This window comes from Antedon bifida, chromosome 9, assembly GCF_963402885.1.
Source record: "Antedon bifida chromosome 9, ecAntBifi1.1, whole genome shotgun sequence".
Taxonomy (NCBI): domain Eukaryota; kingdom Metazoa; phylum Echinodermata; class Crinoidea; order Comatulida; family Antedonidae; genus Antedon; species Antedon bifida.
Window position 1 is genome coordinate 21259207 of NC_136234.1, and position 109208 is coordinate 21368414.

Sequence of the window (109208 nt, forward strand, 5' to 3'; positions counted from 1 at the left end):
ACCTTAGATATATTTGGTATTTCAATTGGTGTATAATGAGACCTGGTTTACTACAACATAATCCAGATGCTACCTGTGCCGATGTTTCAGTATTACCGCTAGAAGAGGCCAATTCTAACACAAGAACCAAATCGTGTTTGCTATAAGCCTAAGTGGACTAAAAACGAAGAACAATAAGACGAAAAGTCAAGAGTCTACATACTATTTTTTTAAAAATATTAATTTGTAGTTATTAGATGATAATGTAATGTTTCCTTTATTTATATTTGCTAAAAAACGATACAAAGCGATATAAATAGCACTGTCTATGCGATTTTTTGACCATGTTATCCCACAATTTCACTGTTTGAATTACCATCCTCCATGTTTTATGATGATTTTATACCTCAACTTCTGTTTACAATTCCATTGTATTGGCTGTCTCAGGTAGTAGGCAACAATTGAATAATTCTTAGTAATCTTTTATTGGATTGCACTAATTCAGTGCTGTAACATACACAAAACCATACCGACATTGTAAATGACATGCTATCCAATCGTAACATAACGTAGGCCTACCAATAGTTAAAATGGTATGATGTCTGCATGTCAAGAAGAAAATTCCGCGATCAAATCACGGTTTTGGTTTTCCTCATTCTCACTGTTTATAATCCACAGGATATTTTGTATACTTAGATTTAGTGTGTATTTACCTATAGAGTACAAAAACACGCTTTATACTTTTTGAATACTTAGTGACAATGTCTGCAGCAGCGCAGTATCTACTCTACATTCACGACAAGTGTCTTACTCAACCTCTCGTCAAACATCATCTCAAACGAACTGTGGCTTTCTTGGTTGGAGCCGATGCACGAAGTATAGGTAATAACATCTATTTTGCTCTCACTTGAATCATTTGATTCATTTAATAACAAGGATGTAAAATTGATGTTGATATGTTTATAAGTGACAGATGCATTTAAAAGGCATAAATAGTGAAACAATAACCCAAAGACTTGTATGATACAACATAGAGGCTGTTTAACAATACTGAGTACAATAGAATATGTTATCATCAAAACAATTAATTTTAATAGCCGGCAATACAGCGTGGCATATCGCACAGAGTACTACCGTGTATACTCAACAAATTACTTTTGCTGTACGGGTTGGGCCGAAGATGGACAAGGAGGATGTCCAATCGGTAAGTAAATCCTTGCTACAGCTAATTTTGATAAACAGTTTATAAATAGATTAACAATAGATATTAAATACATTTATAATGATTTGTTTACAATGCTTATACAGCCATATGTACAACAAGCTGTGGTAGCGGAGGGGAATGCGTTTCTCCAGACGTTTGTTATTGCTTCTCTGGATTTGAAGGATCACGCTGTAGTAGTAAGTTACTTTTAAAATATATGTTACTATTTACTAAAAAAAATACACATTACTATTTTGTTATAGTTTTCTTGAAACTTTGTAAGACTCCATAATTAATTAGTAGGCCCCAAAGGAGATTATTACCGCACAGTAATGTTAGGACTATTGTTCACAATAGTAACATATTACAGAGATTCGTACAGTAAAATCAAATAACGCTTTATAATAATTGATTTCTAATTTCCGTGATTGAACTAATGTGTGAAGATAATACAATACACACAGCCCTAACAAAAACTAGGCCTAAATTAAGTAGATTGAACCTCATTTTGCACCCCTTGTAAGCGGCTTCCCATAACGGAAAATTTTCTAAAAACATCTTTTAAACTAATACGGCCAGTTTTATTTTGCAGTAAGCCTACAATTATGATTTTATGTGTGTTAATTTATCTCCAGTAAGAGGTAAACAAGTATTTAGTGTTCGCTTGGGAGAAGTTTAAACTGTATTTCTTTATAATTACAGACATTAATGAATGTTTAGAAAACAATGGAGGGTGTCAGCAAAGTTGTATTGATACCCTAGGAAGCTTTTATTGTCAATGTTACACTGGCTACGTAGAGGCAAACAACGAATGCATAGGTAGCCTAACATATATATTCAAACTATAAGATAACATGTTCTTCTATGTTTCGTCATTCTGACATCATTTTGTTGGGTTCCCAAAAAAAGAGACGTTATTTTCCACTTTGTGAACTTTTTACAGTAAACTTTTAATCATAAGTTTCTAGCATACTATTCATTCATTTATAAACAACAAATGTATCCAGGAATTCATAATCAGGTAATAGAAAAACCTGTTTGTTAGTTTTGTGTAAAGAAAAAAGATTGATATCTAGCTTTAAATGAAGTAATTGTTGGAGAATAATTAATATAAGTTGGTAAATTTATTCCATATTTTAGTGCCATGTTTTAACATTAGTTTCACTTGTCTGTATTAGCTACGTGCAATCCACCATGTATTCACGGAAGGTGTACATCACCGGATTATTGTGATTGTGAAACTAATTATGTGGGGTCAACTTGTGACGATTGTAAGTATTTTTGCTGTTTTTATGTTACACAAAACAACCTATTCCGCTCATGTATAAAAATACATTTATTTGTTACACTATTGCAATATCGAAATTGTATTTAGTTGATGAATGTACAGCAACAGTGAATGGTGGATGTGCCCAGATATGCAATAACCTCTTCGGCGGATATCAGTGCGAATGCTTACCGGGACATGTCCTTTCAAATCTAACAGAATGTATAGGTAAGTAGATGTTTATGTTTATGTACAATTAAGTATTGTGGAAGGAAAGGTCTTTTATATTTAAATTCTGTATTGCCTAAACAACTTCAGTTAAGTATTCTTTTTGTAAATCTTTGTTTGGTTTTTTGTTTTCTGGTCCCAAACTTGATAGATAATTTGTAATTGTATATTTTTTATTTTTTTAATGCACTTATGTATATATATATTTTTTTATATTGGATGTTTGTGTAAATTTTGCTCGTTTTGGTATACTATTTCATGTTAATGTTACTGGACGCAATTCAGTTTTGTACTGCCATGTCTTTGTTTTAATAAACCAGAATAAATTTAAAAAAAACAAAAAAAACTTTGGAATGAACTAACTTCCAATATTAAAAACCCACCTTCTTTTGTAACTCTTCATATACATTTAACAACATTAACATTATTATGCCTATATCTCATTATACATAGACACGTGTTTAAATATGAACAAGTTTTCTTTATAGCGTTGTGCGAACCTACGTGTGAGAACGGCGGACAATGTGTGGGAGTTAACGACTGTGATTGTCCCAATACCTACACAGGTGACAGATGCCAATATGGTAAGTGTAGCCATAGTAAAAGTAAAACATAAACCAAACACCTGCCATGCGCTCTTTCTAAAAGGAACACTTTGCAGGAGGGTTTGTAAAGGAAAATAATTGTACGTAGTAGTGTCGCAAACTAAATAACTATCGAATCTTTCTGGGATAACTAATTATTACACTCAACGCTTTCTTAATTTTTAATTAAATAAATAGTACATAAACATAACGTATCAAACCTGTTAGTGGCGGTAATTATCGCTGTTGGTTTCGATTGAATAACATTTTAAAAAATAAAGTAAGAAATATATCTTTTCTTACGTGTTTGACATGTCTATTAGCAAAATAGATTGATGATACAACCAGTGTTGCAATGGAATACAAAAATAATTATAATTGAATATAAAGCATATCTCACAATTATTTTTGACAGACGTCAATGAATGTGTAGTGAATAATGGCGGATGTGACCATTCTTGTGAGAACTTACCTGGATCATTTAGATGCCACTGTTTGGATGGATTCTCCGGAACTAGTACTTGTACAGGTGAAAATATATTGTGAATCCTTTTATAACAAAATACTGACATAATCATAGTGTATTTTTCATTCAGCCTCTGTAAATGATCACCTTCCATCATCTACTGTAGTAGCCTACGAAAGAAAAAAAAATGTGAGAATAAAAACAAAAACATTAGCTTACTATATCTTTATCATATCATTGTCATTTATTTCACCTGACAAACAAAAACAAAATGTAAAATAATGAGGCAGGATTACGAAAATGTTAACAAGAAAAAAGAAAATAATGATAACAGTCTCTCCACATTGGGATATACGTAGAAATATTAAATTTAAATAAATGTAGGCCTAAATATGCATTAAGCAGGTTATTTAGTTAGGCGATGCAAGCGCTTCATCGGTAATTTCCAATCAGCTTTGTTATTTATCATAGACGAATTCAATGAATTCAAAAATATTATTTTTTAAAAATAGATATTGATGAATGTACCTTTGCAAATTGTCACAATTGTACCAATTACCAGGGAAGTTTCGAGTGTCTATGCAAAATTGGATATGAAGCCTACGATTTATACAACTGTGAAGGTAAATTAAAAAATATAAAAGTGTATTAACTACAGACAGTAATATTTTTTAGAAATAACATTTAACTTAACTTAAATGTAATCACAACATTAAATCGAAAACAGAATTACTTTTTTCAAATATACCTGATCCTCATTGACAAAAAACCAATTTGAGAGTAAAGTAATTGATCTTAACAATCTACCACAAAAATAATAAAATAACACCTGTTACCTCTAAACTAATATACTCGCAAAGATAGAAAGCGTTGGTTTATGCGCATGCGTATTCAGTTTACATACTATTTGTGATGAAAAGAAAAAACACATTAATGTTTGATTCGCTTAGTGTTAGAAAAAAGTCTTAATATCTGAAAAAAATGTAATGTTTTTTTAGATGTTAATGAGTGTGAAGGTGGCGTCGATGGATGTGGCCAACTGTGTTTAAACTCAATCGGTAGCTTCAGGTGTGATTGCAATGCCGGATGGACACTTCAACCTGATGGAAAACGATGTACAGGTATGTTTTGATTTCGTTCATCATTCAACATATTACGATTATGATTTAAATAATAATTTAATAATTTTTTGTTCAACTAATTATTGTATATAAAATCGCATTGTTATATAAAAAATCGTTATCGTTTAAAGCCAATCCATGTGTTGAAATCGGTGTACCGTTCATGGGAAATCGAATCTGTACTGGATTTACAACAGGGGAATTGTGTACATTCGAATGTGAAACGAGTCATCGCCTGGTAGGTACTCAAGTAAGACAGTGTCTATCAAACGGTGTTTGGAGTGGTCAAACTACTAAATGTGAAGGTTTGTTTTCTACATTTTATGTAATATAAATTATTTGTCTGGGTGCCACAGTGCCCATTAAAAATTATGGCAATCGGAATTTGGCCGCTAATGTTTCCCAAGTCTCTCATGTATCCCAAATATTGCTCTGTTCCATATCAAAACGTATCCTATATTACACGGATGTTCACCAACCCCACACCAACTGTAAGGAGACATCCAAATAATGCACGGCAAGTGATACGTACTAAACCCATAAAATTGCATAATATATAAACAATAATGTAATATAATAGGTCAGTATGTAATACGTACTATTATTTTTTGAATTATTTATAGAGATTATATGTCCTGAAGTGCCATCGCCAGTTAATGGATACATTCATTTTCCATGCGAAAATAAAATTGGGGATCGCTGTAGATTTGGGTGTGATTCAGGATTCTACTTAGAAGGTGATACTGTAACACAGTGTTTATTCGCTGGAGTTTGGAACATCACATTTCCAGTATGTAAAGGTGAGGAATTATCTACTGTATTTTAAATAATTATATTATTTTGTAAGCAGATATTTTGTCACGTCCAAAAATTTAGCCGGACCTAAAAATAAGCAGTTTGTGGCTATATCACGGCTGGTGATATCAAATAAAAAGTTAAATTAAAATGTTTTTATAATGCATTTTTTAAATAGAAATACAAGCATGTACGCCATCCCCATGTTTAAATAATGGTGTTTGCCAAGTATCACACCATGGTATCAGGAGTTATACATGCGACTGCTCTGAAAGTGGGTATGTAGGGAACAACTGTGAGAAAAGATTTGTAACAACACCTGATTGGCCTAAGATTTGGGTAGGAGAAATTTATAATTTAACATTTATTGTGAAGACGGAGAAAACCCTTCTATTATCAATTGAAATGGATTCCAAAAACGTGCAAATTGAACCATCGAACCTTCTCTTTACTGAGAAAATAAACACACATTATGTTTCTATTCGTGGAATTAGTCAAGGATTCTCAAGGATATCATACATTCTGAGACATGATGAATCACATAGTTTTACTACACCAGATGACGACGAAATATTTGTGTTTCAGAACCATTCTCAGATAAATTCAGAAATATTTACACCGGGGTACCAACTACCTTCGGGTTGTTTTCTACTATTTGATCAGTCTGTATGTACATATTTTATTTCTACTGAGGAGTGGAAGACAGTTACTGGTCAAAGTAATGGAATTACGTCTTTGGCAACAGAAACATTTGAGCTTCCACTAAATCTCATTGGACACGCAATCGGAAGAAGCAGCCAGACCACAACAAAATTACTCAGCAATTGTCACAATGAAGAAATAACACTAGATGATATCCAGGACTTTGTTCATTTTAACTCATTGTATCGCAATTACACACGTCAACTAGAACACGTTTTGCCGGAATGGATGACGTTTATATCTATTAACATTGATCCTCGTAATGCTGATACATCATTTTCTACGTTGAGTCTGAGTGGCTCTGATGTACAATCGATCGGCTGGTGTTCTAATGCACCCGTTACAAAAGATGGCATGTACTCTGTTTATTTACTCTACAAAACACAACTTACATTAGGAGGCAGACGTGTTTCTTTGCCAAAACCACCTTTCAAACGAAAGTACTGCTTTATAGTAGGCATATGTAAAATAACTTCTGGAACTGTGGTATTAGTTTTTCCAGAAGGTTCAAGAGATATTTTAAGTCACATTGACGGTGTGGATCACAAACGTTCACTTGAGGTGAATGTCAATTATCTTGCGTTTTCTAAAACTAATATGCTGAAGTCAAATATCAATGAAAAGAGCAACATTAGCATTTTGGCCAATCTTCAATATTCTTACTATATCAACAACACAGTTTCTGCAAAGATCGAAGGTAGCGGTGATCTTCAAGTTTCTCTCGAAAATGTAAATCAGGTGAGCATATTGTGTTCATTTAAAAGATGTATATTGTAATATTTAAAATAATTCTATTTCAGAAATATAATATAACCAAGCAAGTATATGTTGTATTATTTTTTTATAGTTATTCAGTCATCTGTTTATACAACGTTGGGTTTTCAAGCAATTTGGAAATTCCAAAATGAACCTCTTCTGGAAAATGTTAGGAGAAAACATTGAGTTGCCTTTCATTTCCAAACAACAAGACCTGCTACCAACTTTGAATGCTACTGTAGGTGGTAAGTATTTTTTCGTTATGATGATTAAAGTCACAAAAATTGATATTGGTATTGGGGTTAAGCTCCCTTTACCTAAAAAATGCTTCCATTCGGCGTGCGTCTCAAATAGCCTCTGAAAACTAAGCCACCAATAGCGTCTTACAAATAAGATGCGATGCTGTATGTTACCCGAGTTCATGGCTAAACAGCATTTTTAAATGTATAATAACTACTAGATGGTGCACTCGCCTACCTTTTTAATAAGTATAAATCGCCGTAAAATCCGAAAGTAACCTCGGCAAATCGAATTCGGAAACAAGTGAGCGAGTTTTAATACGAAATGGAAAGGTTTCGATTGAAACATTTAGTCGTTCTGCATTGTGTTCTCATATCTTATTATTAAGCATGATTGTTTGCCAGATAAGATAATGTGGTCACTGTTTAAAACTAATAAAATTGTGATTAAAGAAATATAATTATGTTTTATTCATTTATATTATTATTTGTAGAAATAATACGTGATTTAATACTTTAAATTAGAAAATGTAATGTATGATATTTTTTAAATTAATAAAACCTAACTAGAAAATTGTTTAAGTGTGTGTGTTCTAAAGATGCATTGGTTTACTCATTAGGTTATCCTGTCAGTGAGCATTCGTTGGATCGAGGAATATTAATGGAATCGACGACGTCATTGGGTGTTTTCGACAACACACCATTTTCCTGGTTGCTTAAGACGAGCAACAGTTCAGTAAAGGTCTTTCTAGATTATGACTTGACACCAATTCTATACACTCAATCTGATCTTAATACCTTAACAGACATTATACAAGCTCTTGAAAACATACGAAGTGACCTAGATGATTTAGTTGAACAGCTCAATGTGATTAAATATAGAAATCTGTACTCAAATACAAAACCTGCTCTCAATTTATTACAAATAAGCCTGAAAAAATACCATGCAGCAAAATCTCAAGAGCTGAGAACAATTGGCGATTCTTTACATGATTTACGTATGCAGAGTAAACTGGCATTGAACAGCCTTTGGTCGGTTATTGACAGGCTCTCCGGTGATGCTAGTTTACAAAGAGAGTTTCATAGTGTCACAACTCGCTTTGAGAAGCTCAGCAATCAGGTTCTTTTTGAAGTGCAAGATATTTTTGCTCACGAAAGTACATTAGAGTCAGGATTTTACATAAACTCCGAGGTCTGTTTATCACCACACCTTTGTTTTCCGTCATTGGAAGTCAAAATCTTAAACTCATATAAGAATTGTCCAGGTCAAATTGAATCAATTATTGATTTAAATACGTCAAACGTCTGCTTGACAGGTGAATACAATTCAAACAAAAAGCTCAATAGATTTATCAGTATTCCTGCAGAATCAACGTTTAGCTTAGTGTTAGAATCCTTTAACAACCACTGGCAAGGTAATACTCCAGTGCTTATAAATATTCTTGGTATCGAACAAGTAACGACTATGCGATTAGAAATGACGAAAATGTACTTCAGTTTTTCTGGAAAACTTTGGGATTTATTCGATATGCAAGCAAATGCTACTTCTGACCTGAGGTCGTTGGAATCGATGGTACTAAATGTAAATGGAGAAATTTCAGTTGAAGGTTCATTGACATTAGGAAGGATCCTCAAGGACAAAATAATTTCTTTATCACAGAAATCAGTTGATGACAGTGAACGAAGAATTAGTCAAGCTGTTAAATCTGTTGAAAAAGCCACACTAACCTTCCGTGATGTTTCAGAAGAAGCAGCTCTAAAAGATGAAAATGTTGCTGAGGCTAAAACTAAATATGTGTCTGCTGAGAACGAAGTTCTAGCAGCAAAAACTGCGGTTGAGATGGTGCGTCAATCTCTAGAAAATGCCCACGAAGAAACGAAAGAGATTGAGAAATACTTGAATAATGTATGTGAAGTTTATGAGTGCAATGGTGTTTGTCTACCAGGAAGTAAAATTATTACTATCAAAGAAGATGTGTTTGGACTTGTATCATACGAATGTTGTGCTGGTAAAACTGAAACAACAGTTATTAATGAGACAACCAACTGTTGTTGGACTTGCTATGTACCAACCCCAGTTAATTCCTTCGGGTTTAACCCATTTAAGCTAATTATTGGAGTGTACAGAGTTGCCACTGGTAACTGGCTTAATGGTGTAACAGACATAATCGAATCTATAGGAAATAGCAAACGACTGTCCTATTCAGAGGGTGAGTGCTGCAAAGAGTGTAAAAAGCCAGTTGAAATAACAGTTATGTTTGACTCGTGTAGTACATGTGTCAAAAATGAGGTCATTGGTCAAATTGAGAAACTTCAAATAGAAGAAGTTGCTTGCAGTGTACAGATACCTAACGCCAATTGCGTAAAGAATAACGAAGAATGTCGAAAACTGCGAAGTCAGTTATTTGATCAGTTTAGAAAAACAACATTTGACTTAGCTGGTCCAATTAAAGAGTTTGATAATGCTGTTGTACGTGCATCAGTTGCAGAAGCAGCACTCAACAAAGCACTTATCGAACTAGACGATGCAATGAACCAAGAAAAAGAGGTATTAGAAAGAGTTGTGATAGCACAGAACCATCTTAACAATACTCAGGATGCATTGGATAAACTTTCTACAGATTTCGGAGCAGCGTTGGCTATAAGAGAACACCAAATAAATGGATCACTAGAAGAAAGTTTACAATTAAACGGACTAACTTTTAACATTGATCTTGTCGGAAAAGATACTTCTGTCATTCCAATAGTCTGTGACATTACATTGTCGTCTTTTCCTGTACTGATTCAAATAATCATTGATTTCAACAATTTAAATTATACAGTTGACAATGCAGCGCTTTTTATTACAGAAGAACTGTTCGGCGATACAACCAGATTGATTAGACAAAATGAGAGACTGCGTAAAAAACGGGATATAATAAATGGAATAATTACACAACCACCCATTGAAACTGTCGTTTATAATATAATCAACAACACAAATCTGAATATAACCAGAAACCTGATTGGTAGGAATTCAAACACACTGATTCTGAATCAAATAAATTCATCCGATGCTGGTAGCTACAATTGTCATGCAAGTAATGTAGTGACTTCAGTTTCGTCTTTAAATTGTGAAGTGACAGTTGAATTCGCACCATACATTCTCAAACACCCACAAGACATTGCCTTAGAACATGGCAATATCGATGGTGTGTATTTCACATGCGAAGCTAAAGCAGTTCCATTAGCACACTATCGGTGGTACTTCCAGTCTAATACTTCATTCGATATGGAACCCATCTTCGGCCAGAATAGCTCAAGTATTAAGATAATAAGTCCAAAGTTCAGTAACGATGGGTGGTATGTTTGTGAAGCTTGGAACAAACATGGACATCGGTTCTCGGAACCCGCTAGACTTAACGTCCTTGGAATCTCGATGCCAGAGTTCTCAAGCGATATCACCATAATGCTTTACCGAGTAGAATATTTAAGTTCGGAACATACAAATAACAAATCACTAGGAGATGTCATCAGTAGCTATGATGACGACCTAGAATTGGAGCTTCTCCATTACCGAGAAGCAAGTCCAATTGGCAAGCCATTTCTTACACAGATCACATTTGACATCAAAAGTACCAATGCAACATCACTTGACATTGTAATTGCTAGTCGAGAAAAATCAGTTTACCAGGTAAAAGACAAGTTTGAAAGTATTCGTGAAAACGTTGATCAACTTCAACGTTTAATGATACCTGGTGAGCTATTTGAACATCGAGGTGAAATATATGAGGTGATACAGTTCAACTCTGGTATAAATGGACCAATATGTACCAACACTCAATATGCTCACAAAGATGGATATGTTTGTGGTGAGTTCACATTCCTACATTAAAACTATATAAAAATAAAGTATTTTAAAGTAGTAGTAGTAGTAGTAGTATTGCAAAACAAGGCCATATAATGGCTGCAGTCGCGTGCTCAAGTTAGTGTTTACCGACCAACTGACATACCGACCGACCGACTAACCGACCGACATAGTGAGCTGTAGAGTCGCGTTGCACGCGACTAATAATGCTTTAGGATAATGATATTTTTTATCTATAAATAATAAAATTTTGTAATTCATCTAGCTGCTTTCTACTTTACCCGATATTTGGTAATATTAACTTTCCACTTAATTACATGGTAATATTTAAACATAACGTAAACCATTATTTAATTTCAGTGAACTGTCGTCCAGGTTCATACCGAGGAAATGACAAGCTACCTGCAGTGTGTGAGCAGTGTCCAGAAGAATTTTACCAGCCCAAAGAAGGACAAACAGAATGCCTGAAATGTGATGGATATGTTGAGGTTGGATCAAGAGTTTGCATCCCTAACCATAGTAAGTTATTTCAGGACTTGTGTAACTACTTGTACTCGTCTCCTAGGTTATCTACACAGAGGATTACGTTACTGACTCAATGCTGAATGTCCTGTTCTAAATCAGTTGTCGATTTATGAAAATATAGTATGTATAGTATGTTTTTAACATAAAAAAAAACATAACCAAATAAGAATAATTCTTTAGCTACAGAGTATTTGTAATACTTTGTCAATGTTTTTTATTTATAAGGTATGACGAATATTCCTACGACCGATGACAATGAGGTAATTTAATGTTTTAACTTTATTTTTATTTTTGTTTTATAAGAAAACATTATACAGCCTATAAATTTGTTTGCCAAATGTTTGTTAAGAGTAGAGGTTAAGGATATCCTGGAATCTCTTTTCTTCTGTATTGACGTATTGTGTTCTGTATTTTTTTTCATTAAATTACGTACTGACATGTTTGTATTGGAATAGGACAAGAATATGTTGATCTTCGCACTTACAGGCGGCGGATGCGCTGTGTTGATGTTAATTGTGTTGTTTTTAATCGGTTGGTATATTTTTTACAGTAATTACATACAAAAATAAATAATTTCGAAATTGAAATATTGGGAAATTCTATGAAAGCATTTCCAAACAAGAGAGGGCGCTATAAAACATAGTATTTCATTATTATAGAGGGCACTTTTACAACAAAATATTAGGTATTTGCTTAATAGTAAACAATGGGTATATGCCAGGCACTTCCAGCTGTTACATTGTGGCAATGCATTTTAGAGTAGTTAACACACTAAGGCAGTGCAGTAGAGCCTGGGTTAAGTTATACTTTGTTGGGTTGTTTTTTTGTTGTTGATATTATAAGTTTAATCATGTGCAACTTTTTCGTTTCAGTTTACTTGAAGAAAAAAAATTGCAATGAAGAAGATGCTAAAAGCATTAGCAAAAATGTAGAAACCAATGAAGTATATTTAAATCCAGACATTGAAATGCGAGAAACTGACAATGATAAAATGCATGAAAATGGAGTATATGCAGAACCAGACGTGATCCATGACAAGGATAAACCAACAAATGATGAAAATGTGTATTCAGAAATTTAAAAACCCTAAATAATGACTTTATATTTGTAGTATCTTTACCACGTCAGACGTCTATTTAAGTTTTTACATAATTTTATGGATACAGATAAATAGGAGGAATTAAGTACATAATGATGTTGACAGAGCTTTTGACGATGATCAAACTAAAGTACTATGATCATCTTGTTCTTCGGATCCATGGTTTTCCCGTGTCAAAGAAAACAATGAATTACAACTGGTAACGTGGTTCTTGGATGAAGCCAAAATTACTCTTCAGATTTTTCGTATGTCAAATACATGTAAATTACCACTGCATCCTTTTGGAAGAATTGGCAAGGGTATGTATAGTTAATTTAGAACGCCCTCAATAAAAGTTTCAGATAAATTAATGATGTCATTTAGTAGGATCCAACTACAGTTGTAATGCAGACGCCGTGGTGATTACAATATTTACATTTTAGTTGTTCACATCTTTACGATATAATTGTTTATTAAGGGGTTTTAAAGAGAAACTGTAGGTCTTATTGCTTTATAATTAACAATAATATTTTAAGTCTAAATTGCATATATATATAGGGCTTAATATTTTTTATATTTTTGTCTTGTTTAAGAGTTTTTAACAGTACACAGAATATTGGATATTGGTATAATTATGAGAATTTGTAATAAATGCATACTATCCGGTTGGTCGCCATAAATGTTTCATTTACTAGGAAAGTATGAATTGACTCAATTGTTATGTTATTTACCACCATTTACATCACAACGATAACATACAGAAATAATCGTCGGTTGTGGATATTAAAATTGGACAGTTAAAAAATCTGTTTGAGGAATTTTTTCCCTCGTTTTACAGCTTTGACTAGCACCAATCGAAAGCCTCAGCGTTTAAGCATGTGTATTTGCATGTTCTTCTTCGAAATACATTTCTGCGACGAATCACACTTCCAATTCAATTTTTAGCCGCGTGCGTGCAACGCGACTCTACAGCTCACTATGTCGGTCGGTTGGTCGGTCGGTAAACACTAACTTGAGCACGCGACTGCAGCCATATGTATATGGCCTTGTTTTTTGTACTTTCGAATGTCTAATGTTTGTCAAAAATAGCACAACCAATCAGAGCTCAGTAAATGAGCTATGACGCGTTTATGCTAATCAAAAAGCTCAGCAGACACGCAGTGGAAATGTAAATCGCAGCGATTAGCGCGATTTTTTTTCTCAACGAAAACATTGGATTCGCGCGCTAACAAAAATTAATCGCCTAGTGGTAAAAACAGGTTTTACGGATAACAATGAAAAGATATACATTATGATAACAAATTGGCCACAGTTTGACATTTAGAAGTTAGGCCTATAGTTCGACAAAAAACATGTTGGTGTTTTTTTCGAAAAAAAATCTTTATTTATCTATATTTTTCAAATTAAATGCAATTAATGTAGTTTTCAAATTTTTCTATCGTTCATTATTACAATATTAATCCGTCGTGCACACGGCTTTCTTTTTATTGTTTTGAATCAAGTGTTTCACGTTTAACCGATAGGTACCTTCTTTTAATTTACTGCTTAATTGTTATTATGGTAAACATCAAATCTGAACATTTATTAAAAAAAAAATCACGTTGTAAATTAAACAACATATGACTATCTAATTTTATTGATGTTAGTTTCCCATTTTAAGTGAATTTACTACTCTAGATTTCGCCTTGTCATTCGTGGTGTATATTTACTATTTAAGCTTATAATACCAGCATCTTCTACGATTCGTTTAAGCTAGTTTTTTCGTTGACGTAATTAGTGTAATGGATCGGAAAGCTTCCGAAGTTTCTTATACCTACATTATTGGTGGCGCAATATATTGCATTGCATTGCTATTGTTCACTACTGGTATTCGCGGGCGTATTTGCATATCAGGTGAATGATTATATCGAATAGGCTGCGTGAGCGTTGGTTCTGCAGAAGTTGTTTTAGTTGTTGTCTGAGTAAGACATGTTATATACTGTATTTCTTTTAAGTGTGGATTCTCGCCAATACTGTGGGTAGATAATTATTTTCTATACAACCATAATGTTTTACAGTATTACTCCATGTGCATAACCGAGTTAAGTTGTTATCGTTCATTATTTGTAACGACAATGAATTCACTGTTTATAATTTCTCTTTGATATACAGCTTTGTCTTATTAGATAGCATACATGTTGAAGTTAGTTGTATCACATACCATGTTGAAGTTAATTGGATAACTTACCAGGTTGATGTGATTAGTAGTATGAAATTGGTGTATTGGATCCAGGTATAAGTTCGTTAAATGTTATATACAGTAATACTAATGTTATATACAGTAATACTAATTGATAATTAGTGAAGTGACCATATTATAGTAAGCTTGCTTGTGATTGTTTTTATTGTTGAATTATATTACACTGCTGGAAAAATAATAATTATGACGTTGTTTTATACAGGGTTTGTTCCTGTTTAGAAAAATAAATGATACAGAGTAAATGCAGCCTCATCTTGCGTATTGTTTTGTTGCATGGGATACATGGCTTCACAAACCAAACCTTAATGGTCTAAACCTAGCAAATCAATATTAAGGATTCCCGAACCACGACAAATTGGCGTCACGGACAGGATGGATGCAACGTTTCAAGCGTTCTTGAAGGAGGATTGCATTGTGTATTTTCAACAATTGTTTTACCAAACCCTGGATCGTGCATAAGACAAGGAGTATTGGACAGATAAGATTTATGAACTTAATTTAATTTTAGAACGGAAAGTGTATGGTTTTATATATATTACAGAATCTTTGTTCCGATGGACATGGCAGCCAGTGTGTTGTTATTTAAGATGATGTTGTGAATTGATGCTTATACTTACCTTATATGAAATATTGTTACTTTTGTATTACATTTACGATACTTATTTTTTGTATTGAAACTCTGTTTATTGTAGTAGTGTTTAAAGTATTTGTAGTTACTATAATATTGTCACAAATTCACCTTCTGCAATGTCGCTAGGCGAATCTAAATCTGAAGCAGCTGCAAGCGGCGATGGCGTTAATGATATGATTGCGGCATTAACTAATGTTTTAAAAGGCGTTTCGGTTCAGAAAGCTCCTCCGATTAAGTTAGTAAAATTTAAGGGTGTTCCAAGTTCTCCTGGGGACCTTACGTTAAAAGAATGGCTTGAAGATTTTCGAATTTATTGTGATCATTATTCGTTGGGCGATGATGATCGATACGATACCCTGATTAGTCATCTTGGTGGCTGTGCGAAGGATGAGGTTAAATGCAGTATGAGCATGTGTGAAAATGGGAAGAATGTGAAAGCGGCTATAAGAATTTTAGAACTCGCTTTTAAATCGGAGGATTCTGTTGCATCATATAGTTCAGCATTCTATTCTAGGCAATTGTTACCGGGTGAAACCTTGGCTGAATATAGCCTTTCTTTAATGAAATTGTACTCCCAACTTGTCGAAGCGTCTCGCCCCTCTGAGCAATCCGCTTTGAGACATCTTCAAGATACTACTTTAAAGCAGCGTTTAGTGGACGGTGTTCGTGATCCTACAGTTAAGCGTGAATTACGTCGCATTGAGCTAGCTTTTAGAGGAAAATCTTTTTTTGATATGCGCGAAGAAGTTCTTGAGTTGTATAAAATTGATATTGTTAGGACAAATCCGCGTGCACATGGCGTAGAATGTAATGAACGGCCCTCAGAACTATCAGAAGTAAAGCGAGAATTGCAAGCATTAAAGAAACAAATTAGCGAAATTCAGCGTTCCCAATTTATATCTAGTCCACCTAAGTTTAATCAAAATTCTACAGGTCCTTTAAAATGTTACAATTGCGGTAAAAATGGTCATACCAAATCTGATTGTGAAATACCTTCTGGGTTGTGTTGGTTTTGTAGAGGAAGAGGTCATTATTCATATGCATGTCCACATAAGAATCGTAGTAGTAATTCTAATACTCCGGGTATCCAACGTAGTGATTCAGATACGCCTACTCAAGATATAATTAATACTGTTTCTAAGTCACAAGCCAATCATCCAATTCCAACTGGTAATGTTGAACGTGAAGTTCATATCCCTGTTGTTGCCACGGACAATAATGGAAATATGTCTAACGCCCAATCCTTGAAATGTTCCGATGCTGTTTTAGTAGATAAATTAGTAGCCAGAAGTCCATGTACTATCGTTAGAATAGGCTCAACTGAGTTAGGTTGTATCTTGGATACAGGGGCTGAAGCTTCAATAATTCCGTCATCGGTCTATAATAAGCAGTTAAAGTCAATTGTTGGAGAGCTGGGATCTGTTAATGGACTTTTCATGAATGTTATCGGTGTTTGTGGGGTGGAGGTTCCAATCGAAGGATATGTAGAAATTCCCATTGTTATAGGTGAACAAAAGTTAACTGGTAGCTTTTTGGTAGTTTCAGATGCTGTCACTGTAACTAATCATAGTAATGAATATCCTGTTTTGATTGGGTGTAACATTTTACGCGAATTACAAGGTTTCCATCTATTACGTGATCTTTCACAGGTAACAGCTACACATGTTGATGCTCCATGGAATAGAAAGGCTGAAATTCTTTTGCAAGTAGATGAGGATGAATCAAGTATCTTAGTTTCTTTGCAACATTCTGACGTGACTGTTCCTTGTGATTCACATTCAGACATTGTTGACGGTAGTGTAAAATCTGATATTGATGATTGTAAATTTAGTGACCACACCCAAAGTCGACTTGTATCCGTTGGTTCTGTGCGTAAGTTATATGACATTAATCACTCTTATTCTAATTCTTTTTGTGGTACCGAGTTAAATTCTGAGAGCCAGCAGTTACCGCCTGGGGTAATTATCAACGGTAACCTTGATTGTGTGGAAACTCAACTAGTGACTAACCTATTGTCCAAATATAATCATGTTTTTTCTCATAGTGCTTTTGATGTTGGAAAGTGTGATGTTATTCCTCATGTTATCAATTTAAAAGATGAAACTCCAATTAGACTACCATATCGTCGTATTCCTCCTCATTCTATATCAAGTGTTAAGTCTATGTTACAAGAAATGTTAGACCAGGGAATAATTAGGCCGTCCAAGAGCGAATTTGCAAGTCCCATTGTGTTGGTCAAAAAGAAAGACGGGTCTTTGCGCATGTGCGTTGATTATAGGAAGTTGAATTTCCAAACGTTGAAAGATTCATTTCCCCTACCACGCATTGATGAGGTTTTAGAAGTACTCACTGGGTCTTGTTATTTTTCTACCTTAGATTTATCTCATGGATTTTTCCAAATTATAATGGCAGACGAATCTATTAATAAAACTGCATTTAGGGTTCCTTGGGGACTGTATGAATTTGTTCGTATGCCGCAGGGTCTGTCTAATAGCCCGGGAACATTTCAACGTGTAATGGAATATGTATTAGGCGACATGAATTTGACTCAGATTGTGTTGTACTTGGATGACATTTTGATATTTTCTTCTTCGTTTAAACAACATTTATCTAGATTAGAAAATGTGTTGTCTAGATTGTATAAGTATGGGTTAAAGGTTAAGGGCAAGAAGTGCGATTTCTTTAAGACGGAGGTAACCTATTTGGGTCATGTTATTTCATCTGCTGGAGTTGCTGTAGACTATGGGAAAATAGAAAAGATACTGACCTGGCCAACGCCAAACAGCATTACTGAACTTAAATCATTTCTGGGACTCTCTTCATACTATCGAAAGTTTATCTGTAATTATGCCAAAATTGCTGCGCCTTTGCATTTGGTAACCCGGTTGTCTGACACACAAGCGGGGAAGGCCTACAGGTTTCGTTGGACTGAAATTGAAGAAGCTGTATTTGTTGAATTAAAAAATGCTTTAACTAAACCCCCAGTTCTTGTATATCCCAAATTTGATGAACCATTTGTTATTGAAGTAGATGCCAGTTTGAAAGGTTTAGGTGCTTGCTTGTTGCAGGACTCTAATGGTTCTCTTCATCCAATTGCTTATGCAAGTAGAAGTCTTCGTGGTGCTGAATGCCGATACCCTGATTTATCGAGTTTTAAGTTGGAGTTGTTGGGGCTAAAATGGGCAGTGGTGGATAAATTCGCTTCTTACATTCAGGGTTCAAAGGTTACCATTTTTACTGATCATAATCCTTTAGCGCATTTAAAAACTGCAAAGCTTGGCGCTACAGAAATGAGATGGGTCTCTCAGTTAGCTATGTTCGATATTGAAATCAAATATAAGCCAGGTTCTAGCAACAAATGTGCCGATACTTTAAGTCGTCGTCCGATTAGCGTGTGTACAGATTTTAAGTCAGATCTAGGAGTTATCGCTTCATGTCTTAATATATATGTTGATTCTCATCCCTCAATTAATAAGTGTAAACCATGTATTGAAATTGATCAATCATCACGTAGTATTAACAAGGCATTGTCTATTTTTCCTTCTTACTCTCATGAGCAGTTGGCAGAATGTCAGAAGAAAGATAGGGAATTGGGAGAAATCTGGAAATTATGGATGGAAAAATGGTGTCCTGGTGACCGCTACAATACAGATAATTCTAGAATGTTGGGCTGGTTGAGACAGTGGACAAGTTATAGAGATATTTGTGGAGTTCTGTATAGAGAGATCAATGAAGATATCCATGGTAAAATTCATCAATTGTTAGTGCCTACTAATTTGCGCAATCTTTTTATAGATTTATGTCATGATAAATGGGCTCATCAAGGAGTTCAACGGACTATACAACTTCTAAAGCGTCGATGTTTCTGGCCAGGTATGAACGGTGATGTACGTACGCATATTTCCAAGTGTTTTAGTTGTGTATCTAGTAAAGTCCCTACACCAACGGTCAAACCCCCTCTTCGTCATATTCTAGCCTTTCGTCCCGAAGAGATTCTTGCTATAGATTTCTTAAAGATGGATCGTGGAAAGGGAGGCTATGAGGACATTCTTGTTATGACTGATGTGTTTAGTAAGTTTTCACTAGCGGTCCCATGTAAAGATCAGACGGCTGATACAGTGGCTCGTGTATTGAGAGATAATTGGTTTTCCCATTATGGTGTGCCAGCACGGTTACATTCGGATCAAGGTAGATCCTTTGAGGGTAAAATTATTCGAGGTATATGTAGTCTTTATGGCATGACAAAATCTCGCACTACGGCGTATTGGCCTGCAGGTAATGGGCAGTGCGAACGTTTCAACAAGACCTTATGCAGTTTATTGCGTTCTTTAAGCCCGAAAGATCGACACAAATGGCCCGAATTGCTGCAGCATATTGTGTTTATGTATAATTCCACCCCTCATACCGTTACAGGTGTAACACCGTATCTTCTTATGTTTGGTCGTGAACCATTAATTCCATTAGATCACTTTATTGGAGGTGCGGAACAAGATTGGTCTGAGGATTATTTGACTAAAGAAGCTGATCTCATGAAGAGGGCATATGAAGTGGTTTCACGTATAATCAAATCAGCAGCAGCTAAAGAAGAGCATCGTTATAAGTCTTGTTCTCCGAAGGAAATATTAGAAATTGGTGATCGGGTTTTACTTCGCCGAAGACATTTTAATACTAGACATAAATTGGCTAATAAGTTCGAGGAGCACTCATATATTGTTGAGACTATTAACAAAGAAGCAGACGTTTTTGGTATCCGCTCTGCAGTTGGGGGTCCTTTGAATTATGTTAACCGTAGACGATTGCGATCAGATCCTAGGAGTGTGGTGGAAGAACCGGTACATTTTGATTGGAATGAGTGGTTGCCGTATGATGGTCTAGAAGCGGATGTAAACTATAAAGATGAAAGTTGTGAGTCTGAATCTGACGATGATGTTGAAAGTTTTAAGATTGTTGTAGATGTGAATTCTGATAAACAAATAGATGTTGAGCGTGATGATTCGGGAGTAATTCCAAGGCGATCATCTCGTTCTACAAAAGGTGTTCACAAAAATCGATATCGTTTACCCATGTCCACTCTTCAAAAATAAATTTGTTTGTTTCGCTCCTTTTGGGTCAAAAGGGCATCCAAGCGGGGAAATTGTAATGGATCGGAAAGCTTCCGAAGTTTCTTATACCTACATTATTGGTGGCGCAATATATTGCATTGCATTGCTATTGTTCACTACTGGTATTCGCGGGCGTATTTGCATATCAGGTGAATGATTATATCGAATAGGCTGCGTGAGCGTTGGTTCTGCAGAAGTTGTTTTAGTTGTTGTCTGAGTAAGACATGTTATATACTGTATTTCTTTTAAGTGTGGATTCTCGCCAATACTGTGGGTAGATAATTATTTTCTATACAACCATAATGTTTTACAGTATTACTCCATGTGCATAACCGAGTTAAGTTGTTATCGTTCATTATTTGTAACGACAATGAATTCACTGTTTATAATTTCTCTTTGATATACAGCTTTGTCTTATTAGATAGCATACATGTTGAAGTTAGTTGTATCACATACCATGTTGAAGTTAATTGGATAACTTACCAGGTTGATGTGATTAGTAGTATGAAATTGGTGTATTGGATCCAGGTATAAGTTCGTTAAATGTTATATACAGTAATACTAATGTTATATACAGTAATACTAATTGATAATTAGTGAAGTGACCATATTATAGTAAGCTTGCTTGTGATTGTTTTTATTGTTGAATTATATTACACTGCTGGAAAAATAATAATTATGACGTTGTTTTATACAGGGTTTGTTCCTGTTTAGAAAAATAAATGATACAGAGTAAATGCAGCCTCATCTTGCGTATTGTTTTGTTGCATGGGATACATGGCTTCACAAACCAAACCTTAATGGTCTAAACCTAGCAAATCAATATTAAGGATTCCCGAACCACGACATTAGTATTACAAGTACATGGTACATGTTCATAAGATAAGAAACGTTCAGTAAAAAAAACCCGTATGAACGCCAAGAAGGTACCGGTACACCTCCTAAGATAAGCCATGATGCAAAAATGCTCTTAAATTCAATGTCTCACTATATTTTATGTTGTATTACTATTGTAAACAGATAAATCAGGCCGTGAAATCTAAATTTTCTATAATTTTCAAAATATAATTATTTTAATTTCCAATAAACGTACAGTATCTTAATTAAATAATATAGCCTCTTAAAAAAATAGTACAATTTCACACAATAATACTGAAAATGTCAAAACTTTCTTCTACATTATTCTTTGTATAGCCCACAGTAGCCTACTATTCATTTAACATGGCTGAATGCTGTGTATATTGGAGTGTGGGGATATCAATTAATATGATGTCTCCTTCTTCCCCGAAAATAGACTACACATTATATGCTTTGATGAGGAGTGATGGAGGCCCAGGTATTTTAAGGCTGCAAAAACAGTGTCACGTGCATGAAATGTGACATATTATACGCATGCGTATCCGCAAAATATTTATAGCTTTTTTTATTTGGGCAAAATGAGTTTACGTATCGATAGAGGGCTACTTTCTTGAAACCATTTTTTACAAAAGCTCAAACTGCCTATATTAGCATAATAGAACGAGAACTAGGCTACTACCAGGGAAGCGTATTCACTTGTCCCTGTTACTACAAAGCCGCCACTCCGTTAGAGTTACGGGATTACGTACGTAACTGTACTGCACTTTCCAGCTTTTTTTTACTAATGACTTGATTTATTTTATTTTTTATATTGCTGGAATATAAATACATTTTAATAATTATTTAAGGTTAATGTCGGTGGCTCTTGTTTGTAAAACATCTAAGTTTCATTTATTAGTCTAACATAATATATACTAAAAGCTATATTACATACAAAATCATAGCAAAATAAATATAAATACATATGTTTATAGTCGTCTGTATTGAAAAGAAACCATGGTCACGCTATCAAATTCGAACATAAATAGATACATTTTTCATTCCAAAACAATACAAATCTTACTAAGTCATAACAATTAAAATCGTGTATATACATAAAGATTTAGTGTAGATATTAATAAGGTAACATACTGCAAGGTTCCTTTACCACTGATTTCAGTCAGTGGCCCACTTCTTGTCGAAACTCCGCCCAGTTCGTTTAATAAATAATACGTCATAATACTCGGAAAAGAATCATCAAAAGCTTTAGGCCTACAATACGCTTGATTCGATTAACTGTGGTTACGAAAGAGAGGACATCATTATTGTAACGAATTATTGATCATCATATCAGGAACTATGGAAGGCAATACGCAATTAATATTTTTCTGTAACGGCAAAAAGGTAAGTGAGACTAACTTGTGTTTGGGAATAGCCGATTCTTGTATGGTATCGTGTTTAACGGCAAGAAACATCCTACTGTATCGTGTCTGTTGACGGCAACCCTTACCCCAACCTCACCATAGGACCTAACTCGTTAATATTCAACTTAATCTTAACTATATAACATTTAACTATTTTAAAATAACAATAACCATAAGTAAGTAAGTAATATGTACAATTTATGAAACAGCATAAAAAATGAATGAAAATAAATACATAGAATAATACAAAATATGAGAAATTAATCATGGAAAGCAGAGGATTACCCTTTAAGCCCAACGGCTTTTTTCCAAAGGGGTCTCCAGTGGGGATTAAACCAAGTTCATACTTAGAAAGCTAAACAATAACCAATATGACGAGCAGATAGAGGCCTATAGGATGAAGTCTGTTGTCATACCACAGGCGCATTTCTGGTCGTGATGTGGATATGGTTTCTCTTTTTATTGATACAAGTATATGATATCAAGTTAAACTTACCTGTAGTAGTAGCAGCCTAGTGCCACGAGTTACATACATCTGAACGTCCAAACAACTCCATAGTTGTGGTATATAGACCTACGTGACAATAAATACATCATAATTATAGAAATTATATCAGTTCGTAATTTTGTTGACACAATTCTAAAACTACATTTTCTTTCTTAGATCGTAGATGATAATGTTGATCCTGAAATGACTTTACTGACGTATCTCCGTATAAGGTGTATCCTTTCAGAAACTAAATTATGATATAACAAAAAAACAGTTTGATGTTGATGCTGCGATTGTACTACAAACATCATATCGTCATATTGATTTTCGCCTTCCAAATCAATATTATGCTTTTTTAATATAAAACTTTTTATAGTAGGCTGATATTCAATATTAGTATCAAACAATAGTATACCTCTGGGACATTGAGCGTTCGGACTATTATACCTACCTACCGGAATACCATTTTTTAGGACAACTACCATCCCGGCAAATAACAAAACACTTCGCCCGGGGCCCGTACGACGTGGGACGGGTGTACGTTACAATAAGGGAAATTATCATTAAGGTATTTGGCCTATGGATGTCATAGTGTCCTAAGGGGTAGTTGGGGGTAGATATGATTAAAATGAGGGTGCGGTACACGATTCTAATTTCTGACTCTGACTATCGTGTGACGAGTACAAAGCAGGACGCAACACAAATCCAAACTATTAACACTTGATATGAATATAAACGAACAGAAAAGAATATCTAATCCATTCATAATAACAATCTTCTTCAACAAACAACAGTATGATTAAGGTTAGTAGCGTAGATATTGCCTTGACCTAAGCAACACTTTGAAATCCATTGACAAATAAATTGCTGATAAAATACTTTAGGTATTAATAGGCAAATATTTATTATTTAACGTTGATCCATCAAGTATCATTGTCCGTAGTGTGGTCAGTTACACAGATCGTAGGCTATAAACAATAATTCGATCGCCTTCAGCCAACCAAGTGAAAAATCCACCTACAAAAGATTATAAAGAACTCAGTCTTTGGGACACCCACCTCTATTCAGGAGTAAGGGTACAATTTCCGTTAAAATGAACGATCGGAAATATAGGTTTTAAAACTTTTAGAGGGGACATAGAGGCACTTTGGTCCCGAAGATATCCCTTACTGGGGGTTCTAATGTAACACATGATAGTATTTACAATAGTCAAATCAACACAATTAAGCGGAACTTACGTCCGTTAATACTCAATAGTTTTCTTTTGGTTTGATTGTACAGAATCAATATTAGAGTGTTATCGTTAGTTTTCATCACACTGAATAACAATTATGTACCTCCATTTTTGTTGCAACAAATATAACTAAACAACAATGGGATAAGTTCACTATCAATAGTCAACATTAACACAAAGCGGAACTCATGCCCGTTAATACTTTAATTAACTGAATAGTTTTCTTTTGGTTTGATTGTACAGAATCAATATTACAATGTTATCGTCATTTTTCATCTGAGTACCTCCATTTTTGTTGCAACAAATATAACTAAACAACAATAGGATAGGTTCACTATTAATATTTAAACTCCGGATTTAAATAAACCTTGAAATATTCCGCAGGATTTCCTCATGCATAGCAATTTTGACAACGATAATTTTTGTTTTGATTGTTCATGCCACTTATTTTGTACAGTATTATGCTAACTTTCCAGGGGTTGTTCTTATAGCTTTATGCTTGAAAGCTTTTATTAACAATCCAGTTAGAAATCTAATGATACGTTGCTCGCTTTACTTTTCATAATCTAGATCCATGGGGAAAATTTCCTCCATTAATGTTTTATAAAGTAGGGTTTCCCTATGTGGCCATGGCGATTATGGTTCAGGTTGATTTCAGTGTAAGTGGTAATGGTGGGGGGGGGGGGGGGGGGCGAGGAGGGGAGTTCAAAGGAGGCGTTTATTCGGGGATGAGTGATATATGTATAATCAAATAAATATACCGTATATAATACGAAAACATACAACACAAGTAATATAAAATGATAGAATACAGTAGAAATTGTGTAAAAATGCGTGGTAAATTGTAGGTCATGGAAGTCAGTAAACTTGACACAAATATACATGTGTGGGGAGTTTATTTTTAAGGAATAAATAGATTTCCCTGGGTATTATTTGAGTGTGGGAGTGGAAGAGTGAGTTTATTCCAAATGATGTTCTGTTGGGGGCGTTTATTCGAGCGGGTGGGGGTATTATTCTAATAAATACGGTATATCTCAGTTGATTTTCATACAGTTGATTTCAGCTGAACACATAATAGGGTATTGTCAAATTGGCAATCATTCAATGATAATAAACCAAAAAAATAAGAACCAACGGGTCATGATTTGCGGTTTACTGTACTGTGACTGTATTGCCATGAACATCAAACGAATGGATTATCCTGTTACAATCTAAATTTCCTGTCCCGACGTACAATAGGCATACTAATAGCGGGACTAATAGATAGATAGACAGGGCATCATCGTCGATTTGTCACTCTTCCAATTTCTATAACAAACATTAAAGCTAAAAAGTGAAGCTACCAGTTCTTTTATCGCAGGCAGATCATTCAATTTATTGTAATTATCGTTATAAATGTTTATGCGATTTCCAAAGCTTTACTTTGACAGTCTGTTTTTTTCATGGAAATCAAGTTTATTCACTTCTTCCGATAATCGAGATTCAATAGGTGAAAAATCCACCATACTTTTAAAAAGGAATAATATGAGTATTGCAAACCCCTTGCTAACCCCTCGAACCTAAACAAACACAGAAAACCCCAATTGAACCAATAGAACAGGAATTGAACCACACTACAATAACATGATTCAATCACTTTTTTGTTCAGTTTGGTTTGGTATGTTTTTTTAGGTTTTCGAGGGGTTGCAGAATATAACGAGAATATAATATGCAAACTGGTAAACGTAGATTTTGTTTTGAGTTCTCTTTTGAGAATTATCTTTTTATGTAGACAAATAATGAGAAGTAGAATCTTATTCAGAATTAAACAGCAAAAGTACACAGTAGCCGAACACTTACTTTTATGACGGTATCATGTAATTATAAGTGTTAACAGTCTGGTGGCCATATTAACACATTTTCTTGTAATCGCCATAATATTAAAATAAATGACAATTCAAAAATAGATATGTACTTTCTTAACATTGACTCAAAAGTAAGATTAACTGGTTCTAAACTTGGATGTGGGGAAGGAGGATGCGGGGCATGTACAGTCATGGTATCAAGTTACAACCCAATAACCAAACAGATAAGGTAAGAAACAAAATCATCTGATTCCTAAATGCGCTTCCAATCTGAAAATCGGCAATTAATATTAAAAAAAGAAGTTTTTAAACGTATCACAATGAAAAGTGTATCTAAATGTTTAGTAGAGAGCAGTAGAGAGAGTCAGTTTGTGATCACAGTAATTGTTTAAACATAGTATTTTGATTTTTCTGTTTACAGACATATGTCAGTGAACGCTTGTCTGGCTCCAATATGTTCTGTTCACATGATGGCTGTGACAACAGTAGAAGGTATTGGAAACACTAAAGATGGTTTACATCCAGTACAGGTAGGAACATAATAAAATGTTTACCCTCTTATGTGTACACATGGTTGGTTCTCGAAAACTGTAATAATAATACCTCAGGCTTGAGTCTATAACAACCTGTATCCATCATTACAAAAAACCACACTCTAAAACCAATAATTAATCAAATATAAACACAGTAACAGCCACGTATGACGTAGGTACAACTATGTTGTGGTATCTCAGAGTATTGTTTGACTAGCCCGTTGAATGTCTGGAAATAAAATGACACTAATATGGTACATTATTAGGGAATTACACTGCTATAATAATTTCCATTAGTAAATAACCAATACAATACCTTATTTTACTTCAATCATTCATTTATTTTTAAAAATCATTGGCAACAGAAATAAACTTAATACATTGCATACGTGATGTGGACGAGAAATGACTTAATGTCATTAATTATTCAAAATATGGATATAATTATTATGACCATATGTTAAATAATCTTTTACTAGTATTAATAATAATAAAGTATGTTCATCATTCGAGAAGAGTATGGGGTTACCCCAGTGATCTGGTTCACAAAATAGCCCCTGTATCAGGGGGATTACCTATCTGATAGGACAGTGCATAATTTACTATTGGTAATCCTTGGCCACATTACCTAAAGAATAAAATAAAAATAAAAAAAAGGTTTGTGATTGACAAACAAAAAACGTTTAAATATAGAGTGTAATAGTCAATTAATTTACTGGCATAAACGTATAATATACAGTACAGTAATTTACTTTTATCATACTATTCATTCTGTTCCTATTATTACCCAGTCAGCTTCGGCTGACTGGGTTTTGTTTTCCAGTCGTTTATTTCTTTCTGAATACTACACTTGTCTCACAGATAACATAGTACTGTTGTGTTATACTGCATCAAATAAGGAACAGTTTGGTAAAGGGATCATAATTGACATACTAACACAATGCCATGTTAATAACTTCCTAAGTTGATTTAAAACCAGATCTCCGGGGCCGAGGTACCTATTTTGTGAAAAGGTTGTGGAGTAAAAGACTACATTATATTTAACGATTTGGCTGATTTCAATCGCACTCAATAATAAAATTCATGAACTGGTTAAAGCTTAGGGTAAAATGTCACAGAATTCATCTGACTAGGTTCATGTTCTATCGAACATAATATTCGTATAAAACAATAATAATATTAGTTTATTATGTTCTCACCTACTTTAATAATTGCCGGAGTGGGTGCGCATATGATTCGTTTTAATTGTAGCTCATGTAGGCCTAGTTTACGAAATGTGCCTACTGTACATTTTTATTTAACATAATCACTGAACATAATTGAAAAGTGTATCCGTAGAATACAGCATACTATTTTTTTTAATTGTAAAGGAACGTATTGCAAAAGCTCATGGATCTCAATGCGGTTTCTGTACTCCGGGTATAGTGATGTCAATGTACACTCTCCTGAGAAACAACCATCAACCAACAATGACAGACATTGAGGATACTTTCCAAGGAAATCTGTGCAGATGCACTGGATATCGACCGATCTTGGAAGGCTATAGGACCTTTACAAAGGTATCGTTATAATACTATTGTTAATATATCATTTAAAAGGTAAGATAGTAAAATATTAAATGACATTTTTAACGACATCCTGGACTACACAGCACAACCAACATTATTGAAAATGCTTAATTTTATTCTTTTAGTCGGATAATTCTCAAAATACATTTATTTATCTTTGTTATTATGTATATATTATATTTCTATAGATATTTATCTGAAATAAATTAATAAATGAATGAATTAAATTTTCCGCTGACACTCCGAGTCCAATATATTTTTTTTTCAAGGATACCCCGACTGCGGGTTGCGGTATGAATGGCACCGCCGGTGGATGCTGTCAGAATGGCTCAAGTCAGCCTCGCAGTATGAATGGCACCACCGGTGGATGTTGTCAGAATGGCTCAAGTCAGCCACGTGGTTGTTGTAAAGATTTGAAAATCGAACAAAACGATGATGATCATAAAATAAAAGGAGTAAGTATTAAATTGTGATATTGTATTTCGTATTATATATTTTGTAATATTGTTTGAGCATTTCATATTTACTTATGGCCGTCTGTATAATTACTTATTTTTACCTCTTCAAAAATACGAATGTAACTACCTAATGGACCAATAAAGATTATGTATTCTCTATGTAATACAGTACTGTAGTAATTATTGGAAATTAATGTTTTGTAACTATTCTAATTGTATGGAAAATCACAAATGGTAAGCTAAGACGTAATTAAAACACGTATGGTAAGAAAGGGCACAATTTATATTTATCATTAAAATGAATAACTCATGAAGTGTTACTTGTTTATTACAGATATCGTCAACACTATTCAAACCTGGAACTTTTAAGCCGTACGACCCAACAATGGAAATAATATTTCCTCCAGAACTTATATTGGTAAATACATGTGTAGTTAATACACTAATCACGTGTACATTTATTCCAAAACGCATTTTATACGATGCTGGAGATATCAACATAAATAAATGAATACAAATAAAGTTACCGTTTATGGTCTCAATTCAATAGCAGTCTTTTCCGACAGAACTGGAACGGTACTAATTTATTTAACGTGGTAGTCGAATACATATATAATAGAATAGGATATCCCATTGTAAAGAATTGGTTATATTCCATTACACTCACGACATATTTTCCCATTCAACTCATAAACATTACTTTAATTAAACAGACTTTGGAAAAGGTTGAACCAACATTTTTAAAATTTACAAATGAGAGGCAGACTTGGTTAAGACCAGTGAGCCTCAAGCAGTTACTAGAAAGCAAATCACAATATCCTGATTCGAAGTTGATTGTTGGAAATACAGAAGTTGGTAAGTGCCTATTTACATACTGTATTCAATTAGAATAAAGAATCATTTAAACATTCTGAGATTGTATTTGGAATACAGAATTTGTCGAGGTTCGAAGACAAAAACTACAAATTAACATAATATTATGCTTCCTTATATCATACGATAAATAAACATTATAAATGAAATACATTGTCGGAAAACATCAAAGAACAGAATCTTGATTTTGGTTTTTAAACACATCAAATGTTCCTGATATTGTTGGCATATCTTCGACTAGCCTGTATATTTCAAATTTTCTAGAAAATATAGTATTTCTAACAATATTTAAACGAATTTAGGGCCTTTTGTGAGAGTTTTTTGTTTCTAAGAGTACAAAATTGGCAGAGCTAACTGAATACTTTTATAGCCTTACAGTTGGCATAATGAAAATCTCCAGGCACTGTTAAAAGGGAATGATAACTTCCAGTAAGATAAGTTGATAAAAGAAACCGTAATAAAACCTTTCCGGAGGTTAGAAGTTCTTTGATTACTGTATTCAAAATTATACACCATTGAAAAATAGATGCTAATAAATCGTAATTTCTATTGTCTGCTAAAAAGTTCACTGTATTCATTATCTTCAATAAAAAAGGCTTATTGAGTTAATATTATTATTATTAAGCATATATCTTATGATTAATTCTAACTACTGCAGTAACTATTGAGATAAATGGATTAGTGTATTAAATTTAACCACAGTTAAAATATCTTAAATCTATAAGCTGTTGTAAATTGGCATCTTGAAAATACGGTTTATAACATTAACAGCACAATTTCTAAACCATGTACGTAAAACACACGTTTGTTATTAATATTGCGCATGTGTAACGGGCTATATCCTTGGTGAACTTCATCAACTTATTTCAGTTAAATACCAGTATATTTTATTTATTTTTACTCATCTAAGTTACTAAAAGCCTCATGAAAGCATCCGAACGAGTGTATAATCTTGTTTTCTGTTTACAGGAATTGAAATGAAGTTTAAACGAATGGAGTATCCTGTTATAATCTCGTGTTCAGATGTCCCTGAACTCAACACATTACTGGCAGACAACAATGGCATCGTTATTGGTTCCTCTGTCACACTTTCAACATTAGCACATTTTCTAAAACAACAACTGAAGAAGTTACCAGGTCTCCTTATCTTTTATTTTGACAAAAAAGTTATACCGTTAAATTTAATGAAGTAATAATTGTATTGACTATAAAAATGATAAAATAATATGTATGCTTTCATAAAAATCGACCCAACAATATAACATATTAAAGATGCTAATTATGATGTTGACGATGAATCAATGACAATGAAAATAACATATGATGATTATTAATGATAATGTTATTCCTGTTTATTGGTATTTTATTATCATGATCCAAACTTTTAATTTTGATTACAATTAACATTACAAATAAAATAATATAAATAGTTAAGTTATACATATTTTTAAATCGGAAGTAATAGGCTAGCACACTAGTTGTCATAGAGCTAAGAGGTAATCTTGGTAATCCAATTCTTGAGAAAAGTTCAAGGTTTAAACTTTTGTAATTCTGGTGCACTTATAAGTTTTAAAAATCCGGTAACTAAAACAATTTAAATAAAACAATACGCTAAACACAGAAAACAACAGGTACTTCCGTTTAGTGAAGGATGTGGTTTGTTTGTCGATACATTCGGTGAAAGAGTAGAGTTAGATCATTCGGAATGGCAAGGGTTACGGTATAGTAAATAGGAACTTTTCCATCCGAAAACAACTGATATTTTTGTTATAGACAAACCGGTATCTATTATACTGGACAAACACAAATATGTGGGATAATATATATATATTAAATGCTACTCCTGTACTATAATACTGAAATTTGAAAAAAGGAAGCAATATTTTTAAAGTGTACATTGCATAAGAAGCCACAATAAACCATAATACACTCAATGTATTATGCATACATACAAATTACCTGCTCTTCCTAAAGTCATGCTTTTTCATTTCAATTATAATCAAACTTAAGTAATTTAATTCCAAAGTTATGAAATCTAAATTTCAGAGTACAAATGCAGAACATTTGCAGCTATTATTGAAATGCTACATTGGTTTGCTGGCAACCAAATACGAAACGTTGCGGTGAGTAAAAAACCTACAAATACTAACCTAACAAACGCGCACGTGACTTATGTAATAAATTTAAAACTTTTAAATAGGTAAATAGATGTTTAAAAATTACCATTTCCAAATGCTGAAGATCCATAATATTATTTTTAAACTCTATTACAGAAAAAAATACATTTGTTTCTGCCACAGCATCACAAAACACAATCAATGCAACTAATCTGATACGTTTTGTTTCTGCTAAAACACATAAGTACAATATAAATCTTTTAAATGATCTAATTTACATCTAATCTCAGAGCTAGTATGCCAATTATGAAGTATCCCACTAAAAGAATTTTGACGAATATTCCTTTATTTTTTAATTTCGTATAATAGCAAGGGGTGTAAGGGCATTTTCAAAAACATCTTAATATATTTTATCTTATCATCTAGTCTGACGGGAAGTTGTGTAGTCATTTACTTTTTCATTATTTAGGTCTACATTCTAGATAAAACTAAGTAGGTATAAGTTAACACGTCATCGAAACAAAAATATAATGTGACCTAATGTCCTTTACTGTACAAAGTTTAGTTGATAACATTGACAAGTTATTATCTTTATTAACATTAATCTTGTTTCCCTTTTAGGCGATAGGTGGCAACATAATAACCGGAAGTCCTATTTCTGATCTGAACCCGATTCTTATGGCTGCAAAATCTACATTAACAGTCATTTCAACGGAAGGTAAACCATATTTTTGCCCGTATATTCTATATTTAACGCGCCACGCATCTAATATAAAGATATCAATTAATTTTGCATGACCTTGAAGAAAATATACACGCTCACATACTATGTGTACCCGTTTATGTGTAGTCAGTGAAAAATATATTTTAATAATTAAGGTTTTAACTAACAAGGACTAAAAGTGATGAAGTTTAAACACAAACATTTGAAATTTAGGCTATACGCCTACAGTAGTTTGTTTTGTGTAGTTTGCTTGTTGTTAATGCTAACGCACAGAAAAATGCAGCTAATAAAAGGGCGCTTTGAAAGAAAAAATGAAATTACCAGCAACCTTATTTCTATAATTTGTTGACAGATTATTAATATTATAATATGTTAGTTCTCCCCGTAAACGAAACAAAATCCTGGATCCGCCCTGACATAATACACGTTTAGAAGCCATCAATGACGGAATAATTTTAAAACTGGTGTTTAATTTTGTTTCTAGGAAATTCTCGACAACTTTGTATGGATAAAAACTTTTTTACTGGTTATCGAAAGAATGCTATACTACCAAACGAGGTTCTAGTGTCCATCCATGTACCATTCACTGAGGAGGTATGTCATGGAGGATTCATCCCTTCTGTTTCCTTTAGTTTTGCATCACAATCTTTGACGAATCATAAGCAATGGATTATTCGAACAGTCGCTTGTCATTGGCCAACTCGTCTCTTGTGGAAACCAAGCTTTAAGGCCTAAAATAATCTTATTTCAACACAATCTACATGAGCCACTTGAGATACACAGGTGGTGGAGTTTTCAAGTGCGCGTTTCATAATAAGACCCATAATATATTTTTCTTTTTACTTTTTCAGACTGAATACTTTATGGCATACAAGCAGGCCCATCGACGTGACGATGACATTGCGATCGTAAATGCTGCATTTAGGGTGAAGATGGCATCCAGTGTGGTTGAAGACTGCTCAATGGCATTCGGAGGAATGGCACCGACAACCAAACTTGCTCTTCAGGCGATGAAATTCATAAGGAAAAGGTATATATATATATAACACTCTTAGTACACACACACACCGCAACCACTTTTTACACTTAATGACCATGTCATCGAAGTGGTTGAGTCTTTAAAATTACTAGGGGTTGTAATACAATGCGATCTTAAATGGGACATTCAAGTTAATGAATGTGTTTCTAAAGCATCTACACGACTTTTTACCCTTTCCATTCTTAGGAAAGCTTTGGCAGCTAATGACTTGTTAACTGTTTTTACTACGTACATACGTCCAGTTTTGGAATATGCGTGTCCCTTGTGGCATAGCTCATTAACCAATATCCAATGTACTAGAATTGAAAGGGTACAGAAGAGAGCTCTAAGATGTATTTACGGTGCTAATTACATCAGTTATGAAAATGCTTTATCCATGTCTGGATTATGTTCCCTTGAAGCCAGAAGAGATAACTTGATGAAGAAGTTTGGGAAGGGGCTATTACTCTCTAAACTGTATCGTGATATGCTTCCCCCTTATCGTAACCGCGGTCGCAATTTGAGAAATATTAATTTGTTGGATGCCCCCTTGTGTAAAACTAATCGTTGGAAACGCTCTACCATCCCTAACATTTTTGATAGAATGAATGAAGCTTCTAAAACTAATGACTGAATCTGGGTCTTTTGGCATTTTAACGACTTTTTAATGATTTGATTTACTGTGTATTTGCATATATAGTATTTTTTTTAAATTCAGGTGAATTTTTACTTTGTACGTTGTTTGCAGAATTATTCAGCCGTTGGCTGCATTCTGTTTGTACTATGTGTTTTTATGAATAAATACCTACATATATGTATATACTCAAACCGTATTAATGGTCCACATTAATGTATAATCATTCATTCATTCATTATATTCGGGTATATTTATTCATTCATATAAACCATACAAACGTGATATCAGTGGTATGTGCAATCGTCTCTAGAAAAATTGAATACTTAAGATCTATAGTCTTGATGATACCATTTCTAAATACAATTTTACAATATTATTTAGTTTAGGGAAGAATAAAGTTACATTCGCAATCACTGTAAATATTACTTAATGGCTTGATATACATATGCTATTTTAGAAACTGGGATAATCTCCTGTTAGAAGACGTCAGTTCTCAGCTTGCAGACGAGATGTACCTTCCACCAGGCGTACCTGGAGGAATGGCGGAATACCGACAATCTCTTGTTTTAAGTTTTTTCTTCAAGTTTCATCAGTATGTTTCTCAACATATAATCCCTACCAACAATGTAAGTACAATTATATATTATGTAACACAACAATGCGTTGCTCTAAAGCTTATCGTAACAGAATAATTAAACCAAATTGAATTTACATGTATTTACTTAAACGTACGTATATTAACCTACTATATTAACTGAGCTGACAATAGTTTAATAACATCTTTAGACATCACCGACAAATTTAGTGTGCTACACATAATAAGAGAAAGTCGTTTGAAGAGAAATAATATGAACTTGAGGCTATGACCATCTGATCATAAGTATAACCCTTCGCCCATGGACATCTGAGTTTTTCTAATCACACTAATGATACATTTCAATTTCAGCATATTATTCCGCCAGTCTTGTCTGAGACTTCTGCCACATCGTCAATTAGCAGACCTGAAGCCAAGAGTACGCAGATGTTTCAGGTACTAAACCCATTTTTGTATTTATGTATGTGTGGCCAAGGGTTACCAATAGTAAATTAATTACTGTCCTATCAGATATGTGGTAAATCACCATGATCAGGGACTATTTTGTGAACTATTTTACCGTGGCAACCCCCTAATGAACTGGGTTGTTGTAAGTGCACACAGACTAATGGTCTACAGTCCTTATCAGAGAAGAATTGTTCCACTATTAGAACTCAAACCCATGCCGATATTGTTGGCGCCACTGTCTTAACCGCTCGACAATTTGACTATAATAGTGACAAAGACCACTAAGAGGTGGAATGTTGGAATATTTTAAGATTTTTAATATAACTGAAAATAACATACATACAATCAATCAGCATAATATATACATGGCATTCATAGACGTGCAAACAGAATCCACGAGAAATGATGCGATACCCGCAAAATAGAATAATTTTTACATAATGTAATTTTTGTTTAGGAGACACATGATGATCAAGCCACCTTTGAAAACGTTGGGCACCCAATTGTTCATAAGTCAGCGTATAAACAAGTCACTGGAGAGGCTATTTACATTGACGATATGCTTCCATTTAAAAGTAAGATCTGTTCTGTTCTTTGTAGACTGTATGATGCAACATTGTATTGTCTGTATTCAACTTTCAGAAATTAGTCAAAAATTCGCCTTTTATTTTATTATTGAGTGTTTATTAACTAAGGTGTTGCTTTAGGAGTTTAGAGAATTTTATAATTTCAAAGGAAATTTATATAAGAGGTTTTCAATACATATCTCTGATAATATGGTATAATAGACATAAAATGGCCGCATACCACGTTAGCTACAGACCATGAAACATTGGATATGAATGCTTTTCTTTTTTAAATGCAAATGGCATTTGCAGTCATCAGACTAGAACGTAATCTTATTGTGCTTTATTTTAAAACTATTTTGATCAGCTGGTAATCCAATAATTAAACACATAATTTGATGGCTAAAGAATATATCATGAGTTGAAATATTGACTGCTCTATTTAACGAGGTTAAAGAGTGTGGTGATCGTAATCGACTCTATTATGTGAGCAATTCCCCACACACTACTCCCCCCACACTATTTCATCCTCAAAACTATTTAACAGAGTGTCCTACGTTTAAATTGAAATGTTCCGCTTTTCAACTAGAGATTGAAATGTCTGGACTATCCCGGGATATATGTATAATATAAGAAGTTCTCTCAAGATTGAAGAAAATGAACATAGTATATTTCAAAACGGTCAAACTATTCATTTAATACATAAATTACATCATTATTTCAGATGAGCTACACATGGCATTAGTCTATAGTACAAAAGCACATGCGAAAATAATGTAAGTATTTTATATTAATAGAAATATTAAATAGGTATCATGAATAATAGTATAATTATGCAAATAACATTATAAATATTTTAGATAAATAATCTGATATTATTACACTAACGAACTTGATGATTTCTTTAGATCTGTCGATCCCAGTGAAGCATTGTTGATGGACGGTGTTTGTACATATATTGACCACAGAGATGTTCCAGGAAGTAACATTACCGGACCAGTATTACAAGATGAAGAAGTTTTTGTAACCGAATTGGTAAGAGAGTATAGCATAAGATGCTGCTGTCCAAAACGTTTGATTTGATTCTTTCCTAGTTAGCAAATTTAAATAATTCAGCTATGTATAGCATTCGTTTATATTATTATTTATTACCATTTACTATAAAATACCTAAATAGATTCCTGTAAATTGATTGGACGATTTTGGAGAGTGACCTGAAGAAAATATTTAATTTTATTTTTTTCATTTCAAGTAACATTTATTTATTTGGCAAAAATAAAGTATTAAAAATAAATAATCAAAATACGTTTGCTTCAAAATAAACATATCACAATTTAAAAAAATGCAAGGCAATGCAAGACATGACATATTAAATTTAGAAAGGAAATACAAAATCAAAATCAGTTCAGGCACCATATGATATATTATAGAGGGCGTTACTTATTTCAAAGAAGATAATTATATTATCACTTATAAAACAGTTGATACCATTATGCTATGAAATTAATTTTAGGTAACATGCGTTGGACAAATTATTGGAGCAATCGTTGCAGATACACAGTATATAGCACAGAGGGCGGCAAAGAAAGTACATATTGAATATAAAGAACTCGTACCTATTATTACTATTGAAGTGAGTAAGATTGGGTAACAACACATTTTGCTTTGTAATTAAATGTATTATATTAAGCTCTGTCTACACTATCAAACTAGTTTGGAAAAAAAGGTGTAGTAGTGTTTACAAATGGTAGTGATATGCTGTCATCATTTTTTGTAACATAAAGTGTGACTTAACTCAATTTAAAATATAATAGTTTATGTTTTGCAAGTAATGATATCCTTTTTTTCGTGAAGGATGCTATCGATAAACAAAGTTTTTTGGCAGAACCAAAGAGTATTACAAATGGAAGCATAACAAAAGGATTTGACCAATCCGATCATGTTTTTGAGGGAGAAATGAGAATGGGAGAACAGGAACATTTTTATTTGGAAACAAATGCGTGTGTAGTCGTTCCGGGAGAAGACCAAGGAATAGAAATATTCTCATCCACTCAAAATCCATCATTGACCCAGGTATGACGTCATTAGAACACGTTCATTTCGATAGTCGAATATTAATAATATAACTTACTGTTAAAACGTGTTGTTGTTTGTTTCTACAGTGGTTGGCAGCAAATGTGTTAGGATTGCAAAACCATGTAGTTTCCTGTCGTGTGAAAAGGATAGGAGGCGGATTTGGGGGGAAAGAAACAAGATCTTTGTTATTATCATCTGCCGTTGCAGTTGCAGCTAACAAGTATGTATAACCTATTTCATACTATTTTTCAGAAAGACAAAAGCCATCAAACACACGATAGCCATCCAATTGTAACGATTCCACCTTCCACCATATTTTCAATTTGTTTAAACAGAATGTAAAGAAAATAAATTCAGTCCTTTCACTACTTTGTTCCTTATTCCAAATAAATTACTTTTCCAAATCTTAAGTAACTAGTTAAAGGTACATCCACATCGGTAATGTAGCTTTAGTTCTTAACATCTTGCTGTAAATGTAGGAAAATAACCTGTGACTTGCAACCTAACTGGGCTGAATTACGCACAAGTGTGAACGGCAAATACAATACATTTCTTCTCCACGTTCGTCTGTGCACAATGCCAGGGGTTGAGTAATTTAAATACAAGTCGACGATTAGATTATGTATTAATACAAATATCACTAATAATAATATTTTATTACACCAAATATTTAGAGTTGGACAACCAGTTAGATGTGTTCTCGATCGGGATGAAGACATGGCGAGTATGGGAACTAGACACGCTTTTCTAGGTCGTTATAAGGTCGGATTTACTAACGACGGTAAAATACAAGCATTGGATATTGACATGTACAGCAATTGCGGAAATTCAATGGATCTTTCATTCTCGGTTTGTTTAGTTGAAATTTTTCCAATCATGTTTAAGGGCATATTTAACGGGACGGTTAGACCAGAAATAGATGCATAATTATGAAAACAATTCAGAACAGAAATAGTGTTTTAGTCGATTATTTCAATAAATTATTGTGCGTGTTTGTTTTTTGGGTTGGTATTTCTATATCTATATTGTGCTCAAATGCAGCTATAGACATTATTGTTAAATGCGAACATATTATTTCTATAGGTTATGGAACGTGCATTATTTCATATGGATAATACTTATAAAATTCCCAACATCAAAGGGACTGGGTACTTATGCAAAACAAATATTCCATCGAATACAGCTTTTAGAGGATTTGGAGGTCCTCAGGGTATGATGATAGCCGAGAATTGGATCAGTGATATTGCAAGACTCTGTAGCATATCTCAAAGAAAGGTAACGTTTAAAATATTGTCTCCTTTACAAAACCCGCAATTTAGAAATAGGCCTACTGACAAGTAATAATGTTACCTGATGTCAAAAGTCTTCAGTCTTCCCTGGTCAAAACCTAATAATTTGGACAATACAGATAAAAATAGTATGTTCTACCACACTTACGGTTGAGTAAACTGTGTGAAACAGATAACAAGCTAATGCTCAAGATCTACGTATACATCTCTTTCAGGTTCGCGAGATAAACATGTATAATGAAGAAGATATAACATTCTTCAACCAGAAGCTTGTTGATTTTAACTTGAAACGATGTTGGAATGAGTGCTTGGAGAACAGTGATTATGAAAACAGACGAAAAGAGATAGAGCATTACAACAAGTAAGAATTGTTTTAACAATTTAGTAACATTATATCATATTCCATAACTCCGAGGCCTTCTTTTCGAGATGGGCATCATTTCCAGATAGACCTCTTTTCGAGATTACTTTTTCAAACCAAAAAAGGGGAGGAGACTTTTTTTCGAGAAATTATTTGACAATAGTATCTCATGGAATTATACGTAACTAAATATAACACAATTTAAAGGAAAGGGCGAACAGAAGTCTGTGATTTTATTGGGTAGAATCATAATAAACTTTAATTTGCGTTCATAAATGACATTTTCTCCATATAAAATTATTTATCGTGTACATAGTCGTACGTGTAAATCTGTATTTAGAAAAGGGTTGAAATGATAATAACCCAGATATTCTTGGAACTAATTTTAACTCTTTAGTGCTCTGCTAAGTACATGGTTGGTTTAAAACAAAACAAGGTAATTTGCATAAGCTATGTGGGTGTTAAATCGGTGATAGAAAAATATTGATCTAATCCTATAATTTAATTTAAAAATAGAAATTCCCTAATATGTTGTATTGTTTAATTTATAGAACTAACCGATGGAAGAAGAGGGGGATATTTGCTATTCCAACCAAATTTGGCATAGCATTCACAGCAACGTTCATGAATCAGGTACAGTATATTTAACACTTAATTGTTGCATTGAATAAACGAATACACAACTTTGTTTAGAATAAATAAATATTTTATATTGTAGGCCTAACTAATTTGATTTAATCAATGTACGTCATTAATGATTCATTTGATGTAAGTAATCAAAATCATTTTTGTCTCATGTGCAGTTATCCTTTTTAAATTATTTGGTATCATCATTAAATCACATTTGATGAAACATAAGTGAACAAATTATATTGTCAATTTATAACATTATTTTACTGGTATGGTCTACACTAAATTGCACAAGCAGTGATATCTATCTGCTATTTATGATATCTATAATATGCTATTTAATAATTGTGTGTTGCAGTCCGGTGCTTTAGTATTGGTTTATAAAGATGGAAGTGTACTACTGACACATGGTGGAGTTGAAATGGGTCAAGGGTTACACACGAAAATGATTCAAGTAGCCAGTCAGACACTTGGAATTCCAACTCAAAAGATATATATCAATGAAACTTCAACAGCAACAGTACCGAACACCTCACCTTCCGCAGCTAGTGCTACTTCCGATTTGAATGGAATGGCCATTAAAGTAAGAATTAGTATACATTTTAAATGTTAAAATCAGATTTGTTTTTTATCCAATTCACACAATATTTCCATTTTTTCAAAATATTTGCTAAAAAATGATACAATTACAGAACAAGGCCACATAGATGGCTGCAGTTGCAGTCAAGTTAGTGTTTACGACACACCGACCGACCAATCGACCAACCGACCAACCAACCGACCGACATAGTGAGCTGTAGAGTCACGTTGCACGCGACTAAAAACTGTATTATAATGTTTTTTAAATATAAGTAAGTACATAATTCACCATACATTATTTAACTATTTTTATGTAATTATTGTGTTTTTCCATTAGAACGCTTGCAAGACAATTCTCGATCGTCTGAAACCATACGTCACCGAAAAGCCAAAGGCATCATGGGAAGACTGGGTAAGCAAACTATTGCAGTTATTTTATAAACTTAGTAATATTGTCGAATGTGGTTTCTTTACTGTTTATTATTGCATATTGTCTTAAAATGTCTAAAAAAAACAAAATACAAAAAGAACATTATAATTGAATTTCCTTCATCCTTATGGAAGAAGAAGGCGGATGGTGGATCAGAAGAGTAATATTGAAATATTCCTTCGTATTATACTGTAAAGTTTCTGATTTTAAAAATCATATAATCACCTATGCCCTTTAAAAATATTGTGTTTTGTTGTTAAACTGATTACATTAAGTTTGCTAATTAATTACTGCCATGTATCTATTCATTTCAAATATTTCACTAAATATTATTAATTTCGTTTCAGATAAAAGCTGCCTACTTTGATAGAGTTAGTCTTTCAGCAACTGGTTTTTACATGTAAGTTTTTTTTTAAATTAATTTTGGAGTTTGATGTACCCTACTTTTTCTAATCAATTTATTACTGTAGTCAAGATTTACAATAATTTTGCTATAAATAAGCTTATCTCTAGAAATCAGTACAGTAGTTTAAAACTGTTCTCATATAATACGTTTCTCTTACACACGTCTCTTTTTAGGACACCTGATATCGGATATGACTGGGATACAAACACCGGGACACCATTTAATTATTTTACATTCGGGGCTGCTGTATCTGAAGTTGAAATTGATTGCTTAACTGGGGATCACGTCGTTCTGAGAACAGATATTGTAATGGATGTAGGCGACAGTATCAATCCAGCAATTGATATCGGCCAGGTAGTAAATCCAAAATTTGTTATGTATCGTCATATCATGTATAATCGACTTAATAGAAATTGAAAAGTGCTGTAATCTGTGGTCTAAAATGCCTAGAATAACGTGGTTTGGGTGATGCAGTCTTCTAAAGACAAAATAAAATGTTTAAAATAAGAACGCGTCTCACTAGATAAGATTGTCGTAGGCCTATCATTTAAGTTCTGAGTTCTGAATCTTCACAGTGTTGGTTTGCACATTAAATGTCAACTGATGGTCGCGATCATTTGTTCATTGGAATTGAATATATGCCATTAGCTTAATAAAAACACATGGACTTTCTGATAATGATTTGTATTTTCCAGATCGAAGGCGGCTTTATACAGGGATATGGACTTTTCACGTTAGAAGAGCACCGATGGAGTCCTTCTGGACAGTTGTTGACCAAGGGTCCAGGATTTTACAAAATACCAGGTTTCACGGATATTCCAGTTGAATTTAACGTCAGCCTTCTAGCAGGTGTGCCAAATAAAAGAGCTGTCTGTTCATCCAAGGTAATTAATACACGAATGAATTTGACATAATTATTGTAATTTTACGAATCATACTTCGAAAAAAATGAATTGGATCTAATTTAATCTCGATTAATTTTGCTTTGGTTATAGGCAATTGGTGAACCACCTCTTTTTCTAGCATCTTCTGTTTTCTACGCTATAAAGGAGGCTGTTTGTTCAGCTAGACAACATGCTGGAATTGAGGGTGTATTCCGCATGGACAGTCCAGCTACTGCCGAGAGAATCAGGATGGCATGCGCCGATAGAATAACTGAAAAGGTATGATACACATTGGGTCTATTAGTCATAACGTTTACGTAGTGAGTTGGGCGGCGTGGAGAGGTGCACATCTTGAGAAGATAAAACTAAATTGTACCAATACGACATAGTGCATTGGTCAGATTAGGAACTACATGACCTGGTCAGTTACCACAGTAATATTGTTATTAGATGTTTTACAGTATACTTTGCCTCCAGATTCTCAGATCTCCTTATTTCTCTGGGATCGTCATCGTCTCTTGTTTCATGTCCACCTTCCATGGAAGTCAAATTATAATTTAGTGTGAATTTGTTGTTTTCTGTTTGTTTTATTGTAACATTTGGAAAGTATTTCGGAACTAAGTTTGATAAAATCACAATGAACACATTTAACAAAGCTTACAATATTTTTTTTAATTTCAGTTTCCATCAGCTGAACCTGGTACTTTCAAACCTTTCTTCGTCAGAGCATAATGCTCAAAGATGCTGTTTAAATAATATAATTAAAAACTAATTCATGAAGTAAATTCTTGTGGAATAGGTGTTTTAAGAATGTTTAAATAAATAAATATCTACGTATTGTCAGTTGAGTTGGTGTGGTATCGTAACCCCACGGCTACAGTATTATGGATGTTGGTAAATTATATCAGTATTAAATATTATAACACTATGTATTTAGCATGTTGGTATTTACATGTTAAAGAGAGTAGAGATAGAAATATATATTGTATATAATTTTATATAACTATAAACAATGAAATGACTGAAAATAATATATCACTAGGGTCACATACGGTACATATTTAAATATTTTGTAAATAAAAACATTCATTTATAGTATGTTAAATGTTAAAGAGACTAATAGACATTAATAATTATTATATAGGCCTATGATTTTATATAAGTAGAACAAAACTAATATTTACATCGATATTTAATGGCATTATAAACAATTTATGCAAACAAATATTGTGCCAACAATACGGATGAACTACTTAAATTCAATAAGTTTAAGTTATTATTATGTTTTTAGATTATAGTCATACGGGTATTATAACAAATATAAGTAAAAATAACTGAATAATAATATTATATATATATTATACTATTGAGAAAAACTATAAACTGAAAAAATAAATTGTGAGAACGATGAGAAAACATGGCTCAATTGTGAGTGAGCGCAATATACAACCGCCATAAATCGCCGAAATTTATAAAGGCGGGGTTTTTGGTTAATTTTCTTAGTTCATAAAGATAAAAATACATTAATTAATGCTAGAGGACGGTCTTGGATAGATATTTAGATTTACGAGCTGGTTCGGTTTATTGCCTGCTACAAATCACCTCTTCAAGATAGTGTTTAACCGGCCTAGTCTAGTTAAAATTGAACGAAATGTTGAAGTTACTATCGATGTGAGGCAGCTGTAAGGATTAAACTACAAAATATGATGATCCAAACACTCTAAAAATCTATGATCGCCTTTTTACAACAGAGAGGGCAGTATTATTGGTTCTAAATGGAATATTTGAAACGTAGAGAGGGTAGTATTATTGGTTCTAAATGGAATATTTGAAACGGAGAGAGGGCAGTATTATTGGTTCTAAATGGAATATTTGAAACGAATACGAGAAGTATGAGGTTCCATATTGATGTTTAATAGCGCCACCATAAAACCTTTACGATCGATTCTTAAAAAACTTCTGATTGCCTACATTTTTTGACCTGCGCAGCTTGTTACACTGTGAACAATCTATGTTAGAACGTGGCGCCCATAATGATGGTGGGCAACGTTTCCTCTATTTTTATGCAAATTATATATTGTTTAAATAGCGATATGTACATCCTCATTTGGCTTTAAAAGGTTTGCCATTTGGAAAATGATATACCTAAATGTATGCATGTAGTAGCGGCCATTTTGCAATTTAAAAAAAAACTTATTAGTACAGTGCACTACTAGCTTTGTACTGGTACTAATTTGTAGTAAATATTTATATCTAGGCTGTGTAGTAAAATTGTATGTATGTTAGGTTTAATTAATAGAATAATTAGCTTCACATCATTCACATACTACTTAGGACGACTGAAATTTATCTTGCTGACGGTCCAAATGATGTTCACCTTCATTAACAAGTTATACTTACTTCAAACGAAACAATGTTATATTTATATATTCATTGAATCATCAGTTTAGAAATAAAGTCTTAAACTTTCGTTAGTATTTTAATAAATCCACATAAAAAGTAAAGTACAGAAACAATGACAATATTGAAGGTAGGCATACCAGTGGCTAGATCTCAATGGAGAAAAATAAGCTAAAAGCTAAATAAAAACGATAAAGTAAAAGCGTACGATGTACTAGCCCTTCTCCAGTGCAATTGGTATATTATTTCAAGAGTCCAGAACATTTCAAGAGTCGCGTGACAAGTTGAGACATTAACCAAATAAGGCAATGTCAGATTTAGTAGCCTACAACATAAGTAGTCCAGCAACATATGAAATATTTTTAATTTACCGTAGGTTTTGTACAAGAATGAACAATAAATATAACTTTGTGTTATAATTTATAAATACCAGTATCTAAAATCTTCACTGAGTATGACCAAATAGTTGTAAAGAATATTGGCACGTGAGTAGCATATGGACATTATCAAAGTGTCTTCCTATAAATGTATACAGTCTGTTATCGTGTAAAATGATTAGGCCCAAGTGTGTAGCAATGTGCTAAAATTAAGACATGTAGAGAGACGTGTAAATGCATATGTAGGCAAAGACACGGTATACAAGAAAACAAATACACAAATCACACGGTAGGCCTATGTACTTTTAGTGGCCGGGTTACTTGTGCCAATTTTGTGTTTTCGATAGAATAAATTATCATAAGCTTGAGAAAGCACCGCCAATGATGCTTCCCGTTTACACTGACATGCAACCCATTTTTCAATTCAACGGGCTGCTAAATAGTGCTATTGATCGTCGTAAGGATGACCAGTCTCTGCTCTTTAAAACAAAATAGATAATTAACATTATTTACTAAATACAATCAAATAAACATTACTGAGACAATGAAGAAATCATTTTTAATCAAGGAAATCACGTATATAGAAATGGTGAGTAGACCATGTATTTTTAGGAACATACAAACTAATGGAAAGAGGGAAATTGCTTTGTATATTTATATAATACATTTGAGTAATTTGAGGGACGAAACTAAAAGATAAGTAAAGTATGTAGGCCTACTAGTGGAGAGGCGCTAAATGTTTATCGTAGTAGTGATTAGATTTAACAAACAATTGAAATAAGTGTACGATAGAAAATAGTTATGATTTACGAGTATTTATGACGAATCATCATGTGCTTTACTCAGTAGTAACTGATGTGCATGGTGGTCAGACCCTTACTTCTTACAGGATTGAAAGATTTGTTGTATAAAAGCCATATAAATCACACAGATGGTCTTAAAATGTTAGTGCATTGCAATAAGAAAGCGGGCATCTTTAGAGATCATTTTTCTACTACAAATTCATCAAGGTTGTTGTCGATTTGGCAACCGAGAGAAAAAAATCAATGTCGCTTAAAGAAAACAATATTTTGATTTTCTTTTGTAATGGGCAAAAGGTAAGCTTTGTTCTTTATTATTGTTTGCAAAGTTTTTGTAGATTATTGAGTCGTCTGTATCAATACCAAACCATACACTATACCGATAGAAAGTTTCTTTAGTCTTTTTAATGAATCCAAAGGCTAATTACTGACAAATGACAATTCTGTGTGTATCCATGGGTGGATGGCAATGGAGATAAAAATAAAATAAGCAAAACGATAAAGTAAAGCAGTCAGATTGCAGATCTTTTGGGCAACACAACATCAGTGAGAGTACTTGAAGAAGATTGAGAACCTAGGGCAGACAAGCGCTGCCCGAGTGGATTGGAATAAAAGAAAGTAGAACAAAGTAGGCATACGCTGAGGAATACATGATGGAGTAGATTGGTCGTAGATATAAAGATGTTAATAATGAAACTTGAATTTAAAATGAATATTTTAGAAGATATAACACTTAGGAACATCCTATTAGAAATGAAAGAACAATGGTGTATTCTAATAGGATTGCATAGGAAATTAAGCGCAAATGAACAGTTTATGCAGCTGTTTTAACAAGTCACACAGACGGTTTGATCTACTATACACTACAGACAATTAGCGAAATATTTTGTTGACACTACGAACATCTTTTCTTTTTTAGATCACAGACGATAACGTGGACCCTAACTTGACCCTACTAAGTTACCTGCGCCTAAAATGTATCCTTTTAAACAACTTGACGGTTAATCATTTTGCATGGAAACAACAATGACCAACTTAACTTTGGAGCATTACAACAAAACATGTTCGTGTATGACTTGACGTACATCGATAAATAATAATAGACCAATTAACTGTCATACTTGATCGGCCTAGCTTGACTTTCTTAATTAAGCAATTAAGGTCAATTAAAATACATAAATACATAAATATTAAAATAAAACTGCGCAAAGGAACAGACTTTGACCACAAGGATAGCCAAGTTTGCTTATAAATACTACTCTATGAATAAATAAACAATATAACCTATATGTACACATTGTTTGATACAATTGTCAGAAATCATGTGTGCGTGTCAGTATGTGTAATAAATTTGAATTTGATCACATTTATGATCTGACGTACGTGTAAATAATGAATGTATCGAACTATCATGGAAATTATACATTATACACTATCTAATATTTATCTAAATTTCCTTTCACCCCTTTCAATAGCATTTGCACCATATGTTCGTTATAATGACATTGCAATTTGCCACCACATTTTACTAGATTCATTTAAAATAAATTTAGATAAACTTTTGGTAGAGAAAAACATGTACTGATTTCAGTATAAATATATTACACATTATTACTATCAAGCTTAACAAGACAATGTGTAGTAAGATTGACAGGCTCCAAACTTGGTTGTGGTGAAGGAGGTTGCGGTGCCTGTACTGTTATGATATCAAGCTATGATAGGCTGACCAAGAAAATAACGTAAGAACATAATATAAACAACCACACCCAAACTTCTAGGCTTAAACGGAATATATTTGTACAGTATCAGTTAAACATATAAGAAAAGGAATATAGTAAATATGGCATACTTTGTAAAGCACAGAGGAACTCTAAATTCAAGATTGAAACATGGCATTGCCTCACAAAAAGCTATTTTCTTAAAATAACATTGGCTGGTTAATCATGAATTAATGCTTAATGGCAAAAATAGGTGGCCAAATATTGTATTCTGAGTATTAATTAAGTATTACAAGCCATGGTTGTTGGATAGGCCTATGCATATACATACTGGCAATATTATTAAAAATAATATGTTTCCATTAAGCTGCTTTAAAATTTAATTATCTGTGTGGTATTTATTTTGACTAGCCACATATCGGCAAATGCTTGCTTGACTCCTATATGTCAAGTACATATGATGGCAGTAACGACAGTTGAAGGTATTGGAAGCATAAAGGATGGACTACACCCAGTTCAGGTAATATTAAAATCGGCTTAGATAACAGTTTCTCAGTATAATAAGATTAAAAATATATTATATTGGTTCATAATCATTATAAGACTACAATCTGTGTCTTTAGATAGATATAAACATAAAATTAAATAGTTTTAAATCTACACAAATTGAAATACATGAGTCATAAAATCATACCAAGTATACTTTACAATTCAATACATAAATTTCATTTCATTTAAGGAACGTATTGCAAAAGCTCATGGATCTCAATGTGGTTTCTGTACTCCGGGTATAGTGATGTCAATGTACACTCTCCTGAGAAACAACTATCAACCAACAATGACAGACATTGAGGATACTTTCCAAGGAAATCTGTGCAGATGTACTGGATATCGACCGATCTTAGAAGGTTATAGGACCTTTACAAAGGTAGAGATAGAGATAGTGATTGACGGTGTTACATTTTAAAGGACTTTCTTAAGTTAAAAATGTTTAAATACTTTTCTGTGTATACCACTATAAAACAGTGTTGCTAATAAGGACCAATAGTTAACTGATTAAACATAAATATTTATTAATATATTTATTCGATTGACATTGCATAATACATCACATTGGTAGACAGAAATTGTTTAAACTTGCACTGTATCATAGTGTTCTTAATTATCATTAAGAAAAAAAACATTTTATCCTTTGTTCTTCTTCGGTTCCCTGTATTTTCGTTAATAGTATTAGTTTCTACAATTGTTTTGTTATTTTCTTTCATTTTATCTGTTGTTCTAAACTAAATATTACATTTCGATGTGTGCCAAATCCAGCAAAAGAATAATAAACACAGAGAAAAATTAAATCTAACCGAATTGTTTTAAGGATTATCAAAATGAAGCTAACTGTTGCCAAATAAGGGATGATGTGAATAATGAAAACCCTGTGAGATGGTCTAAAGATGATGGGTTAAACGGTAGACAATGTTATCAAGTCAACTGTTGTCAAATGCAGGACGATTTAAAGAATCTAAAAGAACATAGTGTGAATTCTCAAAGTAATGATAACAAATGCTGTATGATTTCAAATGGAAAGCGTCAGGTGAGTTGGAATGTTTAATAAACAATGTATTCTTTCATAATAACATGAACTACCTTACGTATGTCAAGTTAAAACATTTCCAAATAATAAGCAACATTAATTTCTTCTTGAAAAGAAAAGTCCACCATAGTGTTTATATTCTCATTCAGCATGGAATAAAGACAACACTAGGAGTAAAAACAACTGACCAGAACCATGCAAAAATATACCAGTAGTATTAGATATTAAAAAAGACATAAACTAAAAGAAAAATCGTCAAACATTACAAACATTAAAAAAAATATTGGACTCAGAATAGTAAGGTTGTGTTAGTAAGGAAAAGGTAGGAAAAAAGCTCAAAAATACTAAAATCTAAAATCAATTAAAGTATCGGAGCAAAATGACGACGAAACATAAGATTCATAAAAAACAAAAACAGAAAGCAATCGCATGGTTAATAGAATGACTGCTATATTTTGTTTTTATTTTACAGATATCTACAAAACTTTTTCAACCTTCAGAATTCATGGAGTATGATCCCACACAAGAAAAGATTTTCCCACCAGAACTTATATTGGTACATTGATCTCACAATAATAATAATAATAATAATTTAAAAACAATATTTGTATAGTACATATTTTATGTTATCTAAATTATATCGACGTATTATAATTATGGACATTCATTGATCCCAAGACTTGGAACTTTTAGTAAATGGATTATCATAATCGCTTAATTGTCATTAATTTACCTAAACTATTTTGTTATTTTAAAGCATCTTATTTTACCAATATATGTGTTATTATTGTGTGTTGTCACATATAGATGCTTGAAAGAGAAGAACCAAAACTTGTAAAGTTTGAAAGAAATGGTTTGACATGGATTAGGCCGGTAAATCTTCTTCAACTCTCTGTCGTCAGAAATAACTTTCCGAATTCAAAACTAGTTTCAGGAAACACCGAAATTGGTATGTAGGCCTACAGTCTAATGTGTACAGTATACAAAATAACAACAAAATATCACAATCTTTTCTAAATCAGATAATCTCCTAATTCTGCTATGACTTTCTTTCTTTAGGTGTTGATGTAAAATTAAAGAAAATGCAATACCCGGTACTAGTATCAGTATCACATGTTACAGAGTTGAACAACATTTATTTATGCGAGACAGGTGTAAGTATTGGAGCGTCAGTAACTTTGTCTCGAATTGAAGATTTTCTAAAAGAGAACATGGACAAGCTTCCTGGTAAGATAACAAGATTAGTAGCAAGAAGATCCTCGGTCGTTTTAATTGAGTTTTTCCCTAGTCAGTTTAGTTACTGTTTTTTTGTTCGGGACCCTCCACTTTCTATTATTAAGATAAGAGGCGCCCTTTGATTTGAAGGGTAGCATAGACTTCCGCTTTCTCTCTTTTTCTAGAACCACAGGGGAAATTTAATTTTTCTTTTTTCTGCTTGAACATATTTCACTTGTTATTCACAGCCTTTCGAGACTTTTTGTTAATGAAACATAGTTCATGACATTTGTAAAAAATGTGATTGAAAATTTAGCTGATTAATTTCTAATTTCTTTCATCAGATTACCAATGTAAAAGTTTCGCCGCAATTGTCGATATGCTTCACTGGTTTGCAGGTCAGCAAATAAGAAACGTTGCGGTAAGATTTCATATTTCTCTTTATTTTATAACAGCATTCTGTATATGATCATCTATTATTATTATTATTATTATTATTATTATTATTAATTATTACGGAACATTATAAGACAAAGCGTTGTCGAAGTCAGAAAGATGAAATGTATTTAATTATATTAAAATGGTTATCAGCTCGGTACTGAACGTAGACCTAACCCCTGTCCGATACACAGCTAAATAATCAACCTAACTCAGGAATAACCGAAAACTAAATTATTGTTGTTATTATTATCAACTGAGACAAATTGACAAGAACCCAATTGAGTGGTTCCGAATCTCCCGTTCCTTTTCAAAATCAATCGTAATCAATTTCAAATTTCTTATTCAGGGTATTGGTGGAAATATAATTACTGGTAGTCCAATATCTGATTTAAATCCAATACTGATGACTGCTGGATGCACTCTTGATTTTGCAGATACAAGAGGTACATGTAAGCCCTAATTAATCAATGTTATGGTCCCAACATTTATGTAAGAGTAAAGTCATGACCGAGTAAGTAATTATGCTGAAGCAGAATTAAACTTTTTCGTAAAATAATAATATATTAACTGTTATTATATTTCAATACAGGTGTGCATCGTTCATTACCAATTGCCGAACATTTCTTTACTGGTTACAGGAAAAATGCAATGAAACCAAATGAAACTCTTATATCAATAAATATTCCATATACAAAAAAGGTAACATAAACGTTGGTATTACGTTGAGGACACAAACAACAATAGAATGGCCAATGAGCTCGAGTAGTTTAAAAACAAAATAAACTTATATGACTTTACTTTTTAAACCTATTTACTGAATGGTAAAACCCTGTTAGAAGACATGTTCGAAAATCCAATTAGTGTTCTTTCAAAGGGTTGACCCCGTGGGCACGTTTCTACTTAGTTGTCCCAAAGGAGAGGTCATTCTTTACATACTATATTTTGATATTTTTGTCGAAATAATGCTTCCTTGATCGTTGAATCAAATTGTAGATGGAGGAAAATAATGGAGAAGAATGGTATTGCCCTAATAGTTGACATGAAATTTAATTAATTTATTTATTTATACACAGACGCCATATTAAAGCGCTATAAAGAAACTTTATTTCTTTTGAAACACTAATTTGTTTACTGACTGATCTTTTAAATGCAGACGGAACACTTCAAAGCATTTAAGCAAGCACATCGTCGTGATGACGACATAGCAATAGTAAATGCTGCATTCAGAGTTGATCTACATGATGGAGTTGTTCATGACTCTTCAATGGCTTTTGGAGGAATGGCGCCCACGACAAAGATGGCAAAGCAAACCATGAACAAGATAATTGGAAGGTATACCGAGTACAAGATGTGAACATTTGCAACTAAGGGTGATTCTTCCGTAAGCAGACACAAACAGATCTGTAAAATGTCTACGCTAACTTTCTTTTATATTCTCTCCTGTTTGTCTTCAGGTATTGGGATAAGTCGTTACTTGATGATGTCATTGTTTCACTTGCCAATGAGATGTCTCTAGCACCTGGTGCTCCAGGTGGTATGACTGAATACAGACAGTCACTTGTTCTAAGTTTCTTCTTTAAGTTTTACCTCAGTATAAATCAAGAAACATGTAATAAGGTAACAGTCGTTTGTATTTATTGAAAAAAAACTATTATTCAATTAAGTGAATTTAATAAAATAACTAAAATAAACCTAAAATAATGAAAACAAGTCTATTCTATCTAAAAACCTCCAACCTTATAAATAATAATATACAGTATCGGATGCATTTTAATAACATGCTCTTGATTCTCTAAATCAAATAATGTTTATGATAATATACAGAACATTCCAAAAGTATCACCATCTGACACGTCAGCAACGTTTCCATTCAAGAGAGATGAAGTAAAAAGCACTCAGATGTTTCAGGTATTTACTTTATTAAGTACTACTGTAGCCGTATAACTTGATTTATGTCACACACGGATGTGAATTGTTAGAATAGTTAGAATCTGCATTTAAATGAAGGTTGGAAATGGGATAAATCTTTGGCGGTCCGCCACATCCATGGATGTACAGTAACTGAAGATTCCACACATAAATCACACTCAATAATTCAAAGTTTCTATAGCATATTTCACAAAATATGAATCGAGTATGACAATTCTATAAACTTTTTTCTTTCAGGAGGTTGCTAACGATCAGTCACCAATTGATCCGGTAGGTAGACCGTTGGTTCACCTATCAGCTTATCAGCAGGCTACAGGCGAGGCTGTCTACGTTGATGATATGGTTGCTTTTCAAAGTAAGACTCGACTCCAATAATTTCAAAATGAACATAGCTACTTAGGCTTTGTTTTCAAGTAGAAGTAGACAACTTTTTTTTATTGAAATCCTACAATATTGGATGATTGTTTATTACAATATTATGTTGGTACATAATATTGTAATAAATAAAACAAAAATATATTTGATTCTTTTTTGATAGATGAACTTTACATGGCTGTTGTGTTAAGTAAGAAGGCACATGCAAAAATAAAGTAAGGGTTTAAAAAAAATTATATAATACATTTTAATTACAGTATTATTGGCTAAACAGAGCCTCTTACGATTCAACATTATGTTTAGTTATGTCACATGACCTTTAATGCCAAAATGTATCGTCCTTTATTATGTACGTTTGTAAATATATTTTTGATTACTCTATATTTACAAAGCAACTACTAAGTATAGCTATAAAATCTTGACAGTTTCTATCTCTGTGTACATTATCGAATTGTATGCGACAAAAAAATGATGAAATATGATGTCATATCACTACCATACTTGGACACATCACACTTTTTGTCAAACTAATCTGATTAGTAGACAGAGCAACGCTACCGGGAAAGTTTCTAGAACAATTCTTTAGTGTTTCATTCGTAAAATGTACTTCTCAATTTAATAGATATGTTGATGCTACATCGGCATTGAGCATGCGTGGTGTGCATGCTTTTATTGATCACAAAGACGTCCCGGGAAGTAACTTGTTAGGTGAAATCGAACAAGATGAAGAACTTTTTGCAACTGATAAGGTAAACTTGCGTTGTTGCTTTACATTTCGTATCATTTCAACTCAATTAATTCGATGTTCTACTTGATGAAGCCAGCCCATATCACTATACAATTCATGTATTTAAAATCAAGTTTACAATGTGAATATTATCAATTCTTATTCCATTATGATAAGGTAACTTGTGTTGGTCAGTACATTGGGGCAATTGTGGCAGATAATCAGGAAATTGCACAAAGAGCCGCTAGGATGGTGCGCGTAGAGTACCAGGATTTGGAGCCTATAATATCTATCGAAGTATGTAACTTATTAATTATGCTTGGCAATTTTCAATCAATAATTTCAACAAATGATTCAAATTATAAATTTTATTCAACGCAAAAGAGACCGCATGGTACATTCAAGGAAAATCTCTTAAACCATATATTTAACTTTTCAGGATGCAATAGCAAAAGAAAGTTATTTTAAACCAATATACAGGCTAGAAAAAGGTAACGTGACAAACGGGTTTGAAAGCTCAGACAAGATAATTGAGGGTGAAATGAGAATAGGTGAACAGGAACATTTCTACTTGGAGACACAATCATGCATCGCAGTACCGAAGCAAGAAGAAGATTTTATGGAAGTATTTTCTGCCGCTCAGGATCTTTACTTATCCCAGGTATACTTATAAATTGAGTATATAACACCGTGTTTGAATTATTATTCACACAATGATTATGATACTTCATATTAACATTATATATCAATGATAATTATGTATATATAATTACAGACTACAATTGCTAATGTCTTGGGTGTGAAATATCATAAAGTTAATATTCGAACAAAAAGACTTGGAGGTGGCTTTGGTGGAAAAGAAACTCGAAGTTGTAACTTATCTGCTGCTCTCGCTATTGCAGCCAGAAGGTAATGTAGTGCTGATTAAATGATGAATTAACTAATGAATATTAAATGAAACAATGTCACTATTACATATTATATTAATTGTTATACTTAGAGTTGGACGACCATTGAGGTGTATGCTTGACCGAGACGAGGACATGGCCAGTACGGGAACCAGGCACGCATTTCTCGGACGTTATAAAGTGGGTTTCTCCAATGATGGCAAAATACAATCACTAAAGATTTGCTTGTACAGTAACTCAGGGAATGCTTTGGATCTATCCGCATCGGTATGCTAATTATAATGTGTTCTTGCTTTAATACTTTTGGTTTAAAGTGGGTCTCAATTTAACTAATAAAATATGGAACGCAAGTTCAACCAAGTTGCACAGAGTTCGCGTGAGATACCAGTTTGACTTGGGACATACTTGACTTGGGATCGAGTTGAATAGAACTAAGATGGAACGAATTTATGTTAAAAACTTTCATTTTCAGAATCAGTAGCTAAACATTGTATTTTTCATTTTGTTTATCTCTTAGGTAATGGAATGTGCTTTGTTTCACTTACAAAATGCTTATCACCTTCCTAATGTGGATGCTTATGGATACTGTTGTAAGACAAACATACCGTCCAACACAGCCTTTAGAGGATTTGGACGTCCACAAGCATTTCTGATTATGGAAAACTTGATGAGTGAAATATCATTTTCGTGTGGGATGACTCAGAATATGGTATGTTTTAATCTGTCAATAGTTTGTTTGATGAATAATCATCAATCACGTACTTGTTTGATCATTTCTATTAGGCTATTTAAGAAAATAATCTTTGTATAGGCCTTAATACATGATTGTGTCTCCTGTTCACCTATTCTCATTACGCTCTCAATTATCTTGTCTGAACTTTCAAACCCATATGTCACATTACCATTTTCCAACCTGTATATTGGTTTAAAATAACCTTATCAAATGTTGTATCTTTTTTCTCCTTAATGTCAACAAATTGTTTTCCATGTATAACTGTTCCACTTCTAAACCAAAGCAGTTGTAGCTTTTCATGAATATGAGAGTTCATATTTTTATGTAAGCAAGATGTTTCTTTCAGATACGAGAATTAAACTTTCTTCAAGTAGGACAATCGACATATTACAATCAAAAGATTGACGAAGTACACTTGTTGAAGAGGTGTTGGGATGAATGCTTAGAGAAAAGTGATTACGAAGTCAGGCAATCAAAAGTAGCTGAATTCAACAGGTTAGATTTTGTATTTCTTCCATACATTTTTACTTTAAATCACAAACAATATCTATTTTCTTGATATAAAGTTTGCGGTACACCACGTCTATTAGTTTTGAAAAGAAATTTGATCGTCCTCATGAGTGAGTATTTTCATAAATATTAAATGTATAAATAAATATTCATGTTTTATTACATTAACAGTTTAAACAGATGGAAAAAGAGAGGTTTATCTATAATTCCACTATTATATGGAGTTGGTTTTACTGAAGTGTTTATGAATAAGGTTTGTCTATCATTTATCACTTTCTATACTCTGTATTAAGTTAAGTAAAATGTTTAACTGACATTTTTTATTTTACAATTAATTAAAATGTAAAGCAGCTACTATCCACAATGATTTAGTAAATTAAAACACAGGGTTGGCCAACACGAGATTATAAGGCAATTTAAGAGCGAAGTACTGTTACTTCAAATCAATATGTATTTTTGAAACATAATGATACAAGTATTATATGTATGCAAGGTAAACCAAATAAAATCGTTTCTTGAAAAGAATTCAGACATAAAATACGTATTATTAAAAAAGAAACGATTTTCTAAAATCTATTTTGTTTAAAATAGGGAGCAGCATTTGTAATTATCTATCACGATGGCAGTGTTCTACTGTCTCACGGTGGAGTTGAGATGGGACAGGGATTGTATACCAAAATGATTCAAGTCGCAAGTCGCACGTTGAAAATTCCATCTGATCAGATTTTCACAGATGAAACTTCAACAAACAAAGTTCCAAATACTTCTCCCACTGCTGGAAGTGTTAGTTCAGACCTAAACGGAATGGCTGTTAAGGTAACATATTGGTTTTGGATACTGGTATTTAAAATCCAGGACCGTGCTCAGGTACAAAAACAAAAAAGAGGTGGGCTATGGTGACACTTTGTACGCGTAACCACCACATGACGTTAATGGTATACTTTGTGATAAACTAGGCCTACGAATATTATATTTTAAGAAAGAAAAAGAACAAATGTCCCCACCCCTAAAGAAGTGATGTTTAACTATCGAACTATTAGTCTTAACTCTGTCATTGTGAGTATTGTATGTAACGTACAATTTACTGTTGCTTTACAATACGAATTTGGAGTAAACTAATACCAGTACAATTTATAGTATAATATTTTTTTAAATTAAAATAGTATATGCCTACTTTTAAAACACCTATTGACTAACATAGAATATAATGAAGTATTTTTTTTTCATTGGTTCAGACATTTTTTATGTTTCATTCCTCATAAGCCATTATGGCAAAAAAAAAATTAATGATTAATGATGAAAATGGTCCGTCCAAATTATTTACGCTACACTAAAAATAATCTCCAGCCTGAATTAATGTGTTAAACTTTTCTTTTAAGATCGCATGCGAAAAACTATATAAACGACTTGAGCCATACAGAAAACAGAAACCGGACAAAACATGGAGTGACTGGGTAGGTATACACAATGTAGCTATACAAAACATGGAGTGACTGGGTAGATATACACAATGTAGCTATACAAAACATGGAGTGACTGGGTAGATATACAAAGTGCATCCGAAACTATGTTTGAAATTAAAGCAACTTACCAAATATAATGTCACTGGTTCACACTTGCTTCCGAGTATAATTCCCAAAAGGTAGACCACAGTCTAATGTAATAATAATAATAATATATTTCCAACATTTAGGCTACGAATCACATGGCTTTTTAAACAATCGCCAAAACAGAAATCCTACTTGGCTCTCCATATTTTGTGTACAATACATGACGTTTGTAGGTACAGTTGTAATGAATTAATTCGTTCCTTCAGTAACTAAAATGTGCAGCTGTAAGATTATTTGCATATTCTATCGCCCTCTATATACCGGGAATACCGGGTATTATTCAAAAAGGAATCAGATCTCAATTCTATCTATACTATCTATAGCTATATGTCCAGTTTCATAGACACATCCATTCAATCCTATAGCACGTTGATATTTATTTTGATATTTATTTATTTAAAACTGTTCACAAAGTAAGATAAAAATGTACCTATATATAATAATAACTGTGGAGAATCACTCACAGTGTACCACCGACAGAAATGTCGAACATCCAATATTGATTAGTTAATAATCATTAAAATATTGTTTGTTTATTCTTTCGGCCAAATTAGCACTCATTGTTATATCATTTTTAATAGGTTGCAGCCGCTAATATGGATCGAGTAAGCTTGTTTGCAACAGGATTTTACAAGTAAGTAAAAGTACACTATACACTGCAACTCAGGTATTGCCTTTTCAATATTATTATTATTTTTAAGTCATTGTTGACATTAGTTTATAACGTGTATATTTCGACCTGTTTTATTTTATTGTAAAAGAACGCCGTTGACTGGATTTGATTGGACCACCAAGACAGGTGAACCGTTTCACTACTTTACAAGCGGTGCGGCCGTTTCCGAAGTTGAGATTGATTGTCTGACTGGAGATCACGTGGTGCTGCGTACTGATATTGTCATGGATGTTGGAGACAGTATAAATCCCGCTATTGATATCGGACAGGTGACAAAAACACTTTCACATTGTTCTTGAATAATAATCAGGCTCATATTATTATCTTCATTAGGTAGACATTATTTTCGGAGTTTTCAATTTGGAAATGTCATAATAAGTATACATTGTTGATCCGCCTTTAAAGTACATAAATAGGTTCTACCAGAACAATTTCCACCATTTTTGTTGTTTAAGTAATAACTTAAAATTGAGAGCATAACATCACTTGAATCACCTCAACATTTCTTTTTCTTCAGATTGAAGGCGGGTTCATACAAGGTTACGGCTTATTCACACTAGAAGAGCACCACTGGAGTCCTCGTGGTGAACTACTGACAAAGGGACCAGGGTTTTACAAGATACCAAGTTTTACAGATATTCCTGTTGAATTCAATGTTAGTTTGCTTGATGGAGTACCTCATACGAAAGTAGTTTGTTCATCAAAGGTAATAAGCAATTTTGTAAACTCAATTTCATCGATCACAAAATTTAATAAAGTTAACATTTCTTCTCCATATAAAACTTAATTAATTTGTATATTCATTTTTAATGATCTTTTCTTCAATATTAATTAACTTAGATAAAATATTAGGAGTATTGATTGTTTCTTTACAGGCGATTGGTGAACCTCCTCTTTTCTTGGCAGGATCCGTTTTCTTCGCAATAAAAGAAGCTATTCTGGCTTCAAGGAAAGATTGTGGTATAGATGGCAGTTTTTGCTTGGATAGTCCAGCAACAGCTGAACGAATAAGGATGGCATGCAGTGACACATTCACCGAAAAGGTATATATAAATACATAAATAGAGTCTAATAAAATGTTTTTTTAAGGAGTTGTGATATAGGCTTACAGTAACCACATTAGTAGGTCTCAAAAGTGTTGTATCAGGTTGTCATTAGGAGTCTTTATAAAACGGTTGTTATAGGCCTGTTGATTTTTTACAAATAAATATAAATAACGATAAACTTATTTATTATTTTTCAGTTTCCACCACCCGTTCCTGGAACATTTACACCATTCTTTATTCGTTCATGAGAAAAGCAATATGACTAAGCATAATTGTACAATATAAAATAATATACAGTATAATTATAATATATTGTTAATAGCTAATAAGCAACATTAAAGTATACTATGGGTATCCTATAAAAAGGTAAAATAAGCAAACGATAAAGTGGTTGTCTGATCAATTGATGGATTGTTATTGTTAAAACATAATAAAATGACTATATTATATCTTATGAAGCACTGGAATCTGTTTGTACCATTTACATTTACATTTATATTTTACTTATTTACTTATTTTACTTATTTTACTTACTTATTTTATTTTTATTTATATTTTATTTACATTTATATTTACATTTATTTGTATCATTTACATTTATATAGAGCTGTTTAAAAAGAGTACTGTATTAGTTATGTAAAACCTTTAATCCAGAAGACCCAGAATATTACCTTTTTCTAAGAAAACATGCATTATCTAACGGTAAAAGAGAGGTTAGTAGTATTTGCAGAGTGAATGTATTGCTTCACGGTCTGTAGCTAACATGTGTAGGTAAATACTCAATTGTGACTATTTTCAAAATATAGATTTATTTTAGCTCCGAAAGTGCATTACGTAGTTGCCAAACAAATAGCTGACATTAACAGCAAATTTTCCGAAATTAAAGAAAACAATTACTTTTTGCTAGTATTTTTGCTCTATTTTATTTATATATATTTTTTCTATATCGAAATTTCACCATACGTATGTCGAAATTTTGACATACTTTTTTGGTTTATTTATGTCGAAATTTCTATATTTATATTGATGTGGCAGGATTAGGCTTTCGTAGAAATGTGTTGTAATACAATACTGTGAATGTGGCGGGGTATTTATTCAAAGAAATAAATTAACGCCCGGGGCTGACGACGGCGTCGTTTATTATTTAACGATGTTATATGGGGAGCGTATATTTAAGGGAGGCGTTTATTCGAATAAATACGGTAGCTAAATAAAGTTATTGCTGTTGTTCACGCTTTGGTGCACATCAATGATTGAACTTGACCAATTGGCCTATCGTGAAAAGGCGTGTACTTAAACAAGCACTGTATCAAGCGATCTTGGCAGTCATCAGACGCACGGAAGTAGAGCACTTCCTTTGGTGGATTCCATGACATTAAGTGCATGAAGTATGTGAACTTTTTCAAATTATGTCTTTTAGTGAAAACACTGTCTTGATTTTCTTTTGTAATGGAAAAAGGGTAAGTAACTCATTTGCTTGTTGTTGTGTATTATGCTACATTGAGCAGTTTTGTTTACCTACCAAGTTCGACTTGCCAATGTAAAGAAACGTAACATATAATCATTGCATTTGATGATATTACAATATGGTGATACAGTATGTTAAGTCTATCACATGTGTAAAGTTAGGTGGCTAGCTAGCTTATACCGAGTTTCAACTTCCTTATTCAAATTGACACTATAGTTTTGGTTTTTAGACTTTGCCATCAGCTTATTTAATCAAATTATGGTATACTGTATCAACTTTGATTGATGGTCAATGTTGTGACCTAGTGACCTGCTTAAAATATCTCTCTTCACGAGTTTATATGTCGCAAGAAACTAATCACTAGTAGGCCTAATTCCAAATAAGATAAAAGTTTAATGCAAGTTTATGCAATTAAGCTATGTCGATGTGAACATTAAAAGCTGAATAATGTCGACTTACTTAAATGCCCTAGTCCGAATAATGAGTGGCCAGCTTTCTTTTAAATCCTACTTAATGCAATTTACATATAAGTTTTTTTTAATTGTAATATATACATTATTCACACAGTTTTCATTTTCACTTTTAGGTTACAGATGATAACGTTGACCCTAGTATGACATTGCTTAGTTACCTTCGCCTAAAACGTATCCTTTGTTCTATGAATAGAAAATACCAGAGAATGTACACTACATACATTTGTAAAGACGGAAGCGAAACTCGTTCGATGATGCGTACAATTTACAAAACATATTGAGGTTAAATGGCAACTACTATTTTTAGTTCCTATTATTCTGTAAGCTGTTTTACCGATTTTCTATACTTCTAATCTCAATTCTATTGCTTTGTTTATCGAGGCTGTAAAACTAAAGCAATTGCACAAAATGTTAAAACTGATAAATTATACTGATTCATAAAACAACACCGATTCTATTGCAAACATGGAACTTCTTCATAATATTTGCACCTATTGGTAACATATGTTGAATTTTTTTTCTTTTATCATCAATTATTGTGCCTAAATATAAGTGATGTTTTTCAATCTCAAACATATCATTCATACTTAACTTGTAAGCTCACTGTGGTTCTTATCACGTTTCCTATAATCAATAATAATCTCTTTGTTTTCTTGATATTCAACTTTAAGTAACTATCAGTACACAAATAAAAGAACCGATTTACATTATTAAGTACAGTATAACTTAGTAGAATTATCGTTTACAAGCCCAACAAGACAGGTATCATCTGCATATTTTACAGTAAAACACTTTGTTAAAAAATAAAACGTAGTCATCTATATCAGATTTACACTCGTTAAAACAGAAAATTGTTGCCTATCCTTTAAAAAATTATTGATCCATAAAATAATAAAGACTGGTTTACACCTAAACTATTCATTTTCTTCCTAAAATGTTCGACATCAGGGATTAAAATTATAACTTGTCACGATAGGCCTAACACTTGCAGAGAGTAACATTTAAAACTCTCATGGAATTTAAACATTTAACATTGTAATGTATAATGTGTAATGGATAAAACTTCGTTAATGGTTAACAATCCTACATCTTCAGAACAATATTCTATTTGTTTATCTATGAATTGAACATAATATATAAAATCCATGTATTGCTTTGACTAAACAATGTGTAGTAAGATTGACAGGCTCCAAACTTGGTTGTGGCGAAGGAGGCTGTGGTGCCTGCACTGTTATGATATCAAGCTATGATAGGCTGACTAAGAAAATAACGTAAGGGCATTTTTTTATACATTATAAAACCTATGATAGTGCAATTATACTCCACCCTAATACAGTCTCCGTTAAAAAACAAGGCCATATACATGGCTGCAGTCGCGTGCTCAAATTTGAGTTAGTGTTAACCGACCGACCGACCAACCGACCGACCAACCAACCGACCGACATAGTGAGCTGTAGAGTCACGTCGACTAAAAACGATATGCTTTTAGATTGAATGATTTTTTTTATTAGTAACATATCGGCAAATGCTTGCCTGACTCCTATATGTCAAGTACACATGATGGCAGTAACGACAGTTGAAGGAATTGGAAGCATAAAAGATGGACTACACCCAGTTCAGGTATAAAGTTCAATATAATTAATTACATTAATTTTAGAGAATAATTAGTGCTGTGCAGACTTAAAATGGAGGTAGTTTGTTCGATTGCCGCTCGAGAATTACTTTCGAGCAACGGTACAAAATTATCTTACAGCAGGGCCAAAATATCTGACCAATTAAATACTAATTCCCATTCGTATAAATGACAACATTCTACAAAGTCACAAATAATTGTCATTTCATTTAGGAACGTATTGCAAAAGCTCATGGGTCGCAATGTGGTTTCTGTACTCCGGGTATTGTGATGTCAATGTACACTCTCCTGAGAAACAACCATCAACCAACAATGACAGACATTGAGGATACTTTCCAGGGAAATCTTTGCAGATGTACTGGATATCGACCGATCTTGGAAGGTTATAGGACCTTTACTAAGGTATTAACATGCCGTGTCTTCCCTTTTTTCGTTTATATCGTGTATTTCTTGTTGGCAACATCAATCGCACAAAGAATGTTTGAAACTGACATTGTTTGTCAATAAGTATTTTAATAATAATCACCAAAAAAAATTGTTTTTAATCTGTTTTTCTGCGCGCACACTACACCCTCGTCCTTGCGCACACATATTCACAATTAAAGAACACAACTTAATTATTTTTTTGAATAAGGATTATGTAAGTGATGGGTCTGCGGACAAAAACTGTTGCCAAATGAAGGACACCGTGAAATGCTGTACCGATGATGGTTTAAATGACGGAAGACAACAATCTTCCAACATTAACTGTTGTCAAAAACAGGATGCTGAAAAGAATCAAGAAGGTGCACAATCTTGTACTTATGAAAACCAATGCTGTATGATTTCAAATGGAAAGCGCCAAGTATGTTTTTGTTTGCTAATCTCTTCACACACAAACTTACACATTATAGCTTTAATGTAGTATTTTATTGGAAAACTTCTATAAAATTATAATTTTGAACTGATTTACATTTATTAATGAATTTTATATTTAAATGGGTTTTTTTCTTTTATAAGCATCTGCTTCAAGAATTTTCCCATTTTCTTTGTTATTTATCTACTTTATTTACAAAGAAAATAAAAGAGGTTGTCATTGTCATTGTCATAGTGTATTAAATAGAATACAAGTAGAATAGGTGTGTATACGGTACTATGTGGAAGGAAACCAAAATAAGTTTTTACAACAAACTTAACAGAATAGACACAGGTTACTGTAAGATAAATTGAAATAAAAGCAAACTAATAAAGGATTGAGTAGGCCTATAATGGTATTGTATACTAGATAGAAATGGGAAACATCATACAAGTAAAAGTAGAGTGGCCACTGAAGGATGAGATGGATATTGACAATACATATATGTGACGTCAACTTCCATACACTTCCGAAAGTGGACGTACAACATTTCGATAATTGACTATAATTATGACTATTATGATCACTTTGCAGCAATAATTAAAAACTATATCTTTCTCAATGTTTTTAGTCGACCATGTGTATTGATCTCCCAACGGAAACGTCACAAATATTGATGGAAATCTCGAGTTCACTCTTAATATGGATCGAAATATTACACAATTATTTCGCTCAGTTTCTGAACTCTTAATTATTATTATTTGACAGATATCTACAATACTTTTTCAACCGTCAGAATTTACGGCATATGATCCCACGAAGGAAATAATTTTTCCTCCAGAACTAATTTTGGTAACGTATTATCAATTTATTATCAACAAGTATATACACTCACGAGTGGCGGATATACACCTATTTGGCGCCAGATAACGACTTTTAAATTCACTACTGGCCCGAATGGGCTTCCGTGGTCATTATTTTGATTTTATAATACACTTTTCTATTTATGTATTTTGAATAATATAATTTGTTCGTACTTGTTTTAAATTGTTAACATGTTGGTGTCTATAAAGATGCTTGACAAAGAAGAGCAAGAACTTGTAAAATTCGAAGGCAATGGTTTGACATGGATTAGGCCGGTAACTTTAGATCAACTCTATGCCGTAAGAAGTCAATTTCCAAATTCAAAACTAGTTTCAGGAAACACCGAAATTGGTACGTAGGACCTACATTCTGACGAAAAATCTTTGCATTAAACTTCACTATTGTAGACAAACAATGAATGTATGAAGTGAATGTCTTTCTTTTTAGGTGTTGATATAAAGCTAAAGAAAATGCAGTATCCAATGCTAGTTACTGTAGCAAACGTTGCTGAGTTAAATACCATTGGTTTATGTGAGACAGGTGTAAATATTGGAGCATCGGTATCACTTTCACGAATTGAGGATTTTCTAAAAGATGCGATGGAACAGATTCCAGGTAAGATAACTATGTCAGTAGTGGTACATTCACCATCGCGACGGTACAAATGAAGGAGAGTATTGTGGTGTTTGGTTGCCTCGACGAAGGCCATACATAAAACATTTTTTAACTCTATGCCTTTACGCATACCAATATTGAGAGACATGCGAGCAACAACATCACTTACTGATCCGTCATGATGCGTTCAATCTTGTAACCACAAAAATAACAGTTTTAAAAATGTGCACCACATGATGGACGGTTTCTGAACAGAATGTCCACGAACTTCACAAAAACTATACAATCAACAAAGTAAAATCTTCTTTACTGGTATATGTTTCTTTTGACCTCACACCATATTGACTTTGCTTTAAAAACTTAAATTCTTCATCAGATTACCAATGTAAAAGTTTTGCCGCAGTTGTAGACATGCTTCACTGGTTTTCTGGTCAACAAATAAGAAACGTAGCGGTAAGATTTTAAATTACTATTTTTCACGTCGTTACTCTGTGTAGGCCCAGTAATTGATAAATTCCTAAAATGAACATTACACTATCGTCATATCAAACAAGACATGTAGACTGGGCTAAAACGTAAATAAACTATAACACTTGCGCACTGTGTTGATGTATGTAAAGAATAAGTATATTAATAATTTGATTCATTTATTTAGGGTATTGGTGGAAATATAATTACTGGAAGTCCAATATCTGACCTAAACCCAATACTGATGGCTGCCGGGTGCACTCTTGAATTTGCTGATACAAAAGGTAATATTCGCTAGTGACACAACAGTTAATTTCAACACTTTTTCGTGTGATTGCATAAAAATACGATAGTAATAACGAATAGTCAATAATCGTATTTATAATTATACAATAATATTACATTATGTAATAATGAAAGAGGAGTGCGTTGACCAAAGACAGTCCCTCTCAATTACTATTATTTGTACATAGGTGTGCATCGTTCATTACCAATTGCCGAACATTTCTTTACTGGTTACAGACAGAATGCAATGAAACCAAATGAAACGCTTGTATCAATACATATTCCATATACAAAAAAGGTAAACAAAAATACACAATTATTGATAGGCCTACTCGACTCTAAATATTAATTCACAATTATATGGTAACTTTTTAAATAACAATACCGTATAGGCCTATTTTAATTTTTTTTTAAACAGACAGAACATTTCAAAGCATTTAAGCAAGCACATCGTCGTGATGACGACATAGCAATAGTGAATGCTGCATTCAGAGTTAATCTACATGATGGAGTTGTTCATGACTCTTCAATGGCTTTTGGAGGAATGGCGCCCACGACGAAGATGGCAAAGCAAACCATGAACATGATTGTTGGAAGGTACTGAACACTATGTACAAGGGTAACTCTCCAATAGCAATAAACAATGCTCTGCCTCTCTTTTTTTAATTACCGTATGTATTCTTTTTTATTTGATCTGGAAATTGTTCCTTATCATTTTAATAAGCTGACCTATAATGATACCACTTGAACTTTCCGATTACGCTGGACGGTTATCGCGTCGTTAGAATGCAAACAAACTTTCGGGTATTTGTAGCTAAGATAAACTTTAATTAGATACGAAGAATAAATAGGCTTTTGAATAATTGTTTGTTGTGAGAAGTGTAGGGCATACAATTGTTTTAAGATTAAGATTACTCAAATGTTAAAAAGAAAATTATAATTCTAAGCTGAGTGGCAATAATAAACAGATATTAATTGACGCTTTCAAGATCCTAATATAAACATGTTACTAAACTGCAAACTATTGCATATCTTTGTTACATATTCTTTTTATTTTCAGACTGTGGGATCAGTCGTTATTTGATGATGTCATTGCTTCACTTGCCAATGAGATGTCTCTAGCACCTGGTGCTCCAGGTGGTATGACCGAATACAGACAGTCACTTGTCCTAAGTTTCTTCTTCAAGTTTTATCTCAGTGTAAATCAAGAAATACCTAATAAAGTACAGTACAATTGTAGTCCTTTCAATTTGTCATTAAAAGCTATAAAAATAACTAAACATTAACGGAGGCAACTCCTATTTTCAAAATAGGAATAAATTACTTTTATTTCAACAGACAACGAGGTTTAAAAAAAAATCACATCACTGTTATTTTTTTCCATTGAAAATATATACAAATAACAATATTTTATTTGTATCGATGCGAAATGTTTTAAAAATGCTAAAAAAATATAGTAATTATAATGATCTTTATTCCTGATTTCCTACATTTTAATGTCAATATACCTTTTGAAATTATTAATAATGCTTTGTTTTAATATACAGAACATTCCAAAAGTATCACTATCTGAGACGTCAGCAACGTTTCCGTTCAAAAGAGATGAAGTAAAAAGCACTCAGATGTTTCAGGTAAGACATTTCGTAATGTTTTAAAGGTGTACATGTCGAATAAACACAGAAAGTTTTACCATTACAATCGAAACGTCTAGACATTCTAAACCATACTGTATTTCCTTAAAGGAACACATGGTGTACTGCAAACATAACTTTACTACAGTTTATTATACTGTACCAAATGATTTGTTTTATTACAAAACAATGTACATAAACTTCTTTCCTTATACTAAATAATTTCAGGAGGTTGCTAACGATCAGTCACCAATTGATCCAGTAGGTAGACCGTTGGTTCACCTATCAGCTTATCAGCAGGCTACAGGCGAAGCTGTCTACGTTGATGATATGATACTGTTTCAAAGTAAGAATTAAACTATATAAGTTTCTTTCATTCATCCATAAGAAAATATAGTAAAAAGCATACAAACATCAATAGAGTAAAATATGGACAAAAAGGAAGGAGAGAAAAGGCAACTACATACCTGGTTCTCAATAGGACGCAATGCAAGGACGCGTGCAATGTGAATGAGTTTATAATTTCTTGATTTGTTTTATGTTAGATGAACTTTACATGGCTGTTGTGTTTAGTCAGAAGGCACATGCAAAAATAAAGTAAGAAACAATAATTACACTTGGCAAGCATAGGAGACTCCAAAATACTCAAATAATACAATTAGAATACTTATTGATTAGTAAATAAACAATGAGGACGAGCCAATCTTTGAGATCGACCAAGAATTGAACCTAGAATTGTCATTTTGATATATTCTACCATTAGACCACTGGGGAGTTCCTGATTAATTCAAGAAGTATCAATTAGTTTATAAACGCTAAATGATGAGGACATTTTTGGGAATTATGGTTCATCTGTACGCACGGATGGAATGTAAAAGATATTAAAAAAAACTTTCCATTGAATAACAGAGATATACAATTCAAAAGCTCTGTCTATACTATCAAACCAATTTGACAAAAATGTGTGATGTGCCAAAATACAGTAGTGATATTACATCATCGTACTCATAATGGGCACATCACAATTTGATAGTGTAGTTTTAAGGCATGTTTATGATTATGTTCTTATCTTAAAACCACAATCTCCAGTAAACATTTCTTGTAATTTATTCTATAGATGTGTTGACGCTACAGCGACATTGAGCATGCGTGGTGTGCATGCTTTCATTGACCACAGAGACGTCCCTGGAAGTAACTTGATAGGTGATATCATACAAGATGAAGAACTTTTTGCAACTGATAAGGTTGTTTAACTTACTGAGTATTTAAAATCGTTAAATAATAACATAAAGTTAAAGATATATTGTCCTTCAAAATCATGAAAATTAAAGATTTATAAATCAGACTTTTTACATAAGTTATTCACTTTCATCAGAAAAAAAAATGATTTCACTTTTTTTAATTTATCGATTATAACATGGTGATAGGTAACTTGTATTGGTCAGTACATTGGGGCAATTGTAGCAGATGATAAGGAAATTGCACAGAGAGCCGCTAGGATGGTGCGCGTAGAGTACCAGGATTTGGAACCTATAATATCTATCGAAGTATGTACAGTAGTTTTATAGATAACAAGAGTATAGAGAGTAATAATTATGTGCTTTAAAAACACATAAAACGAAACTATAGAATAAAGAAGATTTGAAACATTGGACACTGCTTTATTCAAAGCATTTCACAATTCAACACGTCTCTTATTTTTAAAAAAAATGTTCGCTTTTATGAACTTATGCCTAACTTTCAGGATGCAATAGCAAAAGAAAGCTATTTCGAACCAGTAAGAATGGAAAAAGGTAACGTGACAAACGGGTTTGAAAGCTCAGACAAGATAATTGAGGGTGAAATGAGAATAGGTGAACAGGAACATTTCTACTTGGAGACACAATCATGCATCGCAGTACCAAAGCAAGAAGAAGATTTTATGGAAGTATTTTCTGCTACTCAGGATCTCCGTTTAGCGCAGGTACGGGTTGTTTTATGTGTTTAAATGAGCCTTTTCCGGAAGTTTACCAAAACAAATTATATGTATGGACAGTAAAGTATGGACAGTAAAGTATGGCTACCAACGACATCGATGCAGCACACATATTCGTATTAAGAATGTCTATAAAACTTGATCTTATACATTATACAGATTACAATTGCTAATGCTTTGGGAGTAAAATACCACAAGGTTAATGTTCGTACAAAGCGCCTTGGAGGTGCGTTTGGCGGAAAAGAAACGCAAAGTTGCAACTTATCTGCAGCTCTCGCTGTTGCAGCCAAAAAGTAAGTGTTTTGCTATTTATTTTTAACAATACATACTTGGAGGTAGATAGATATCTACAGACTCTTGACGTTAAAGATAAACGATCTCTGAGTGAACTAAGACTAGATACATATTATGATCATAATTCCTTAATTTTACAGTAATATGTATTGTTTATCAAAACCTTGGTGGCAGAGGCTTAGAATCAGGAAATATGCCTAAATGAATGAATAACGTATTTAAATTATAAATGGCTATGTGCACCACGTAATTTATTTAGAGTTGGGCGACCAGTGAGGTGTATGCTTGACCGGGACGAGGACATGACGAGTACGGGAACCAGACATGCTTTTCTCGGACGTTATAAAGTTGGCTACTCCAATGATGGTAAAATACAAGCACTGAAGATTTACCTATACTGTAATTCCGGAAATGCTATGGATCTATCCCCTGTGGTAATCTTCATAAACTTTTCTAACTTTAGTCTACACTGTTTGTGCATCTTGTCAGATATAGGCCTACATAATTATCTAGTTGCTAGAACTTCTTACTCATATACAATGACAAATTCATAAGGCCAATTTCTACCTCTAGAAAATATAATAGATATGCAATGAAAGACATTTTGAATCTCAAATGTTGTTGATTTTCTTCATCATTATGATTGATGTTTGTACCAAGAAGTATATTATAAACCCTACCCATAATATTGTTTTGTTTTTCACTCAAGAGTAGAAGCTAGGTACGAATGGTAATTTGTTAAAGCATTATTTTACTCTATAATTTATTGCTATAGTAAACATGTTAAAATATAATCCCTTCATTTGTATTCTAAGGTCATGGATGTTGCTTTATGGCAATTACAAAATGCTTATTACATTCCTAATATGGATGCATATGGATACTGCTGCAAGACAAACATACCCTCTAACACAGCCTTTAGAGCACTTGGACGTCCTCCAGCTCTTTTGATTATGGAAAATTTGATGAATGAAATATCATATTCGATTGGTGTATCGCAGAACATGGTGCGTTGACATTTTGAAATACTTTGCATTAGTAGCGTGTGCAGAGGGAGTGTGGGGTGCAAAAATAACATATTAACAATTAATAAATAATTGTGTGCATATCAATGCATACTGAATATATGGTTGCATTGCCTGGTTAAATGGCGGCAAACCCACTAAAGTGGATTGATAAACTTCTTTACATGTCCAATATCCTTACGACTGTAGCAAGAGGTTAAACATTCTGCCCTTGCAGGCTTATACAGGGAAATGTTTGTTTTATGGGCCAAATTTGGTAGATCTTACCCATCTAAATTTCTAAGCCTCTAAATTTCTAAAGTATATAATAAATAAGCAACTTTCTTTTTCAGGTACGGGAGTTAAACTTTCTTCAAGAAGAGCAGACAACATGCTACAATCAAACAGTTGACGACATACACTTGGTGAAGCGGTGTTGGGATGAATGCTTGTTAAAAAGTGATTATACAGAAAGGCAATCAAAGGTTGCCAACTTCAACAGGTAGGACTGTATTTTTTAAGTAACTGATTCTGTAGAATACTAGAACAGCCAATCGATCAAGTCATGTTGTATTAAGTAAACTTATTTTTTATGCATTTAGATCAAATAGATGGAAAAAGAGAGGTTTGTCTATCATTCCACTTTTATATGGAGTTGGTTTTCCTGCAATTCAAATGGATAAGGTTTGCCAATTTAATTCAATTGTATACTGTATGCGTTCTGGAATGTGTAAGAAATTATTATAGTACATGTTGTTTATGTTCAAATATTGTAGTAGTGACTACATTACGAATTTGTAATTTCTATTTTGGAGCTAATTCAATAGCTGTCAACCATTATTAATCATAATTAATAATGCTTCTTGTTTATAGGCAGGAGCATTTGTCATTATCTATCAAGATGGCAGTGTTCTACTGTCTCACGGTGGAGTTGAGATGGGACAGGGATTGTATACCAAAATGATTCAAGTTGCAAGTCGCACCTTGAAAATTCCATCTGATCAGATTTACACAGAGGAAACGTCAACAAACAAAGTTCCGAACACTTCTCCAACTGCTGCAAGTGTCAGTTCAGACTTAAACGGAATGGCTGTTAAGGTGATGCGTTTATTAATAAAAAACCAAAGGTTCCTTGTGAACAATCTAAGGAGCCATGTTTTAAGTTTACAAAACATGGTTTTGTATGAATATTTTGTGTTTTTAGCACCCTTACCCTCATATATTTTGATAATTAAGTTCTGTTATTAAATATTAATTACGAATTGTGCTCTTTCTTAAAGATCGCATGCGAAAAACTATACCAACGACTTGAGCCATACAGAAAACAGGAACCTGACAAAACATGGAGTGACTGGGTAAATAAAAATGCTTATTTCAATCCAACTTAAATAAGGGGCTTATATGTATGTTCTTATAATTTTTATGTATATCTTAGGCCTATATGCAATTCCAAAATTGTTATAATTTTATTCATTGCAATAGATTGCAGCGGCTTATATGGATCGAGTTAGCTTGTTTGCAACAGGATTTTACAAGTAAGAGCATACAATATACAAAACAAATATATTCATACATTATTACGAAAATAAGATTTATACTGTTATGCAATTATTGGATTTTCTAACGCACCTGATTGTATTCTTGCAATGTGTTTGGTTAATACTACCTCACGGAAAAGTGATATCTAACGATGATGATAAACGGACCTAATGCACGCTCTCTGTACCAGTAGGCCCTAATGACTATGTCACTTTTATCTTAACTTCTACAATGCAGGTTTACTCGGAAAAACTAAAACAATTAAAATTTTATTTTAAAAGAACACCGTCAAAAGGATTTGATTATAGGACGAGAACCGGTGAACCATTTTACTACTTTTCAAGCGGTGCGGCGGTGTCCGAAGTTGAGATTGATTGTCTGACTGGAGATCACGTGGTTCTGCGTACTGATATTGTCATGGATGTTGGAGACAGTATCAATCCCGCTATTGATATCGGACAGGTGACATTTTATGCTTTTAGTCTAGAACTTATCGTAGTTGCTTAAGTTACTTTGTTTAGTGGTAGGCCTGCGTATTTGTAACAATAATTTTTTTAAAGACAGTCACTAAGGAATGAAAAAAAGGTCATAACGTCCAAAACACCACATTTCTATTCAGATTGAAGGCGGTTTTATACAAGGTTACGGCTTATTCACACTAGAAGAGTATCGCTGGAGTCTTAGTGGTGAACTACTGACAAAGGGACCAGGGTTTTACAAGATACCAAGTTTTACTGATATTCCTGTTGAATTCAATGTCAGTTTGCTTGATGGAGTACCTCATACGAAAGTAGTTTGTTCATCAAAGGTAAACATAGATTCTAAAAATAGATTCTAAAAATAAACATTACTTAGAAACCACAGTGGTTCAATTTCTATTCGTGAATGTATTCATTTTATCCAAAACACAGGTAGGCCTACTTTATAAGAAAAGTTAATTGTTTTGCATGCAACGGAACAGAACAGATTTTAACATACAAGTTTTGCTCAGTTCGGAATACTTTTAATTATAAAATAAATAGAACATTGGTTAGACACGAATGCACAACAAGTAATTATTTCTTTACAGGCGATTGGTGAACCTCCTCTTTTGTTGGCAGCGTCTATTTTCCTGGCAATTAAAGAAGCTATTCTGGCGTCAAGGAAAGATTGTGGTATAGAGGGCAGTTTTCGATTGGACAGTCCAGCAACTGCCGAACGAATAAGGATGGCATGCAGTGACACATTCACCGAAAAGGTATGACTAGGCCTAATATACACAAACATTTAAACATTTTATTACATTAAAACATAATAACAGTATGTAATGTCTCAGAGTTTCTAAAAAATAAACGTGACGAAGTGTCAGTTTAAATGTTTGATTAAATTATATTAATTTATTCTTTTTCAGTTTCCACCAACAGTTCCTGGAACATTCACACCGTTCTTCATTCGTTCATAAGAACAGCAACAGGACAAGGCATAACCCAATTAAGTATTTAACAAAAAGCGCAGTCAAGCGTTGACCACCATATTATTTATGTTTTAAAAAAATTGTTTGTATTTCCATTTTACTTATTACTTTGATTAAGGTCCAATGGCTTTCTAGTGGTTTCTACCAGAATAGAATAATACCCTGTTTAAGGTATCAAGACAATGTTGCCCTAATGATTATAATTACTGTTATAGGTTGTGGTTGTTAACAGGAGGATGATGCTATATCGTAAAACCTTGAAAGAAGCACATGGGCTTCTTTTTTTTGTACTCTTTGGTGGGCTTCTTTGTAAGTCCTTTTTCAGGACTTAACATTTATTGTAAATTATTAAAATGTCAAAAAATTTTCTTCGATCACAAAGATCACTTATAATTGACGTTAAAGTTAAAATCTAGTTTAGGGTAGTCTTATAGAATTAAACTCATTTAAATTTGCAAAAATCCATTTTTAGTTGACTGAGATTATCTTCATCTCAATTGAATTCTTCATCTATATCTTTGGTTAGCACTTCCACACAGGAGTCCGTGATAAGTATAGTGTGTTCAAATTGAGCAGACCTATTGGGTAATAAAGTACAGTTGTTTTTACATCTTGAAACACACCTGTAACTAGATATCAGGATGAAAATAATCAGAATATGATTCTACCCATAGATCATTTGACAAACAATTTGGGTACATTCTGCAGCAGTGACTGATTGTATAGACATGAAGAGTCATGTACTTAAAATTAAGGAGATAGAAAAATGGGAAAATAAACCCAGAAAACAAAATAACAGAATCTATTATTACCGTATATAGAGTAAATTCGGCAGATACAAATTTAATAGATATCCTTTGGATTAAATGAACCACCGAAATATTCCAACGACTGATGAATGAAACTTTTAATGACATTTCAGGCGTTAAAGTTATTATGGATGATATTTGAATACATGCAAAATCCCAAATGGAACATGACAATTATGATGTGCCAATGCCAATGTTGCTTAACTTCTGTGATCTGAACCAGTGTTTCAATGCAGTATGGCCATACCTGTATGTATGGTAGAATCGTTGCCAAAGAAAGGTTAATTGAAACCAACAATGATGATGAACTTAGACGACAGATAAACAGGTTTGCCAAACAAATAGTAAAGTAAAGTAGACAAACAAATTAAAAAATATTCAGAGATGAATTAAAGATGTATTGTCCCTTGAAACACAAAAAAATGAAGGTCAAAATTTTCTAAATCTAAATTGGCCATATCAAAGTAATATTAAAGTTATTTACTTTAAGTCGAAAATTCGAGCCAAAAGCAACAAGTTTACGTAATTAACAGGTAAATTAGTTTGATTACATTTCGTCTGGAAAATCGTCGCGAGCAAAAGTAAACAAAGATTTCAAACCACGAGTACGCATTATGCATATGCTAATTAGGATTGTTTACAACTCGTCACGGTTGAGAAGGTATTTTCACACAGATCGTGATGAAGTTTTATGATTATGCATACAGAGTAGCCAAACAAGCGCGTTTCATTATGGGGTATGTTTTGATCGAAAACTTTGACTGGAAGTCAGAGTTATTTTTTTAACAAAAAAACGTCTGTATTTCAGTTAAATGATTTTTTTTTCGACAAATTTTTGGTGATAGTTAATAACTATTATGATACTTCAAAATGACCCACCTTTTTTCGAAATCTGTTATTTTAAATTTTTTTGGAATTTGTCAAAGGGACAATACATCTTTAATAGTTGAAGATGATTTATAAGTAATTATTCCACAGCCAGAGACTTAAAAAGTATATACAGTACTTGGAAAAATTCATAAAGCACATCATGGTGTTGACAAATGTAAAATGTTGTAGGAATGTCAGATGATTGTACAAAATATATCTGGGATAAATTGAAACATAAGCAAATGAAAGAACCAACGATTGGTCAGCCATCGACTAGACCATGACAAAGGGGTAGGATGGCTCTACGAAGTTGGAAATGGCACCGCGGCGGTCAGAGTGACCTTATGACCATGTACTTCCGATACAGTGTTTTGAACGCAAGTTGACGGAGAGGAGATTCTTGTGTTATAGGTTCTTTGATGATACAGTTAGAGGAAAAATGGCAAAATCAGCACTGTGGGCATGTTACAAGTGTTGTCAAAATAATATAGATTATCTGATAGAAATACTAGAAAATAGGAAACCTTTTGCCATTTTTCCCCTGACTGGATAAGATGCATACATCACACATTCATAACTATTTATTAAAGCCAACTTGTCACTAAAACTAACCTGTAATTGTGTTTTGACATCACTGTCCACTGATCATCATCTATATATGGATTATCTTCTCCCTCCACAATAACTGGTTCAATGGTAAATGCCATTCCTGGCTTCATTACTTCAAGGTTTTCATTTGCTATTAGAAATACATACATATTTATATTATAAGTTAAATTATTTTATGTACAGTGGGCCTAAATGAAATATCAATAGTAGAAATAATTGGAAGATGATTGTTAAAATATATTAAAATTTGGAAGAAATTGGACATGCATAAGCAAGATGCGATGAACTATAGGGAAAATGTTTGTAAATAAACAACTTGACAGCCAAGAGGCACCTGCCTCAGTTATAGTTGTCTACATCCATACAAGTACCTCATAAACTAACCTACATATTATACAGTTCATGTTGAGCATCTCTGTAAAATTGTTATATTTATTCATATAAACAACATACACCAAAAGATTAAATGAAGGTATAATTATAAAATGTTGTCATACTTACCATTGTGGTATATACTAGGCTGACAATGAAAGGCTCTTCCAATTCCATGACCCAAAAATGATGGGGAAACTACAAACCCAGACTTGGAAGCAACTTCACTATAACAGAATAAGCATGATTCAAGTCTTTGAGTACTGTATACTGTAAACCATATTCAATTCAGTTGATATCCATATATTTTATGGCCTGTCACTCTCATTCTCATTGCTCTTTTTTATTTTATTTATTTCATGGATTACTTTTATTTTTATGTGAAGCACATAGAGGCTTTATGCATTATACGCTTAAAAGTCCAAATATGACTGTGTATGTGGTGTACAGGACACCATATGTTTTGTTCTGTAATATAAATTTTGTTGACTAAATCAAATCAAAAACTTACTGAATAGTGTTTCCTATTTCACTCAGAAGTTGGTAAGGTCCACATTTCTTGATAGCTTCATCGCGGCATTTTCTAGCCACATCCACAAGTTTTCTTCCAGTCTCATCAACATTACCAATACAGTAAGTTTCAGAGAGGTCGCCGTGGAAGCCATTATAAAAAGCCTGAATTATCAAAAACAGTTTAAGAGGATAACTGTAGGATTTGTAAAATCTCCATTTAGTAACACTAACTACAATTGAACCCTTCGCTAGTTAGTGGGTCTGTGCAAAAGCAACAATACGCTAATCTATGTGCATGGAAATTAGAATATTTAAAATCGACAAGGGTCCATCACTTGTAAATGTAAATATTAATCCACCATAAGCCAAAAACAGTGAAATGCATAACAAATTTACTCACACTAAACAGGGTTTTTTCCCCTTTCACACATACTGTAAGCCAGCATTCGTGAATTACCGATTGATCCATACACCAATAATGTATGGTTTGGGCACTGCAAGATTGACTTATTTACCGTGAAATCAACATTGACGATATCTCCATCTTGTAATTGACGGGAGTCTGGAATACCATGACACATTACATTGTTTACTGACGTACACACAGATTTTGGGTATTCTTGATATAGAAGAGTTGATGGATAGGCATCGACAGAAATGCAAGTTTCATGAATAACTTCGTCTATATAATCAGTTGTCACACCAACCTAGTGATAAAAACAAATAAATTAAGCATTTTTTACTCTCATTAATTGAATGAGAGTAATACAGTATTACAAAAAGGCTTTTAGTGTAATCCTACTAGGTATAAATATTAGGTATAATGTATACCTCCATGCTTAGTCTGAGGATGAAATGAAAATTGTTATTAGATTTGAAAAAATAAAAATACTACTATTACTAACCTTCAGCTCAGAAGCAGCAACATTTAATATTTTTCTTGCCAATCTGCAGACGTATCTCATAGAATTCATATCATTTTCCTCTAAGAAGTCAACATCCCGACTGGCTGGTGGAATTAAGCCAGATGTAACATAGTCCGGTCGCATTATATGTCTAGGTACACTACGTATTGGGCTAACCTTAGCAGGGGTCACATAGTTGTACGGAAGTTGATCAATGCTTGTTTTCAAACTCTTACTTCGGAAGAGATTAAAGAATGTCTTGACATACATGAATACTATGTGACTGTAAATGATTGCCTTTCAATAGCATTCCTGAATTAACCTATAAAAAACAATAAAAAGTTTATAAAAAAAATAACAATACTTTTTAAAAATGTTTAGTATTTTATGGTCAAGATATATTGATGATTGGCCTTTGCTGTTTAAATAAGGCAGTCATTTTAGTTTATAAACTGAACTGGCGGGGCGCACACATGGATAGAGCTGCTGAAGAGCTGGGCCGAATCGTCTCTGGGACGAATCGTCCCGCTACCAAAATAGATACTGTCGGTGTACTGTGTAGCAGCCGTAAGCTAGCCTCTGGCCTAGCTCAGTCAAAAACCACCCTCACCGTGGCATAACCTCGTACCCTATTGAAATTCACACAGTATGTTCAGAATATATTGGAAAGATCATTTATTGATGTTGCGTCGTGCGAAATGTGTGATTTAACGAGAAAAGTAGACTTTTATACGCAATGTTTACCTACCTCATGTCGTGTTTACCGCGAATGCGACGAAGCGTGACCGAAATTATGATACGCCGTTAGCGTAAACTATTATACAAAAATGTATTTATTTATAAAATATAATAAAGCTATAAAACCTGTTTATAGCATAATTTAAGTATAGTTTACACCCAAAATATAAAGGAAATACATAACATATAAAGAAATTCAAATATAAACTAAAATGTTTACAGATAAAACTTTCCAAATAAAAATGGCCTTTCATAAAATAAAGTACGCCCTCATTCGCAATACTTTTATCGAACTTTTGTTAGTAATTTTATTGCCTCTTTTTTTATCGCAATAGCCCCGCAAGAAGTGGGAACAAATATGTTTATAATTTATTTCCATTGAAATAATGTTGAACATATTACAACCTCTTGTAAACTATCATGATGGATTTTAGTAGGATTACAAAATCAGGTAAAAGAAAACCTGTTTTGCGTTGTGGTCCTGTCTTAAATACAAAAAAAATAAAAAATTCAGGAAAAAAAAAATGTTTAGTTTTGTGAAAAAGAATGAGATCGATATCTAACTTTGAATGAAGCAATTGTTGGTGAATATTTAATTTCAGTTGTTAGGTTATTCCATATGTTAGCGCTAGTTGGCAAAAGGCCTAATTGTGACAACGCCTGGCGCTACAAAAGCGGCTGTACAGTAGTAGCGGGTGGGTAAAGGTCTCGTAAAAATGACTCGATACGATTGCTTATCAATTCTCATCTATTTTGAAACTAATAACGAATTCAAACAATGGTATAACTATGCTTTGTTCTGTATATAAATACAATAGCAAATTACTGAAATAATGACAATGCTGTGGGTATCAGTGTCTGGATCTCAATGAAGACAAAATAAAATAAGCAGATAGGTAAATCAAAACGATGAAGTAAAACAGCCAGAAAAATTAGCAGAGCTTTCTGGCAACACTAGCCGTTCACCAGTGCTGTTGTTCTATATATAGTTATATAAAATGTTATGTACAAATTGTCTATTTCTCTACTATATTGACATTTAAATCAAATAAATTTACTAATAAGTACGAGTGGTAAATCATAATTGGAAGATGCATGTGAGTTTCTTTAAATCAGCACTGGAACTATTTTGAATAGTTTTACAAAATACTGTGCCTAATAGAATAAATAAAAACAATATATATAAACTGTACGTTTTATATTAATAGTGGACACATAAATAAGCCTGACTGTATAGTCCACATTTCCATGATGACATGTATTAGAGAGATACTTGAACTTTACAATTTAGTGTAAGTGATTTTCCAAATAATTTCAAATAAAATCAGTATTGATAAATCATAATATTAGGTGAGCCACTTGGGTAGCGCTCAAACAACACTATAAGTATCAGGGCTAATACCTTCGTCAGACACATTTGTAGGCCTATTAAAATGAATACCCAAAGCCTTAAGCTGTACGTTTTATATCAAAAGTCTTTGGTGTAACTTATGAATGGAAATGCGAGACAGTGTCCATAGTTCCTATTTTCATGATGGCATAATTATGTGATACATGTACGATTATTTTTATCTTGTTACCTGTTTATCTTTAATCTTGAACATGTTTGTGGAGTTAACGTATTTTTAAATAATTATATATGGGCGTTGTTTACTTGGATTGAATTCATGCCATCCATGTGATGATGCATTGATTTAGTATAAACCAGTTTCTGCAGACTTGTATTAACTTGTTATAACTAGAAGTCATGTGCATGACAATCAATTTCATTTAAACTTTCAGCCGCTTTGATTGACTTCATTCATTCATGGACTTTAGGACTTTGGAGCAGGGTTTTTGATACAAATACAAATTATTAAAAGTATATAATGGTTACATACAATAAATCCGATAATTATGTATGTATGTAAAATGTATTTCTATAAGCAAGAAGTATTTCAAAAATTAAGAATAAAATATTTGGACAAATTATTATTAGTGCTCGGGTCCCATTCGGCGACATAATTTAAAAGGTTCAGTTTTCTATGAAACATTTTGGTTAATCTTATTTCTTCAATACACTGTTAATGACAGCAAAATATTATAAAACTATATATTATATGAACTAGAATACAATCACATTTTATAAAAGGAGAATTTTCCATTGGAGAATTTTTACCTAAGAAGCTAGTTTGAAGATTCTGCGCGCGCATCACCTATACGTTTTAAAGAGAGGCTGTCTTGTCTGCATCTCCTCACTTTATCAGGGAAGAGTGAAATTACACTTACACTAATTTCACTCTTTCCTGACTGTATACAGTTAACCATCGAGTTATATTTTACTTTATGTATCAAAACCAGGAATCATCGGGTCAAAGAACTATTGGTACTAATAATGTTATGGTCGGATTCGTTTGGCATAGAATTATGATAATTTGCGGGTATTGCTAATTTAAGATGGCCTTTGAAACTATGCGCGTGATTTATCTAACTCGACTAAAAAATAAGATATATGCGTGTATACTTTTGGCGGTTAGATTGTTCTTTTGCTGTAAGGTAATGAGGTAATATATCTACTAAAAAATACATTTGAATTGCATTAACTGAATTGTGACGGTGAAATATCAATACACGTCCTGCATTTCTTCTAGATTTATATTTACAGGACGCATGATGTATAGATTTTACATGGCATAGCATACACCCCTGAGAGAATACTTGTCACGTGGAACGAGAAGCAAGACTAAGACCAACTTATACTAAGAGGACACTTCTATAAAGAGGGATGTGGACACGTTTGAGTGTACCGTACCAAAATGGTTGATTTAACCCATATTAAGGGACACATTGTTTTCCCGTCACAAAAAAACAACAAAAAAGACCAAAATGACAATTTGTTGGGTCTCGAAGGTGTCTCCTTAATAGTGGTTCTTCTACTGTAGTTGCATTGCAGATGGTAAACAAGTAAACACTAAGCAAATAAATAAAAAATTCTAAAAACAGGAAAATATGAGATAGCTTAGAAATTAAAAAATATAATACCATAGTTTCAAAATGAATACAAATAAATAAAGTTCAAAAGGACAACACTAATATAAACCATGTTTATGTATACGTCAGCCAGCCAATATAGGCAAAATAAAATAAATGCATTATCATCAAATGTTGGTAACTCCCATCTATTCATTGTCTGCGATAAATAAAACTTGGCATGGCTTCTCAATTGAAAATTCATAATTACAAAATTCATGAAAAAGAAGTCATGTGGTCATAATACACCGACAGTCATAAAAATGTTTACGTTATAAATAAGACGAGATTGTTTGGAGATCACAGTTTGACGAAGGTTAATTTAAAGTCTATGCATATCAAAGAAGACTTCATTTCATTATTCAATCATGTCTCTCAAGGAAAACGCTGTCTTGATTTTTTTCTGTAATGGACAAAAAGTAAGTTGTTAATTATTGAGTATTTTTAGTTAATTAATCATGTATATAATTTTAAGATATATAATTACGAATCAAGTTGATTGACTATTTTTTTACAAGGCTCTGTTCTCCAAAAATAGAGGAGGAGACGGACAAAGCAGACATCATTAACAATTATTATTATGGGTTCTAGCATCAGTGTTAGTGACCGCTAAAGTTTCTTTTCAGGAATTCAGTATGTCACTTAGCCTAGTTATAACTATTTAGGGAATTTATTTAGCACAATTGTTTTTATTCATTTTGCTATTTTCTAAAATCGAAAAAGACCATTTGACATTATAGTGTCTTTCTTTCATTCCTAGGTTACCGATGATAAAGTTGACCCAACTATGACGTTACTTAGTTACCTACGTCAAAAATGTATCCTTTGTTTTCAATTCAATTCTGGTTTATTAAAAATAAAATGGCATTGCAGAAGTAAATTGCGCCAAAATTACATTTAAATATACAATGTATACAAATACAAATGAGGAGTTGGGTAGCCGAGTGGTTAGGACAATTGAGAGACCCGTGTTCAATTCTCGGCAACTCCCAGTTCACTCAGCTGTAAATGAGTACCTGGTTGAAAATGCTAGGGAGAAAAGGGCGGCGTGGAAAGGAACTGGCAACCCTACCACATAATGCCGAGGCTTAGTACACTGATCTCCTAACAGCTCATTCCCCTACGTTCAGAATGAACACGGGACTCACCTTTACCTTTTATACAAATACAAATTCCATTAAGAAGTTAAAATATTACATTCAGATACAATGTACAGACAGCTATATACAAGACTGAGATCATCAAAGCGGAAAGTTTTGTATAAAATGCGCGACCTACGTATAAGCGTAGTGAAAATGTTACTGAATAATATCTTAATTTATATGATTGAATTCGTTTCCTCTGATTAAAAAAAAGAAGAATAAAATAAATGTGTTCTTCTTAAGTAATTGATGAATTTTCATTTAATTTTCGTTTGATAATATTTTTTGACACAGTTTTGCGTTTAAAATATATTTCAAATTGATGACACTAGGTATAAATCGAATCTCGACACTGGATGATAGTCAACGATGAGGAAATACTTATTAAATATAAAGATAAATTAATACTAAATCCATGCACTGTATACTGTTTATAAAAATACTTTACAAAACAATGTGTAGTAAGACTGACAGGCTCCAAACTTGGTTGTGGTGAAGGAGGTTGCGGTGCCTGCACTGTTATGATATCAAGCTATGATAGGCTGACTAAGAAAATAACGTAAGAACAAACAACCACACCCAAACTTTTGTACAGTATCAGTTACACATATAAGAAAGGGAATATAGTAAATATGGCATACTTTGTAAAGCACAGAGGAACTCTAAATTCAAGATAGAAACATGGCATTGCCTCACAAAAGCTATTTTCTTAAAATAACATGGGCTGGTTAATCCTATTTTAACACATTTCGAAATCATCGTAAATAAATGATACTAGTATTAACCATGCACAATAACATTATTTTAGAAATGGTTATAAGTTGGTATAAATTGATCTATAATACTGTAGCTACAGTCTAGCTCATTTTAAAATAATATATTAAACTAAACTGTAGGCTTATTTGGGGGCCGTCAAGGGGACATCACCCACTCCCCGCCCGTCAAATCCTGGCGCCACCACTGAATGTGATTTTTTTTATTAGTAATATATCGGCAAATGCATGCTTGACTCCTATATGTCAAGTACATATGATGGCAGTAACGACAGTTGAAGGTATTGGAAGCATAAAAGATGGACTACACCCAGTTCAGGTATATAAGTTCTTACACTGTAGTTTTTGTTATTTTGTCGATACTGTAATCATCCATTTTTTCCATTATTTACACATTATATTTCTTTGTTTAATTCTCTACATTAGCATTTCATATAAAAGTATTTCTTAAAAGTATTATATATATAATGTTAACGTTAAATACATTATTTTCGATTTAGGAACGTATTGCAAAAGCTCATGGATCTCAATGTGGTTTCTGTACCCCGGGCATTGTGATGTCAATGTACACTCTCCTGAGAAACAACCATCAACCAACAATGACAGACATTGAAGATACCTTTCAGGGAAATCTGTGTAGATGTACTGGATATCGACCGATCTTAGAAGGTTATAGGACCTTTACAAAGGTATTATAAAACATTGTTCCAGAGACTTCGGCATTAAACACTTCATTGCCTTTTTTGTTTCTTTTTAACGGTTTTATTTCAAAAACATTATTTTAAGAAGATTAAAGATGCTAGTTTTGTTAATAAATATGTTTTATTCTTATTATTTGACTGAATTTTTCTTATTTCAGGAAAATCTAAATGATGGTTTTAATGAAATAAATGCACAAGTTAACTGTTGCCAAATGAAGGATGAACAGTGCTGTAGACTTACAAATGGAAAGCGTCAGGTACTGTATAGGTTAAACATAAAATGTATAATCTTTCATAAAATGTTTATATAAATTACTTTTCTCAATCTCAATCAGAAATATTGGACATGCGCTGAATAAAATGCGTATTTTAATAGAAATCATAAGGGGAAGCTAAATTAATTCCTTTTATACTTACTTAAATCTAAAAATATTATGAGAAGAGAGAGAACTAGCAATAAATGACAGAAAGTCAAAAACAAAAAAAATAACTAACTCATGAAAGTTGAAATGGATAGACTGTGTTACCAGAGGTGGTGGTTATCGTCCCTGGATAAGTTAAGTTACAAAATTGTGACATGAGGTGACAAATTAAGATAGATTAGTAATGGAACGAATGGTGACAACTTCTGTTACAATTCATCTAACAGTGGACATACATTAACTAAGTGATTTAAAATAAGAAATTGCTAATATCATTATTTTACAGATATCCACAACACTTTTTCAACCTTCAGAATTCAAAGCATATGATCACACTAAGGAAATAATTTTTCCTCCAGAACTAATTTTGGTAAAGTTAATCTCTAAAATGTTTATTTATAGAAACTTAGATAATAATTTACTAAAGTATCTGTATGCTTTTGAAAATAGTCCGTATACAATGAACACATACATCTTTTTTTCCAATTGATCCGGTGCTTCAATCTTAAATGCTAAAGGGTACTCCACAAACAACTTGCGGAACATTTACATAAATGATGTGCAGTTAGTTGTTCCTTCGATCGTTAATTTAAAATAATGCAAATCAACAAACTATACACTTTTATACAAGTTTATTTTCATGCCAATTATTTTTCAAGTTTTTATTACAATTGTTAACATTTTATCATCTTGTCTACAAAGATGCTTGAAAGAGAAGAACCAAATCTTGTAAAGTTTGAAAGAAATGGTGTGACATGGATTAGGCCGGTAACTTTAGATCAACTCTTTGCCGTCAGAAGTCAATTTCCAAATTCAAAACTCGTTTCAGGAAACACCGAAGTTGGTATGTATAATCTGTCGACATTTGCATATGCCTACCAAAGTTAGTTGGCCAATGCAATCAAATGAATAATTGTACCCTTATTTTTTTCTTTATCTAGGCGTTGATATCAAACTAAAAAAAATGCGATATCCTATACTAGTCTCTGTAGCACACGTGACCGATTTAAACAAAATTCTTGCATGTGAGACAGGTGTAAGAATTGGAGCATCAGTAACATTGTCACGAATTGAGGATTTTTTCAAAGATGAAATGGGAAAACTTCCAGGTAAGAGAAAACAAACACAGTTAATATAGCGAACGGTTTATGTAAATAATTATAGATATACGTAGAATATTGACAAATTATTAACTGTAAGTGGTACTTTCACCGAAGATTTAAGTTGTGTTGCACTTTTGTCAATATATGCATTCATTACTTCAATATCTCCAGTAAGCTCACATAAACTGTTCAATGATCAGAAAACTAAAAACTTTTCGGGATTATACTATAGTGTTACATAACATTCTAAAGACCTACTATTACTGAAACTGCTTTATACATTCTATTTTCAGATTACCAATGTAAAAGTTTTGCCGCAATTATCGATATGCTTCACTGGTTTGCAGGTCAACAAATAAGAAACGTTGCGGTAAGACTGTAGATTCTGTATTATTAAGTACAGTTAGACAGACAGCAATATTACTAGAAATAATTGTAGAGAAGGCCTGCACTTCCTTAACACCAATTATAACCTATAAATGTTACATACAAATTGAAAATATAGATGAAATAAAAAGACAACTAAAAAATACACTTTTATCACCATTTTGGTTCAGAATTGTGTACGTGTCGGATATTCTAACGAGCGTTTTAATGTGTAAAATATCAGTATTAAAATTCCAAGTAATAATTTGATTCACTTATTCAGGGTATTGGTGGAAATATAATTACTGGAAGTCCAATATCTGACCTAAACCCAATACTGATGGCCGCTGGATGCACTCTAGAATTTGCTGACACAAAAGGTACATCTTAATTGTAGCTTTCGCCAGTGACATCATTAAAGTCAAAAAGCAACATTCGGTTTCTGTTATTGTAGCTATAGAGTTATTTCTTCAAGTTGGCTCATTAAGTACACTTGGTCAAAACATGGATAGATGAGAGAGAAGGATTTGTAATAATCTGAGATATATCGATCGATCTGGACCGCCAACAATGTTAAAAAACAAACAAAATTGTTTTAGCTTCGCATGCGCCGTTATAACTTAGCAACCCTCTTGCAAAGATGAAAAACTAGCCAATCAGCAGACACTTTACAATAATACAATCTTTTGATTCATGACAAAACAGTAGCCTAGCCATATTGAAAACAAACAAGTATTTCCATTATTATTAATTTGTACACAGGTGTGCATCGTTCATTACCAATTGCCGAACATTTCTTTACTGGTTACAGACAGAATGCAATGAAACCAAATGAAACGCTTGTATCAATACATATTCCATATACAAAAAAGGTAAACAAATATGTTGCAAATACATTAACTAGACTTTACAAGACAACTTTGATCATAAGTAAGTAATCTAACCAATGACTTTTTCTAACATTTTGATGTATTGATACTTATTTCTAATTTAGTGGTACACATGAACACATTTTTAAAGATTATTTTCTTCTTTTTTTTGTGCAGACTGAACACTTCAAAGCGTTCAAGCAAGCACATCGTCGTGATGACGACATAGCAATAGTGAATGCTGCATTCAGAGTTGATCTACATGATGGAGTTGTTCATGACTCTTCAATGGCTTTTGGAGGAATGGCGCCCACGACAAAGATGGCAAAGCAAACAATTAACAAGATAGTTGGAAGGTATGACCAGCATCGGAAATGATGGCACTAACTAGCCTAGCTCACGACGATTTAGACCATGTGTGAAATAGATCCATCCTGTAACAATGTTAGGGTTTTTGTGCACGTTTAAAATTTGGAAAAGGGGTTCTCAGGAGGTATAATTTAGGATGAAAAATACCCGAAAGCCTAGGTTTTCCCCGCGCACAAAAAAAAGGCACTATTGCATTGGTTTTGAAACATTTGTGACGTAATCATAATAATATGAAAAAGGGCAAAATATAATATTAGTATTACTAATGTTTATCTATCTATCCGTTAACGTATCCTGTTTATTTTCAGACTGTGGGATCAGTCGTTATTCGATGATGTCATTGCTTCACTTGCCAATGAGATGACTCTAGCACCTGGTGCTCCAGGTGGTATGACCGAATACAGACAGTCACTTGTCCTAAGTTTCTTTTTTAAGTTTTACCTCAGTGTAAATCAAAAAGTGAATGGTCTGAATGCACCACTATCTTACACGTCAGCAACGCTTCCTTTTAAACGAGATGAAGCCAAAAGCACTCAGATGTTTCAGGTAAGCAATTTCTTACTGTTGCTGGATTCTCGAATCACAATCACATCTCAGGTTCAGTTGGTGAACAATATATCCCATAGTCATTGTTGCATTTGGTTTAACCTGTATTATCCCCGTGTAACGAAAGTCCAATGCGACCGACGACAATAAACCACAAGGAGAACCCAACTTGTACTAATACAGGAATCATTGTCGCAAAATACATAGGCCAAGACCACAATCTACCAACACAGTTTAATATAATATTACTTAAAATTCAAATTACTTTTTTTTGGGTAAATTACCGTACATTATTTTACAGTCTCTGTTGACTGTCAAATATTATGTACTAATTAATTGCAGGAGGTTGCTAACGATCAGTCACTGATTGATCCCGTAGGAAGACCATTGGTTCACCTATCAGCTTATCAGCAGGCTACAGGCGAAGCTGTCTACGTTGATGATATTATTGCACTTAAAAGTAAGACTATGTGTATAACGAACGAAGTAATAATGGAAACAGTTAATTTAGGATTTAAACACATATACGTCGACCCCAGCGTTTCGTATGGTATCGTCCTGGATTGTTACTGCTGCTACTAGGCGTATAAGTAGTATTATATTGTTTTGAACTTGAATAAAAAATGGCGGTTATGTTAATAATTTATAAATAAAATCATAAAGGAAAGGAACTCTAATTGTATGTGAATGGATTCATATAAATATTATTTGATGTTTTATTTCTGATAGATGAACTTTATATGGCCGTTGTATTCAGTCAGAAGGCCCATGCAAAAATAAAGTAAGTTATTTTGTTACGATGTAGTTTAAACATTACTGTTTTCAGCAGAGTATATAAAGCATTATGTAATACGACAAAATATTCTTGTATTTGTATCTCAAATTAGTTACAATATTAAATAAATTTGGTCAAATAAGATAAATATAAACATTTTAGAAAGTGAGTAACATTTCACATTTTTTTCCAATCTTGGATGGTGTACTGTACTTTATATAAAATCATAAACAACCCACATATAATAACTAGAAGTTAATTAATTTATAAACGTGAAGATCTATTAGTACGATAGAGCGTGACTAGTTTTCTTTTGTACGCATGTGTAACAGAGATACTACTAACTAATGTATTTGCTGGTTGTAATTCTCATTAAAAATATAAAGTCGCTTAAAATCTTATTCAGTTTAAAACAAAAAGTTTACATTTTGGTTGAAAAATGTTTTTTAAATGTTGGTTGAATTGAAATATGAAATCCGGGAAACTTTTTTTTAACTCGGTCAAAGCACAGTCTTCAGTAACCGTTTACAATTTTTTTCTTGTAAATGTACAATAGATGCGTTGACGCTACATCAGCATTGAGCATGCGTGGTGTGCATGCTTTTATTGATCACAAAGACGTCCCTGGAAGTAACTTGATTGGTGATATCGTACAAGATGAAGAACTTTTTGCAACTGATAAAGTATACATTTTAAATTTTCACATTCAATGACAACATACAGTTTAATAGCCTTTATTTATTTTGAATTATTAGTTTCTCTTTGACAAGTTATGTTATGTTTTATTGTTCTGGAAAGTAGATCAATTTTCAAATATGAGTTTGACCTAGTTTAAAACTATCATTGTTGATAAAAATTAATTATAAAATACCAACAAATCAGAACTTAGTCTTTCGGTATCAAGTTATCATTACCAGTCTTATATCTTTGCAATAAGGTAACTTGTGTTGGTCAGTACATTGGGGCAATTGTAGCAGATGATCAGGAAATTGCACAGAGAGCCGCTAGGATGGTGCGCGTAGAGTACCAGGAATTGGAACCTATAATATCTATCGAAGTATGTACAGTAGTTTTATAGATAACAAGAGTATAGAGAGTAATAATTATGTGCTTTAAAAACACATAAAACGAAACTATAGAATAAAAGAAGATTTGAAACATTGGACACTGCTTTATTCAAAGCATTTCACAATTCAACACGTCTCTTATTGTCAATTGGATCATGAATCCGATTGGGTTCATAGTTCTAATTCAAACAGAGAGGTTGGAAATAGGAATAACCTACAGGAGGTGGAACCAATAAGGAAACAGTTTCTTTAATCTTCTCAATATATAGTGAAATACACAAACATACCGAATAACAAAAACATGAGACGGGACACTTCCAAAGTGAACTAGATCACTGTCGATTGGGGACCCTTAATCAGTATAAAGTAGGCTACTGTATACTGTTTTATTTAACGTGGTACGTTGTACATTACAAAACTATATTAATTTTCAGGATGCTATAGCAAAAGAAAGTTATTTTAAACCAATACAAAGAATAGAAAAAGGTAACATGACAAATGGGTTTGAAAGTTCAGACCAAATAATTGAGGGTGAAATGCGAGTGGGCGAACAGGAGCATTTCTACTTGGAGACACAATCATGCATCGCAATACCGAAGCAAGAAGAAGATTTTATGGAAGTATTTTCGGCTACTCAGGATCTTCAGTTAGCCCAGGTAACATACACTTATGTAAACTAGTTTTATATTAACAGTAAGTTATGTAGTATTTAAGTCAGTTGTAAATAGATCTAAGGTGCATAAACGAAAACAAAAATACTGCGCATTTACAAAAACAATCAGATACATTATATTCATTTACAGATTACAATTGCTAATGTATTGGGAGTGAAATATCACAAAGTTAATATTCGGACTAAACGACTTGGAGGTGCATTTGGCGGAAAAGAAACTAGAAGTTGCAACTTATCTGCAGCTCTTGCTGTTGCAGCCAAAAGGTAACTTGATTTATTAATCTGAATCTGTAAATGTAACAAAATTGATTTATTACGAATTTAGACTGTTTTAATATAGTATCAACTGTTATGCACACCTCTTTATTTAGAGTTGGACGACCAGTGAGGTGTATGCTTGACCGCGACGAGGATATGACGAGTACGGGAACCAGACATGCTTTTCTTGGACGTTATAAAGTTGGCTTCTCCAATGATGGTAAAATACAAGCACTCAAGATTTGCCTATATGCTAATTCAGGAAATTCTACGGATATGTCAGTTATGGTAATTTTCCTAATTTCCTTGATCATTAGCATGTTCATTAGACACGTTAGAATTTTTAAAAAATACTGTAGAACATTTATATTATGTCGGTCAACAATCTTCTGACGAAAGGCTGTTACAATATCATATCCCGTACTCGTAATAAACACAGATTACAAATATTTCTTCCTACTTTTGGTTCATTAGATTTATTAGTAAACGGTTTGTAACTAGCTCTATCACATTTCAGACATTTTAAAATTGATCAAGACAAGATCTATTCAATAAAAGATTTAACAAATAAAAGGCCTATCGCTAGGTGTGGGGTGTCAGATGTAAAATACAATGTCTTTCATTTGTATTCACAAGGTCATGGAAAGAGCTTTGGATCATTTACAAAATGCATATTACCTTCCTAATGTGGACTCTTGTGGATACTGCTGTAAGACAAACATACCCTCTAACACAGCCTTCAGGGGATTTGGACGTCCACAAGCATACTTGATTATAGAAAACGTGATGACTGAAATATCATTGTCGTGTGGTGTAAGACAGAAAACGGTAGGCCATCGTTTGAATATTTATAGGTTTTATATTCTTTAACAAAAATAATGGCACACATCACACACGCAATTTCTACACTTGAACTTGAAAAACTATTAAAAAGCTTGCTGGTGACGCTACGTAATACGAAATAATAGAGAAAAACCATTCGAGAAAAAAGCAAAACAATAACTGTCATGGATGTTTAAAAGAGTTAAGAATATAAATAAATAAGAGTAGGTAAAATGTTTTCATGGCCCGACACAATCATGTATTGCAGTACCGATGCGAGAAGAATTGGTGCTGCCAATCAGGATCTTAAGTTGACGCTTACACGAACCCCAATGGCAATTGGGCAATCTCATTTCTTTTCATAAACACTGTATTATATTTAATTAAGTTTCTCTTTTATATATTTTGATTAAGACAGGACCACAATGTAAAACAGATACACTGTTATCTGATTGTTTTATCCTGTATAAATATATTATTTATTATTATTATTATAATTAAGATAGACTTAAGTAAAATAGATAAAAGTAAAATCCAAAATAATCAAATTGGTTTACAGTTGATCTTATCACAAAAGAATGTAAATTGAAACTTATTATATAACATAATAATGTATGTTTATAATCAAACTGTATTTTTAGGTACGAGAGTTAAACTTTCTTCAAGAAGGCCAATCGACATATTACAATCAAAAGGTTGATGACGTACGCTTGGTAAAGAGGTGTTGGGATGAATGCTTAGAGAAAAGTGATTACGAAGAAAGGCAATCAAAAGTAGCTGATTTCAACAGGTCAGCTTTGTATTGGCAAATCGGTATCAATAAATTATAGTTTAAACAACACAACACATTTGTTGGTATTGGTAATATTAATTGGAATAAGGAAATGTATAAAGTTTAAACCACAACCAATTAAAAAACTACTGATAATTCCAGTAGACCTAAAGAATGAGTAGTAGCCACACACATATACTTGGTAATTATTAACTAATAAGATTTTGCAGTATAACATGCTTACTAGGTTGGTTGCTATGTTGCTAGGACAAACTATATTGTTAGTTTAGCAATTGTTATCAATTCTATATTCGTAGACCTCTCGCCCTCCCCGGCCCTCCCCGGCCCTTTGATATTTGATCTTGTTCTTTCACCAACTGTGCTCCAATGCCATGGAATCGCCTGCCATCTCATATTCAAAACTCTAGTACATTATATACATTCAAGTCTAGCTTAAAGACTCATTTATTCACCATGTCTTATACTGAAAACTTGTAGCGTATTTGTAATGTTTGTAGTCTTTAAGATTTGTAACTTTTTTCATGTTCTTTGTTGTCAGTAGCGCAGTGAGCGTCTTTTTTTAGACGGATGCTTGCGCTTTACAAATTTCCATTATTATTATTATTATTATTATTATAATAAATGTGTTAATTCTTTATTTGACTGTAACTTTATTTGACTAGTAATTTTTAACTTAGAGTCCCTAGTCGTCGTCTTAGAAGAACTGGTGAACCATGACTTCACTGTTGGTTGGGAAATGAAATAAATAAATAAAAATTATTAATAGAATAGGTTGCATATAGAATATTTTATTTATACTTTTATATTCTAAGAAAAGCTGAACCAATTTGTGTTAATCTTCCCTAAACCCTAATACTTACTAAATGTTACAATTGCAAATAAACGCTTGTTAATGTATTTTAAGTGTTATTATATAACTGAATCTTACAATGTCAATACATTATAATTTTAATCATTTTCTTAATACTTTTATTATTAATTTAGATCAAATAGATGGAGAAAAAGAGGTTTATCTATAATTCCACTTTTATATGGAGTTGGTTTTACTGCAATGCATATGAATAAGGTATCATTAATAAACATTAATTACACTGCACTTAGGAACCACTTAAACAATTTAACGACAACTAAGCATTTCTAAGTCACATGTACATCTTGCTTAGTCAAATAGAATTATTTTATTTGTAAACGTTTGAATTTATAAATATCCTATTTTGAAGCCGAGATGGTTAGATGTCAGCAGTTTTACATCCTAATTGTTTATATTCTTGTTTATAGGCAGGAGCATTTGTCATTATCTATCAAGATGGCAGTGTTTTACTGTCTCACGGTGGGGTTGAGATGGGACAGGGGTTGAATACCAAAATGCTTCAAATCGCAAGTCGCACGTTGAAAATTTCATCTGATCAGATTTTCACAGATGAAACGTCAACAAACACAGTTCCAAATACTTCTCCAACTGCTGGAAGCATTAGCTCAGATCTAAATGGGATGGCTGTTAAGGTGATTTGATTCTCTATGTATGGTAAAATTCTAAACATCAATAAAACTGTACTTGGTATCTGATATTTTTCTGTATATTCGAATGAACCGTTATATTTAGTTTGGTAAAAAATAATCCAATTTAATGGTTTCACGTTAGTGCTGGTCTATTCTATTCTTATTGGTATTAGTAGGCCTACTTACCAAGCAATGTCTTGGCATATGCTACCAAAAGTAGTATATGTAATACTAGAATTTTATTTTCACGTTTTTACATTTGACATTTTTGCACATTTCACGACTCAACAGCCCGTCTAAATATATCATAGTCATATTAGTGACAAATCATTTTGTTGAATATTGTGATTGCTTGCTATTTCCAGAAGGACATCTACATTTTTACGTTGCAAAATATATACTTTTCTTTTAAGATCGCATGCGAAAAACTATACAACCGACTTGAACCATACAGAAAACAGGAACCTAACAAAACATGGAGTGACTGGGTAAGCTTATAGTAATACAATTAAAGCAACTTGTCTTACCTGATTTAACTCTTCGTATAACGTTGACCCTATCTTGCTAATGTTTATATAATCCACAAACGATTATCATGCCAATCCAATGTAAGAATATAAATAATAGTAATTTAGGCATACTTGCTAAATTAAAACTTCCTAGGTACTGTACTTCTATGGCCACCATGCATTGTTTTCAGTAGATTGCATAGTGCAGCTGTATATCTGCATATAACAGCTACATCTAAATAAGTATTGTTGACTGAATATGGACTGTTGCAGCGGAAGACTTTGTAAACGTTAACGCTTGGTTCTCACTAGGACGTAGCGCAACGCAAGTAATTGGTTAAATCGTGATTATTTGCGTGCACTCTTGAGTTGCGTCGTACCCAAGCTTTATATACGGATAACGTCCTATTTGTTTATATGTTTAATAAAGTACCGTGTTAGTTTTGATGACGTCGGCAGTAGAGCGTAAACATTCATTTGTCCACATTTTTACGTTGATAAAACGTATGAATGTTTTATGAAATTTACAGACGTATAGAAACATTTCTTTAAATTCTTATAAATAATGATAACAATAAGCTGCACCTCTTAAACGTAATAAAACAGTTTGAAAACTTACAACACAAACTAGCATGTAGGTCTACTAAATTCAAGAACTAGCCCTTTTTATGTTAATTCTCTAGGTATTAAAACTGTATTGTAAACTTGTATTCATTACTATCTAATAGATTAAAGCAGCCTACAAAGATCGAGTTAGCTTGTTTGCTACGGGATTTTACAAGTAGGTATTAACCCATTTCACTCTTTTCTGGTATAACATATAAAACACATAACCTCTTCATTTTAAAACAAGGTTTATGAACATTTCATCCAGTTTTAAATTACAATAGAGCTGATGTTTAGTATTTATATACGAGTTTGTTTGATTTCAAGTATGACATTTAAAGTATATGGGTGATGAAAAGGGACTAAACGCAAAATAGAAATAATTATAATTATATAAAAAAAAAAAGCATTTGCATCATTATTTCATACGGTATATATTTTGTGCAATTTGTAATGCAATTGCAATTTATAAACGTTCTTGTGTGATATGACTTTACTAATATTTGATTGTAAAAGAACGCCGTTGAGAAGTGAACCGTTTCACTACTTTACAAGCGGTGCGGCGGTTTCCGAAGTTGAAATTGATTGTCTGACTGGTGATCACGTGGTGCTGCGTACTGATATTGTCATGGATGTTGGAGACAGTATCAACCCCGCTATTGACATCGGACAGGTATAATAATATAATGTGTTTTCTCAATTAATGTACATTTTTCTTGTGGTTGATGCGAATTATGGAAATAATTTAACGGTAAAAATGTCATATTATGTTTTCAAATCCATCTATAGCTAAGTTGTTAAAACTTGACTTCATTAATATGACGTATTTCAAATTCAGATCAAATAAAGTTTGTAAATTAAATGAATTTAATCATGGAGTAAAGAATAATTATTATTATATACTCCATCATATAATACACAGATCGAGGGCGGTTTTATACAAGGTTACGGCTTATTTACGCTAGAAGAGCACCGCTGGAGTCCTAGTGGTGAACTACTGACAAAGGGACCAGGGTTTTACAAGATACCAAGTTTTACAGATATTCCTGTTGAATTCAATGTTAGTTTGCTTGATGGAGTACCTCATACGAAAGTAGTTTGTTCATCAAAGGTAATAAATGTTATATGAATATTATATATATCTTAAATGATGTATTTTTTTAAACGTTGTTTTATATCTTTGTATATAATGTCTATGAGATGTATATAAATGGGTATGAATTAACAGTGTATGAAACAATACGGTATGTATATATATATATATATATATATGTATATATATATGGTTGCTGTTTGTATGTATATATATATATATAAATCATACTGTAAATTATAGAAACAGTGCTCATATTCGGAACATGATCTCATAATCGCGTCGAGCATAGCTCATTGGCGAAAGTTCCGTATTTTTTTTTAGTTGTATGAAAAAATGTCTCTGGCGGGATTCGAACCTGCAACCTCTCGCTTACAGGGCGAGTATCATACCACTAGACCACAGAGCCATGTATGGTATTATCACAGATTTTCACCCACCAGATACATTCTCTCATACAACAAACGCCCTCACAATCAGTGGAGGCTTAACAAGTCAGAATAAATTCCAACTTTAATTCGCAACGGTTTTTTAAATAATATTGTGTATATGTAAATCAATGATGTTGCGTAGCACTGTGTAAATTATATATAAATCATACTGTAAATTATAGAAACAGTGCTCATATTCGGAACATGATCGCATAATCGCGTCGAGCATAGCTCATTGGCGAAAGTTCCGTATTTTTTTTAGTTGTATGAAAAAATGTCTCTGGCGGGATTCGAACCTGCAACCTCTCGCTTACAGGGCGAGTATCATACCACTAGACCACAGAGCCATGTATGGTATTATCACAGATTTTCACCCACCAGATACATTCTCTCATTTTTTCATACAACTAAAAAAAATACGGAACTTTCGCCAATGAGCTATGCTCGACGCGATTATGAGATCATGTTCCGAATATGAGCACTGTTTCTATAATTTACAGTATGATTTATATATAATTTACACAGTGCTACGCAACATCATTGATTTATATATATATATATATATACAAACAGCAACCATGGCAAAAGAAAGGCCCCACAGCATTCGATGTGACTATGGGTAGTTATGATGGCGCAGAAACATGTGAACTTGTTGGAAGCTTCCTGTTACACCAATTACAACAGAAACTAGGAATCAACATAGGACTTTACAGAGATGACGGCCTTGCCGTTACAGACACCACACCTAAAAGCACAGAAAATATTAAATAAGGCATAGGGCCTATGCCAAATATTCAAAGATAACGGCCTACGCATTACCATAGAAGCAAACAAACAAGTCATCAACTTCTTAGACGTCACACTCAACCTAGCGAAGAACACATACCAGCCCTACACCAAACCAAACGCCACGTTACAGCATATCCATCAACAAAGTAACCACCCACCGATCATCCTAAAGAATATACCCGCCGGAATAAACAAACGACTCTCGTCCTTGTCATCCGACAAGAATTCATTCAACCAAGCCGCCCCTGTATACCAGAAAACTCTCAACGACAGTGGATACCAGTACACACTAAAATACGAGCCAGTAACCCAGACAAGACGAAAAAACAGACAACGAAAACGACATTCTGTGGTACAACCCACCGTTCAGCAAAAACGTCAGCACAAACATTGGACAGAAATTCCTATCCCTAGTAGACAAACATTTTCCAAAAGATAACAAACTAAGAAAAATCTTCAACCGAAACACTATCAAGATTAGCTACAGTTGTATGAACAATATTAAACAGATAATAGACAGCCACAACAAGAGAATACTCAACCAGCCCGAAACAACATCCGTGGAAAACACGCAAGAAAACAAAACATGCAACTGCCGACAGAAAAACACATGCACGCTAAACGGAAATTGCCTACAATCATCTGTAATATACCAAGCCACACTTACACGCAAAGACAAATCCACCTCGGAAACTTATATCGGACTCACTGAAAATGATTTTAAAACACGATACAGAAATCACACCTCATCATTCCGTAATACACGTTCTAGAAACTCAACCGAACTCAGTAAACATATTTGGACACTCAAGGACAACAACACAGACTATTCAATCTCATGGCGCATCTTGGCATCTACTAAAGCATATAGTAGCGCAAACAAAAAATGCAACCTCTGCCTCAAAGAGAAATTATTTATCATCCGCCACCCTGAATTATCGACATTAAACAAACGTAACGAACTTGTGTCCGCCTGCCGGCACAGAAAGAAAGCATTGTTACATAATAGCTGACATTCCAAAACATATATTACCTGTAAATGCTAATTCTACAAGTAAATGTACTTATAAGTAACGTTGTAATTGATTCTTCTCATTATAGTCTCCTGATGAGTGAGTTGCACGACTCACGAAACAAGCCTGTAGAGACCAAACTGTAGTTTTTACTTCTTTTCCAGACTTAACGTATATATATATATATATATATATATAACTTTTCTGGCTGTTTTACTTATCGTTTTGATTTAGCTTTTCGCTTTTTTTTGTATCTCCATTGAGATCCAGCCACTGATACCCACAGCATTGTCATTTTTTCAGTAATTTGCCTTTGGATTTATATATAAATATATGTATTTGTGGGTGTCTGTGTACAATGTGAACAAATATAAGAAAACCATGAAAACAGGAGGATAATATTGGAAACAATATGTGAAAAATTAAAATTTACAAAAATTACTGATAAATTTTTGTTTTTGATTTTGAGCAGAATAATAAAGAAAAATGTAAGATATTAACGGAAAACAATATAATTAAAGAAAGAAAATATAAAGACAGATATTACTGATTTATTTGTAATGTATTTAATTATGATATGAAAGAATAAAGGTGGTGGTTCACGCCACAAAAGAGAAAAAAAGGTAATAAATGAAGTTAAAAATATTTTTTTTTAAATAAATAAAAACATCACAATTAATATTTGTTACTATTAATTGTGGAATTTCTATCATGTTTTCCCTCCTTATATTTTTTACATTAATTAACATCCTGTCTCCGTTTTGTCTTTTAAAAAGACGCAATAATTAATTAACTTGAGTTTCAAAATTCTGTTACAACATTCCATCGAATCAATATTAACGTCACAACAACTACTTTATAATACAAGTTGATGGGTTTATAATTCTCACCATAATTAATAGAATAAATTAAATAACACATCTGAACGCCAATTACAAGAAGGATGTTAAGCCTACTCTACCATATTTCTTTCACAGGCGATTGGTGAACCTCCTCTTTTCTTGGCAGGGTCCGTTTTCTTCGCAATAAAAGAAGCTATTCTGGCTTCAAGAAAGGATTGTGGTATAGAGGGAAGTTTTCGATTGGACAGTCCAGCAACTGCTGAACGAATAAGGATGGCATGTAGTGACACATTCACCGAAAAGGTATGAATAAACAATAATGAATTCATCTTTTTATTTCGGAATACCATGATGACATAATAATTATATCCATAGCAAAAAAAAGGATGAGTATTTCGATATGTAATCAATTATATTTTTAAGTGAAGTGCTGTTATGCAAATTTTATTTATTCTTAAATTCAGAAAACATATTGTTTTTAACAAAATCATACAAAAGAAAGAATTGAAATGTTTCTATTGATAACGATTTAATTATCTTTCAGTTTCCACCAGCTGTCAATGGAACCTTCACACCATTTTTTATTCGTTCATAAGTTTGTCATTGTTTTCCTTAATTGAAGATTAAAGAGGTAGAAAGAGATCAAATATATACACAATAATCATAACTAAATGTCAATATTATTGTAACAATTAGCCTATTATAATAATAATAATAATAATAATAAATAACATTTATAAAGCGCAAGAGACAAAGGTTTCAAAGCGCTGTGTTTATAATAATTATGATAAGTATTTCGAGTTTCTTGTATGTATTATATGTATACAAAGTTTGTTCCAACATCATTATAATAATTCATTCTTTTATGTTGACTTACAGACTGTAAATGGGTTATACAGTAACATGCGGGTTATTTTTTTATTTTATTTACAAAACGCAGTAAACAATGTTCTTTTCAATATATCTGAAATAATTGTTAAAGATATTTTTAAAATATTAGCTTGGATAGATATTTAACAAGATGATAAAGAATATCATATCCAATTGTATTGGATGTAAAATGTAGTTGATTGGTAATGATATCACAATATCATAAGGTTGAAACCATACGAATTATTACATATGCACGATGAGATTGACTGTTACTGCATAGGTTGCATTATCTTGAAATTAGCAAACTGTCCTGTGTATATATGGCTTATTAGAAAAAGAGGCTAAATTTACGATATATACTAGATTATTTCCTGTATGTATGTATTACACTTATAGATATTCTATACATTTATTACGAAAATATTCAGTAACGTTTGATCTTGAACAATAGATATTATTAGTGTTTACACATCATAGGGCTGCTGTACAAGGCTCGTTGATATGTGATTTATAATTATAACTAAATCATATTTGATTGTTATTCATGAATATTGTAGGATTCCAATAAACTAAACATAAATTGGAATTTAGATATGAAGATCGTGGGGATGTTTATCAAAGTCAATTGAGCCGATGATAGATACGTACGTATTTTCATCATTTGTATCTTCTTCCTGATGGAAATTAAAAACATAAAGAACATTCTCTTGATAAATGTCATTTGCAAGTGGATGCGAATTGTTTTTATCACCACGTGATTTCAGGAGACGATAAATTCTAAAGATACTGATAATTAAGATAAACACAACAGCTTTAATCACATCGACTCAAAACAAGACCATTTGAATTAGTGTTTACCGACCAACCAACCGACCGACCGACCGACCAACCGACCGACAAAGCTAGCTGTAGAGTCGCGTTGCACGCGGTTTATAACCATAATTTAGCATGATATGTATTTAGGCATATTTGACTACAATTCATTTTGTCTATCTTATATTCTTTTGCTAATAATGTTACGGTATTTAAGAGGACTAAAATAATAATAATAATCTTACATTACATGATATTGAAATCATAATCGTCTTCACCATTGCTATTGTCTTGTTCTAGCTTAATTTAAAGCTATTGCACTTTAGTAACGCTGCTAAATGTCTAACAATAGCGTCTTCCCCACTGTACATGTGTACACTCATTTGCATAACAAACGCACGGCATACCAAACTACGATGAGATATAAATTCTCTTCTAAACACGTAACGAAGAAAATTAATTCCTTTTTTTTTTACAATAAGTTAAATTGAGGGCGCTAAACATAAAATTTAAAACATCAAAGCAGTTAGCGCGAACCAAAAAAAAAAAAAGATGGTAAATGTGCTCTCCCTGCCTCAGCACTAAGGCCCTGCCACAGCCTTTTGGGGTCGTTCCCACCACATCACCAGATGCATTGATGTTGTCGCCTCATGGTGTGTGGTGGAAAGGGGGACGTATGATCTGTGAACCCCAAACACAGTGGCCGCATGCCTTTAACTCTATTCCACCGACCAGCGTGGGAATCGAACCCACGACATACGTGTTGTTAACACGACGCTCAGGCGACTGAGCTAACTGATCACTTTGGTTTTAGCAAGCTTAATAGGATATTAATGACGTAATGATGAATTACGTAATACACGTATAAATATACTATTATCAGCTGTTCCGTCATGTCCTTTGTGGCTTAACGGGTAATGCCCAGTTTTGAGTGCTATCAGCTGGGGTTCGAACTTCTACGGATTTTTTTTTATGAATTGTTTTTTTTTTTTTTTGAAAGAGGGTTGAAAATGTCAGGGCTCGGCAAGTGGACCTTAAATCATAAACAAAGGTGTATGGCATTCATTTTTCCATTAAATAGACACCATAAAACCCCAAAATTACGTAATGATGAATTACGTAATACACGTATAAATAGACTATTTTCAGCTGTTCCGTCATGTCCTTTGTGGCTTAACGGGTAATGCCCAGTTTTGAGTGCTATCAGCTGGGGTTCGAACTTCTACGGATTTTTTTTTATGAATTGTTTTTTTTTTTTTCAAAGAGGGTTGAAAATATCAGGGCTCGGCAAGTGGACCTTAAATCATAAACAAAGGTGTATGGCATTCTTTTTTCCATTAAATAGACACCATAAACCCCAAAAAGAGCCCATGTGTTCCTCATTTTATAGTACTCTTGGGTACGGTGGCTTCTATTCAACGGATAAGCTTCTTTTCCACATTGGGTTCTTTTCGAGATTACTTTTGTAAACTAAAGGAGGGGAGCTTCTAGATTCCCGCCCAGAAAATTGTATCTTTACATGATTTGAATTTCTAATAAAGATTAACAAAATAAAAATTTTAATTTTTTAATTTAATTGTGTGGCGTATTCACCGCGTATGACTAACAATACCATCTTCCCCATTACACCTGCACAAACTCATTTGCATAACAACGCAGGGTATACCAAACTGTTTGAAATAGCTGCGAGGTCTAAAGTATTTTGAAACATGATATATAAGAGTCTTCACTACCCCACCATGATTGGGGTTGAGCAAGGACAATTTTGAAAAAATATTTATTGAAATATGAAATTAAATATTAAGTCTCCAGTTAAGCTCATCATGGTTGGGGCAGAGCTAATAATGAAAATAGAGCTCAGAATTGCACTTATACTTATTACTATATCATCATAATTATGATAATGTTAACATTTCAACTATCCAGATGCGACTTCAAAATGTTAGGTGGGGTTTTTTTCTACTTTAAAAACTCGACTTCGTATGCTTCAATTTCAAAGTTGGTCTAGACATCGAAATCTTCTAATGTTCTATATTTGATCATATTTCACTCTCCATTAACACCATACAAAAACCATCGGCGACAAACTATCTCTTTAAAACATGTTTATTCTGGGACGGTGCGGCTATACACACTAACTATAACGTGTGTGTGTATGTGTTCACCGCGTATGACTAACAATACCATCTTACACCTGCTCAAATTCATTTGCATAACAACGCAGGGTATACCAAACTGTTTGAAATAGCTGCAAGGTCTAAAGTATTTTGAAATATGATATATAAGAGTCTTCACTACCCCACCCTGATTGGGGTTGAGCAAGGACAATTTTGAAAAAATATTTATTGAAATATTGAACCACCAATGGTCTATTCAAAGTTTCATTTAATCCTCTTTATTTTTCATAATTATTTTGAGGCACAATACACCACTTAATTATATAATTCTATCTAAATACTGTGCAATAGTGTAGCACATATAATTTACTCTTTGTTAAAAAAAATGTGCACACTCATTTGCATAACAAACGCACGGCATACCAAACTACGATGAGATATAAATTTTCTAAACACGTAACGAAGAAAAATTAATTCCTTTTTTTTTAACCAATAAATTAAATTGAGGGCGCTAAACATAAAATTTCAAACATCAAAGCAGTTAGCGAGAACCAAAAAAAAAAAAGATGGTAAATGTGCTCTCCCTGCCTCAGCACTAAGGCCCTGCCACAGCCTTTTGGGGTCGTTCCCACCACATCACCAGATGCATTGATGTTGTCGCCTCATGGTGTGTGGTGGAAAGGGGGACGTATGATCTGTGAACCCCAAACACAGTGGCCGCATGCCTTTAACTCTATTCCACCGACCAGCGTGGGAATCGAACCCACGACATACGTGTTGTTAACACGACGCTCAGGCGACTGAGCTAACTGATCACTTTGGTTTTAGCAAGCTTAATAGGATATTAATGACGTAATGATGAATTACGTAATACACGTATAAATATACTATTATCAGCTGTTCCGTCATGTCCTTTGTGGCTTAACGGGTAATGCCCAGTTTTGAGTGCTATCAGCTGGGGTTCGAACTTCTACGGATTTTTTTTTATGAATTGTTTTTTTTTTTTTTTGAAAGAGGGTTGAAAATGTCAGGGCTCGGCAAGTGGACCTTAAATCATAAACAAAGGTGTATGGCATTCATTTTTCCATTAAATAGACACCATAAAACCCCAAAATTACGTAATGATGAATTACGTAATACACGTATAAATAGACTATTATCAGCTGTTCCGTCATGTCCTTTGTGGCTTAACGGGTAATGCCCAGTTTTGAGTGCTATCAGCTGGGGTTCGAACTTCTACGGATTTTTTTTTATGAATTGTTTTTTTTTTTTTCAAAGAGGGTTGAAAATATCAGGGCTCGGCAAGTGGACCTTAAATCATAAACAAAGGTGTATGGCATTCTTTTTTCCATTAAATAGACACCATAAACCCCAAAAAGAGCCCATGTGTTCCTCATTTTATAGTACTCTTGGGTACGGTGGCTTCTATTCAACGGATAAGCTTCTTTTCCACATTGGGTTCTTTTCGAGATTACTTTTGTAAACTAAAGGAGGGGAGCTTCTAGATTCCCGCCCAGAAAATTGTATCTTTACATGATTTGAATTTCTAATAAAGATTAACAAAATAAAAATTTTAATTTTTTAATTTAATTGTGTGGCGTATTCACCGCGTATGACTAACAATACCATCTTCCCCATTACACCTGCACAAACTCATTTGCATAACAACGCAGGGTATACCAAACTGTTTGAAATAGCTGCGAGGTCTAAAGTATTTTGAAACATGATATATAAGAGTCTTCACTACCCCACCATGATTGGGGTTGAGCAAGGACAATTTTGAAAAAATATTTATTGAAATATGAAATTAAATATTAAGTCTCCAGTTAAGCTCATCATGGTTGGGGCAGAGCTAATAATGAAAATAGAGCTCAGAATTGCACTTATACTTATTACTATATCATCATAATTATGATAATGTTAACATTTCAACTATCCAGATGCGACTTCAAAATGTTAGGTGGGGTTTTTTTCTACTTTAAAAACTCGACTTCGTATGCTTCAATTTCAAAGTTGGTCTAGACATCGAAATCTTCTAATGTTCTATATTTGATCATATTTCACTCTCCATTAACACCATACAAAAACCATCGGCGACAAACTATCTCTTTAAAACATGTTTATTCTGGGACGGTGCGGCTATACACACTAACTATAACGTGTGTGTGTATGTGTTCACCGCGTATGACTAACAATACCATCTTACACCTGCTCAAATTCATTTGCATAACAACGCAGGGTATACCAAACTGTTTGAAATAGCTGCAAGGTCTAAAGTATTTTGAAATATGATATATAAGAGTCTTCACTACCCCACCCTGATTGGGGTTGAGCAAGGACAATTTTGAAAAAATATTTATTGAAATATTGAACCACCAATGGTCTATTCAAAGTTTCATTTAATCCTCTTTATTTTTCATAATTATTTTGAGGCACAATACACCACTTAATTATATAATTCTATCTAAATACTGTGCAATAGTGTAGCACATATAATTTACTCTTTGTTAAAAAAAATGTGCACACTCATTTGCATAACAAACGCACGGCATACCAAACTACGATGAGATATAAATTTTCTAAACACGTAACGAAGAAAAATTAATTCCTTTTTTTTTTAACAATAAATTAAATTGAGGGCGCTAAACATAAAATTTCAAACATCAAAGCAGTTAGCGAGAACCAAAAAAAAAAAAGATGGTAAATGTGCTCTCCCTGCCTCAGCACTAAGGCCCTGCCACAGCCTTTTGGGGTCGTTCCCACCACATCACCAGATGCATTGATGTTGTCGCCTCATGGTGTGTGGTGGAAAGGGGGACGTATGATCTGTGAACCCCAAACACAGTGGCCGCATGCCTTTAACTCTATTCCACCGACCAGCGTGGGAATCGAACCCACGACATACGTGTTGTTAACACGACGCTCAGGCGACTGAGCTAACTGATCACTTTGGTTTTAGCAAGCTTAATAGGATATTAATGACGTAATGATGAATTACGTAATACACGTATAAATATACTATTATCAGCTGTTCCGTCATGTCCTTTGTGGCTTAACGGGTAATGCCAAGTTTTGAGTGCTATCAGCTGGGGTTCGAACTTCTACGGATTTTTTTTTATGAATTGTTTTTTTTTTTTTTTGAAAGAGGGTTGAAAATGTCAGGGCTCGGCAAGTGGACCTTAAATCATAAACAAAGGTGTATGGCATTCATTTTTCCATTAAATAGACACCATAAAACCCCAAAATTACGTAATGATGAATTACGTAATACACGTATAAATAGACTATTATCAGCTGTTCCGTCATGTCCTTTGTGGCTTAACGGGTAATGCCCAGTTTTGAGTGCTATCAGCTGGGGTTCGAACTTCTACGGATTTTTTTTTATGAATTGTTTTTTTTTTTTTCAAAGAGGGTTGAAAATATCAGGGCTCGGCAAGTGGACCTTAAATCATAAACAAAGGTGTATGGCATTCTTTTTTCCATTAAATAGACACCATAAACCCCAAAAAGAGCCCATGTGTTCCTCATTTTATAGTACTCTTGGGTACGGTGGCTTCTATTCAACGGATAAGCTTCTTTTCCACATTGGGTTCTTTTCGAGATTACTTTTGTAAACTAAAGGAGGGGAGCTTCTAGATTCCCGCCCAGAAAATTGTATCTTTACATGATTTGAATTTCTAATAAAGATTAACAAAATAAAAATTTTAATTTTTTAATTTAATTGTGTGGCGTATTCACCGCGTATGACTAACAATACCATCTTCCCCATTACACCTGCACAAACTCATTTGCATAACAACGCAGGGTATACCAAACTGTTTGAAATAGCTGCGAGGTCTAAAGTATTTTGAAACATGATATATAAGAGTCTTCACTACCCCACCATGATTGGGGTTGAGCAAGGACAATTTTGAAAAAATATTTATTGAAATATGAAATTAAATATTAAGTCTCCAGTTAAGCTCATCATGGTTGGGGCAGAGCTAATAATGAAAATAGAGCTCAGAATTGCACTTATACTTATTACTATATCATCATAATTATGATAATGTTAACATTTCAACTATCCAGATGCGACTTCAAAATGTTAGGTGGGGTTTTTTTCTACTTTAAAAACTCGACTTCGTATGCTTCAATTTCAAAGTTGGTCTAGACATCGAAATCTTCTAATGTTCTATATTTGATCATATTTCACTCTCCATTAACACCATACAAAAACCATCGGCGACAAACTATCTCTTTAAAACATGTTTATTCTGGGACGGTGCGGCTATACACACTAACTATAACGTGTGTGTGTATGTGTTCACCGCGTATGACTAACAATACCATCTTACACCTGCTCAAATTCATTTGCATAACAACGCAGGGTATACCAAACTGTTTGAAATAGCTGCAAGGTCTAAAGTATTTTGAAATATGATATATAAGAGTCTTCACTACCCCACCCTGATTGGGGTTGAGCAAGGACAATTTTGAAAAAATATTTATTGAAATATTGAACCACCAATGGTCTATTCAAAGTTTCATTTAATCCTCTTTATTTTTCATAATTATTTTGAGGCACAATACACCACTTAATTATATAATTCTATCTAAATACTGTGCAATAGTGTAGCACATATAATTTACTCTTTGTTAAAAAAAATGTGCACACTCATTTGCATAACAAACGCACGGCATACCAAACTACGATGAGATATACATTTTCTAAACACGTAACGAAGAAAAATTAATTCCTTTTTTTTTAAACAATAAATTAAATTGAGGGCGCTAAACATAAAATTTCAAACATCAAAGCAGTTAGCGAGAACCAAAAAAAAAAAAGATGGTAAATGTGCTCTCCCTGCCTCAGCACTAAGGCCCTGCCACAGCCTTTTGGGGTCGTTCCCACCACATCACCAGATGCATTGATGTTGTCGCCTCATGGTGTGTGGTGGAAAGGGGGACGTATGATCTGTGAACCCCAAACACAGTGGCCGCATGCCTTTAACTCTATTCCACCGACCAGCGTGGGAATCGAACCCACGACATACGTGTTGTTAACACGACGCTCAGGCGACTGAGCTAACTGATCACTTTGGTTTTAGCAAGCTTAATAGGATATTAATGACGTAATGATGAATTACGTAATACACGTATAAATATACTATTATCAGCTGTTCCGTCATGTCCTTTGTGGCTTAACGGGTAATGCCCAGTTTTGAGTGCTATCAGCTGGGGTTCGAACTTCTACGGATTTTTTTTTATGAATTGTTTTTTTTTTTTTGAAAGAGGGTTGAAAATGTCAGGGCTCGGCAAGTGGACCTTAAATCATAAACAAAGGTGTATGGCATTCATTTTTCCATTAAATAGACACCATAAAACCCCAAAATTACGTAATGATGAATTACGTAATACACGTATAAATAGACTATTATCAGCTGTTCCGTCATGTCCTTTGTGGCTTAACGGGTAATGCCCAGTTTTGAGTGCTATCAGCTGGGGTTCGAACTTCTACGGATTTTTTTTTATGAATTTTTTTTTTTTTTTGAAAGAGGGTTGAAAATATCAGGGCTCGGCAAGTGGACCTTAAATCATAAACAAAGGTGTATGGCATTCTTTTTTCCATTAAATAGACACCATAAAACCCCAAAAAGAGCCCATGTGTTCCTCATTTTATAGTACTCTTGGGTACGGTGGCTTCTATTCAACGGATAAGCTTCTTTTCCACATTGGGTTCTTTTCGAGATTACTTTTGTAAACTAAAGG

At 33.2% G+C, this 109208-nt stretch overlaps 8 protein-coding genes and 2 non-coding genes across 15 annotated transcripts; 7 read left to right on the forward strand and 3 right to left on the reverse strand.

The window, feature by feature from the left end:
• The first annotated feature begins 4611 nt into the window (after nt 1–4611).
• Nucleotides 4612–8726, forward strand: LOC144853006 (uncharacterized). Its single transcript, XM_078711061.1, has 8 exons — nt 4612–4615; nt 4727–4849; nt 4981–5154; nt 5473–5649; nt 5823–7084; nt 7194–7347; nt 7962–8533; nt 8658–8726. The coding sequence occupies exons 1-8, from the start codon at nt 4612–4614 to the stop codon at nt 8724–8726; spliced, it is 2535 nt and encodes an 844-aa protein (XP_078567187.1).
• On the forward strand, nt 8611–13588 carry LOC144851710 (uncharacterized). The gene is made up of 5 exons (XM_078709301.1): nt 8611–11192; nt 11549–11707; nt 11939–11973; nt 12169–12244; nt 12586–13588. Exons 1-5 carry the CDS (start codon nt 8807–8809, stop codon nt 12792–12794), a joined length of 2865 nt encoding a protein of 954 aa, XP_078565427.1. The 5' UTR covers nt 8611–8806; the 3' UTR covers nt 12795–13588.
• A 2189-nt stretch (nt 13589–15777) lies between these two features.
• Nucleotides 15778–19513, forward strand: LOC144853007 (uncharacterized). Its single transcript, XM_078711062.1, has 2 exons — nt 15778–19371; nt 19457–19513. Exons 1-2 carry the CDS (start codon nt 15778–15780, stop codon nt 19511–19513), a joined length of 3651 nt encoding a protein of 1216 aa, XP_078567188.1.
• A 3376-nt stretch (nt 19514–22889) lies between these two features.
• LOC144851812 (xanthine dehydrogenase/oxidase-like) lies at nt 22890–44122 on the forward strand. The gene is made up of 32 exons (XM_078709437.1): nt 22890–23004; nt 23689–23746; nt 26725–26821; nt 27014–27122; nt 28496–28684; nt 28963–29148; nt 29486–29569; nt 29865–30006; nt 30994–31161; nt 32071–32147; nt 32763–32859; nt 33350–33459; nt 33717–33895; nt 34978–35146; nt 35467–35550; nt 36020–36137; nt 36853–36904; nt 37037–37163; nt 37642–37761; nt 37983–38201; nt 38291–38424; nt 38879–39053; nt 39288–39479; nt 39709–39854; nt 40406–40487; nt 40843–41067; nt 41401–41475; nt 41841–41893; nt 42073–42253; nt 42595–42783; nt 42895–43062; nt 43465–44122. Exons 1-32 carry the CDS (start codon nt 22960–22962, stop codon nt 43513–43515), a joined length of 4101 nt encoding a protein of 1366 aa, XP_078565563.1. The 5' UTR covers nt 22890–22959; the 3' UTR covers nt 43516–44122.
• A 2450-nt stretch (nt 44123–46572) lies between these two features.
• Nucleotides 46573–60263, forward strand: LOC144851817 (xanthine dehydrogenase/oxidase-like). Its single transcript, XM_078709448.1, has 32 exons — nt 46573–46657; nt 47280–47337; nt 48003–48099; nt 48490–48598; nt 48818–49006; nt 49448–49663; nt 50136–50219; nt 50471–50612; nt 50723–50890; nt 51223–51299; nt 51666–51762; nt 51909–52018; nt 52473–52651; nt 52774–52936; nt 53144–53227; nt 53486–53603; nt 53787–53838; nt 54246–54372; nt 54528–54647; nt 54790–55011; nt 55126–55259; nt 55351–55525; nt 55776–55967; nt 56338–56486; nt 56673–56754; nt 57093–57317; nt 57881–57955; nt 58693–58745; nt 58873–59053; nt 59302–59490; nt 59660–59827; nt 60028–60263. The coding sequence occupies exons 1-32, from the start codon at nt 46607–46609 to the stop codon at nt 60076–60078; spliced, it is 4137 nt and encodes a 1378-aa protein (XP_078565574.1). The 5' UTR covers nt 46573–46606; the 3' UTR covers nt 60079–60263.
• Nucleotides 60264–61164: 901 nt separating this feature from the next.
• On the forward strand, nt 61165–74425 carry LOC144851811 (xanthine dehydrogenase/oxidase-like). Its single transcript, XM_078709436.1, has 32 exons — nt 61165–61290; nt 61885–61942; nt 62946–63042; nt 63283–63391; nt 63618–63806; nt 64039–64248; nt 65008–65091; nt 65313–65454; nt 65551–65718; nt 66095–66171; nt 66374–66470; nt 66660–66769; nt 66890–67068; nt 67532–67694; nt 68019–68102; nt 68331–68448; nt 68648–68699; nt 69220–69346; nt 69530–69649; nt 69847–70065; nt 70237–70370; nt 70631–70805; nt 71187–71378; nt 71729–71877; nt 71978–72059; nt 72249–72473; nt 72656–72730; nt 72858–72910; nt 73196–73376; nt 73534–73722; nt 73984–74151; nt 74305–74425. The coding sequence occupies exons 1-32, from the start codon at nt 61240–61242 to the stop codon at nt 74353–74355; spliced, it is 4128 nt and encodes a 1375-aa protein (XP_078565562.1). The 5' UTR covers nt 61165–61239; the 3' UTR covers nt 74356–74425.
• LOC144851814 (methionine aminopeptidase 1D, mitochondrial-like) lies at nt 67561–101709 on the reverse strand. Of its 6 annotated transcripts, none has more exons than XM_078709443.1 (7): nt 79194–79221; nt 78446–78767; nt 78056–78247; nt 77539–77702; nt 77157–77254; nt 76659–76785; nt 67561–67686 (listed from the first exon to the last, which is right to left on the reverse strand). In XM_078709443.1, exons 2-7 carry the CDS (start codon nt 78713–78715, stop codon nt 67641–67643), a joined length of 897 nt encoding a protein of 298 aa, XP_078565569.1. In that variant the 5' UTR covers nt 78716–78767; nt 79194–79221; the 3' UTR covers nt 67561–67640. The 6 variants fall into 6 exon arrangements, with proteins under 6 accessions (XP_078565569.1, XP_078565570.1, XP_078565566.1 ...); XM_078709444.1 differs by lacking the exon at nt 67561–67686 and adding an exon at nt 68298–68438; XM_078709440.1 differs by lacking the exons at nt 67561–67686; nt 79194–79221 and adding exons at nt 74170–74945; nt 101586–101709.
• LOC144851813 (xanthine dehydrogenase/oxidase-like) lies at nt 82504–101560 on the forward strand. The gene is made up of 31 exons (XM_078709438.1): nt 82504–82611; nt 82953–83010; nt 83797–83893; nt 84318–84426; nt 84608–84796; nt 84967–85065; nt 85517–85600; nt 85933–86074; nt 86172–86339; nt 86627–86703; nt 86983–87079; nt 87462–87571; nt 87746–87924; nt 88246–88483; nt 88826–88943; nt 89213–89264; nt 89815–89941; nt 90196–90315; nt 90760–90981; nt 91129–91262; nt 91370–91544; nt 91893–92084; nt 92720–92868; nt 93856–93937; nt 94150–94374; nt 94785–94859; nt 95609–95661; nt 96003–96159; nt 96409–96597; nt 99790–99957; nt 100199–101560. The coding sequence occupies exons 1-31, from the start codon at nt 82561–82563 to the stop codon at nt 100247–100249; spliced, it is 3987 nt and encodes a 1328-aa protein (XP_078565564.1). The 5' UTR covers nt 82504–82560; the 3' UTR covers nt 100250–101560.
• Nucleotides 96917–96988, reverse strand: Trnat-ugu (transfer RNA threonine (anticodon UGU)). The gene has a single exon. It is a non-coding gene; the product is annotated as a tRNA-Thr (tRNA).
• Trnat-ugu (transfer RNA threonine (anticodon UGU)) lies at nt 97286–97357 on the reverse strand. The gene has a single exon. It is a non-coding gene; the product is annotated as a tRNA-Thr (tRNA).
• Nucleotides 101710–109208: the final 7499 nt, after the last annotated feature.

Excerpts from the sequence above, each read along its gene's own strand:
- LOC144853006 (XM_078711061.1), top strand. Across the intron at positions 7,085-7,193 it reads CTCTCGAAAATGTAAATCAG|TTATTCAGTCATCTGTTTAT; the intron begins GTGAGCATATTG and ends ATTTTTTTATAG. Across the intron at positions 7,348-7,961 it reads TTTGAATGCTACTGTAGGTG|GTTATCCTGTCAGTGAGCAT; the intron begins GTAAGTATTTTT and ends TTTACTCATTAG.
- LOC144851710 (XM_078709301.1), top strand. The coding sequence starts at position 8,807 with ATGCGATTAGAAATGACGAAAATGTACTTCAGTTTTTCTGGAAAACTT. Across the intron at positions 11,193-11,548 it reads CAAAGATGGATATGTTTGTG|TGAACTGTCGTCCAGGTTCA; the intron begins GTGAGTTCACAT and ends ATTTAATTTCAG. Across the intron at positions 11,708-11,938 it reads AGTTTGCATCCCTAACCATA|GTATGACGAATATTCCTACG; the intron begins GTAAGTTATTTC and ends TTTATTTATAAG.
- LOC144853007 (XM_078711062.1), top strand. The coding sequence starts at position 15,778 with ATGTCGCTAGGCGAATCTAAATCTGAAGCAGCTGCAAGCGGCGATGGC. Across the intron at positions 19,372-19,456 it reads GTTATAGAGATATTTGTGGA|ATTTATGTCATGATAAATGG; the intron begins GTTCTGTATAGA and ends ATCTTTTTATAG.
- LOC144851812 (XM_078709437.1), top strand. The coding sequence starts at position 22,960 with ATGGAAGGCAATACGCAATTAATATTTTTCTGTAACGGCAAAAAG. Across the intron at positions 29,570-29,864 it reads TTCCTCCAGAACTTATATTG|ACTTTGGAAAAGGTTGAACC; the intron begins GTAAATACATGT and ends TTAATTAAACAG. Across the intron at positions 35,147-35,466 it reads ATATAATCCCTACCAACAAT|CATATTATTCCGCCAGTCTT; the intron begins GTAAGTACAATT and ends TTTCAATTTCAG.
- LOC144851817 (XM_078709448.1), top strand. The coding sequence starts at position 46,607 with ATGTCGCTTAAAGAAAACAATATTTTGATTTTCTTTTGTAATGGGCAA. Across the intron at positions 47,338-48,002 it reads AAGTTACCTGCGCCTAAAAT|TAAGATTGACAGGCTCCAAA; the intron begins GTATCCTTTTAA and ends GACAATGTGTAG. Across the intron at positions 57,956-58,692 it reads ACAAAACATGGAGTGACTGG|GTTGCAGCCGCTAATATGGA; the intron begins GTAGGTATACAC and ends CATTTTTAATAG.
- LOC144851811 (XM_078709436.1), top strand. The coding sequence starts at position 61,240 with ATGTCTTTTAGTGAAAACACTGTCTTGATTTTCTTTTGTAATGGAAAA. Across the intron at positions 65,092-65,312 it reads TTCCTCCAGAACTAATTTTG|ATGCTTGACAAAGAAGAGCA; the intron begins GTAACGTATTAT and ends GTGTCTATAAAG. Across the intron at positions 68,700-69,219 it reads AAGGCACATGCAAAAATAAA|ATGTGTTGACGCTACAGCGA; the intron begins GTAAGAAACAAT and ends TTTATTCTATAG.
- LOC144851814 (XM_078709440.1), bottom strand. The coding sequence starts at position 78,715 with ATGTATGTCAAGACATTCTTTAATCTCTTCCGAAGTAAGAGTTTGAAA. Across the intron at positions 77,703-78,055 it reads TCGTCAATGTTGATTTCACG|GCTTTTTATAATGGCTTCCA; the intron begins GTAAATAAGTCA and ends TTGATAATTCAG. Across the intron at positions 77,255-77,538 it reads GAAATAGGAAACACTATTCA|TGAAGTTGCTTCCAAGTCTG; the intron begins GTAAGTTTTTGA and ends ATTCTGTTATAG.
- LOC144851813 (XM_078709438.1), top strand. The coding sequence starts at position 82,561 with ATGTCTCTCAAGGAAAACGCTGTCTTGATTTTTTTCTGTAATGGACAA. Across the intron at positions 86,704-86,982 it reads AACAAATAAGAAACGTTGCG|GGTATTGGTGGAAATATAAT; the intron begins GTAAGACTGTAG and ends TCACTTATTCAG. Across the intron at positions 91,263-91,369 it reads CTTGCTGTTGCAGCCAAAAG|AGTTGGACGACCAGTGAGGT; the intron begins GTAACTTGATTT and ends CTCTTTATTTAG.